The 137,087-nt window shown below is 38.4% G+C and overlaps 2 protein-coding genes across 2 annotated transcripts; both read left to right on the top strand.

Annotated features, from left to right (window-relative positions):
- The first annotated feature begins 27,129 nt into the window (after window positions 1-27,129).
- On the top strand, window positions 27,130-85,756 carry LOC108706867 (A disintegrin and metalloproteinase with thrombospondin motifs 10-like). The gene is made up of 25 exons (XM_041579920.1): window positions 27,130-27,541; window positions 40,762-41,088; window positions 56,071-56,426; window positions 56,702-56,855; window positions 57,193-57,410; window positions 57,548-57,631; window positions 58,109-58,248; window positions 58,950-58,993; window positions 59,299-59,404; window positions 60,157-60,303; window positions 61,018-61,159; window positions 63,924-64,031; window positions 64,277-64,422; window positions 64,858-64,921; window positions 65,776-65,878; window positions 69,724-69,857; window positions 71,751-71,874; window positions 74,435-74,515; window positions 76,524-76,690; window positions 77,600-77,729; window positions 77,917-78,046; window positions 79,781-79,985; window positions 81,251-81,427; window positions 81,498-81,654; window positions 81,942-85,756. The coding sequence occupies exons 2-25, from the start codon at window positions 40,998-41,000 to the stop codon at window positions 82,049-82,051; spliced, it is 3,318 nt and encodes a 1,105-aa protein (XP_041435854.1). The 5' UTR covers window positions 27,130-27,541; window positions 40,762-40,997; the 3' UTR covers window positions 82,052-85,756.
- Window positions 85,757-93,607: 7,851 nt separating this feature from the next.
- Window positions 93,608-135,074, top strand: myo1f.S (myosin IF S homeolog). Its single transcript, XM_018243633.2, has 28 exons — window positions 93,608-93,957; window positions 102,502-102,639; window positions 106,753-106,842; window positions 107,874-107,968; window positions 108,699-108,786; window positions 109,378-109,467; window positions 111,659-111,790; window positions 111,909-112,043; window positions 112,169-112,301; window positions 113,936-114,132; window positions 116,339-116,419; window positions 117,605-117,691; window positions 118,155-118,241; window positions 119,499-119,666; window positions 120,004-120,089; window positions 120,828-120,909; window positions 122,381-122,487; window positions 122,576-122,674; window positions 122,975-123,119; window positions 123,468-123,582; window positions 124,811-124,980; window positions 125,528-125,673; window positions 126,968-127,114; window positions 130,465-130,613; window positions 131,007-131,087; window positions 131,208-131,397; window positions 133,468-133,637; window positions 134,867-135,074. Exons 1-28 carry the CDS (start codon window positions 93,955-93,957, stop codon window positions 134,941-134,943), a joined length of 3,288 nt encoding a protein of 1,095 aa, XP_018099122.1. The 5' UTR covers window positions 93,608-93,954; the 3' UTR covers window positions 134,944-135,074.
- Window positions 135,075-137,087: the final 2,013 nt, after the last annotated feature.

Here is a 137,087-nt window from a genome sequence, read left to right as displayed (position 1 = left end):
CCTGTGCAAGCAAGCTCAGCAGCCATCCACAGGGGCGTAACTACAGAGGAAGCAGACCCTGCGGCTGCAGGGGGGCCCAGGATGTATAGGGGGCCTATGAGGCCCTAATTAATGAGAAATGTCAATAAATACTGGTAAAAACAGGACAACCTCTGGAAATGTTGGGGGCCCTAAAATTAATTTGCTGTGGGGCCCAGTAACATCTAGTTACTCCATTGGCCATCCATCATACAGCCCTCCTGCAGCCATCATATTGCCCCCAATCTTTACCTGTGTCAGCAGCAGACAAAAATAAATCTGATCACATCATATTGCCCCCAATCTTTACCTGTGTCAGCAGCAGCCAAAAATAAATCTGATCATATTGCCCCCAAGTATTTATGTACCTGTGCCAGTGCCCAGCCCAGCAGCAACAGCAAACATACGGGCCCCAAATCTGTGACTGGCTGTGCCAGCAGGAAGCTTCACACGTTACAGTAATAGAAAGAAAGTCTTCAGTTCAGTACAACTGTGCAAGGCTGAGAGCAGTAAGCCCGAGTCACACCAAGCAGCCCCCCAGCTCTCTGCCTCTCTCTGTCATCCAACCGCATCAGTGACGTCATTGACGGTATACGCACGTCACGCTGCACTGCCGCACCGCTCAGAAAGAGCAATTACTTGTTGGAAAGAGGGAGAAGGTGAAGGAGGGGGAAATCACCTGACTATGATTACTAAACAGATTATTAAATAAACACTTGAAAAAAATGAAAAAATGAAAGAAAAAAACCCCATTAAAAGCGCGCCCCTCAATGATGGCGTCCTAGACAGCCGCCTACTCTGCCTACCCCTTATTCTGGCCCTGATCCCTGCAGTGAGCACCAACCATCTGTTTTTATTGGTGTGCTATTAATGTGGACATGGTCTTGCGGTAACATGGGTGTGATTTAAAGTGGGTGTGGTCTAAAAACAGGGAGTGGCTAACACTGGCGTCAATTATCAGCCCTCCACCATGTAGGTTAGAAAAATTACGGCCCTCTGTACCATATAAATTGGACAGCACTGATCAAGATACAGACCAGGAGCACACAAGCAAAAGTAAGATATTGATCAGACTCTCTAGAGGGGTTGCAGAAGGCAGAGGGTGTCTCTCCCTTAACAGACCATGAGGCAAAGTGAACCTGATAATGCAATTTAGTGAAAAAAGTGGCAACATGCCATCCCATCGCACCCGCCCCAATTTCAGCATTGGCACTGAGACAGGTTTGTCTTGCCAATGAGCTGTAAATTCAGAGTACAGCCAGACCCTAGTAAAAACTGTTTTTTAAATGAGCACTAAAGGATGGAGTTTTGCACACGCTATACAGAAAAACAACCAATAACCAATACAAGACCTCACATTTTAGTATGCTGTAGCTAAAAGATGGTAATATTATTGTTTTAGAACCAAGAAAATTGTTGGAGCAAGACTTCTTTAGACAAAGAAGCACAGTGGTGTACATTTCTGAATGCTGGAAATAATAATAATAAGGGTTTCAATATTCCAATATTCCATTTATTTAGTGGAGTTGCAAGTAATAGTAAACTACTAAGTGCAGCAAGAAGATGTCGCCTGTGAACTCCCTGGACTGGACCTGCGCAGAAGGGTAAGTAACAAGTTAGGGGCATTTGCCCAGCGGGACGGGTAGGCCAGGGGGGAGGAGGGAGGGTGGGCAACAAACGGGTGGGGGGGTGGGGGGTTTGCGCCAGCTAGGTTTCCTTCCCCTTTAAGTCCCTCAAATCCATTGGGGAAATACATGCAACCTCAAAAACAGCATTTTTTAACACCTCATCCAGGGGTATACAGATATCCTGGCTGTGTAGTTTGCAACACATTAATATTGGCAACCGAATTCAGACACCCAAGGACGAGTAAAAGCTATAAAATAAAGCACAGAATGACATGAACAACGACAATGGTGGTGGATGTCATTAAATGCCATGTGGCAAAACTGTCAGCCAATTGAAGGCAAGAATAAGTATGCGGGACTTCCGGGGGGCGTGCCAAAGACAATGGCCGCATCTTAACAGAGCTCCGCTCCAACCTGCCTGCCTCTGCAGAAAACCCCACATAAACCCAAACAATACAAGGCAGTGAATACGGCGGAATACCTGGGGGCTAACTGGGACCTGCAAACTCCCCACTTCTTGTGACCCCGGAAGCCAGCGCACACAGTCTCTGAGCCGCGGACCCGACCTGCCTGATTCCACGCCACCAACGCATCAATACGAAACAGAAGGAGACTCGACCCTAAAGAGGCGCATAAGAAGGGAACACAGTACCCTGGTCACGGGAGGGTGGATGTGTCCACATAGCCGGGCTAATCAAATCTGCTTAAACCTGCGCATTTGCTGTGGAATGGCGTGGCAAAGCCAATAGGCCCAAACTATACATCAAGGCAAAGGCATTTCACATTTGGCCGCGGAAATACCGCCCAGCACACCACACAGACTACATGTCAGTGTGCTTGATTAAACGTTTTCTTGGATAACAGAATACAGTCCCTCTTACCCCACCTAAGCCTGGGAACATATATTAAAGAGAACAGCCTCTTAAGAGAGACGTATTTGCCTAAAACAGCAAAAGGCGTTGACAACTGATTTAAACACGGGACAGTGATCTGAAAACAGAGTTAAACACCATATGAGAACACGCACCCAAAAGACTCAATTCAGATTTTTACATAATATAAAAGACTCATTGACATTCAGCCAGTATCAGTGCAGTCATATAATTTAGCCCAGCATGCAAATGTGGTAACAGAAGTTCTTACAATAACCACAAGAGGGCACCAAAGGCTAGTCATTGACACACAGCCAATACTAGTGACGCAGACAAACATTTAACCCTGCATAAAAATGTGGTAACAAAAGTTCTTACAATAAACACAAGAGGGCATAAAAGGCTACAACATGAGTTTTATCACAGTAAATATCAAAGACATGCACAGTTTCTCGCTTAAAAACATTTATTGGTGCATATATACCACAAAAAATGACATATCAATGTTCAAATCACACACACCACAAAGCAGTGTCTCCCCCCCAGTCTGCCTACCTGTTGTTAGCCACACCCTCCTGACGCGTTTCGCGCTATTGGGCGCTTCATCAGAGGAGGTGTGGCTAATGCTGGTCATGTCCCTTAAGTACCTGCTGGATTACTTAATGCAGGTTCTAGGGTTGGATACGTGCACAATAGTTACCAGCAGAATTATTTTCTACAGGTTCAAGGGTGACATATGTGTTACATACCAATCCAAAAGTCTATTCAATTTGCCACTGTGTGCCCATTAGCCCCAGTTATTCTACTTATATTTCATTTCAATCCACATTGTAACAATATCTTTATACAAATCACTTAATAGTTCACTAATATCGGAGACATGACCATGTAATTGCAGTGACTAAGTGAATAAAGTGCAATTGTGCAAAAAATTAATTAATTAATAATAAATCACTAATCAAAATACAATAAAAACATTTTTTATATAAAAATTCATTCACTTTAATCCCATACTGATGTAAGAAACGGTTTTAGTTCAAAATGGCTATTCATTCCCTCAGGTATAATTGTCCCTAACTTAAAGATCCAGTTAGATTCTAATCTTAGTAATTTTGTAGTTAAATTGCCCCCACTATTTTCATGTATTTTATCTATACCAAACATCCTTATTTTCTGGGGTATGCCATCATGGGCCATTATAAAATGTTTCAGAATGGGATTGTCAACATCCTTATTGTCAATACCTCTTAGATGTTCTCCCAGTCTGACCCGTAGCTGTCTGATTGTACGACCAATGTATAAAGCACCACATTCACACTGCACTGCATATACTACATATCTAGTACCACAAGTGATCATTTTACCTATTTTTAACTCCTGGCTTTTATTTTTATCACTGAATTCTATAACTTTTTTACTTTTATTGTTTTTACAGACCACACATTTTTTACAAGGAAAAAAACCTTTCAAATCAAGCCACGTCTTTTTCTCTGCTTTTTTATTATTTAGTCGGTTAGGAGCTACTTGATTTGCTATGGACTTGGCTTTCCTACTAATTACCATTGGGGTTAAATTTAATGCTTTTATAGTAGGGTCAGTGTTTAAAATATTCCAATTTTTAACTATACTTTTTTTAACAGCTTTGTATTGTAGTCCGTACTCTAAAATGCATCTTACTCCTTTTTCTTGCTTATTCATTATTATCATACTGTCCTTAGTCTTTTTTGAAATTTTCGATTTCTCTAATTTTTCCATTGCTTCTGATATGTCTCTTTTACTATATCCCCTACTTTTTAACCTATTGCATTCTTCCTTAGCCTGTTGGGCAAAGATTTCCTTGTCTGTACAGTTCCGATAGATTCTCACCAATTGAGCATAAGGAATAGATTTAACTGTATGTAAAGGATGATAGGAATCTTTTCTCAAAATAGTGTTTCCTGCTATCTTTTTTCTATATAATTTAGACATTATTGTATTATTTTCTACATAGAAAGTCAGATCAAGGAAATCAATCTGATTGGCATGATATTGCATAGTAAATTTGATATCATATGGATTGTCGTTCACATAATTTAGGAAGCCCTTTAAGTCATCTTCCGGGCCACTCCATACCATGATGACATCGTCTATATAGCGATGCCACCCTATTATGTCATCATCGTATGGATTGTCAGCCCCAAAGATGTACTCATCCTCCCACATTGCCATAAACAGGCCGGCGTATGAGGGCGCAAATTTCGTTCCCATCGCCGTGCCTGTTATTTGGCGAAAAAGCTGACCATTAAAGGACATGGTGTTGTGAGACAGAATAAATTCAATGGCTTCCAGCAAGAAATTGATTTGGACATCTGATTGTAAATATTGTTTTAAAAATTTATTGATAGCTCTCAATCCATCTACATGGTGTATCCTGGAGTATAAAGATTGAACGTCAAGAGTTACCCAAACGTATTGTTTTCTCCATGCAATAGTATGAATTTTGTTCATGGCATCTTGGCTATCTCTTAAATATGCTGGCATTTTAACCACTATTTCCTTCAGGAAATAGTCAACATATTCACTCAGACATTCACTCAAACTTCCGATTCCGGAGACTATTGGTCTCCCGGGTGGTTTGAGTGCATCTTTGTGCACTTTTGGTAATGCGTATATATGTGCCATGACAGAATATTCACGCCATATAAAATTGTATTCTGTCTCATCGAGCACCTCGCAATCTTTAGCATACAATAACATTTCTTTCATTTCCTTTTTATGTTTCTCCAGGGGATTATTCTTTAAACATTCATAAGTACTACCATCTTTTAAAATCTCTTCAACCATGTTAATATAATAATTTTTATCCAAGATAACCACTTTGCCTCCCTTGTCAGCTTTTTTTATACATATTTGATCATTTTTTTGTAAATTCAATATTGCTCTTTTTTGTTTATAAGTCATGTTCCCTTTATACCTGTAATTTAATGAACTGTGAGAGAAAATCTTAGCTAGATCTTGTTCAACTGCTTTTCTATACATTAAGATACCACTTCCTGGGGGAACATTTGGTTGGAAGGTTGAATTTTGTTTTAAACCACTGTGCATAATGGAGTCTTGGAATTGTATATCCTCTCTATTCAGTTCATTACTTTCTCCTTCCCTCTGACATTGCTCCATAAATTCAATAATCTCCAATTCTTGTGCATTAAAATTCAGCCTTCCAACCTTCGCACAGGATGAGGTATCAGAGCTTAATCCCTCTTTTTTATCTGCAAAAAACTTTTTTAACGCTATTTTTCTAATAAATTTCTGTACATCCACATAAGCATTAAATTGATTCATTTGCGCAGTTGGACAAAAATTTAGTCCTTTTTTTAAAACTTCAATTTCATCTAGATGCAGCTTATACTTTGATAAATTCAGAATTTGTTCACTATACAAATCACCTTGATCCCCTTTGGAAAATTCATTTTTAAACAGGTCATCATCATTACATTTATCCCCCTCCAAATCACCCGTACCCAGTATTTGTTCAGGTTGCAACAGTTCATTATTTATCATTTCATTGTCGTCATCCATTAAGAATAAACTGATTTCATGTTGGGTTAAAATTGAATTATCGTCCCAATCTGTATCATTTGTCATTTCATTAGAGGCGAATTCAGCGGTAGCCAGTCCTGGTAATTTCAATGGTTTGTTCTCATACTCAACTAATTCAATATTATTAGTGGTTGTATCAGCAGGCATGTGTGTTTCATACTTGTGGTTTGACCAGTTGCCTTTAACTTCTTTGTGCATGGATGTGTCTCTGTGAAAGTCCACTCCATTATGGCCATTCGAAAATAAAGTGTCAGTATCTGCGGATAAACATTCATTAATGCCATTCACATAATTATGTCCGCACGTCAGCTCAGCGAGATCAACAAATTGAGAAGGTAAAATATTTCCTTTCTCATTACTCACCGTGTCGCATTCGGTTTGGGTTGCCGCATTGATCTTCGCGGTTCTCCATAGTTGTTTTCGCCACCTACTGGTCTGTCCCCTTTGTACCGCTGATTCCAGACTGTGCGCTTTTCCGGTTGCCGATATCCCCGATCCTCCGGGTAAGGCATCTCCGTTTGGCGGTATCTCCGGTCCTCCTGATACTGCGCATCCATATTGGCGCTGGTGGCTCCCGGTCCGCCTTGTATTCTGGGTATTGGTTTCCCGCTGGTGCTTGCGGGTCCCTGTTGCGTCACAGTCTCGCGGTCTTTCACTACTTCCACCATTTTTGTTTGTACAGGGGACGCCAGGCCCTCGTGGCTTTCTAAAAAACTCGCTGAGCTGGAAAAAGAAGAATCGCTTTGCACAGTAATCGTATCATCTCTGTAATTGTTATATTTAGCTTTTCCATAGTTGCGATTTTTCAAAATTGTTTTATTGTTAAAGTTACTTCGTTCAGTCCGTTCAATTCTCCACCAATAAATATGTCCTGTTTTATAATCCATTTGATCTCTTTCAAATTTATTTTGTCTTTGCACAATCTCTCTCCTTTCAAAGGTTTGTATATATTTCTGCAACTGGTCATTTAAACCATCAAAGAATTCACTGGTTTTAAAGTGGGACAAATCTTTCTGTATTTCATTTATTTCAGCATTGATATTACTCAATTCCTTTTCCTTTTGTTTTACTATCAACTCAATCAGGTTCATGGAGCAATCTTGTAAAATCTTTTTCCATTCTTGCATAAACTCTGCATCATCTCTACTGAAGGTGGGCCACTTTTTCGTAATTCTTAGGCCCCTTGGTACTATCCCTTCAGTTGAGTATTGCAAAAGAGTCTCTTTTTGCCACCATGCTTTAATTTCTTTTCTCTATAATTTTGCAGGTTTCGGAAATGGTTTTTAATATCTTCCTCATCTCCAAAATGAACCTTCCCTGGATGCTTGAATAAATTTGTAACTCGTTTTCTTACATCACTTGACATAGGGTCAGACAGACAGAAGGGTTGACTTTCTGCCATTGTGGTGGTGAGCAGGCTTAATTAAACCAGCTATTGTATAATTAAATGACAAATTTAGTTTATTTCTTAAACAATTTTGAGTCAAATTTAATATAATTTAAACCTTATATTTCAGTAATAGCACTCCAAATGTTCAGACAGCACAAACCCCTAGCTTGGACCACCAGCTATCACTTATAGTAAACAAAAATCAATTATGGGGTAGCTGCTGTCTATACAGCGAGTACTGTGCACAGGTCCAGTTAAACCACAGTAAATATCAAAGACATGCACAGTTTCTCGCTTAAAAACATTTATTGGTGCATATATACCACAAAAAATGACATATCAATGTTCAAATCACACACACCACAAAGCAGTGTCTCCCCCCCAGTCTGCCTACCTGTTGTTAGCCACACCCTCCTGACGCGTTTCGCGCTATTGGGCGCTTCATCAGAGGAGGTGTGGCTAATGCTGGTCATGTCCCTTAAGTACCTGCTGGATTACTTAATGCAGGTTCTAGGGTTGGATACGAACTGTGCATGTCTTTGATATTTACTGTGGTTTAACTGGACCTGTGCACAGTACTCGCTGTATAGACAGCAGCTACCCCATAATTGATTTTTGTTTACTATAAGTGATAGCTGGTGGTCCAAGCTAGGGGTTTGTGCTGTCTGAACATTTGGAGTGCTATTACTGAAATATAAGGTTTAAATTATATTAAATTTGACTCAAAATTGTTTAAAGAAATAAACTAAATTTGTCATTTAATTATACAATAGCTGGTTTAATTAAGCCTGCTCACCACCACAATGGCAGAAAGTCAACCCTTCTGTCTGTCTGACCCTATGTCAAGTGATGTAAGAAAACGAGTTACAAATTTATTCAAGCATCCAGGGAAGGTTCATTTTGGAGATGAGGAAGATATTAAAAACCATTTCCGAAACCTGCAAAATTATAGAGAAAAGAAATTAAAGCATGGTGGCAAAAAGAGACTCTTTTGCAATACTCAACTGAAGGGATAGTACCAAGGGGCCTAAGAATTACGAAAAAGTGGCCCACCTTCAGTAGAGATGATGCAGAGTTTATGCAAGAATGGAAAAAGATTTTACAAGATTGCTCCATGAACCTGATTGAGTTGATAGTAAAACAAAAGGAAAAGGAATTGAGTAATATCAATGCTGAAATAAATGAAATACAGAAAGATTTGTCCCACTTTAAAACCAGTGAATTCTTTGATGGTTTAAATGACCAGTTGCAGAAATATATACAAACCTTTGAAAGGAGAGAGATTGTGCAAAGACAAAATAAATTTGAAAGAGATCAAATGGATTATAAAACAGGACATATTTATTGGTGGAGAATTGAACGGACTGAACGAAGTAACTTTAACAATAAAACAATTTTGAAAAATCGCAACTATGGAAAAGCTAAATATAACAATTACAGAGATGATACGATTACTGTGCAAAGCGATTCTTCTTTTTCCAGCTCAGCGAGTTTTTTAGAAAGCCACGAGGGCCTGGCGTCCCCTGTACAAACAAAAATGGTGGAAGTAGTGAAAGACCGCGAGACTGTGACGCAACAGGGACCCGCAAGCACCAGCGGGAAACCAATACCCAGAATACAAGGCGGACCGGGAGCCACCAGCGCCAATATGGATGCGCAGTATCAGGAGGACCGGAGATACCGCCAAACGGAGATGCCTTACCCGGAGGATCGGGGATATCGGCAACCGGAAAAGCGCACAGTCTGGAATCAGCGGTACAAAGGGGACAGACCAGTAGGTGGCGAAAACAACTATGGAGAACCGCGAAGATCAATGCGGCAACCCAAACCGAATGCGACACGGTGAGTAATGAGAAAGGAAATATTTTACCTTCTCAATTTGTTGATCTCGCTGAGCTGACGTGCGGACATAATTATGTGAATGGCATTAATGAATGTTTATCCGCAGATACTGACACTTTATTTTCGAATGGCCATAATGGAGTGGACTTTCACAGAGACACATCCATGCACAAAGAAGTTAAAGGCAACTGGTCAAACCACAAGTATGAAACACACATGCCTGCTGATACAACCACTAATAATATTGAATTAGTTGAGTATGAGAACAAACCATTGAAATTACCAGGACTGGCTACCGCTGAATTCGCCTCTAATGAAATGACAAATGATACAGATTGGGACGATAATTCAATTTTAACCCAACATGAAATCAGTTTATTCTTAATGGATGACGACAATGAAATGATAAATAATGAACTGTTGCAACCTGAACAAATACTGGGTACGGGTGATTTGGAGGGGGATAAATGTAATGATGATGACCTGTTTAAAAATGAATTTTCCAAAGGGGATCAAGGTGATTTGTATAGTGAACAAATTCTGAATTTATCAAAGTATAAGCTGCATCTAGATGAAATTGAAGTTTTAAAAAAAGGACTAAATTTTTGTCCAACTGCGCAAATGAATCAATTTAATGCTTATGTGGATGTACAGAAATTTATTAGAAAAATAGCGTTAAAAAAGTTTTTTGCAGATAAAAAAGAGGGATTAAGCTCTGATACCTCATCCTGTGCGAAGGTTGGAAGGCTGAATTTTAATGCACAAGAATTGGAGATTATTGAATTTATGGAGCAATGTCAGAGGGAAGGAGAAAGTAATGAACTGAATAGAGAGGATATACAATTCCAAGACTCCATTATGCACAGTGGTTTAAAACAAAATTCAACCTTCCAACCAAATGTTCCCCCAGGAAGTGGTATCTTAATGTATAGAAAAGCAGTTGAACAAGATCTAGCTAAGATTTTCTCTCACAGTTCATTAAATTACAGGTATAAAGGGAACATGACTTATAAACAAAAAAGAGCAATATTGAATTTACAAAAAAATGATCAAATATGTATAAAAAAAGCTGACAAGGGAGGCAAAGTGGTTATCTTGGATAAAAATTATTATATTAACATGGTTGAAGAGATTTTAAAAGATGGTAGTACTTATGAATGTTTAAAGAATAATCCCCTGGAGAAACATAAAAAGGAAATGAAAGAAATGTTATTGTATGCTAAAGATTGCGAGGTGCTCGATGAGACAGAATACAATTTTATATGGCGTGAATATCCTGTCATGGCACATATATACGCATTACCAAAAGTGCACAAAGATGCACTCAAACCACCCGGGAGACCAATAGTCTCCGGAATCGGAAGTTTGAGTGAATGTCTGAGTGAATATGTTGACTATTTCCTGAAGGAAATAGTGGTTAAAATGCCAGCATATTTAAGAGATAGCCAAGATGCCATGAACAAAATTCATACTATTGCATGGAGAAAACAATACGTTTGGGTAACTCTTGACGTTCAATCTTTATACTCCAGGATACACCATGTAGATGGATTGAGAGCTATCAATAAATTTTTAAAACAATATTTACAATCAGATGTCCAAATCAATTTCTTGCTGGAAGCCATTGAATTTATTCTGTCTCACAACACCATGTCCTTTAATGGTCAGCTTTTTCGCCAAATAACAGGCACGGCGATGGGAACGAAATTTGCGCCCTCATACGCCGGCCTGTTTATGGCAATGTGGGAGGATGAGTACATCTTTGGGGCTGACAATCCATACGATGATGACATAATAGGGTGGCATCGCTATATAGACGATGTCATCATGGTATGGAGTGGCCCGGAAGATGACTTAAAGGGCTTCCTAAATTATGTGAACGACAATCCATATGATATCAAATTTACTATGCAATATCATGCCAATCAGATTGATTTCCTTGATCTGACTTTCTATGTAGAAAATAATACAATAATGTCTAAATTATATAGAAAAAAGATAGCAGGAAACACTATTTTGAGAAAAGATTCCTATCATCCTTTACATACAGTTAAATCTATTCCTTATGCTCAATTGGTGAGAATCTATCGGAACTGTACAGACAAGGAAATCTTTGCCCAACAGGCTAAGGAAGAATGCAATAGGTTAAAAAGTAGGGGATATAGTAAAAGAGACATATCAGAAGCAATGGAAAAATTAGAGAAATCGAAAATTTCAAAAAAGACTAAGGACAGTATGATAATAATGAATAAGCAAGAAAAAGGAGTAAGATGCATTTTAGAGTACGGACTACAATACAAAGCTGTTAAAAAAAGTATAGTTAAAAATTGGAATATTTTAAACACTGACCCTACTATAAAAGCATTAAATTTAACCCCAATGGTAATTAGTAGGAAAGCCAAGTCCATAGCAAATCAAGTAGCTCCTAACCGACTAAATAATAAAAAAGCAGAGAAAAAGACGTGGCTTGATTTGAAAGGTTTTTTTCCTTGTAAAAAATGTGTGGTCTGTAAAAACAATAAAAGTAAAAAAGTTATAGAATTCAGTGATAAAAATAAAAGCCAGGAGTTAAAAATAGGTAAAATGATCACTTGTGGTACTAGATATGTAGTATATGCAGTGCAGTGTGAATGTGGTGCTTTATACATTGGTCGTACAATCAGACAGCTACGGGTCAGACTGGGAGAACATCTAAGAGGTATTGACAATAAGGATGTTGACAATCCCATTCTGAAACATTTTATAATGGCCCATGATGGCATACCCCAGAAAATAAGGATGTTTGGTATAGATAAAATACATGAAAATAGTGGGGGCAATTTAACTACAAAATTACTAAGATTAGAATCTAACTGGATCTTTAAGTTAGGGACAATTATACCTGAGGGAATGAATAGCCATTTTGAACTAAAACCGTTTCTTACATCAGTATGGGATTAAAGTGAATGAATTTTTATATAAAAAATGTTTTTATTGTATTTTGATTAGTGATTTATTATTAATTAATTAATTTTTTGCACAATTGCACTTTATTCACTTAGTCACTGCAATTACATGGTCATGTCTCCGATATTAGTGAACTATTAAGTGATTTGTATAAAGATATTGTTACAATGTGGATTGAAATGAAATATAAGTAGAATAACTGGGGCTAATGGGCACACAGTGGCAAATTGAATAGACTTTTGGATTGGTATGTAACACATATGTCACCCTTGAACCTGTAGAAAATAATTCTGCTGGTAACTATTGTGCACGTATCCAACCCTAGAACCTGCATTAAGTAATCCAGCAGGTACTTAAGGGACATGACCAGCATTAGCCACACCTCCTCTGATGAAGCGCCCAATAGCGCGAACGCGTCAGGAGGGTGTGGCTAACAACAGGTAGGCAGACTGGGGGGGAGACACTGCTTTGTGGTGTGTGTGATTTGAACATTGATATGTCATTTTTTGTGGTATATATGCACCAATAAATGTTTTTAAGCGAGAAACTGTGCATGTCTTTGATATTTACTGTGGTTTAACTGGACCTGTGCACAGTACTCGCTGTATAGACAGCAGCTACCCCATAATTGATTTTTGTTTACTATAACATGAGTTTTATCTAACTTAGTATTACTTCTTAACTACAGACCTCTAATCTGCTACTTCATAACAACAAATACTCAACAAATCGAGTAAAGACAGCAACTATTGACTTTACACAGACATAGACTACAACTCTTTTTCAAAGACAATGTAAATAAAAAAGAAAGGGAAAACAAGGCACAACCCCACAATCTTTAAATGAGATAAAAGAATCTGTAAATGATACTCCTACTGGAAATTTGTTCAATTGAAAGAAACTTACCTCAAACAGGTTATACGCTTCAAATTTCTGGAATTCCCACTACGTTATGGAAAAATATTTGGGACAACCCACTACCATGACATCACGAAGAACACTAACCAAACTAAAAGACAAAAAACAAACACACAAAGTCGCTCAGACAGAAACAGGAACCCAAAATGACTCCGCCACTTCGCAAGTTGAAGACATGGTCCAAATTCTGGGCCCCTTGCTAGACCAAAAATTGGCCAGCATCAAGGAATCTGTCTCCGAAATCTTACAGCAGGTGACCAGTCAATCCTAAAGACTGACCCAAGCTGAAGACAGAATATCTACATTGGAGGATGATCTGACTACAGCACAATCTACCATTAACCTGCAGCAAAATTAAATCTCTATTCTATCAGACAAGGTAGAAAACCGTAGTAGGAGAAATAATTTGAGACTAGTGGGAATCCCAGAATCAGTCAAAACCAAAGACCTGGAAAAACTCATACATGATTGGCTACCTAAAGCCCTCAATATAGATGATCAATATCTTCCTTACCAAGTGGAAAGGTTTCACAGAATTGGACCACGCACAACGTCCAAGACAAGTCATATTCAAGCTCCTGAACTTTACTAATAAAAACAGACTACTAGAAGCCTATAGAATGAAAAGGAACCTCAATTATGACGGACACCCAATTTTACTTTTCCAAGATTACTCAGCATCAGTGACAGCAAAACGTAGAGAATTTGCACCTGTGTGCAAAATGCTCTATGACTCCGGATACAAATTCTCCTTACTGTTTCCAGCAAAATTGAAAACAATTGAAAAAGAAACCAACAAGATACATATCTTCGAGGACCACAAACAAGTGTCTAACTATATCGAATCCAGATCACAAACATGAGGAAGTTGACAAATCCCTTATAAATAAGTTAAGCATACTTTACTCCAAGAATATTGCCCTACTGAAGAAACTATTTTGGGAAACTAACACTTGGAAATCCCAAACAGACTTCAGTAAAACTAAGTTTTACAGAACTTGCTTCCACAAGAACTATAAAGTACGTCTACAACTACTTCTATAGCAAAAGTTGCCACGGGATGATATCTGCTTGCTGGGACAGAATGTTCATCCCAAAATTACAAAAGTTCAACCATGTAATCCCCAAAAAGGAAATAGGTTAATATTATCAAAATGGGTGAACCTATAATAAATTGAACTCAAAATAAACAACTTCAAAACTTCAAATTACTTTCATGGAATGTAGACGGTTTAAATACCCAGATAAAGAGATGAAAAGTTCTAGATTTTTTCAAAAAAAGAAAACGCCCATATTGTCCTCCTACAAGAGACGCATTGGCGAAACATTGATAAAACAATACTAAGAGATTCCTGGATACAGGAACAAATAGAAGCATCATACATTACTAAATCTAGAGGTGTGGCGATTTTATTGAGTAAATCGCTAAATGGTTCAGTAACCAAAACATATAAAGACAAAAATGGCCACTACTTGATTGTAGACATAGAGATACAAAATATATTATAGTGAATGTATATGCGCCAAATGATGACAACAATTTTTTCTTTACAGAATTAATGCAAATGATTGACTCCTGGGGGCCCATAAACCTAATAATGTGAGGAGATATGAACACAGTATGGGACTGCTTCATGGACTTCATCAACGTAACATCCAGATACGCGACTAGTAGGATCACACCACTCCATACGTGAGTTTTTACAATTGCAAGACACATACAGATTTACACATCTTGATACTAAAGACTATACCTTTTACTCTGGAGCACATAGAACACATTCAAGGCTATTTTTTCTTAGCTGAATTCCAATTATCTAACATAATGACATCTACAATAGACAATATACACATAACTGATCATGCACCAGTCACCTTAACTTTGAAACAAATTGTCTCTAGGGAAACATCATGTAACTGGCGATTTCCTTCGTACCTAAATACTAATATGGATTTTCAAACTTATCTTAAACAACAATGGACAAATTATCTAGATGATAATATGCAACATTGGGATGACCAAAATCTATTATGGGCAGCTTCCAAGCCTGTCTTGAGAGGGCATATCACAGCTTATCAAATGAAACAGAAAAAATGCTTTAAAGACAAATATACACTTCTACAAAAAGAACTCACAAAACATTATAAAGCTTTCAAACTCACAAACTCTGAAGACTGAATAAAATACACAGACACAAAAAATGTATTTAATACTTTATTACATAACAGTGCACAATACAAGATATCCCATATGAAAAACAAGTTTTACAGGTGGGGAAATAAATTAGGGAAATTATTAACCAAGTTAACCAAACTCAAAACAATGCAACATTTTATAAAAAAAAATTAAAAACAAAAAATGGACGGGCTCAGGATACAGAAACCATAGTAAAAGAACTTGAAACATACTTCGAACAATTCTATGAGGAGAACCAGGATCATCAAGAAGAGTGCCTCTCTTACGGGATGCTCAATTATCCAAACCTTCAGTGCAGGACAGGGAGATCCTAGATACACCTATAACAGAACAAGAAATAACATCAACAATAAAACACTTAAAAAATTTAAAATCCCCAGGTCCCGATGGCTTAAGCGCAGAATATTATAAAATTCTCCTACCAGAACTTACACCAATACTTATCGTACTTTTTAACAATGTCCAACAAGGCTCTCTCTTGTGGGGTGAAGCAAACGAGGCAAAGATCATATTAATCCCGAAAGAGGGAAAAGACCTTACCCTACCATCCTCAGACAGACCAATTTCTTTACTAAAGCAAGACCTAAAACTACTGTATTAACCAAAATTATGATGGATAGACTACAACTCATCCTCCCACACATACTTACCACTCACCAAGTAGGATTCCTCAAGGGACGATACCCAGTTCAGGCCCTTCGGACAGCAATTGCTACCATATACCAATGCAACCTAGAGAAAATAAATCACAGCATATTAGTTAACCTGGACGCTCACAAAGCTTTTGATAATATAACACATACACACATTAAAAGGCTACTCAAAGTTCAACATTTTGGTATACAAATGCTCAACCTATTTAGAACCTTATATTCACAATCCTACACCCATGTCATGGCAAACGGATTGAATTCTTCCAGATTTCCGATACAAAGAGGTACTAGACAGGGAAGCCCTCTCTCACCGCTACTTTTCAACATAGCTCTAGATCCTCTATTATGACACTTATTAAATGATAACACCTTCAAACAGAAACTAACCATCATCCTACAAAAATAGACACATTTGGCACCATAGCAGGATTTAAAATTAATCTAGGGAAATCCGAAGCTTGACGCTTGCAACACACTATCCCCTCAGAAAGGGCTAACCCATTCCCATTTAAAAAAGCCAAAACACATATTAAATTTCTTGGAATCCAGTTGCCGCAACATCATAAGGACAAATATAAATTAAATATCAGACACACTATAGACCAAATTGAACAAGAAATTTATAAATGGATAAATACAAACCTATTTTTTCAGGAAGAATCCAAGTAATAAAAATGATAATATTCCCCAATTTACTATATAAAATACAGATGTTACCATATCACATTTCATCAACAGATAATAAAAGACTACAACACATTCTGAGAACCTTTATATGGAATAAAAAATGCTCCAGGATAAAATTCTCTACACTCCAACGGCAAAAATATGAAGGTGGACTCAATCTCCCAAACATAATGGAATACAATGAAGCAGCTCTTCTTGGAGATTGGCTCCACCACAGGAACATATACACCATGATATCTGTAGATGAAACCCTGTCAGAGGGGATATCACTTAATTCATTATTACATACCATTCCAGACGGTCCCATAAAATATGCAAGAAAACCCATTATTCATCCATACATATAAAACTTGGCATTCTATTCAGAAAAAAGCAAATCTATCTCCTTTCAATTTGATACATCTAACTTGGCTCAATAACAAAACATTTCCTCCAGGCTTAAATAGTCTAATATTTAAAATATGGCAAACAAACGGTCTACAAAAAATCAAAGACATGATTACGACTACCAACACAATGCAACCCATTTCGGATCTGCTACAGAAATACCCGTTTTTACAGTCTCATCAATAGGGATGGGCGAAAATTTTTCGCCTCGTTTCGCCGAAAAATTGACGCCCATAGACTTGTATGGAGAAGTGCGTCCAAAAAAAAAAAGACGCGCGACAAAATCTTTTTGACGCCCATAGACTTTAATGGGCGTCTGCGACATTTCGCAGGTGGCGAATTTTTGGCGAAACGAAACGGGTCAAATTCGCCCATCCCTGCTCATCAATTCTCCCTAATACAATTTACACATTTCACCATACAACAATTGACTAAATTAAGGGAAAAAGATAAAAACAACTCTATAGACTCGCTATGGCTTAAACATGACGCAATCAAATCAACCGCACACATTTATAAACAGATTAGGGCAACCATTGATGTAGACAATACTACCACAAGTTTCACGAAATGAAAGTCAATAATCCCCCAATCAGAAAACATAGACATCCTTCTATACCATATATGAGCGATGAAAATCTTGCTGGCTAGTATGTATCAATAAATGTCCCTACAAATATTACATTACACTTATCTGACACCACTAAAGAGATTTCATATTTGAAGCAAGACATTGCCCAACAGCCAGTAGCAAAACACTGGCAGGAAACTAGACATGATCCATCAACGTTTAAATACCCATTGATCAAATACCCAAATCACCCAGGGGTGGTGATCTTGAGAAATTTTTGCTAAAACTTGAAGCTTTTTTGATCTACAAATTAGACTGTGTCACCCCAAAGGGTTAAAAGGACAGTTACAGCTGAATTGTTTCTTAAGTTTAGGTTCCTAAATCTTTGTAACATATAGGAAACAGTTTTCATGCTTTGTATCTTTTCACCTTACAGGAATATATACATAGAATCTATCTGAATGAGATGCGAATAACTCTCAACAATGTAAGTAACATTGTTTCTTTGTGAAAACAAAGTTTCTTTTTTAGAAGATGCCACATGTACACTGTCAAAGAACATAACACTGACAGCAAGTGTTGAGAATAAAAATGACATTTAAATTCACCTGTGAGGATGGGTATTAAAGTTGTATCACGGGAAATGCACAATATCTTTGAAAAAGGTGAAATAAAAGAACATTCATTCACAACTTACAGAGTGTGCTGATCCTTCATCTGTGTGTATATATATATATATATATACATACATATATATATGTGACCACAAACAAGGGAAAGTTGTGCTCACCACTATTTTTTAAAAACATTAGGCGGGGGTGCAATGAGGCTGTGACCACAAAATACATATAGACACATACAAGAGTCCTCTGCACTCAACCCATTATCAATATATTTAAGACAGCGACATTTTGTGCATACTGCTACTAAAAAATGCCTTACCCTTTAAACAAAACAGGGATTGTTTGTCCATATATTGCAATATATTTAAGCTGGCCAACTACGTCAAAGTCATCCCATATCTGGCCAGTCCTACGCTTAATTTTCATCTGATTCATTAAGAATTCTATTGCTTCATTATACATTTAACAAAGGGACTAGGTTTTACCTGCAACTTAACTTGCTGCTTTCAAAGTAAACCTCCATACTTGGCTGCCCTTTTATTAGACACCAGTGGGATCACCTGACTATAGCTGGGAAGGGTGGGAGCTACAACATAGAGCTGGTCACTGCTCTTGTATAACTATAACAAACAAGGGAAAGTTGTGCTCACCACTATTTTTTAAAAAACATTAGGCGGGGGTGCAATGAGGCTGTGACCACAAAATACATATAGACACATACAAGAGTCCTCTGCACTCAACCCATTATCAATATATTTAAGACAGCGACATTTTGTGCATACTGCTACTAAAAAATGCCTTACCCTTTAAACAAAACAGGGATTGTTTGTCCATATATTGCAATATATTTAAGCTGGCCAACTACGTCAAAGTCATCCCATATCTGGCCAGTCCTACGCTTAATTTTCATCTGATTCATTAAGAATTCTATTGCTTCATTATACATTTAACAAAGGGACTAGGTTTTACCTGCAACTTAACTTGCTGCTTTCAAAGTAAACCTCCATACTTGGCTGCCCTTTTATTAGACACCAGTGGGATCACCTGACTATAGCTGGGAAGGGTGGGAGCTACAACATAGAGCTGGTCACTGCTCTTGTATAACTATAACAAACAAGGGAAAGTTGTGCTCACCACTATTTTTTAAAAACATTAGGCGGGGGTGCAATGAGGCTGTGACCACAAAATACATATAGACACATACAAGAGTCCTCTGCACTCAACCCATTATCAATATATTTAAGACAGAGACATTTTGTGCATACTGCTACTAAAAAATGCCTTACCCTTTAAACAAAACAGGGATTGTTTGTCCATATATTGCAATATATTTAAGCTGGCCAACTACGTCAAAGTCATCCCATATCTGGCCAGTCCTACGCTTAATTTTCATCTGATTCATTAAGAATTCTATTGCTTCATTATACATTTAACAAAGGGACTAGGTTTTACCTGCAACTTAACTTGCTGCTTTCAAAGTAAACCTCCATACTTGGCTGCCCTTTTATTAGACACCAGTGGGATCACCTGACTATAGCTGGGAAGGGTGGGAGCTACAACATAGAGCTGGTCACTGCTCTTGTATAACTATAACAAACAAGGGAAAGTTGTGCTCACCACTATTTTTTAAAAACATTAGGCGGGGGTGCAATGAGGCTGTGACCACAAAATACATATAGACACATACAAGAGTCCTCTGCACTCAACCCATTATCAATATATTTAAGACAGCGACATTTTGTGCATACTGCTACTAAAAAATGCCTTACCCTTTAAACAAAACAGGGATTGTTTGTCCATATATTGCAATATATTTAAGCTGGCCAACTACGTCAAAGTCATCCCATATCTGGCCAGTCCTACGCTTAATTTTCATCTGATTCATTAAGAATTCTATTGCTTCATTATACATTTAACAAAGGGACTAGGTTTTACCTGCAACTTAACTTGCTGCTTTCAAAGTAAACCTCCATACTTGGCTGCCCTTTTATTAGACACCAGTGGGATCACCTGACTATAGCTGGGAAGGGTGGGAGCTACAACATAGAGCTGGTCACTGCTCTTGTATAACTATAACAAACAAGGGAAAGTTGTGCTCACCACTATTTTTTAAAAACATTAGGCGGGGGTGCAATGAGGCTGTGACCACAAAATACATATAGACACATACAAGAGTCCTCTGCACTCAACCCATTATCAATATATTTAAGACAGCGACATTTTGTGCATACTGCTACTAAAAAATGCCTTACCCTTTAAACAAAACAGGGATTGTTTGTCCATATATTGCAATATATTTAAGCTGGCCAACTACGTCAAAGTCATCCCATATCTGGCCAGTCCTACGCTTAATTTTCATCTGATTCATTAAGAATTCTATTGCTTCATTATACATTTAACAAAGGGACTAGGTTTTACCTGCAACTTAACTTGCTGCTTTCAAAGTAAACCTCCATACTTGGCTGCCCTTTTATTAGACACCAGTGGGATCACCTGACTATAGCTGGGAAGGGTGGGAGCTACAACATAGAGCTGGTCACTGCTCTTGTATAACTATAACAAACAAGGGAAAGTTGTGCTCACCACTATTTTTTAAAAACATTAGGCGGGGGTGCAATGAGGCTGTGACCACAAAATACATATAGACACATACAAGAGTCCTCTGCACTCAACCCATTATCAATATATTTAAGACAGCGACATTTTGTGCATACTGCTACTAAAAAATGCCTTACCCTTTAAACAAAACAGGGATTGTTTGTCCATATATTGCAATATATTTAAGCTGGCCAACTACGTCAAAGTCATCCCATATCTGGCCAGTCCTACGCTTAATTTTCATCTGATTCATTAAGAATTCTATTGCTTCATTATACATTTAACAAAGGGACTAGGTTTTACCTGCAACTTAACTTGCTGCTTTCAAAGTAAACCTCCATACTTGGCTGCCCTTTTATTAGACACCAGTGGGATCACCTGACTATAGCTGGGAAGGGTGGGAGCTACAACATAGAGCTGGTCACTGCTCTTGTATAACTATAACAAAACAATCCCTGTTTTGTTTAAAGGGTAAGGCATTTTTTAGTAGCAGTATGCACAAAATGTCGCTGTCTTAAATATATTGATAATGGGTTGAGTGCAGAGGACTCTTGTATGTGTCTATATGTATTTTGTGGTCACAGCCTCATTGCACCCCCGCCTAATGTTTTTAAAAAATAGTGGTGAGCACAACTTTCCCTTGTTTGTTATAGTTATACAAGAGCAGTGACCAGCTCTATGTTGTAGCTCCCACCCTTCCCAGCTATAGTCAGGTGATCCCACTGGTGTCTAATAAAAGGGCAGCCAAGTATGGAGGTTTACTTTGAAAGCAGCAAGTTAAGTTGCAGGTAAAACCTAGTCCCTTTGTTAAATGTATAATGAAGCAATAGAATTCTTAATGAATCAGATGAAAATTAAGCGTAGGACTGGCCAGATATGGGATGACTTTGACGTAGTTGGCCAGCTTAAATATATTGCAATATATGGACAAACAATCCCTGTTTTGTTTAAAGGGTAAGGCATTTTTTAGTAGCAGTATGCACAAAATGTCGCTGTCTTAAATATATTGATAATGGGTTGAGTGCAGAGGACTCTTGTATGTGTCTATATGTATTTTGTGGTCACAGCCTCATTGCACCCCCGCCTAATGTTTTTAAAAAATAGTGGTGAGCACAACTTTCCCTTGTTTGTTATAGTTATACAAGAGCAGTGACCAGCTCTATGTTGTAGCTCCCACCCTTCCCAGCTATAGTCAGGTGATCCCACTGGTGTCTAATAAAAGGGCAGCCAAGTATGGAGGTTTACTTTGAAAGCAGCAAGTTAAGTTGCAGGTAAAACCTAGTCCCTTTGTTAAATGTATAATGAAGCAATAGAATTCTTAATGAATCAGATGAAAATTAAGCGTAGGACTGGCCAGATATGGGATGACTTTGACGTAGTTGGCCAGCTTAAATATATTGCAATATATGGACAAACAATCCCTGTTTTGTTTAAAGGGTAAGGCATTTTTTAGTAGCAGTATGCACAAAATGTCGCTGTCTTAAATATATTGATAATGGGTTGAGTGCAGAGGACTCTTGTATGTGTCTATATATATATATATATATATATATATATTGAATAAAGTACCCCCTCTTGTAAAATATAAGGATATTATAAGTTATACTGTAAGTTACCGCGGAGTTTCATGACTCACCGTTTATAACTGATAACATCAGAACTCACCGTTTATAAGGATATAATTAACAAGATATTCATGACTTTTGTGTATTATATATATTATGTATATATATATATATAGAATATATTTTAATATATGTAATATTATGCTTTATTACTAGTGATGGGCGAATTTGCGCCGTTTCGCTTCGCCGAAAAATGCGCAAAATTCGCGAAACGGCGAAAAATTTGCAAAATCGCGCCGGCGTCTCGTTTTTGAAGCCGGCGCCCGTTTTTGACGCCGGCATCCGTTTTTTCGGAAAAAATTTTTTTGACGCCAGCAAATTTTTGACGCGCTTTCGCGAATTTATTCGCTGGCGGCAAATCGCGCAAATTCGCCGCGAATTCGCGCCTGGCGAATAAATTCGCCCATCACTATTTATTACATTATGTGGTGATAGTATGTGTCAACAACATATAAATTGAGATAAGTTGCAAGCACGAGATGGGCCCTATATGGTATGGGATAGTTTATTTTGCCTTTATCCTTTGTTTTCTTTTCTTATTAACCATTTGATAATGACCATTTGATAACATCGTGGGAAGTTCTGACCGTATAAAAAAATGGGGGTTACTGAGTATAAAGAAATAGCTAAGTATTTACATATATATGGGTAATTGTAATATTTAACCGGATTATACAGATTAGAGTTCCCACATACGAGAATGCAGGGATACACCATGAGCGCATGACTACCTAATTTGGGGGAAGTCCTAGTGTAGTGGGTAGAGTTGGAAAGACTGTAATTGATAGTAGCGAGGATAATGGAAGGGAGGCTTACATCTCTATACTCAAAGAACGATACATTAGTAACACTTGAAACAGAAAGTCTCTGTGAGTGATTAGATAAGAAGAAAACACAGGATGTTAAGTGACAACCTTGTGTTACATAATACTTTGTTTTTAACTTTTTGGTCGATAGTATGTGTAGAATTATGATGTATTGTTTAATGTGATATTTGTGTATACTAACTGAAGTTCACATTTTAATGACATAGAGGATATGATCTAAGTACTTAATGTGATTTATGTAAATGGTAGTCACTTAGTTTTGATGATGGATCTACGTTATTGTCACTGCTGCTGTTTTTTCCCGCCAGTTCATAGATTTAAGGCACATTTACAGCTATGTTGGTACTTTGAGAAAGGCCTTGGGGTGGGCCGAAACGTTAGTCTTTTAACCTTCATTAAACAATTTCTTATTCTAAGCCCCGTGAGTGCGGCTCGTTTTTGGATGATATGGATGAATTGTGGAATCTGCACCCAGGCAGATTAACTTTATTTTTCTAGAGTGCCGGTATCCTGCTAAACAATAATATTATATTATGATATAATATATTATATCATAAGATCTAAAGTACAGCAATGCCATTTCCTATTGGGTTCAATTTGAACAAGTACAACATGTTGTGTTGTGTTTTTCAGGGGGCCAGAAAAAAATGGTGTAAAATCTGGGAAATGCATTATATATTGGTGGGACCTTAAACGTGTAAAATGAGGGATTACTTACAATTAGGGTAAGTAAAACGGAGTTTTTACTGTAGTTATTTTTGACTGATGTGCTTTGCATGTAAGGAGGCAAAATATATTTTAATAGGCAACTTTGGGCGACTATTGAAAACGCATCACAGCGTGTGCATTAGCGCAGAAGATTTTGCGCTGTAGCCTATGGGGAAAAGACATTGAGGCAGTTCGGGAGATAGTCACACAAAAGACGTGGTGTTAAGTCACCAGGCGACAAAATCTCCCCGAATCTCCTCGTCTGGCCTTACCCTAAATAGATGGGTTCTCCAGAGTGAAATTTGTTATTGGCTCCAATGCAGTAGGGACCCTATGGCAATTCTGCACCAGTCAGGGATATCAGTAACTAGGGGTAGGTTAGTGGAAACCTAGAGGCCTGCCAGTGAGTATGGGTATTAATATACTGCATTGTACTGTACTAAAGGAGTAAGAAAAGGAATGATACTTATCATGTGGCCTTCTCAATAGCCCAGGCAACTGTGCCATATAGTATTCAGACCACAGCAGGGTACTGGGTGTATGATCTAAGTTTATGTGTGGATGTGTGCATCAAATAAGTAAAAGAGAGAGAGTTAATGGGATTGTTCATCTTTTAGGTAACTTTTAGTATGTTATAGACTGCCTTATTCCTAGCAACTTTGCAACTGATCTTCTCTATTTCTATATTTTAGTTATTTACCATGCTCTTTTGCCTCTTTGCAGCTTTCAAATGGGGGTCACTGTCCCCATCTAAAAAAACAAATGCTCTGTAAGGCTACAAATTTATTGTTATGGCTACTCTTATTTACTCACCTTTCTATTCATGATATCTTCTATTCATATTCCAGTCTTTCATTCAAACCAATGATCTAGCTCCCAGATTAATGAAACCACAAATAATAAAAAATAAAAAGCAACTGCATATTGTCTTCGAAATTACTTTTGACATTGTAGTAAAAGTTTATTTCAATGTGAACAATTCCTTTAAGGATTTTCACTAGCAAGGGTCATCTAATTATTTACACCTGTAAAGGACTTTGTCAATAAAGCTTCCATATTGGCAAATACCAGTGCTGTGTGTCATTTCCACAGTAACAACCTGTTGCAGCATCTTTCCTGTGAGCAAAGTTCACCAGCAACCTACTTACAAGTTAACATTAAGGCAGATGCCAAACGGGGGTGATTCTTAGTGTGCATTTATCCACATCAGTCCCTACAGTGACATCTGCCTTTCCCACGCCTACAGCTGAAGCCATTGCTTCGGCCTGGGTCCAGGCACACAGTACAGATTTCAGCTCTGAAATGATAGCTAACCATGGCCCCCAAGTATGTGAACCTCTTTGCTAAAAAATGCATCAGTCTGGGGTATAGACCTGCCAGACCCACACTGCTATCTTCTGTAGCTTACCAGTTCTTTTCTGATAGGCAGCAAAGGGGGATGTCCATAATGTCAGAAGGACTAGATGATGTGGAAAGTAGATGGGGTCATGACATTACAACCCCCTCCAGGAAGATCGGAGCAGAGCAATATGAAGAAAAATGGTAAGTTTAGAGAAGATCCTGGGCAGACTGAGGGTGGGCCAGGGGCTGAACTTATGTGTATTACACGTTTATCTGCTACTACATTGGCAGTAAATGTTTAATACCGGCTCCATTCCAGTTGCGAAGTCCTCCACACTTCAATTCTGCCAACCCCCCCCCCTCCCCCAACCATACCTTGTACTTTTCCCTTACAGGGGAAGGCGAGGATGGGGCACCTATAATGGCAGGTGGGGAGCAGATCTCGTTAGGTGGGGCCCACAGGGTATTTTCCCTGTAACTTGTCGGTCCAGTCCAACTCGGGTGATTTTAAAGTTGTGTACACACACACTTGGTTCTGACAGCCTCACGGGACCATCGTGAAGTGGGCAGCTGGCAATGTGATGCTAGTCAGTCTAAACCTAGGTTCAGTATATTTTTTAGTAAAGAGGAGCACCAGTCTGGGGTCCAAGATTAGCAATAATAATCATTGGGGGTGCCAAACAGAAAATAATAATGCTGCAATGATTTCGACCGGTTTTGGAGCTCAGCATCACTTCTTCGACCCCAGCTGCTTTGAACAGCTGCTTTAAAACACATTCTGAGAATTCACTTGTCAGCTTTGATAAATGGGTCGATTAATTAACAGAGCTGTCAACTTTTTGAAGGCTCGCCATTGGGAAGTGTAAAAGCACTAAAAATTTATAAATGTATATGGGAAAGTTGCTTAGAATTATGTTTTCTTTTATTAGACAAATTTTTATTTTGAGGTTGACTTGCCCTTTAATGTACTTTACAAATATGGCTGTATCCTTTGCTCAATAGTACAGCGCTGCGTTTGCTTGCAACAAATTGTAAATAAAGTTACACAAACAGTACATACTGGTTGGAATCTTAAAGTGAGATTAAAATTAGAATGTGGTTATTCACAGTTTCCACCACTTGAGGACAGTGGAGCTCTTACAAATGCACAAGTGTGCAACGTCACCTGGTAACCATATTGCAGCTTTAAAGCAAAAAGCAAAGTCAGCCATTAGAAAAGCCTTAGTGCTGGAGCACACGCGTTTGTCAGTGAAACTGTCACATGCATAATTTGGTGCTAAAAAAATGAGCCTAGGCAGTGACAGCACCTGCCTTTTTCACACGCAGTGCCTAAATTAAAAATGCACTCACTTTTTATCAAAAGAAATAGCATATGTATAAACCTGTGGCAAGTTCAGCAACAAAATGAATACTTTTACTGGCCTCATGTTAACCAAGTGTGCTTTGTCACTGTTTTTAAACATGCTTTTTCCACAACTCAGTAACGAGTTTTTAAATGTTGGCACAAATACAGTATGATTTCCAAATATTTGGCTCTTCCCGCTTAACTCTTTAATGGTAATGTTATATATTGCATTGCTCTATAGAAATGGTTAAACTGCATGCCAGGACAGCTGCTGCTTTAACAGAGGTACCACTGGGGGTGTAGCCACCTTAAACCACACCTACCTTGTTCGCATCAGGCATGCCCACTGCCCCTGTGGCAACTTAACCCCATTGCTGCCAGAAGCAAGATGTATGCAATGTAAAGCAATTTGTTGCAGGCCCATCTGGAAACATATAGGTTACTATCTCCCTCCTCCTCAGTTTCATTTTTTTAATGACACTAGTAGAAAAATAAATAAAACAAGAGCATACAGGCTACTGTAGGGGAGTGCCCCTTTACAAACAGCCCCCTTTAATTATGTGAAGTCAACGGGAGGTTTTTTTTTCTTTTACCAAGAAGCAGCCAAAAAAAGAATATGAACCAATACAGATTCCTTTTTCTAAATAATCCTTCCAGGGAACAGATCCTCTAAAACTTCAGAATCAGCAGGCTACCAACGGAAAGACATATTTTTAATTCATCCACAAAAACAACCTTCCCAGGTATCAGGTGCACTGACATGCCAGAGAACTAGCAAATCAGAAGGTACGTCGGCAGCCACATATTCACTATTTATTTTAAAGATGACTTACGAACATGTGAGAATTGTGCCCAGTTTTAAATGCTTTATATATAAAATGAATTCTGCTTTCTTGTTGCTCAGGAGTTCATCTTCCTTTGAACTCATACTAAATGTTCTTTTCCTATTTATTTATTTATTTATTTATTTATTTATGAGCAGCCTATATATGTTCTATATTTCCTTTTGCTATTCCTCACTCCCAGTCATTCCAAGTACTTTCTCTTTTTACACTTTATAATAATAATAATAATACATTCACATCAGTCCCTGTCCCTGTCCCAGTAAAGTTTATAATCACTTTTTTACATTATATTTACTTCATTAATGTATCATTCTCTAGTAATACCTATAATTATATAACATGCTATTAGAACATCTTTTGGCTCTTTTAATCTATGCATTTGGCTCAATGAACATAATCACAAAGATATCTGCTAACACTACATACTGTAGCTGTACCTCTTGCTGCAGAACATTTGTTAAATATAACACCTCCCATCCCCCAGCTTCCATCTCTTACTTCTCTAGTCTAATTTTACAGATCCTGCTCTTTCTTTGAAGCTTGACCTCTGTTCTTAATTAGATCTGAAAAAACCTTGCCGGATATAGACAAGGCGGTGGTAATTGAAGGGATGTGTGGCTCTGTGGGATAATAATTAGGCAGTGTAGCAGCAGACTATACAGTTCTATCTACTCCATGCAGAAGAGAGACCCAGCCAGGGTCCCACTAGGACTGATCAGCATGGACTAGGGATCTCAAGTTTTCAAGCATTTGCCAAGCATGTAATTAAGTATGAAGCCCCACATATAAGGTTATGCATTAGGTACAATTATAATACAGTAATGAGAAGAAATATATAGTTAAATGAGCTTTTACTGACACAGCTACAAATTTGTGCAGACTGATCTAGTACAAGTCAATAATAATATTTAGGACAATGGAGTCCAAAATAGAAGAGGAGAATGGCACTTGATAAAGGGTAATGAACCCGAAACATGTTGTGTTTACCACTGCCTGGAATAAAAAGTTGTTTGCAGTAATACTGCTGGAGTTCCTCTTCCTTCTCCTATACTTGGATATTTAGGACAATGGCACATGTTAAAAAAATGCTATTCCACTGCCAATAATGTAAAGCTACAGTGGCAAAACATACACCATGTTTTATTTTCTGTAGTCCCAAAACCCAAAGTTTCCTCAAAATGCAGCTTCGGTCGAATGTTTTTCCCGTGACGATTTACATCATTTCTGGTGGGAAAGCATTTTCTGGAGATTTGTCACTCGTGGTAGTATAGATTTAGCCTCAGGGACAAATATCCCTGCATTCCATTGCCCTAAATTTACTTTTGCCCCAATGATTTGCTATTGTTATAGCATCCTGTTAGTGATGTGTGCCACTGTAGAACCCACAGCAGACCCATATGACTCGCTTTGTACACTACTTCTGTGTACGCCTCTGTTTCTAAGACAAGGAATCTTCTGGAGCAGTGGAGGAGAGTATTTCTCCAGTCTGACCCACCCCCAACCTTAAACTACAATTAGTTGGCCAAATTCCAACCCAGACCTGCCCAACTGGTGCTCAACCTGGGGTCTTGGGTCAGCCTGCACATCACTAATAGGTAAAGGAAAATCATTAGTATGTATCCTAGGAAATATATGATATGTTATAATTCACTGTGAGACTGGTTACCCTAGGGCCTAGAATGTTGAATGGGGAGCCCAGCCTAAGGCTTCAGGACAAGATTTGGGGAAAGGCCACAACGGCCCGGGCCTAGGGCAGCAGTATTTTAGGGGGCAGCATGCCATCCAGCCATATTTGCATTGGTTTGAATTGGTATTTTACATTTCCAGTGCGTCAATACCCAGTGCTCTGATGATGAAAATCTGCACATGTGCAATAATAAGGTGAGGGGATGGGGGCGTTGAATGGCAGCGGGCCTGGGAGCATTCACTATAAATACAGCCCTGGCAGGCTCTGCTTTTCACTGCCTCCGTTTTTCCCTGGAGGATGAGAAAAGTTGCATTTCCATCCACTCAGCAGTTCCTCTGCACTGATAGCATCAGCCTGGTGCAAAAATGCATAGTTTCACATTTGCATGCCCATATCCACACAGCGTGTATGCACACAGGCTGATGCTGTGCCTGTCAGTGCAGAGAACCCCAAAATAGCATCTGATATATTATTACATTAAGCATAAAGTTCTAATTTTTTTACACAAATACAATGTATACCCCAATACACTGTTCCAATGCATAATCACTGCTTATATAACAGACATAATGCAGCTCCACAAATTAGGAGGAACGGGGTTACTGCAGAGTTTTACATAGTGTTGAACATCAGAAGGAAAACAGGAATTAGTTCTGCATGCCAACAGTTATACAACTCTCTAACTGAACTCCTCCTTTCATTACAAAACAAAATGCACTTGCACATTATAAAAGCAAAGGTTCCAAATCTGCGAGGGGTACCACAAGTGGGGGGGGGGCACAAATAAGTGGACTGGGGTCTCCTGAATTAGTGGATTGGGATCTAGGTCACATTTGGGATTAATGCTTTATTTTTGCCCCAGACAGAGCTTGGATTTTCTATGAATTTATAGGAAACTAAAGAAAGAGATGGCTATGACAATTATTAAGAGCGTGTCTCCCGGCTGTGTAAATGTACACAACCCTTCTGCTTCTGAAACTGAGTGAATCCTTGGAACACGTGTTATGGCAGCAGTACGTAGAGGGTACATGTTGGCTAAATATATTATCCCCAACCAAAGGTGCAGGCTAATAGAGCTATTAACTTAACAAGCCAAGTTATTCTGCGTAGGTCTGGATATATATATTATACTAGTTTGCCATTTTATTAACCATTAATAGATTTCTGCTTAACATATTGGGTAGTAGAAATGAGGATGTTTATGGTGTTACAAATTTAATTATCAAAACTTGTTGGGGTTAGTTCAATAGCAGTGAGAGTAAGTGACTGGGTGGAAATGCTAGGAGAAGGAGCAAGGGTGCAATAAGTTTCCTATTTATGCTTGAGCTAAAGGGATATTTTACCAGCAACTATTTTAGTAAATGCTGAGATGTACATTTCTCTCTGTCTCTATAGCTCAAGATTTATCACTTTGACTATATTAGAGGTGGACGTCTAGCCACACACATGTATTATTAGCAACATACTAATGCCAGTTTTATGACTTCTATCTTACTGAGCCTTCTGTTTGCCCTCTGAAGAGGAATGTTACTCTTTATTCAATTCTTAAGTTGAATAACTTGCAAGTGTGTACTGCTACATACTTATCAATACAATATGTGGAGTGAAGAAGGCACTTGAGTAAAGGTTTGTATAAAGGAGTATAAGCATTTGTTCTTTGAGTCAACAATTTACACCTTTAATCTTGATGGTTTTCGCTTCATTTGTGATACTGGCTTCATGTTTTATTGCATGTCATCAGGGTTGCCATTGCATGCGTTCATGGTGTTAGTTAATGTGAAATGGGAAATCTGGGATGTAACAATGTATTTGACATTACAATAACACTATCCCCCATATGTCATAAAAGGACAGATCATTCATCCTTGAAGTGGTACGAAGTTGAATTAAAGTGATATACTTTATTGGATAACTCAAATGTATTTTTCAGCAGTTATGATTTTCCATCTTTAGGCTGTAGAAATAAAAACAGATGGACAAAATACAGGTGATCACAAGAGGGTTAGATAGGGTGAGATTGTAGGGGGGGAAAGAAGGAAAGCAGGATATAGAGGGAAAATAAGAAGAATTCTGGTTTCTCAAGTTCTGAATTCTCATACTGGAAGAAAAGAAATGTAAGAGAAGAATAGGAAGGCAAGTACAAGAGAGAGACAGAGGCAAAGAAGGAGAGCAGGAAGATATAAGAGTATGGGGGACAGATAGTTTCTCGGGCAAGTTTTATTTATAAAGTCCAAACTACATAAACTGATCTAAGGTTTATTAAGGTATTTTTTTTTAAAGAATAGTGGTTATCAACAGTGATGAGCAAAACTGGTGCGTTTACCTTCACCAAAAAATTGGGAAACCATAAAAAAGTTCACAAAACGTTACCAGAATACAACGGTGTTAAAGGAGGCGTTGCTGTTATGTTTTGGGTAGCTTCATGTGTATATGGTCCTCGCTGGCGTCTCACTTCAAGTGGTGTAGTAAATTGTCCTTGTTTCAGTATTCCTGGTTTCTTAATTCTGACTAAAGATCCAGGCTGAAAGTGCACTTCTCTGGCACCACGTTTTCTGTCAGTATAAGCCTTGAATTTGGCTTGTTGACATTTCACAATGTCAGCGGTAGATGATTTTGTAGGCACAGTATTTTGTGGAAGTTTGATGTCTGCAACATGTAACTTAATTCGCATCTGTCTGCCATGTAATAATTCAGCAGGAGATGATTGGGTTGTTGCATGGCGCGTTGCTCTGTAGTTATGTAGGAACTCTGTTGTAAATACTTTCCAAGATTTCCCAGTTAGATTTGCTGTCCGTAGTGCTTCTTTCATACTTCTGTTGAATCGCTCGATTTCTCCATTTGCTTGTGGGTAATACACTGAAGATTTACTATGCACAATATTCCTCTCTCTCAGAAAGGATTCAAACTTATATGAGACAAACTGTGATCCGTAAACTGTGATAGTAACTGCTTTGGATTACCTTCTCTGCTGAAGACTATAGACAGGAATGTTATTACTGTAGCTGATGTTATATGAGAAACAAATGCAATTTCAGGCCATTTACTGTAATAGTCTACTAAGTTTATAGCAAATGTACAGTCTATAGGAGCATCTGTAAAAGGACAGACAAAACCAAGCTTTTCCCATGCCGAATCAGGAAATGGCACTGGTTTTACATCTGGTCTCAACTTAACTTCTTACCCTTGTTGTGAGGTGGCCGATTCCTCTATCACTGGGCACCAGGATAAGAACCTTTGGGATTTGGCTTCTCCAAAGTTTACTTGGACTCAACTTAACTTTGTATACAAAGTTCGTTGCACAACCCAGTGAAGTGTTGCTTTGTGGTGAAATTTTAGACACTGGCTGTGTGGGAGGCACTGGTGCTGTAGTAATGAGACCATCAACTAATTGTAGGTTTAATGCAGCAAAGAGATCCCTTCCAAGTATAGCAGTACCCTTATTCACAATGTAAAAGTCACAATTTGCAGTATTTGATGCAAATTGTACAGTCACTGGCAAGCAACCAAGCACAGGGATTGGATCCTTTAAGTAACTGACCAGTTTCAGGGCAGGTGCAACAAGTGGATCTTTTGCAAAGTATTTCAAGAAAATATCCTTTGGTAGTATAGAAACAGCTGAACCTGTATCAAGCATCAGGTTAATGGAGAGTCCCTTGTCAGCAGAAGCAGTATTGACATTGACAGTGCATATAAACTTGTCTGGAATAAATGTACCAGCTTTATCCACACTTAATACAGTGACATTTGTAGTAGTGACTTCATGAACATCTTTAGCAGAACTACAGCAGATCTTAGCAAAATGTCCTACTTTTGTGCATTTGCGGCACCGTTTAGCTTTTGCAGGACATGTAACATGCTTTGCAGTGTGTAGTGTTGAACCACAGCGAAAGCAGTATTTTCTATTTGTATTTGCTGCACATTTTTGTAGTGTAGGTGAATCCCTTTCCTTAGCACTGTATTTTGTCTGTGACTGTGCGTTGTTAGGCCACAGTGTTGAATTCACAATCTGTACATTCCCAGCAGTTCCCTGACTGAGAGTTTTAGCCTCTGCCACAGCTTTTTCAATTTGGCTAGAAACTGTAATATCCTTTGCAAGGGTTAAATCCTGCTCTAGGAGCAGTCTCTCTCTAATGCTAGGTGAGTTTGTTTTTTCCGCTATTTGGTCTCTTAGCATTTCATCTGTTAGAGTCCCAAACTCACAGGTAACAACCAGCTCTCTCAAAGCTGCTACAAATTATTCTGTGTATTCGCTATTACGTTGTCCACGTTGGCGGAATTTATTTCTTTCAGCAACCACATTAACTCTTGGCACAAAAAAAGTTCTTTATAGCAGTAAGAGCAGTTTCATAAGTATCATCAGGTAATGGTAATGTATAGAATATACGCTATCCCTCTGCTCTGTAGAAATCTCCCCGTGGTCAGCAGCAGTAATGTCATTTTCAAACATACTGATCCAAGCAGTAAATGGTATGGTAGGCTCACCAGGGTTTGGAAGAAAAGGTGCAGGCTGCTGCAGAGGTAGAAGAGCCATCCTGTAGTCAATCTGTTATGTTTTGGGTAGCCGAGGATGAGTAGAGTATAACAGTAACTTCCACTTTCACTTTTAAGCTGTCAGGAAGTATGCACAGTATAAGTCTGGGCACAGTGACATCACAGTTGCTCAGGCAGTTTTTAGATAGGCTTGTTGAGGGCTGGGGAGTGCTTCAATCCCACTAGATTGTTGAAGGCAAGGGACTGTTAATAATAATATCTGCATTTTTTTGGTGCAACAGACAATGTTTTCCTTCTAGTAAAACAGAAAGCATTACGAAATCCTAGACAGTATTTGCTGCTAGCAAAACCACAAAACGGTACCGGCTGCTTCTAACAGCTTCTGCAATATTTATGCAATATGCAATAGCAAAAAACACTGCCCTGCATTGTTGGAGAAGCTCCTTTTCCACTATTTTCTACAACTGTACATCATAGGAAAAAATTATTCTAAACACAGTGCTCAGGCAACTTCTTAGATAGACATGATTAGTACTGGGGATAGCTACAATCCCATTGGTTCTGAAAGGTAAGGGGCTGGTTATAATGATTTTTGGTGTAATTGGCCATGTTTTTCTTCTGTATTTTTTCTGCTAGTCAAACCACAACTTTTGCCACATAACGGTACTGGCCAAAAAATGTGCTTTTCATCCATCTCTTTATTGCTTCTGTCAATGTTTAACACAGTGTATACATTTTTTAACAGGATCCCTGACAAAAACCAACACTTTACAATCAGAGGTACAATACAGGGATACATTTTTTAATTGATATGCATATTAATGACTCATTCTAATATACACTGATAAACATAATGTACATTATTAAACTCAACGTTTCATATAGATACACAGGGAAACTTAAATATTTATATAGAGATTACAGCAACACAGTCATACTAATAACTGCAAAATAACCCCCAGGCATAGGCAATCATAAACACACTGATAGACAAACATACACACAGTGTCCAGCCAGGAACCCCTAATAAGACGATTTGGTGCCGTTTTCAGGAAGTCACTGCCCAATCAGTCAGAGCCTTTCAGAGGGAAATGTGGTAAGAGAACAGCAAGAGTTTTGTATTAAATTAACAGAACCTTCTATGTGCAGTCCCAAAAGAAATAACAGAGACACACCTTGTAACACAATGGCACATTCAGTGCTTATATACACACAACCACAGTCACTGTAGTAACTCTGTAAGGTCAGTGACAGTAATGAGACAAGACAGAACCATGAATTAGCAAAAAATAAAGTCTTAGTAAGTCATCTCATTTCCCGAGGTTAAAAATGTAGTAGCAGTAGCAGAAGGGAACAGTCCTCCAGGAAATGGACCATAGAGGAAATCACATACACAAACACATGAAAATCATTATTTTTGCAATATTCTGCTATTTTCCAAAGGCAGCATAGCTTTTGCTGTTATAATAAATGATTACTTTAGTTTCACTGCTTTCCTTAAAGGAACAGTAACATCAAAAAATTAAAGTGTTTTAAAGTAATACAAATATAATGCAGTATTGCGCTGCACTGGTTAAACTGCTGTGCTTGCTTTAGAAACACTAGTATAGTTTATATGAATACACTGCTGTATAGCAATGGGGGCAGCTATTCAAAGGAGAAAAGGCTCAAGTTATACAGCAAATAGCAGATAAGCTCTGCAGAACATAATGTTATCTGTTATCCACTATTTAACCTGTACCATATATCCCTTTTTCAATTTCCACCATTGCTACACAGTAGCTTGTTTATATGAACTATCGTAGTGTTTCTGAAGCAAACAGATCAGTTTTACCAGTGCAGGGCAACTGTACACGATGTTTTCATTACTTTAAAACACTTTCACTTTTTGGTGTTACTGTTCCTTTAATGTAAAAACTTTTATATACATTGTTAACTAGCCTATTAATAAAAAACAAACTGTCAGGATAAAATAATATATACAAAAAATAAAAACACTTGGTCAAAGCTCATATAATATATTTATTTAAAGTACTTTTTGCAGCTGAGATAGGCAACAGGTGTGTCCTTTCTGGGAGATGTTTCATTCTACTGAAATTCTGTTTTATCTGTATCACAAACGAGAACTGGTAGCATTCTTTTACCAAATAGGAAAATGTGACCAACCCAAATCAGGTGAGAAGTGGTGCTTGAAGGTGCCACTGCATGTCTCCTAGATATTTTAGAAGTCAGCCTCGGCTGTTAAAATAAGATGATCAGATAATGTATCTCTTAAGAGAAGAAAAAGTATATGTCTTCATAATGAGACCCCTTTAAATGTATGTAGGAAACAGAATTACAGCTTGTTGGCTTGGCTTATTGCACATTCAAGAATGTGGATTAAAGCTACTGTTACCTTTTAGTTGTCTTTTCAGTCAGGTAAGGTGCCTATTCAAAGGCAGCCACCATAGTCTTCCATGGGTCAAACATACAGATACTGTTTAAATGGCCCATTAAATGGATGACCACATTCTATTGTTCCATTTATTCAGTCCCTCATGGCTAATAATTGGAACTTCCAGAAAGGAAGAGGAGTAGCGCCCATGCCAAAATGGTGTATGAGAAGACACTATTTTTTTAGTGTGGACAGAGCTGTGATCCATCAGGATTGCAGGATAACTTTTCAAAAAAGAAAATTAGACATCCTTTATTAAAAGCTATGTTTAGGCACTGCGAACTACACCCCCATAAAAAAAAATTGAGTGCGTTGATAATTTTGTTCACATGCTTGGAAAGGTGGTAACTACAGTGTTCCAAGAGTTTCCTGTGGCAGATCCAAGTTGGCCATGTATACAAGGCATAAGGCCAGTAGATATGTTGTTCCTCCCATAAAAGGCCTGTGCTACACTGCCATTGCTTCCTTATACCTACAGCCCCATACACAGCAAAAACATGGGATAAATGTGGCACTGCAAGCTGAAACTGTCTCCACCTACATTAGAGCAAAGTGGTGACAGCAGTGTAATTTGTGGTCCTTCATCTGTGAATCTCCAAGCACCTAACAATGGTAAACGGTTATCAAGGGGTGTTGAAAGATATAGTTTAGCAACAGTGTAGCCATACTTTAGACAGTCCTACTTATATAATATAGAAATAATACAGCCTCAAAAAGTCTCTTTTACTCTGCCCCAAGGCAGCTTAGCAGTAGGGAGCAGAATTTAAACACAGGTAATTAAGACTAGAGAAAGACAGAAGAGCGGGTAGTCAGGGTGTTAGTAGAAGGGAGGAACCATGTAAGACTGAATCAAAAAACAAGAAAATATCTGGTGCTGGTGCCAACAAGAACTTCTTAAGGCCTGGCTGTACTGATGCCATTCCATTCCAATGGGATGTAGTTGCACAACTGCCCACTGCTAGATGTGGTGAGACGTATGCAGAGAAACTCTGCCCTGTGTTAAAATGTTTTTAAAAATGTTTTTAAACTCAGCACTTCGCTTTTGTTTGGAAATGTCTGTTCTGCTCCGGCTAACATGCAATTTGTATGTACAAATTGAATGATTGGGTTTGTAAATTGACATTAGGGAAGTGATTAAGAAAACTGCCAAACGTTTCTATGTGGGTTGCATTTGCAAACGTGTGATGTCCCCCAGACAGCTGCTATCTTTGCTGTTGTGGCAGCATGATTAAGCCACCTTTTTTCTGTCATCGGTCAGTTAAAGACCTTGTTTCTCCAACTGTTAATATATTCACTGTGGTCCTATGTGTTCCACAGTGCAGCAAAACATGTATTCATTTCACAGGTTTTAAGCAAAAACATGCAATGGCAGAGACCATTGCTAAACCAAAAAATAATTGTATCCCTTTTGTGCTACTGCAGGAAATTTAGAACAGATTTTCTTTTTTGGGGTGCCACAGGAGACCTGTGTCTCTGGTACAGGTTCGATATGACCTGACGTGCCTCCACCCAGGGTCAGGGCCAATTGGGCTGGGATACCTGTCCCTGAAACTTCTCTGACCCTCAATCACACACACAGAGAAACGTTTGATGGGTTTATTTTCAGTACCTTTAAATAACAGTGATACATACAGCCTGCCAGCCAGGAGCAACTTGACATAATATTTCAGATGGTTTTATCTCTGAGCTCATGGGAAGGGGGATATCCACTTTGGTTTTCCATGCAGTAAGAAGAATGTGATTTGCTCTTTATAGCCCTGACAAGGGCCCCGTTTCCTTCCGTACCCTAAATAGGGCGCACTTTTCTGTTCATGGGGTTCCCTACCATTTACATACCCAGTTCTTTCTGAGCTCTTCCTGTGCAGGCCTTCCTTCCTGTCAGCTCACAGGTGTGGGGACTCCTTTGCCTCCTTTCACAGAACAACACGAGTATAAGCTTCCCTGTGTAAAAAAAAAAAAAAAAAGATTTAGATCTATTTTCTCCGGCATACATTCTCCATACATACATGCAATAGTTGCACAGTTGACTGACACAGCTGCATGGGGCTGCACTGCTAAGAAATATCAAACGGCCCATTTGGGTCAGTGCATTTTTGGCCACAAAGAAGTGTTTCTGACGAAAAATACCATGCTGTAAGAGCAAGAGAAAGTAAGTTTTAGGGCAGAACAACACGGTTTTAAGTGCGATAGCTTCCGTTCCGACACGCTGAGATGAATCGTAGGCGTCATGTTAGATGCACAGAATCTAATGTAAGTAAGAGGAACGTCGGACGTTGTCGCTGACTGAATCATTCACAACTATCGGATGCAAACGCTGCATTTTACGTCTTCATTTGACAGTAGTGTCGGATACAAGCAGCAACAACGTCCGACATTCCTATTACCTTATTACTTAACTTAGATTTGGCGCATCCAATGTGACACCTGCGATTCATCTCAGCATTTTGGAACAGAAGCTATCACACTTAAAATCGCTTGTGGATTTCTACCCTAGGGTAACTTTAGCTCAACACACAGGGACTGACAGGTAACCAATATAAAGGTTTAACATGTGAAAAGTCATTTATTATGCTGTGTAAAAAGTGTAGTGAAACATTACCAGTGATGTTGCTCATAGCAACCAATCAGATTTTTGATTTTGTTTTCTAATCTAATTGCCTCTTTATAGTCTCTCATTCTCTGTTGTTTTTCTCTTTATCTCCAACTATTAGTTTGCCAAAATATGCAAATTTATCTTTAGTGCTTTCACAAGAAAATCAGACAGTTTGTCTCAACTTGGAAAACCAATCTTGTTTATTTAATGGAAGGCTCTCTCTGGACCTAATAAAAGCCCAAAACTCTGTGACATATGTCTGACCTCAACAACATTTAAAAGCAGTATCATCAAAAACATTCATATTTGTCATTGCAAAGAACATTTGATAATATTTAACCCTAAAAAAAACCTACCTCCCTACCCTATGTAGACCCCCCTCAATCCCTCCTCCTCCCCAGCCTAGCTGCCCTCCCGGGGAAATGCCCCTAACTTTTTACCCCTCGGTGCAGATTCGGGGATCACAGTTCACTGCAGCCATCTTCCAGGTCTTTGGTAATCTGAAACTGAGACCGGCGAAACGGCACATGCGCAGTTGGAGCAGTTTCCCGGTCTGCGACAACTGCGCATGTGCCTAAATGGAATCGCTGGAAGAAGACACGAACACCAGGAAGATAGCTGCCATGAACTGTGATCCCTGAATCTGCACCGAGGGGTACGTTAAAAGTTAGGGGCATTTCCCTCGGGATTGGCGCATAGGAAATTTAAAAAATGATTGTATCTCCAGCGCATTCCCGGTGTTTTTGAACCAATGTGGGTGTGGTTGGGCAGCATGCCGCCCCCTAAAATCCTGCCGCCCTAGGCCCGGGCCTAGATGGCATTTCCACAAATCCGGGCCTGATCTGTATAACTAGATGTCACTGGGCCTCACAGCAATTTAAATTGTGGGGCACAAAAACATTGGTAAGTTTACCTATTCTACCAATATATGTTACATAGTTACTTAGTTAAGTTGGGTTGAAACATTAAACCCCCGCAAGTGAAACCCATCCCACATACATATACACACTGACCCGTCCATACACTCACATAAACTATATATACCAATATCTATACTAACTGTATACTGTATTTTAGTGTATTTGATATATATTTATATAGTTTTATAATTGCTCATTAAGTAGGACCTTACTGGGCCCCTTTGAACTCACAGGGTCTGCTTCCTCTATATTTATGGACCTAATAATGGATAATTCAGAACATAATGGAGAGCTTATTGGCAACCCACTGTGTAAGTGACTGTACAATTGCTGACGGGATGGCAGTCAGAGCTCTTTGTTTTCCAAAGTTACCCTAGGTTGCCTCATGAGGAAACTTCAGGCGACTTCAGAAAACAAAGCGATCCGAGTGCCATCGCGCTGGCGATTTACATTCTAGTCGGCGGGAAAGCAGGGGAAGGCAATTTGGGGAGATTAGTCGACCTGAAGAAGAGATTTGTGGCCGGGCGACTAATCTCCCCGAATCTGATCGTGTGCCCCACTAAGGAGTGAGATATGAACACTTAGCAAGGCAAAGGAGACAACTCCATGATGTAACTCATGTGCACTGAAATGCACACAAAATAAAATAGAATTGTTTAAAAATGAAATTTGGAAATGCTAGTATCACTTTAACATGGTTTTGCTTTATTGTTTGTATACATATTCAGCCATGTCTGGCAAGGAAAGGATTAAAAGCAGAGCATTGGCAGGCTGGGCTGAGCTACCTCCGGCCAGATATAATGATCATTTAGACATCTGGAGAACAGACCTGCCAATTTTCTGAGAAGAGAGATAAGACTGTAACTGAGAAACATTCCTAGGGTGCACTGGAATATTGAATATAACAGGGAGCAATGTTTAGGAGGTAAAAGTAAATGGTGAAAATAGCACAGTGAACCATTTTATGGAAGATCAAGATGAATTTCTTGATCTAAGAGTCATTTTTGGAGAATAATACCTGTTTATTTTTTTGCAGGTATTTGATTTCTGTCCTGTTTATGACTATACAGATAATGGGTCATAAAGATTTCACTCATCATTGACTCCTACAATAGGAACTGAGCTGCTGAAAAAAAATTAAGGAATCAAAGAGAAGCTCACAAGAGTCAAGGACATGCCTTTAGAGGCTTTGGGTTAGGAATCCCACAAGAAAGGCAGCTGGGACAGCGACATGGTGACACCAGGAGCTGAGACTCAGAGGATGTGAAAACCATGGCAATAATATGGGGCCTTCTAGCTTGGGCCTTTATCCTTACTGCAGCCAGGACTGTGAAAGCCAGGGTTCCCAAGCACCCTTCCAAAGGTGAGTGCAATATTTTATGCTCTTAATTTACCGGGGCTTCAAGATCTTCAAGTGTTTCAAGTGGAAATACAATATATCCCTTCACTGACAATTTTACTAGGGTAAGGAAGAGAAAATATCAAAGTGTTATGAAACACACAAAGAACAGATTTTATTTTTTGGAGATATTTTCATTATCTACAATAGGGATGTTTAACCCATAGAGCTCCAAATCTTTCCAGGAAATCTGGGCAATGCACTTGGAAGGTATGGTTATTAAGCCTCCTGTTTCCTCGTGCAGAATGCTGTGTTTTTTGTGACTGAAATGCTAAACCAATGAGCTCTAAAAAGACAAACCTGGAAGCAGAAACATATTATCCAAAGGGAGTAATAGAACATCTAATGCTGTCCTTTACTTCACTGCTGGTGGAATATACAGGGACCTCCGCAGCACTACAAAGCCAAATTTGCCCTCAAACAAACCAAGAAACACATGCATGCAATGAGTTCTCACACTTCTGTCCCTCTCCCAGCCTCTCCTATCAACACACTACAACCAACTTTATCTTTCTCATTTAATGGTATGTGCGTATGTATATCTTTATTTATAAACAGACACTTGTATGGATTTTAACAATACATTAATAATACAGACAGGGTAGCAAACATTTTGATAAGTAAACATAAATGCACACAGTTACAAAAATTGGAAACCACTGGTTAAAAGCCACAGGAGGAAGGAGACCTCTTCACCTGTGGAGCAGAATAGTGTAAATTGAAATACCGCTCTATTAGCAAAGCAGTATTAACATTGGTCCCTTGTAAAACCGAAGAATGAAGTTGCTTTGCATGTGAACAAGTCTTTAGCATGACTAGGACATTATGTCTATTATGGCTATTAGCATATTCTACACTGGGCAATTACATTCTTTGTGCTGTGTTCTTTTGTGTCCATTCCCCTACCTTGCACAATTCTCACAACAGCCTTCACAACAGTTTACAATACCTTATTGGTGTTGCGTGGCAACTGTACAGACCAAAGTAGTGGTAAAATGAGGTAAAATAAAATACAAGGGGACCAAAGGTGAGATTTTATACAATGGAAAAGGTATCCAGTCATGAGTGTAATGGAGTCTGAGTCAGGATTCCAAAATGGCGTCCAAGATGGTGGCTCCCTGGTTCCTCATGGACGCAGCCGGATGACATCCACCTCTTCCCGCACTCAGACGGAATGGGCGTCGGCGTCAATAATCGGCGCCGGCGCCGGTCGCATACGTCAGCGCGTCGGTCGCTGACGTCAGCGCGTCCGCGCACAAGTTATGACGCCGATGCGTCCAAAATTGGCGCCAAACCTGGGCCTATAAGAAGGAACTCTGGGAAGTCATCAGTGCCCAATTATAGGTTTAGTTTACTACTCCTGGGTGTGATTCATTGCGAACTTCTTGATATTTGTGTACCGACCTTTGCCTGAAAACTTCGACCTTGAACCTCTTCTGCCTGGACTGATCTTGTTGCCTGTTTGACCATTCTTCTGTCTCATCCTCTTCTGTACTGCGAACTTGGACATTGTTATTTCCTCCCTTGGTCCTCACTACTCCTGAGGCCTTAGGCCTTACATTATAATTGGGCCATGGACCCTTCGGAGGAGAATCCAGCGCCGCCTGATGTCGGTGGAGCGCTTCGTGGTCTGGCTTCCCGGATGCAGTCCTATGAGGTACAGCAGTCTCACTTTGGTCAGGCCCTGGAAACCATTCTTGCAAAGCTGTCGGCTCTAACACCCGCTGATCCTATTCCTGCACCTGTACCTGTGGCTCCGCTTCACGTCTCCGAGCCTCGCATTCCGGCTCCCCCACTCTACAGTGGTGATCCTGCAGCCTGCCGTGGGTTTATCAACCAGTGCGAGGTCCACTTTGCACTCGCACCCAGCCAATTCATTTCTGAACGTGCCAAGGTGGGCTTCATATTCTCCCGTCTGCAAGGGAAGGCATTGGAGTGGGCTTCACCTCTATGGGAGAAGGAGGATCCCATTATCGATAATGCCAGAGCCTTCGTTCGTGAACTTCGAGTGGTCTTTGATGCTCCGGGTCGTGCCACTGCTTCCTCCGCACGCCTGTTCCATCTTCAACAGGGAACTCGCTCAGTCTCGGAGTACGCCATTGAATTCCGCACCCTGGTTGCAGAGACTTCGTGGAATAATGACGGGTATCACGCTGCCTTTTACAACGGCCTGGCGATACGTATAAAGACTGATCTGGTGTCCAGGGAAATTCCATCCCGTTGGGAAGATCTAGTCGCCCTGGCCATAAAGGTAGATACTCGGCAGAGGGAGTTTCAAGCTGAACTCGACAGAGAGCGCTCCCCAACCAAAAGATTCCACAGGTTCCAACCTACTCTGGCTCCTCGTTTTCAAAGACCCTTTCTTCCCAACCCGGCTTCCACCTTGTCTTCTCCAAATCCTGCGACTCCTGCCTCTTCTTCCCTGCCTTCGGAAGAACCAATGCAGATCGGACGGGCTTGTCTGACCGAACAGGAAAAGCTTCGGAGAAGGGCTGCTGGACTTTGCCTCTATTGTGGTGGAAAATCCCACTTCGCCTATGAGTGCCCAGTGAAGCCGGGAAACGCCAACACCTAGGTAAGACTGGGGAGACTTACCTGGGTGGAATTGGTCCCTCTCCCCATTCTTCTGCTCAACGCTTCCTCCTTCCTGTGCAGATTAGTTTTGGAACCCAGACGATTTCTTCTAAAGCTTTCCTTGACTCCGGCGCAGCTGGGAATTTCATGGACAAAATCTTTGCTGAAAGCTACTCCATTCCCCTGCGATCTCTGGCTGTTCCTCTTCGTGCATTGGCGATTGACGATCGTCCACTATCCTCTGCTACAATTTCCCACTCCACCGATGAACTTTCCGTTATTGTGGGATCCATGCACCTTGAAAGATTGTCCTTCCTTCTAATCGATTGTCCTTCTACCCCCATTGTACTTGGTTTGCCCTGGTTGAATATTCATAACCCAGTAATCGATTGGGCTTCGTCTCAGATCTCCCGATGGAGTTCCTTCTGCCAACAAAATTGTTTACCCACCAAATCCATCATTAAAGTTTCATCTGTGTCTTCCAATTCTTCTTTGCCCTTTGTTTTTCAAGCCTTCTCTGATGTCTTCAATAAAAAGTCTGCCGAAGTCCTGCCTCCCCATCGTCCCTATGACTGCCCCATCGAACTTCTTCCTGGAACCATGCCTCCCAGGGGTCGCACCTATCAGCTTTCTCCTTCTGAAACCTGTGCCATGAAGGAGTACATTCAAGAGAATCTGCAAAGAGGCTTTATTCGTCCTTCCTCTTCCCCGGCTGGAGCCGGCTTCTTCTTTGTAGAGAAAAAAGATGGAGGTTTGCGGCCCTGCATTGATTATAGAGGTTTGAATAAAATCACAATTAAAAACCGTTATCCCCTTCCTCTCATCTCCGAACTGTTCGACCAACTCAAAGGGGCTTGTCTTTTCACCAAGTTGGATCTTCGTGGGGCTTATAATTTAATCCGGGTCAGAGAGGGAGATGAATGGAAGACCGCATTCAACACCCGGGACGGGCATTATGAATATCTAGTAATGCCATTCGGTCTCTGTAACGCTCCCGCGGTCTTCCAAGAATTTGTAAATGACATTTTCAGGGATTTGCTGGGCCAGTATGTGGTGGTGTACTTGGACGATATCCTTATTTTTTCCAAGAACCTTGCTGAGCACCGTCTTCAAGTCCAAGAAGTCCTTTCCCGTCTGCGGAGAAATAACTTATTTGCCAAATTGGAGAAGTGTTCCTTTGAAGTATCGTCCATCTCTTTCCTTGGGTACATCATTTCTCAACAGGGTTTCAGAATGAATCCTGCCAAGGTCTCCGCTATCCAGGACTGGCCTCTCCCCACCAGTGTTAAAGCCATCCAAAGATTTATTGGCTTTGCTAACTATTATAGACAATTTATCAAGGGGTTTTCTTCCAAAATTGCCCCCATTCTTTCACTTATCAGAAAAGGGGGTAAGCCTCAGCATTGGCCACCTTCAGCTTTGGAAGCATTCAAGGATCTTAAAACTTCTTTTTCTTCTGCCCCCATTCTCAGACACCCTGAACCATTCCAGCCATTTTTTATTGAAGTCGATGCCTCAGATGTCGGTGCCGGAGCAATTTTGTCCCAAAGAGCGTCTACTGATGGGAAACTACACCCTTGTGCTTTCTTTTCTAAGAAATTCTCTTCTTCTGAACAAAATTATGAAGTTGGAAATCGTTTGTTACTGGCCGTAAAACTTGCCTTAGAAGAATGGAGACATTTGTTGGAAGGCTCTTCCGTCCCTGTGACCATCTATACAGACCATAAAAATCTTGAATATATCCAATCACTCAAACGCCTCAATCCTCGTCAGGCCAGGTGGGCACTATTCTTCTCTCGTTTTAATTTCATTCTAACTTTTCGGCCTGGTGCTAGAAACAGGAAGGCAGACGCTCTTTCCAGAAGTTTTCTTCTTGAAGATCTCGCTTCTCTCGAACCAGAGTCCATTGTACCTCCTACGAAGATCATCGCTGCTCTATTTCCATCCTTGGCCTCCCAGTTATTGTCAGTTCAACCTTCTGCTCCTGTAGGAACCCCTCCTGGTGTTGCCTTTGTCCCCCCTGAACTCCGTCATTCCATTTTGGTTCAGTCCCACAGCTCCAAGCAGGCCGGGCATCCTGGAATCAGAAAAACCACTGAACTTCTGTCTCGTCTTGTATGGTGGCCTTCCATAAGAAAGGATGTCAAAGACTTTGTTTCTTCTTGCTCTGTATGTGCCGTATCCAAGTCTGGACGTTCCCCTCCCAAGGGGTTACTCTTACCACTACCCATTCCTTCTCGCCCATGGACTCATTTATCTATGGACTTCATCGTGGACCTCCCTAACTCCTCTGGTTACACTGTTATTTGGGTGGTAATTGACAGATTCAGTAAAGTCACACATTTTACTCCCCTTCGAAAACTCCCCTCTGCTCCTGAACTTTCTTCATTATTCATTAAACACATTTTCCGCCTCCATGGTTTCCCTGCCGAAATTGTCTCTGACCGTGGTTCCCAATTTGTTTCCAAGTTTTGGAGATCCCTGTGTAAAGCCCTTGGTGTTTCTCTTCAATTTTCTTCTTCATACCATCCACAGTCTAATGGAGCAGCAGAGAGGGTTAACCAGGCCCTTGAACAGTTTCTTCGATGCCATGTATCTTTGTGCCAAGACGATTGGGCGGATCTGCTTCCATGGGCTGAATTCGCACATAACAATGCCTTACACGTTTCCTTTCTTCTGTATGTATGGTCTTAACCCTTTGGCTTTTCCTCAGGACTTATTACTCACCAATGTCCCTGCCGCCAATGACCAAGCTGCCCACATGTCGGCCATCTGGCACGCCACGGTTGTCAATCTGGAGAAAAGTTCCTTGGTCCAGAAAAGATTCGCGGATCAAAGAAGAATTCCTTCCCCTCTGTATGCACCTGGTGACAAGGTTTGGCTATCTACCCGGAACATTCGTCTTAAAGTCCCCTCTCCGAAACTTGGTCCCAAGTTTATTGGTCCCTTCTCCATCTCCGAGATCATCAATCCGGTGGCTGTCCGGTTACAACTCCCCTCGGAAATGCGGATTCCAAACGCCTTCCATGTCTCCTTGCTCAAACCTGCAGGTACTTCTTCTTCTTCTTCTTCCTCCTCAGCCCCTGTCTTGGTGGACGGTCATCAAGAATTCGAGGTAAAAAGAATCCTGGACTCCCGAATTTCGAGGGGCACCCTACAATACCTCATTGAATGGAAGGGGTTCGGCCCTGAGGAGTGCTCCTGGGTAAGAAGTGCAGATGTCCATGCTCCTCTCCTGGTCCAAAAATTTCATCGGCAGTTTCCTTCTAACCCAGGTGGTCCTGAGGCCCCCCCTAAGGAGGGTGGTACTGTAATGGAGTCTGAGTCAGGATTCCAAAATGGCGTCCAAGATGGTGGCTCCCTGGTTCCTCATGGACGCAGCTGGATGACATCCACCTCTTCCCGCACTCAGATTGGTCGACGGCGACGGAATGGGCGTCGGCGTCAATAATCGGCGCCGGCGTCGGTCGCATACGTCAGCGCGTCCGCGCACACGTTATGATGCCGATGCGTCCAAAATTGGCGCCAAACCTGGGCCTATAACAAGGAACTCTGGGAAGTCATCAGTGCCCAATTATAGGTTTAGTTTACTACTCCTGGGTGTGATTCATTGCGAACTTCTTGATATTTGTGTACCGACCTTTGCCTGAAAACTTCGACCTTGAACCTCTTCTGCCTGGACTGATCTTGTTGCCTGTTTGACCATTCTTCTGTCTCATCCTCTTCTGTACTGCGAACTTGGACATTGTTATTTCCTCCCTTGGTCCTCACTACTCCTGAGGCCTTAGGCCTTACAATGAGAAAGTAATCCCAAAAGTTTCTCTAGAGAACTCTCGTGCCCAGAAGCTTCAGAGCACAAGGAATGTAACTCTGTTTCTTAAAATCTAACTATAGCGGAAGCAGACCCCACAGTCCGGGCCCCCCTGGGACTGTGAGGTCTGCTTACTCTATAGTTATTTCTCCTTTAAGGCTTCTGGGGGAGGTCATCGACATGTTGCTCTTGAGCACCATGTCTCTGTGCTAGACTATTACAGCTATCAACTACAATGATTTTATTCAAGACCAATTTAATTTTGAAAGGCTTTAGAAGTTTCCTCATCACTAGTGATGGGCGAATTTGTTCCACTTCACCTTAAAAAATGCCCGAAACACATTGAAGTCAATGGGCATCAAAATAATTTTAATGTGCGTCAATTTTGACACCCACGACAATTTTTATACGTGTCACTATTTTGTCTAAATGCATTAAACTCAATGGGTGCGTGCGGCCAACTTTTTTTGACGCGCCAGATTTTTCGCAGACAAATTTTCACCACAGTTTCGCTAATTTATTTGCAAATTCACGCCTGGCAAATTTATTCACCCATCATTACTAAGCACTTGTTTGCATTTGGAACTAATTGCAAAAATATGGTTAACTCTGCAGACGTCAACCCAATCACATATAGTTTGTGTCTGTCATGTGCAAAGGACATCTCCATGATGGAAAGCACATGGGCAGATGAGCAACAAAGTTTCACTGCAGACATCATAATCTTATTTATTGCAATTGTGTCTTTATCCATTAGGCTAGTGCTGTCCAACTTCTGTGCTACAGAGGGCCGGAATTTTTCTGGTCTACATGGTGGAGGGCAGATAATGGAAGCCTGTGTTAGCCACTCCTTTTTTAGCTTACACCCACTTTAAACCACACCCATGTTACCACAAAACCAAATCCACATTAATAGCACACCAAAAAAACAAATGGTTGGTGCTCACTGCAGGGATATCACTCATATGTGAAAAAAGTTAAGTCATAGTAAGACATACCCTTAAATCCATACACCTCCTCCTCCCCTGTGGATAAAACAGTATCCCCAGGATATGATTAAACACCATAGGGACCCCTAACAATAATTTTCAAATGCTAACAAACCCCCAGAACAAATACCAGGCTTTTGTTTCACAAGCAGAGCAGGGCACACAGGAAGCATAAGTAAGGCAGAGTATGGCACACACTGGCAAAATATGGCACACCCAAGGAGAATAGGGCAGGCAGATTATGGCACACTCAGGGGGCATGGGACAGGCAGAGTATGGTAGAAAGAAAGAACTTACACTCGCACACCCTGGCCATCCAGAAAAACACGAATCCCAGGTGCTTGGCGATAGAGGAACTTGGCAACCTCAGAAGCAACGTAGAAACAGAACACACAAGCATGCTTGAGAAAGGGGTCACGCCCCGAAACGTTGCATCCGCAATAAACAAGCAAGGTTATACCTGCTAGCAGTACCCATGTTGTGCCGGTGTGTTCTGTTTCTGCAGGCAGAGTATGGCACACACAAGGAGCATGGGGAAGGCAGAACAGAGCAGGAGACAGGGAAACCCATCAGAACCAATCTAAGATGTACTACATACAGTGACACCGTGCTGGTGCCCCATTAGCATTTTGAATAAGGTGTGAACACTTAAAACAATGTTTCAGTCTGGGTCTCAGGTGTGAACAGTACAGGGATTTAGGATGTTACAAATGTGAACAATGCAGGGGGGATTACATGTGTGAACAATACAGGGGATTACAGTCTGAATTTGAGGTTTAAACAATGCAGGAGCCAGTTAATCCCTGTAGTGAAACCTATTAAATTTTACACATGGTAAGCAGACACAGCAGGCAGACTTTCGTGTGGAGAGCCACACAAGAGGGGCCATCATGTCTAATTAATGTAACATTACCTAGTAGCTACCTATGTACAATTCACAAGTTTTGTGTATGGCCACATAAAAAGTATTTCTGAGCCAAATTTGTAGCTTTTTGGCATAATTATAATGATACATTTTTGGTAGCTCAGTTACATTAATTTGGACCTCTAGTTCTTAAATGGATTCTGTCAATAATATAATGCGAAAAATGAAATAACCAATACCTTGTTCAGATGCGGGGTGATCCCAAATTTATTGTAGTGCTCTTGACATGTGAGTCATGTTCAAACGTTTCGGGACAAACAAATGCCCTTCCTCAAGTGACAACCCACCATAGATCCCGACCATGCTTATATAGCCATATAAATGGTGCCATCTAGTGTACAGCAACCATATAGCACGCAATGATACATTGTATATAATTAACAATCCAAAATTGTCTCAATAGTGAGATTTGAAATATACTGTGATACAAAGTCCATAATTTGTTGCTTGTGAATAAGTATCTCCAAAAAAAAAAAAAATCAAATTCAAAAGTGTGCAATAAAAAATTCAAAAAATTCAAAAATCAGAGTCCAGAACAAATCTGAAAATCGTATTCAGTCCTCCATATTAATTATAAATATAGGACAAAGAACTTCTATCACATAACATAAGTAGTTATTATCAATTAGTTAATACAAATACTGATTACCTGCGGAAAAGGAGACGATTCTATGTTATATTTTTCAATTTATGTTCACCTTCTCCATCACTGTAAGAAACGAAGGGCACATATTAAGCGACACAATTCATAAAAAACATGTATAATTCATTGCTTCATTAAGGCCCCTAGGCGCCAATGTATTTAACTTCCAGATCCAATACGTTTCCCTCTGAAGGAGTTTCTGGTCTGTGTCAGAATGCCATATTTTCAACCCATATTTTCTGGTACAGTCGATTTGTGGACGATATTTTTTTCGTATGGCGAGGCCCTGAGGGTAAACTTTCACAGTTTATTGAATACATCAATATGGTGCATCCTACTATTAAATTTGTATTGCATAAGGACACCACACGTATCGAATTTCTTGATGTATCAATATACCGTGAATCTAATGTATTATCCACCATGTTATATAGAAAACCAGTGGAGAAAAATAACATGTTGTTATATAACAGTTTTCACCCACCAGGAACAACAGAGGGTTTACCAAAGAGCCAAATAATGCGGTGTAAACGCATTACCTCTGATACATATATTTATGAACAAATGAGTGAAAATGTTATAGATACCTTTAGAGAACGTGGGTATCCTGAAAAACTGTTGAAAGAATCAAAGAGGCAAATTGATCGGATTTCACGAACTGATTTATTAAAATGTAACAAAAAGGAAAGTGCAACTAATAGAATCCCTTTTGTGACGACCTATGACTGCCATTCGAAGGAGGTACGTAAGGTCATTAGAAAATAAATGGTTGGTGCTCACTGCAGGGATATCACTCATATGTGAAAAAAGTTAAGTCATAGTAAGACATACCCTTAAATCCATACACCTCCTCCTCCCCTGTGGATAAAACAGTATCCCCAGGATATGATTAAACACCATAGGGACCCCTAACAATAATTTTCAAATGCTAACAAACCCCCAGAACAAATACCAGGCTTTTGTTTCACAAGCAGAGCAGGGCACACAGGAAGCATAAGTAAGGCAGAGTATGGCACACACTGGCAAAATATGGCACACCCAAGGAGAATAGGGCAGGCAGATTATGGCACACTCAGGGGGCATGGGACAGGCAGAGTATGGTAGAAAGAAAGAACTTACACTCGCACACCCTGGCCATCCAGAAAAACACGAATCCCAGGTGCTTGGCGATAGAGGAACTTGGCAACCTCAGAAGCAACGTAGAAACAGAACACACAAGCATGCTTGAGAAAGGGGTCACGCCCCGAAACGTTGCATCCGCAATAAACAAGCAAGGTTATACCTGCTAGCAGTACCCATGTTGTGCCGGTGTGTTCTGTTTCTGCAGGCAGAGTATGGCACACACAAGGAGCATGGGGAAGGCAGAACAGAGCAGGAGACAGGGAAACCCATCAGAACCAATCTAAGATGTACTACATACAGTGACACCGTGCTGGTGCCCCATTAGCATTTTGAATAAGGTGTGAACACTTAAAACAATGTTTCAGTCTGGGTCTCAGGTGTGAACAGTACAGGGATTTAGGATGTTACAAATGTGAACAATGCAGGGGGGATTACATGTGTGAACAATACAGGGGATTACAGTCTGAATTTGAGGTTTAAACAATGCAGGAGCCAGTTAATCCCTGTAGTGAAACCTATTAAATTTTACACATGGTAAGCAGACACAGCAGGCAGACTTTCGTGTGGAGAGCCACACAAGAGGGGCCATCATGTCTAATTAATGTAACATTACCTAGTAGCTACCTATGTACAATTCACAAGTTTTGTGTATGGCCACATAAAAAGTATTTCTGAGCCAAATTTGTAGCTTTTTGGCATAATTATAATGATACATTTTTGGTAGCTCAGTTACATTAATTTGGACCTCTAGTTCTTAAATGGATTCTGTCAATAATATAATGCGAAAAATGAAATAACCAATACCTTGTTCAGATGCGGGGTGATCCCAAATTTATTGTAGTGCTCTTGACATGTGAGTCATGTTCAAACGTTTCGGGACAAACAAATGCCCTTCCTCAAGTGACAACCCACCATAGATCCCGACCATGCTTATATAGCCATATAAATGGTGCCATCTAGTGTACAGCAACCATATAGCACGCAATGATACATTGTATATAATTAACAATCCAAAATTGTCTCAATAGTGAGATTTGAAATATACTGTGATACAAAGTCCATAATTTGTTGCTTGTGAATAAGTATCTCCAAAAAAAAAAAAAATCAAATTCAAAAGTGTGCAATAAAAAATTCAAAAAATTCAAAAATCAGAGTCCAGAACAAATCTGAAAATCGTATTCAGTCCTCCATATTAATTATAAATATAGGACAAAGAACTTCTATCACATAACATAAGTAGTTATTATCAATTAGTTAATACAAATACTGATTACCTGCGGAAAAGGAGACGATTCTATGTTATATTTTTCAATTTATGTTCACCTTCTCCATCACTGTAAGAAACGAAGGGCACATATTAAGCGACACAATTCATAAAAAACATGTATAATTCATTGCTTCATTAAGGCCCCTAGGCGCCAATGTATTTAACTTCCAGATCCAATACGTTTCCCTCTGAAGGAGTTTCTGGTCTGTGTCAGAATGCCATATTTTCAACCCATATTTTCTGGTACAGTCGATTTGTGGACGATATTTTTTTCGTATGGCGAGGCCCTGAGGGTAAACTTTCACAGTTTATTGAATACATCAATATGGTGCATCCTACTATTAAATTTGTATTGCATAAGGACACCACACGTATCGAATTTCTTGATGTATCAATATACCGTGAATCTAATGTATTATCCACCATGTTATATAGAAAACCAGTGGAGAAAAATAACATGTTGTTATATAACAGTTTTCACCCACCAGGAACAACAGAGGGTTTACCAAAGAGCCAAATAATGCGGTGTAAACGCATTACCTCTGATACATATATTTATGAACAAATGAGTGAAAATGTTATAGATACCTTTAGAGAACGTGGGTATCCTGAAAAACTGTTGAAAGAATCAAAGAGGCAAATTGATCGGATTTCACGAACTGATTTATTAAAATGTAACAAAAAGGAAAGTGCAACTAATAGAATCCCTTTTGTGACGACCTATGACTGCCATTCGAAGGAGGTACGTAAGGTCATTAGAAAATATTGGCCAATTGTAATGAATGACCCAGGCACCTCAAAGGTGTTCACTGATTATCCTCTATTTGCTTATAGACGGGGGAAAAATTTGGGTGACCAATTGGTACACAGTGATATGAACCCTAATCACTCAAAGACCACCCAAAGATTCTTGGGCAAACCACTAATGGGAACGTTTCCATGTCTCTCTTGGCAAAATTGCAATGCCATCATAAAAGGGGCTGTTGTTTCACATCCCACCTCAGGGATACAGATTAAAATCAAAGGATACCACACTTGTATGTCCACCAATGTCATTTACCTATTGAAGTGCCCGTGTGGGTTAGCCTACGTGGGCAAAACTAATAGGATGGTAAGAGTACGAATCAATGAACATAGGAGTGCTATACGGAATGTTAATGTCAAACCCACATCTGTTAGTCGACATTGGGCCGAATGTAACCACACCATCTCACAGTTGCGATGGATGGTGTTAGAAGAGATAGCAACTAAATCGGGTAACACAGACCAGAAACTCCTTCAGAGGGAAACGTATTGGATCTGGAAGTTAAATACATTGGCGCCTAGGGGCCTTAATGAAGCAATGAATTATACATGTTTTTTATGAATTGTGTCGCTTAATATGTGCCCTTCGTTTCTTACAGTGATGGAGAAGGTGAACATAAATTGAAAAATATAACATAGAATCGTCTCCTTTTCCGCAGGTAATCAGTATTTGTATTAACTAATTGATAATAACTACTTATGTTATGTGATAGAAGTTCTTTGTCCTATATTTATAATTAATATGGAGGACTGAATACGATTTTCAGATTTGTTCTGGACTCTGATTTTTGAATTTTTTGAATTTTTTATTGCACACTTTTGAATTTGATTTTTTTTTTTTTTTGGAGATACTTATTCACAAGCAACAAATTATGGACTTTGTATCACAGTATATTTCAAATCTCACTATTGAGACAATTTTGGATTGTTAATTATATACAATGTATCATTGCGTGCTATATGGTTGCTGTACACTAGATGGCACCATTTATATGGCTATATAAGCATGGTCGGGATCTATGGTGGGTTGTCACTTGAGGAAGGGCATTTGTTTGTCCCGAAACGTTTGAACATGACTCACATGTCAAGAGCACTACAATAAATTTGGGATCACCCCGCATCTGAACAAGGTATTGGTTATTTCATTTTTCGCATTATATTATTACTGGCGGTGGAAGAGGCCAGTACCAATACCTTCCCCAAGTTTTTCTATTGTTCTGTCAATAATAACCTTAGGGAAATATCAACAAATGTGCCTACTACTTTACTAAAAATGCAATTACATAACTGCAATGTTTGGAAGTGCACTGCTCCTGCGGTAAGTAAATGATCCATACTGTATATTATATCAAACATAATTAGAAAATGTATTTTTGACTTTACTTTCCCTATCTATAAACCCCACACATTCCTAAAAGCACTGTAATAAATGTTGATGCTCCTCTCTGATACAATGTATCCTACTTTGCTTAGTGGGATGCTGGCATTGATCTTGAGAATAATGGCAATGGCACATATTAACATTCACATTTCCAATGATTAAGCCCTGTCACAGAAAGTAATGTAATTTACTTTTGGAGATTCAAATGTTAGTGAATGAAGTGGCATTTTCGGGAGATCTGTCACCTTTTGTAGCCTAGATTTAAGCTATAAGATGAAATATGGTCCCCTAGCAACTGTGCTCCAAAGAATGCTGCTTTCTGTACATAGCACTGAATAAAGGGCCTGTGGTAAGGACAGGGAACCGATGCAGGCTGCGCCTTCTAACACTGCCAACTTGCACATTTGAATGACATGCAAGTTATGGGACAGCCAGTGGGCCATCCTCGTTGGATAGAGCAATGCCTAACATAGGTAGAGCTTTATTTAAGAGGCAAGCACAAGTCTTTGAATATTAAAATGTTGTTGAATGACCTGCAGAAATACAAGTGAGCAGAGTAGTGTGCAAAGTGCAAAAAAGACAGATTGCACCTTGCACTTTGCACACTGCATTGTTCATGGTAAATTAACTCTTATATCTGGAATCTGTACTACCAAAAACAACAATGGAGTAGGATGGCTTCCTAATCATCTATTGATGGATGTAGGTGATTATGACACAACCCTCATCCTTCAGCAATGTTTTTTTGGCACTGACGAAGATTTAAATTTATCTTGACAAAGTTCTGGCAATATGTGTGTCAATCTTGACACTGCTAGCTGCTGTATTTTAAATGTGAATAAGAATGACTGTACTCAGAAGTGTCATATTGAGATATATATATATATATATAAAGAGGACAGCACTCCATCTCCCATGTCAACCCAGGTGCAAAGTAAGGAAAAAATGCATATGTAAAAAAAGGCCAGCAACACTGGGAATTTCATGAACCAAAAGTGTTGTATAGTAAATACATACTGTACATACAATAACACTTTTGGTTCATGAAATTCCCAGTGAGTATGTATGATTTCATAATGAAATATGTGTGTTACTAAGCAACTCATGGACTGTTAAGCACCAGATGTCTATCAGGCTATGTCACCACTTTAAAATTTCCTTACCATTTAGTCTTGGGAGTGATTGCATAGAAATACATTACCGTGTTATATGCAATCAGTGGCTATATAAAAAGATACCACATAATACATTCTATCAGTACAGATTGGTTCCATTACAATTAGCCCATTACACATTTTACTACATTTTGGTCCTATATCTTCCAAGTTCAGTTTAACAGTGTGCTTGACATGGTGCCTTGTAATTCAGCCCAAGTCACTGCATCGTTGGGATGACAGCAGCCAGTGAAGTCCTCTCCTCTGACCCAGCAGATTTCCTCTCAAGTCTGGGCCATTATGAGATCGCATTCCCGGCACAGGTGGACCACAATGGGAACTTCCTGACCTACGACCTCCGTAAAGCCCCACCAAGTATTCGAAGGCCTAGGAGGAGTCTTTCTGAAGAGACAGAGCACCAACTCTTCTACAGGCTACAAGCACAGAGTTCTACATTTCTTCTTAATCTAAACTTGCAGACAGAACTTCTGGGCCAGCACTTTACTGTAGAGTACTGGAAGAGTGGAGGTCTGGACTGGAAGCATGAATTCTATGAGGATTGTCACTATGTGGGTCACATTCAAGACCAGCAGCTAAGCTCGAGGGTGGCCATCAGCAACTGCAATGGCCTGGTGAGGAAGGGGTTAAATGGAGGTTGGACAATAGTGACAGTGCATAGCTACAACCTTTTACTCTTTTTAAAGTGGTGGAGTTATGGATAGAAAATGTCACTTCAGTTTAAGACAACAGTTTTTTAGGTTAAAGTTTAGTCCATAATGGGTGCAAAGTAGAATAAAGACATATGAGTTTCTGAGTTGTTAAGGAAAGACAGCAACAAGTTTAAAGAGTTCTTTCAAGATCTGTATACAATATTAACTGGTACTTCTATACTTGTTTTCTACTTTAGCTTGGAGTTATAGTATCAGGGGATGAGGAGTATCTCATTGAACCACTACCCTTGGGGAGCAACTTCACCCACAATGGTGAGGGGACTCCACATGTGGTGTACAAACGGTCATCTTTGCAACGCCAACACTTGGAGGCTGCCTGTGGGGTAATAGGTAATGTAATTACTAAGAACATATTGCCAACCAATCAACCCTGTACTACAATGTTTTCTAGTTTATAATTAAATATTTGTAGGGTCGGCAGATGTACCTTTTTATATATTTGAGCAGTTCATAAGTCATGAACACTAAATGATACATTACAATTTATACCAGTATAATATTAACCTTAGCATCCATAAAACCACATAATATAAAACCATTATATTATAGTATGAAAACCATAATATTTTGAGGATTGTGGGGGACCTAATATAATTGCCAAGACTTGAAATTATGGTTTCACAGTTATTCATTTTGACTATGCCAAGAATTTTTGTGTCCTATCTAGATGACAAACCCTGGAAAGATAGCCATTGGTGGCTGCAAAACCCAAGGCCCCCACCTCTTCGGCCAGGAACCAACCATACACAGCAAGGACCATTTCCCCTTAAGCGGTCTGTTAGCACAGAAAGATATGTAGAAACCTTGGTTGTAGCAGATAAAATGATGATTGGCTACCATGGAAGGAGAGACATTGAACAGTATATTCTTGCTATTATGAACATTGTAAGTGTTTCAACTTACTCCATGCTTGTCTGTGGTTAAACTATACAGTTGTAAAAGTGGGCCTTTTTAGGTACAGAGTTTATTAAGACATTTTGCAGTGTTTTAAGACTGGTCTTTTCTTGTTTCCTGGAGGTCAGGTTGCCAAACTTTTTCAGGACTCCAGTCTGGGGAACATTGTAAACATCATGGTGACACGTTTAATTCTTTTGACAGAGGACCAGGTAAGACCTTCACTCACAGTAATTCTAGCCAGATTCAATACATTAAACATGTTAAAGCTACTAGTTTCAGAATACTTTAAATTGTATACCATAAACTGGTTCCAATCAGTCTAAGATTCACCACATTCATGTGCTAGATCATTTTCCATACAGTACATACTAAACATCATAAATAGTCATGGGCGAATCTGACCCGTTTTGCTTTGCCGAAAATCCAAGAAACAGCGAAAAATTTGCCAAATGCATTGAAGTCTATGGGCTACAACTTTTTTTGACACATAACAATTTTTTTTGACATGTGACTACTTTTTTTATCCATTGGAGTCTATGGGCATCTTTTTCGTGGCAAAACCTGGCAAAGAAATTTTGCTCATCACTAATCATAAACACTTATCAAAGACAATGTAATTATGCTGCTTCTACATGTTTACCAATATCAAAATTACATGATTTCTTACTAATATTGTGGTTTCACAGCCAACACTGGAGCTCAATCACCATGCAGGGAAGTCCCTTGACAGCTTTTGCCGGTGGCAGAAATCCATCGTAAGCCGTAATGGTAATGCAATTTCAGAAAGTGGTATTGCTGACCATGATACAGCGGTACTTATGACCAGGTATATTGTGACTTACACATAATAGAAAGACATCCAGATTTATTTTCTAGGGAAAATGAAGGGTTTTTCTAATGAATTCTATAGATCCCATGATTCAAAACACTAAAGGGGGAATGTAATTAAAATTGCTTTATTGCAAATGTAAAATTATTCGCTGGCGAATATTACATTGCTAAGCAAAGGTTAGCATTAACACTTGCTCTGGAGTTTAATCAAATATTTTGTCACTAAATACACTTTGCGATTACAAAATGTTATTCTATACATTTATTCACAAAAGCCATTTGGTTGCAAACTTTGAGGATATCGTTGAGGTCTGTAATCGGTCAAAAAAGGAGGAAACATGGCCGATAACATTCACAATGACCATTGCAAAAGTTTTTTTCATTAACGAAACATTTTACATTCCCCCATAAAAGTTTTCATGTGGGATATGTATAACCATTTTTTTGTTTGTCTGGTGTCTATCCGTACTTCATAAGTAATACAAAATGAACTCCATATCAATCAATTTTTTCTTGTATAATGTTCCTCATCTCTATTCTGACAGTTTGCCACTGGAATGGTTTAGTGTTCATGTAATCCCTGTTCTAGCTTTAAAGATACAATATCCAATAACTCTCCCATCAATCTAAAGACAGTAATATGCAGAGAATAGAAAATAATGGCTACATCTCACTGATAGTATCTATCTCTTTCAGATATGACATTTGCATTTACAAAAACAAGCCGTGTGGAACACTAGGTGAGAGGATGCAGTGTGTCTCCCTTTTCATAACAGTAATATGTATATAGGTTTTTTAGGCACAGGATGTTGACTGGTAATTAAACAATGTTAATTCAAGGTTTGGTTTTTAACCGTTTATTTTTATTATTAGGTATTATAAGTTATCCTTCATTTTATGTTAATATTTGTTATGTAAACATAACATAATCATTTTGGCTAAAAGCTATCCATTTCTGTCTCATTTGGCCATGAAGCACAACTGCTTTATTTTGCTGGTATGAATTTCCCCTAAACAGTTTTTAATTTTTTCCCTTACCATTTAGGTTTGGCACCTGTGGGTGGGATGTGTGAACGAGAAAGAAGCTGCAGTATAAATGAAGACATTGGCCTAGCTACCGCTTTCACTATTGCACACGAGGTGGGACACACGTGAGTGGGTTTTAGTTGTATGATCTAGCAGAAGAATCAGGGTGTCCTATCCCAGAATAAACCACTCACAACTTTAAAAGGCAAGTCAGCCCCAAAATAAAAATGTGCCTAATAAAAGAAAACATAATTCTAAGCAACTTTCCAATATACATTTATTAAAGATTTTCATTGCTTTTACAGTTATTTAAAAAAAAAAAATAGCTATTGAAAGCAGCATTTGTTTAACTCTAGCTTGTTACTTTTTAAACAAAGTTGTAAAAGACCATTGCTTTTGAGAACATTTGCAGTGTATGTAATAAAATTTCACAATCGCAAAGCGTATTTTGCGCCAAATATATAATGAAACTCCAGAGCAGTTGTTAACACTAACTTTTTCTTACCAATTCAATATTCGCGAGCAACACTAAACATTCGCAAAAGCACCATTTTAACACTTGCAATTTTTAATAAAATTCCCCCTTTAGTCTCCCAGCAAAGATAGGTCTGTTAATCAGCTGCTTGTCTTACATTGTTTTAACAGTCTGAGCCATCAGCTCTGCGAATAGAAAGGGACATAAACACTGCTTTCAATAGCAATACATATACAAATAACTTAAAAACTAAATTGTAATAAGTGTATATTGCAAACTTGCTTAGAATAATGTTTTCCTTTATTAGGCAAATTATTATTTTGGGGTTGACTGCCCTTTAACAAGTGAAATTCAGTGAGATAAACCTTTAAACTTTCTGGTGAAAATCTTTTCTTATCCTAGATTTGGTATGAATCATGATGGAATTGGTAATGGCTGTGGTTCCCGAGGCCAGGAGACAGCAAAGCTCATGGCATCGCATATTACTATGAAGACCAACCCATTTGTGTGGTCAGCTTGCAGCCGGGATTACATAACTAGCTTTCTTGAGTAAGACACAGACATTTATATTATTTGAATATTATTGTGAATGGTATTGGTGATTTTTTGCTGCAAGGATAGAATGATTTAAGGTTATAATTTCTAAACTCCTACCCAACAAACAGATTTCATAATAACCAGTGCTGGCTAGCTAAACATGCTATAAGTTTCTGGTTTCATTTGCTAACACTATGAAAATTTGCATCTAGGCTGTAAGCCATTCCCACCAATCAGTAATTAACATTATTACGACTATAAGACAGTCACAAAAGAACAATTAAAGCAAAAATGACTGGTTGATGTAGGTTCATTAGATCAAATCTGTCCAGTCTCTAGAATGGAATTGGAATTGTTGCAAAGAAGTCCACATTAGCAAGGGAGCCTTGTAATTAATGTCTAGTTTAGAAGCCCTACGAAACAAGAATGCATGAATTTTTGCGTCGACCTCCATTCTGTGTAGCTCCCCACTTGCCGAAGCCAGTACTGTCAATGGAGCAAGGGGAGGGGGTGCATTTAAGAGCAGATCCACTTTCCTCCTCCTCTAAAAAATACCGCGTGAGGAGGAAAACAGTTTAAAACAGGGCAATTTATTACATAGCACAACAACACAAACTAAATAACATACTGGAATACATGTAAATGTGTCCCTCTCATTTTAATTCTTCAAGTCTTTTATAAGATAAGCAGACAGACAAAATAATGCCTTTCTGCTTCTCTCCACAGTTCTGGCCTGGGTCTGTGTTTAAACAATGCTCCACTGCGTCAGGACTTTGTATATCCCACCCAAGCTCCCGGACAAGCGTATGATGCAGATGATCAATGCCGCTTCCAACATGGAGTTAAATCTCGCCAGTGTAAATATGGGGTAGAGTCCCTTCCTACTTTGTCTTGGTACAGTCTTTATTAAAAAGAGGGCATATTTTAAAATCAAGGTGACAGCAGATATAATGTTGCACTCCTGTAGATGTCTCGAGGCGACACAGTGACCCCCACTACCACCTTAGTATCAAATAGGCATTCAAGTGGAAACATAGCATATTAGATGTTGCATAGCACAGTCCTATAAAACTGAAGATGAAGCGAAACAGAAATCTAAAGATTCAGGAAATTAATTCTGAAATGGCAATTATAAAATGTCTACCCCAGTAGTTTTGCTTAAACCACCAGTTGGTCTTTAAGACATGCAGAGAAGAATAATCCTACATTAGGTCAAAGTTACTTTTCTGCAAGTGTTATATATGATATACTTTTTTACCCCACTGGCTATCCACTGTTAGCTGTTGAACCAAGATGGCCGCAACCCACTAGGAAAATTAGCAAAGAACACAGATTGGAACTCGTATATACACCAGTGCATTATGACTGCCTGAGGGAACATTCTGAGAACTTGAGCAATGTTATACAGAAGCTCTTCTGTCTTACTGCTTAGATAAACCAACCCACCACCCAAGTGCTATAGTTTGTGGGTGTTTCTAAAAAACTACATTTGTGTCACATTTATCTACCTACTTGCGAAATGGAGAAAAATTAGCAAAATGCATTATAAGTCAATGGGCGTCAAAATAATTTTTATGCACACAATTTTTACACACACAACTCTTGTGTTCAAATGCATTGAAGTCAATGGGCGTCAAAACAATTTTTACGCACGTAACTTTTTTTATTGCAGTCAATTTTTCAGTGGCAAATTTTTGCTGCAGTTTCACAGGTGATGAAGTGTAGAAATTCGGCATGAATCCATGCTGGGCGATAAATGGCCCTAGCCTCAGAAATGTTTTTCTTTAATTCAACGAAAAAGCTTTTTTTATGGCGATTTGTTTTGTCTGTGACATTTTGTTGCAGAGAATTTTGGCCGCAGTTTAAAAAAAATTTGCAGAAGGCGAAATGCAAAAAATGCAGAATGTGGAAAAAATTCCCTCATCACTATTGAAGAGCTCAAGCTCTATAGCATAAATTACTATTTAAGATGTCCATGTCTCTTTTGTTTGCAGATGTCCATGTCCCCTTTATGTTCCACTTTGTCTATGTTATTTTTTTCATATTTGCACTCACAACATGTGCTTTCACTGCAATCCATGTCGGCAGTTTATGGAAAGGCATAAATAGTTAGTATAAATCATGAAGCCAGAACATTTGCACAGATCTGTTTCCCATTTGGCAAAGGAAGTAGACATTTTCCTTTGCATAAGATGGTAAACTGCAGCATCCAGTCAGTGTATAAAAATCATAAAATACATTTTCCATTACAGCTTAGACTTTGTCTGTTTATGTGAACATGTTTGTCATGCCTTCATGTTGTTTTTTCAAGAATTTATATAATTCGTATGGAGTAAGAAATTTACTAATAGATGCTACATAGAGATATATTCTTTTTCAGTATTCATTAAATATTCACAATTTTTCAGACATGCACACATTTTATATTGAATATCCATAAACGTCAAAGGCATGATAATTTCTAGAGATGAATGCAATATCTTGGTAATGGTAATCACAACTTCAGCTCGATTTCAACTTAATTCGCAGACCACTTACTGTGAGTAGGGCCTTGTTGCGTACTATCTTTTGTCATCTGATACTTATATCATACTTAATACACTTGCCCTGTGATCTGATTTTCTGACCATACCCACCATACCTACGTCATTTTCATTTCTCTTGTGACCTGCTACACATGCAATGGCTATTCCTCATCTTTTGTTATCTGGTTCCGTCTGATAAATTATCTTGAATGGTACTGGAGTCCCATCTTTTGCACCAATATGGCATGTAATATTTAATAAGCAGTCTGTTCAAAAAGAACCTATGTTGGGCAAATGGTCAAGATAGGTTCTGCCTAGAAAGGTTTGGGGGGGGGTATGCAATTTCCACCACCAATACCAATTCACTATCCCAGTACAAGTAATTTCTGCGCTGGGTTTTGTACACAAATTTGAAAAATTTTTGGTTTTCGGGTGATCATCTGAAAAAGTCTGAGTTTTTGGGCATCAAATACAAAAAAAATGTACATTTTAGATTTTTTTCATAGTTTTATTGAGCCTTTTTCCACACCAGAATTTTTCGAGTGGATTTATTGATAAATGAGTTAAAAATGTGGATGGGGATTGTTCAAAGTGATTTTACCAATAAAATGAGAAATTTACGGATTTCATATAAGAACAGATTTACCTAATTGATGAAATACTTGATGTGTGTCTCATTCTAATTACATACACTAATGAAATTAATTGTTAATTGGGATTGGATACTCACTAGTGTGCAGATGGTGTAAATAGGGTTTCCACCTGCCCAGTTTTGACCTAGACAGCCTGGTTTTTGAAGGGCTGCCCAGGTCAAAACTGCCTGCCCAGTTTTCTATATTAGGAAAACTGGGCAGGATTCCCTATGATTGAGTTGGCAATTGGCCAATCGGCGGTATCCACATCTTAGCCATGCCCCTGATGTCGCAACTTCGCGGCCCCATCCCCTGGCTGTATTCAACCGGGCTAAAAGGTGGCAACCCTAGGTGTAAAGATAAATTTCAAAAAAGTTTTGACCATAAAATTATTACCTAATAAGGTGACTTTATAAAGATAAAATATGAGGACCATTTCTCCAGTACAAATTGATCTCTAACTTTTATTTTGTAGGAAGTGTGTAGTGAGTTGTGGTGTCTAAGCAAATCCGGCCGTTGCATCACTAACAGCATCCCTGCAGCTGAGGGGACCATTTGCCAGACAAACACTATTGAAAAGGGGGTAAGACAAAAATGCTCATACCTTTTTTCTTGCTCATCCAGTGACTAGACAATACTGGGCAATATACCCTACTGCATAGCAGAAGGATTAAACTGTTTTTGAATCTTTTATAGATGTTGCCATCTTGGATATGTAATAATCATTTTTCCAAATAGATTTTCACACATGGAAGGGTTTAGATTTAAACAGTAATATAAAGATAGTGTCATAGGAATATAAAGTTATTATATGTTGATTCATTTTAGTGGTGTTATAAGAGGAAATGTGTTCCCTTTGGTACACGTCCAGAGGGAGTGGATGGAGCATGGGGATCCTGGTCTTCATGGGGAGAGTGCAGCAGGACCTGTGGAGGAGGTGTTTCTTCATCTGTCCGTCACTGCGACAGCCCAAGGTTTGCTAGAGCTTCTTTATTGTTACAATGGATTTCTTGAAGTCAAATTATGAAGTCAAATCTTTAAGTCATCTATAAATTCTACTACATTTGTTTAGGCTTTACTTATAAAAATATTACCTAAATCATCCTATGTGATTAACATAAAATTTTGTGTCACCCCCCTTTTATGAATTCAGTTTACTGCTATTTTCCTCCCTCTTACATCTATTCATTAACTATACAGATAATTCAAACAACCTAGTTTCCAGACTTACTTTCCATCTCTGTCTTGTCACCAAATGTTCATTCCAGTACATGAGGTACAATGATTAGAACCCTTCTTGCCCCTTTACTATGTCACTGACTAATTTTCCTACCACTTCTATACATTGTCATGAGATTTGATTGCAGTAGAATAATGTGAAATAATGTATTTCTGTTTTTGGATATCAGGCCTACGATCGGAGGAAAGTATTGTCTGGGTGAGAGAAAGAGATATAGATCATGCAATATTGATGTGAGTAACAAATACTTTTAAAGTAGGATTTTCAAAAGATGACTGACCCTTAGATACATGACCCATTACGGTTATCTAACTCCCAAGATTTCTGACAATTTGTGCTATGTTGTAGTCCCATGATGCAGTTCTACTGGAAGACAGTGAATAATTTCTGGTATCCTTATTTTCAATAGGATCAATGAAACAGCTGTTACATTTACTATTTTATATTTACATCTCTGTTTAAATATTCATAAAATCATTGAAAAACTTCTTAAAGCACTACATTTAATTGTATAATCTCTTGCAAAACACATGCCATATCATAAAACTAAAAAAAATAAATAAAAGCTTTTAATCTCCCTTCAGGAATTATGTGCAGAGATATGTAAACACATTTTTCTGTGGCCATACTGCCATTTCATTTTTATGATTCCAGTGATTTAAATCTGTATTCTTTGCAGACATAGGGCAATGTTTACTTTTCATCCAGCCTAAGTACTGTTGAACATTTCACAGTAGATGGGCTGATGACATATTCCTAGACTTTGCAGGGTGTAATTTGCATTATTTTCTTAAAATTTGTCAGCAGAACCTAGCAAAGCAAGGAAAAATATCTGCCTATGACAAACACAGTTTGTGTCAAGCAAAAATAGCCTGCAATGCTGACAAGCTCCTCAGTTAAAGAATTTCCCGGTATTAATAGATGATACATGCAAATGAAACAGTGAGATACAGTATATATATAAAAAATAGAACATTTGAAATCATGGTATATTTTTAACATTTTGGGGCTGGAGTGGGTGGAAGTGGTTGAGGTTGAACCATCCAAAGGTGAACCATCCCTGTATAGAGATTTCTTAACTTTACAGGACTGCCCCGCTGGCTCGCAGGACTTCCGAGAGATGCAGTGTGCAGAGTTTGACAATGTGCCATTTCGGGGGAAATATTACTCTTGGAAAAGCTACAGAGGAGGTAAATATTCTGATCATTCACTCACTGGCACATTATGCATATGCAGTATATTTTACAGTTTCTAGGTACAGTCAGAAATCAATCATTAATAGTATTATACTTTTTAAAGGAGGGCTGGTAGTTGTGAAGTGGGTTTGTGGGAATGATTACACCAAACACAGCAAAATACAGACATATGGTTGACATGAACACTCCATGCTACTGCAGAGCATGTTATAGGTACAGGAATTACCAAACTAATGTACACTTATTCCCATATCTGTGGGAAGGCCACAAAGTCTTGGGAGTAAGGCAGCACTAAATTAGGGGGCGGCATGCTACCCAGCCTCTGGAGCACTGGAAACTGGACAAAGGAGATTTTGACAGCTCTTTTATTGACTGCAAATGCAGTCCCCAGTGGCAGATAGCATAAACCAACAGGTGTACTTTTGCACGTACACACTAGCAGGCAGGGAGCGTCATGGATGCAGCCCACTGTTGGAACTCACTGTGGAACCAGTGTTAGACTGGCCCATCAGGATACCAGGAAAACTCCTAATGGGCCCATCTGTTCCTAGGAAAAGAACACACCGGCACATCATGGGTAATGCTAGCAGGAAAAGCCTTGCTCGTTTATTGAGGATGCAACGTTTCGAGGCGTAAAGGTGGCCATAGACTCAAAGATCCGCTCGTTTGGCGACATCACCAAACGAGCGGATCTTTCCCCCAATATGCCACTAACGGCATGGCTATATCGGGGGTAATTCGAACGTTCGGCCGTATGGCCGAACAATCGAATTACGATGTGCCAAGGGGCTCCGACGGGTCGGTCGGTTAAAAATCAAACCTTCCCGATCGATATCGTGGCCAGATATCGATCAGAAAGACCCGTCGGAAGCCCCCATACACGGGCAGATAAGATGTCAAATCGGTCCAAACTACCAATATCGGCAGCTTTATCTGCCCGTGTATGGCCACCTTAACCCCTTTGTCAAGCGGATATTAGTGCACATAGTATTTAAAAGCATAGCAATTAAGCTTAATTAGTGAAAGTGGTATTACCATATCAAAAGGGAATATAAGAAAAATTCATAGTATAAATGCAAATGCAAAAATTTTAGCCAATAGAGAAAAAGAAAATAAAATAGGATATAAATAGTCCATAGCAAAACATAATCCATAGAAAAAAGTCCATAGAAAAAACGTCCAAAAATTGTAATTGTGGAGAACAATTCATAATGGGTTCAAGTGTCCGTTGTATAAAAACAAATAAAAACGAATAAAAATATTTTTTCTTTCTTTGCCACATGTGCTAGTATAGTGAAAATAAAAATACATTGTTTCAAACTGCTATATGCTAACAGACAAAATCTGTACAGTATTACACATTGGACTTTACATCTATATAAAGGTTCTATCTTACCCCTATTACTTTGAGGAAGAAAACAATGAGGAGACATCGATGGAATGATAGATTATACTAAGTAATATACAGTTTATAGTATGTAATATAGTAATATAGTAATATAGTAAAAGAGACAAGAAGAGTGTCAAAAGGAACAAAAATAGTCTGGTGAGGGAACCTATGGTGTGAGAGTTCTGGTGAGATCTTGGCATCCCAGTCCAACACAAACTCCAGGATTCCCCTGCGTCAATAGGTGCACTTTTATCAAAAGAGCCAGTACAGACATAATGGTTTTAAGTGCCCAGACAAAAGTAACTTTAATGGATGGCCCATTCCAGCCCAACTGTATTTGCAGTAATAAGTTACCTTTTCTAGTACTCCCTCCTATTATAGGTAAACTTTATGCCTCCATTGTTTTAATCAACACATATACTGTATATCATGCGTGCTGACTGAGTTGCATCCCACTGTCAGTTTTATCCTCTGGTTTTAACTAGTTTGGTGTACCTCTAACTGCTTGATTTCACCATACGTTATTTATAGCAACCTATTGTGGCTGTATAAATACAAAGCAATGGCAAAATATTTTTTTTAACCTGCAATTATCATAATCCCTTAACACTAACACTGCAGATGTAATGCCCTGTTTTCTAATTTACATATAATTAATTGTGTTTTCCAATTTACATCACCCATCCGGGGATCTGTCCAGTTCTGATTTGTTGATCCATAGCTTACATTCCCTTTATTTCTCCCTTTATCCTTTATCTTGCCTTGCTAGGCAATTTCTCTCATGGGAGATATTGCTCAGCAATCCTAAGTGGAAGATTTAAGTGTAGCGCTCAGCTCAGCACATTCCTGAAGGAAAAGGGCAGAGATGCAGAGGGGAAATGAGGCCAGGAACATGGCTTAATACATTCCAGATGCAATTGAATTCCTGAAATGATCATAGAAAAGGGTATGGGTAAAAAGGGTCAAGCAAAAGCACATAAAACTGCAAAGTCTTAGCTCTAACGGATGCTTGAATTTCTAAACATGCACTTAAAATGAGTAAAGCTACATCTTTACTGGCATCAAAACATCATCACATCAGTAAAAGAGAACATTTGTCAGACCTAAGTCTTATGAGATTTGCAGCACAAGGGCTTTAAGGGGGTTATCATGAAAACAAAAATTCTAGACCTTTTATGAAATGATCAAGTTACCCTTAACAATCCCACACATTTCTTTTTACATTGTTCTAAAATAGTAGAACCGTGTACATTTACCAAAAGTCAAGGGTATGGTTAGAAGTCATGGACCACGGTTGACTCTCTGGTCCCACTTAGATAGATCTTATACCACTAAATGCAAAAAAGCTGTAATATGTATGTAATACATGCATATAGGTATATGGGTGATATGAAGGGGTGAGATTATGAAGCCGGTGAAGACTGGAGACATATCCAAATGCAGTAAGGAGGGGGCCTAGTTATCCTCCTGCAAAACATTCTTCCATCTCAACTCATGGTTGTGTTTTGAACAACCCACTTCCTTTCGACATTATTCTTGTGTATATAAAAGAGCATTTAATCAGTTTTGCCCTCTAGCAGTCATTGAAGCTGCCACTTTTCAAAGTGATCTACCGAATTGTATAAGGAACATACACATAACAGCATTGTATAATAAAGATATTTATTGAGAGATCCCCATATATGTTTCAAGGGATTCCCCTTCCTCACCTACAAGGAGGCATCAGTCGAACACCTTATATTAATTCCCCAGTCAATGTGATGTCATGAGAATACTTAAGGTTGATTTGCACTGCAAACTGCAAATATTCATATTAGAAAAAAATTGAATGAATAAAGGCATATCACTGCTTTTCTATCATAAAATCCTTTGATTTTAATTCTGTTTTTTTTTTTTAAATATTAGAAGAAAATGCAAAGGTGCATTTTAGCATTTTCCTTTAGCTACTGTAGCATATACAATAACATGTATCATGTAATCCTATCCTAATAAAGTATGCTAAAGGTTATAAGTGCCTAGATCAGCGACTGAACTGGGGGTAGGCCGAATAGGCACCTGCCTTGGATGCAATGAAGGGGGGTGCTGAGCAGGTACCTGTTAAATGGTCTTCTGCCTACCCCTAGTCCATGTTTGCTCCCCTCTTCCACTTCCACCCTTCTCTGTCACTCTCTTCTCCCGCCCCTCTGTCGCTCTCCCCTTCCTACCCTGCCCTCCCCTCTTTACCTGGCCCAGATCCAGCAAGCAGATATTTGTGTGCTATGGGTTACCCGGCACAAATTTTTTTAAATTGTGTTAAATTAAAACAATGACAAAAACATGTAACCCAAAGATAGTATTTTTTTTCTAAGTCATTTATTTAATAAGTCCATTTTGTTTGCACTTTATTAGAAAGATGTTTTATAGTTTATCCCTCGCCCTGTACTCCATATTTACTGTAATTTCTCACCAGGTGGTGTTAAGTCTTGCTCACTTAACTGTCTAGCGGAAGGATTCAACTTCTATACCGAGCGGGCAGCTGCCGTAATTGATGGGACCCTCTGCAGACAGGACTCCTCTGATATCTGTGTCAATGGGGAGTGCAAGGTATAGAAAAAACTTTTTTTTTAAAATTCATTTAAATCCAAATATCTGCAAGAATATATCAATGAGGTATTAAGCTTTATTTAAATAGTACTAAAAACACAGAGGCAGATGGGACGAGCTCTCTTCCAGCGACGCTCGCACGCAACTACAGGATGTGTAAGGGGAGCAAAACAGTTTTATATTTGAAGATTCTGTATATCTATATGTATATAAGTATATGCACATAAAGAATATCCAACAGTTTATCTGTACCAGTGTCTAATCTTAGGAGGAGAGCAACATGTTTCAACTGTTCACATCTGTGGCTTACTGTATAAGGAAGAATACCATCACAACATTTCAACAAATGTATAGGTGGCCTTCTCATGTATTTTAGTGAACAGAAAGTGCCAACACTTGGAGGCACATTTATCAAGGCTAAAATTTCGAATTCATGTGTGGTTTTTTTTAACTGACATGAATTTGTTTTTACTCGAAATTTGAATATTCGATTATTTATTAATAAAATCGAATATGTAAAACTCTGATTTTACAGACTCGAAAACTTGAATCGAATTCAACCAAACTCCAAAAAAAAACTTGAATGTCAGGAAGGCTACAAACAACTCCAAATTGGTCACTGCACCTCTCCCATTGACTTATACATTAATTTTGCAGGTTTTAGGTGGCGAATAGTCAAGTTCGAATTCTTAAAGGGACAGAGTATGAAATCTTCAAAATCAAATTAGAAATTTAATTAAAACTCATTTATTTGCTTGGTTTAATTTTTGCTGCCTTTCCTCTAACAACTCACTATTCCTGTCAGACTTTCTCTGTTGGCTCTTCTGTTCGCTCCCTCTCTCAGCTTCCTTTCTTTCTTTATACATTTCTCTCCTCTTCCTCCTCATCACTAACCGTTTCTTTGCTCATTTTTATAGCCTTGCTCTGTTTACTTTTTTAACCTTCTTTATTTACTTTTACTCCTTTTTCCTTTACTCCTACTATTTTTCCTGGCCTCCTCGCCAGCTCATGTAAGCCCCTCTTTTCCCAGGAGCCCATGTGATGATCTCTCTTTAAGCTCCAACACATCACTAGAATGTTCAAGCCAATCTCTGCTCTGGGTACTGGTTTCCAATTTTGGCCAGAGCTATACCAAACAAATTCATTACTTTATAGTATTATGGTAGATAACCAATAGAAGAGCATTAGGCAGACAGATGTCTATTTCCAAGCAACTGCTTTATTACAGAAGTTCAAATGATTTAGAAAAAAACAGCTCAGTCCTAATGTTCAAAAAAAACAAATATGTGTTAAATTGTTAATGGATAGTAATATACAATAGTTTTGGAACACTAGCACGTGACTCTTTCTCAGGCATACAGTTTATTGCTATAGCAGACAACTGTATGTTGTAGGGACATAGTTATCAAAATGTGAAAAGATACCCATATATGTAATTAACTGCACTAAATTTGCCCAGGAGCAGTAACCCATAGCAACTAATAAACAAGTGACCAGTAAATTCTACCTGCTGATTGGTTGCTAGGGGCTACTGCTCCTAGGCAAACAGAGTTAGAGTTAACCATTTGATAAATACACTATTAAAAATCCCATGGGAATGAATAGAAAGTGAGTGAGTTTTTCTATGTTAAACTCTAATCTCGTATTTTGATATGTGTTATTTGAGCTAGTCATTGTGCAGTGCAGCTGTGAAAGCTCAAGTAACTTTGCTCCAGCCTACTAACCCATAACAATCAACCCTGCATTTTCTTTTATTAGTATGTCTACGAACAAACATAATCCTTGAGGAGCAGCAAGAAGTTACAGTATATGAATCAAAGTGTTCCTGTGAATAACATGTAGGCAATGCGATATGAAACATTATCATGTGTCCATTTTTTATCAAATTTTTAGCATGTAGGCTGTGATCGGATCTTGGGTTCAGATACCAAAGAAGACAAGTGTCGTGTGTGTGGAGGAGATGGCAGCACTTGTGAGACAGTTGAGGGTATCTTTAACCAGTCCCTGCCAGAGGGAGGTAAGGTAGAATTCTCACAAAATTGTTCAATGTTGATTGTTGTACTTTGTGTAACTGTCATTTACATGTGCCCCTGTGCAAGTCCAGTGCTAAGGGGTGAAAGAATGGCCTTAAGCTGCCATTTAGCTCATGTTGAACTAAACCTCAGTGATAATTGTAAGCTACTGTTAATTTACAGATATGAACCAGCAATATCAAGGGCTAGGCTTATATTTCTATGTATGCTTGAAGTAAATAGAGAGACCCAGTGGCAGGAATGTGTGCCAGGGTACAGAAGAAAAGGTGGCCTTCACAGGGCTCTGAAGATCAAAGTATGCTCTTTTCAGGGCAATGGAAGCCAAAGGCAGTTATTATTAGGGGTTCCTCCTTTTGGAGAAGGGAAGTCCAGGCTGGGGGCGGGGAGGGTGACATTGAAGGTGAGGTAGTGTGTTTAGTACAGGCATGTGGGCTTGTGATGTCAAGAAGTGTGGCTATCATACAACAATCAGTGTTTGGCTGATCACTAAATAATTCACTGTAGAGTCCATATGGACACGTAGTTTTAACCTGGATAACCTTTATGAAAACCAGGCTGTCCAGGTCAGAAGTGGGCAGGTAAATTAAGTAGCTCCTGCAGGGCAGACTGGTAAAAAAAAAGTTATTGCGAGGTTTACAGTTTACATAAACCTCTCCAACTATTCTCAGAATGCTGATTGTAGTTCAAAGTTCTCATGGAGGAGTTTTACATCATATTTGTCCTAACCCTGGGTGATGGCATGCCCATTTTTATACCTGCTATCTCATATAGTGGAGACACAGGATTCCTGTAGTGCCAAATGTTTATAGGGATAGGCTTACAAAGTAGCAAGAGATGAAGGGAGCAAAAGAAATGAATACTGTACAGGTGTCTGCTGCCACTGAAACAAATACCTTTTGAAAACTTAACATATTATATGTTATACAAATATCCAGTTATGAATCTGCAAAGCTACTGTTATCCACTAAAACAGTACTATTAGGTAAGCAAATGTTTTAACTACTACTGCTTTTCTCCAGCTGTGAGGCTCTGGACAACAACCAATTACAAGTGGATAATTCAGGATGTCAGCTTTATATATTCTTACCAATACTGCTAGTGAAGTTCCTAAGCAGAAATTTAATTCTAGGAACTTGGTCCACTAGCCATTAAAAGTTGCCCATTTGAGCCTTTATCTCTGAAGTACGTCAACGATATATATTTTCTATACCTAAATATTTCTAATATTTACTTTAAGGGAGTTATTTATCAAAGGTCGAATTTCGAAGTTATGAGAATTTTTAATTTAACTCTAATACATTTGAATGTACTCAACTCGAATGGGAGTTTATTTATAAAAAAAAACTCAAATGTCTAACTTTTGATTGAATAGGAACGACCCAAAAATTAAAATTGAAAAACCTAGAATGTCAGGAAGGCTATTAAAGGGGTTGTTCACCTTCCAAACACTTTTTTCAATTTAGTTGTTTTTAGATTGTTTCCTAGAAATAATGACTTTTTCCAATTACTTTCCATTATTTATTTTTTACGTTTTTTCCAAAATCTAAGTTTAAAGTTGAATGTTCCTGTCTCTGGTGTTTGAGTCTGACAGCTCAGTAATCCAGGTGCAGATTCTGAACTGTTACAATTTTGCAACATTTAGTTGATACATTTCTCAGCAGCATCTCTGGAGTATTAGCAACAATTGTATCAATTCTAACAGCTGCCTGTAATGAAACCCAGAGATTCTGCTCAGCAGGGACAAAGATAAGAAATGTATCAACTAAATGTATCAATTTAGAACAGTTTACAGGATCGGCGACCCCCCCTCCCAGAGCTGCTTCAGAAGGAGAGAAATGACACTTTATACTTCAATATTAGAAAAACCGTGACACATAGAAAATAGAAAGTCATTGGAAAAAGTCGTTATTTCTGGTGATCTATCTGATAACAACTAGTTGTTTGAAGGTGAACAACCCCTTTAACATCTTCCAATAGTTCAACGGATCTCTGCCATTAACTTCTACATGAACTCAGCAGGTTTTAGGTGGCAAAGTATCAAATTAGAGCTGTTCCCATGGTCAAGGTGTGATAAATCTCACATCCAAATTCGAATTGGTGGTTTTAAATTCGAAATTGTAAATTTTGACCACAAAAATTTCAGAAATTCAAATTTACCATTTGAACCTTAGTTAAAGTGTCCCTATATTTTGCTACAGCACCAGACAAGTCAGGCACTCCTTGGCTGCTAAAATATCACTTGGCTCGTAGTTTGTTCACATGTATTGTTATGATGTTTGACCTTCATTTAAAATAATTGATATGAGCAATAATACCCCGATTATTGTATGTTGTACAATAAAAAAATATTATATAATTCATAATTTAGGATACCCTATATGAAAATAAAATTTTAAGTTTATAATATTTTGCTAAGAGAATTTGTTGGAGAAAGTGTGGTTCAATCTCTTATGTTATTGAATATATGATCTTTGAATGTGGAGTTTCTATACGGAATTGTAGAAGTAAAATATTTAAACGTTATTCTCTTCTTAAATGCTAAAGGATATGAGGAAGTGATCTGGATCCCTAAAGGCTCAGTACATATTGATATCCGTCATCTTAACATATCACTCAATTACCTAGGTGAGTCATGATGCAAAAATGGAAAATGTCATTGAATTACAGATTAGCGACCATTTCTGAAACTGAGTCACTGAAGATATGCATACACACAGAAACACAATTGGATGTAGTAACTATATGTATATACAATATATCTGCAATCACTGTTTCAGAAATGGCAACATCATGCCTAATGATGAGATGTAATTTTCTTCTCAAAAGCTTTCATTCTTACATATATCAGTTATATCCTGTTACCACAAGAAGTACTTTTTTCTTTTATGAACTATGGTTAACATGGTACAACACTCTACTACCAGTACACAGTACTCACTGCGTGTGCAGCTTCTAATACAAATGCATACTACCAAAGTATAGGATATATAATCCAATCCAGAATGCTCGGGATAAGAGGTCTTTCCATAGTTTGGCTCTCCATACCATAAGTCTGCTAAAAATAATTTAAACATTAAATAAACCCAATAGGATTGTTTTGCCACTAATATGGATTCATGCAGCTAACCGTATATACTCGAGTATAAGCCGTCCCGAGTATAAGCCGAGGTACCTAATTTTACCTCCAAAAACTGGGAAAGCTTATTGACTCGACTATAAGCCTAGGGTGAGAAATGCAGCAGCTTCTGGTAAGTTTCAATCAAAAAATTGAGGTTTTCTGCTCCCATTGGAGATGCCGGTGACCATTCTTGGACGCCGGCGACTATTCTTGGAGACTATTCTTAGGCACTGGCGACTATTCTTAGGCGCCGACTACTATTCTTAGGCGCGGGCGACTATTCTTAGATGCGGCGACTATTCTTAGATGTGGGCGACTATTCTTAGACGCCGGCGACCGTTTTTGCGCTTGACCCGAATAAGGTAGAGTTTTTCAGCATATTTTGGGGGCTGAACAACTCGGCTTATACTCGAGTATATACGGTAGTTACCATCAAGTTCAAGCTACCATTTTAATATTATAGTAAAAAAGGTTATCATTTTTTAAAATTAAAATTATTTACTTTAAGGGGCAGATTTATCAAGGGTCGAAGTGAATTTGAGGGAGTTTTCGAAGTAAAAAAATTAGAAATTTGAAGTAATTTTTTGGATACTTCGACCATCGAATAGGATACTACGACTAAAAATCGTTCGAATATTCGACCATTCGATAATCAAAGTACTGTCTCTTTAAAAAAAACTTCGACTTCAATACTTCGCCAAATTAAACCTGCCGAAGTACTATGTTAGCCTATGGGGACCTTCTATCTTCACACATCGAATAAGAATCCTTCGATCGTACGCTAAAATTGTTAGAACGATTTTTATTAGATCGTACGATTGCCAAATTCAGTGAAAAAACTTTGAATTCGATATTCGAATTTGACGTTTTTCAATTGGATGGTTGGATTTCGAAGTTTTTTGTACTTCGAAATTCGACCCTTGATATATCTGCCCCTTAAAGTAGGTTTGGTTTTGGACTGGGCACTATGTGTTAGGAGAAAACATATAGTCAGGTTAATTTAGATGATAATGAAATTGACCTTAGAGTATTGAGTGACTGTGATGGACTTTAGATTGAAAGCTCCTCTGGGGCAAAGGATTAATCTGAATGATGAACGAACTCTGTCAAGCACTTCATAAATGTATGGTCAATATATAAAAGAACCATAATAATGAACATTATCCACAGACACCCATACCTAAAGTGCTACATTTTCACAAGGACCAGTGTAAGTTGGTGTATTCTGTCTTATATTCATAGTGAGGAAATTCTGTGAAATGAATGAAAATGAAATGTATGTATACAACTCTTAAAACTATATTATGCTGTTATTATTATTATTATGCTGTATTATTCTTTTCATTTGTGATAACACAAATTGCTGATTCTGCTGGCAACTGTTTAGCACCTACGGTACATTTTTAAATCAGCCTATGGCCTTTGGTAGTTTGTATGTTAATATTCAGTCTTCATTCTATTCTGTGAATAATGTAATCCTGTGGTAGTTTGGTTAAAATCTATTTCCTCCAACAGCCTTGAAAGCGAAGGAAGGCAGTGAATATTATATCAATGGAAGGTTCCCTCCAGATACCCCACAAAGATTTAATGTAGCTGGCACAATCTTTCATTATAGAAGGCCTAAGGAAGAGCCAGAATCACTGGAGGCTTTAGGGCCTACTAATAGCACATTGATTGTTATGGTAATATGAATTATGTTTTACTTAATAATTTTAAGAAAATCATTATTCCTTATCTTTACACACCCACCCCACAGGTCCACCCCCCCGCCACACACTAAAAAAAAAACATTCGTGGCTATGGTTCCCACATGTTAATAAAAAAATATTGGTGGTCAGGGCCCCCCCATTAAAAAAACATTTGTGGTCAGGGCCCCCCATTAAAAAAATATTTGTGGTCAAGGCCCCCCATTAAAAAATATTGGTGGCTAGGACCCCACATGGGGAAAAAAATTGGTGGCCAGGGCCCCCCCCCCACGTTATAAGAAAATTGGTGGCCAGGGCCCCCCTTAAACGTTCATGTAAAAAAAACTTGCCCCCCCAGAAGTTTAAAAAAAATTTGGTGCCCAGGGCCCCACCACACAACAGGGACCACAAAGGGTTACCTTTAGGGGGGCCCTGCCATGTTACACTTCATTAGTATGACCCACCTGCTGTCAGTGAGCTGCCAACTACAGAAGGGAGGAGGGGAGCACAGGTGGCTGCATCTTCTTCCAGTGACAGCATTGTCTTCCCTTATTGGTCACAGAATTTTAAGTCCTGGTAAAGCTGAATGGTGATTGGATGAGTTGGAGGAGAAGTTCAAACCTCAGATATCCAATCCCTGAGCAGCTCAACCAGGACAACTCAGTGACCAATAAGGGGAAGTAATGGACAGAAGATACCTCCCCTTGTGCCCCCGCCCTGCCTTCCCGAAGTCAGCAGCTCTCAGAAAGCAGGGGGGCCCGACTAATTAAGAAAGTGCGGCGTGGCCGGGCCCCCCTTACCCTCGGGCCCCCTACAACTCTCCCCCTGCCCCCCCCCGATGGCTGCCCTGTCTTTAGGTCCCTTTTGTATATGTGGTAGCTAATATACCATCTCTTTCCAACATAGGTGGCAGTAAGAGAGGAAATGCTGCCTGGAATCCGATACAAGTTTAATGCCCCAATCAATCGAGTAACACAGAACAGTTACACATGGTATCTCAGCTCATGGACCAAGTGCTCAGCCATTTGTGCTGGAGGTGACAATATAAGCATCTTTATCTGCCTTTTAGATCTAACTGTCATATGTAATGTAAAGTAGTTAGGCCAAGTGCAATAGCCTATATCAACTAATAATAAGAGTTTTAATTTTAAAAATCACATTTTGATTAGTTACATAACCCAATAAGAATGTTATGATTGACTCGTCTTTATTCCTTTTTTCAGGTGTGCAACTTCAGCAGGTGCTCTGTAAAAAGGTTTCAGATGGATCCACTGTCTCTGATAACTTGTGTGATCCAAGTAACAGGATTCAGGAAAAGCAGCGCCCATGCAACACTGAACCCTGTCCCCCTGAGTGAGTGTAACTGCTCTCTCCCTATTTGATAGTAATAATTATTGTATAAAAATTCCCATCCCATGGTGTGAAATGTAATAAGGATATATCGTATGTATAATGAATGGATCATTTTTAGTTATCTAATAAAAACAATTGCATGGTAAAGCACAAATAAAAATAATTGGCTGAAAAATAAGTGAATTGTATAAGCTTAAAGGAGAAGGGAAGGCTATATTTACTTGAGGTGACAAAAGTTAGGCACCCCCAAGTGATTGTATATACTTACCTGAAACCCCAGGGTGGTGATCCTATCAGCAGAAAACTGCACCGGTCCGGGGGTTCTTCCAGTGAGCACCACGGATCGATCTGTTTTTTCTTTCTTCTCACAGTCACGCATGCGCAGTAGCGCGAAAAGCCGAACTTCAACAAAGAAGTCGGCTATTTCGTTCTACTGCACATATGTCTGCCCCAGGAAATTTTAAGAATGAAGCTAATCACTCTGTGGTGCTCGCTGGAAGAGCCCCTGAAGCGATGCAGTTTTCTTCTGATAGGAGCACTGGCCCGGGGTTTCAGGTAAGTTTATACAATCACTTGGGGGGTACCTAACTTTTGTCACCCCCAAGTAAAGCCTTTCCTTTTCCTTTAATTAACACTATTTTACCTTCCACTTTAAATATGATAGATAAAATCACAGGCAGAATGAGATGAATAATAGCGTACCTTCACTTAAATTTAAAACAATATAGTTTGAGAATGAAAAATCTAGCAAAACATGCCACGATTTGCATTCCTCTTTTTCCATTTCAATTTTTCTTTCTGTATGTGTATAAATTTGTGCAGAGAAATATACATAAAAACACAAATGAGAGGTTCCTTCTGTCTGAGTAGGTTGAATGAAGAGGAAAACCTCCTGGACACTAGTTTTAGCTACTATAATGGCTGTGTGATTTGGTTCACTCTTTGGGGGTTTATATATGGTTAAAATATGTTAAGAGCACCTTAAACTCCCATACCTGTCAAAAAAAATAACAAATAAAGAATTACAGCTGAACCCTATAAGGGGTATAATAAAATCGTCTTTTTTGCTGTTTGATTGATTAGTCATGTCCAGAACCGTTAAAGAGCTGTTGCCTTGGACTGCACCTTGCTTGTGAGTGTCTGGATGCCAGTCCATGTAGAGAGGTTGCAGATCAGTCAGGGTCTTCTCTTCGGTGCACGTGGCATCACTAGGGCAAAAGATGGTTTTGCCCTAGCAACAAAGGGTCAAATTCTGAAGAGAAAAGAAAAGTTATTGTGACACTAGTATTATTAAAGTTTTGTCAGTGTGCTGAACTTTAAGAGCTTGCTCAAAGTCACAACTTCTCAGAAATGGTTTTATGTTGAATGCTATATTTTACACTATTGTTTCTGACTTTAAAAAATGGTGGAGAATTGAAACCAACAGCACTTGCTCTACAATCGATTGCAATGGCTGGATGTGCGTGGATTTAGGTTTGCAGAATTATAATTAGAATATTAATCAATACTGTATGTCCATGTAGCTTTTTTTCTAATGACCGTCCATGAAGACCCTGCAACATTTTAGTAAGTAGATCAATACCCATCTGCCACCTGTTACATTGTTTTTCATTCCAACACTGATATTCTCTATCTGTGTGCCCTTGGTTTTTTTGTGTGTGTTACCTACAGATAACACAACTATATATTGTGTATAGCAACTATGCACAAAATGTTCACCTTGTTGTTTTTCAGGTGGGCATTAGGTTCTTGGTCTGAGTGCAGTCGAAGCTGTAATTCCGGAGTACGTACTCGCAGTGTTATATGTCAGCGTCGGGTTTCAGAAAGTGACAAGAAGTCTTTGGATGATGCCTCCTGCCCCCAGCCTCGCCCATCCATGCTTGAACCCTGCAACACAGACAAATGTCCACCTGAATGGGTGGCTTTGGATTGGTCTGAGGTCAATAGGATTTGATTAGTTTTGATTTTAAAATATATGGAAAATTATATAAATAAAAACCAGTTTCTTTAAATCAGTATTTTATCCAGGCATAAATTCCTAACACAGTCAGCATACTGGCCTCTTCTATTAAATAGATCATCTAAGCTATTACTCTAATGTCTACATTTTTGCAAAAAAGTAGTAACGCAGTAGCACACAATAACAAATTTGAGACTTAAAACAGGAGAGTGGTGAGGAAGCAGAAGCTACAGTAATAGTTAAGGTGTAACAAACAAGGAAAAGTTTTGCTCACCACTAATTTAAACGTCAAAGTCATCCCATATCTGGCCAGTCCTATGCTCAACTTTCATCTGATTCATTAAGAATTATATTGCTTCATTATACATTTACAAAGGGACTAAGTTTTACCTGCAACTTACTTGCTGCTTTCAAAGTAAAACTCCCAAACTTGGCTGCCCTTTTATTAGACACCAGTGGGATCAACTGACTATAGCTGGGAAGGGGCTCTGTCTTAGATATATTCAGCGCCGGATTTATTTGTGGGCCGCCCCTAGGCCGTGCGGTCCAACCAGGCGGCCGCGCGGTCCTAGCGCCCACCTACACATCCCCTTCCCAGCGTGCCGGCGAAAAGACGCCGGCGCAGCTGGTGTAATTGAATGGGGACGCACACGTCCCCATAATGCGGCTGGGTGGCATGGGCCTATGTGGCCTTGCCGCAAATCCGGGCCTAGATATATTGATATTGGATTGAGTGCAGAGGACCTCTTGTATTTGTCTAATATTTAAGGTGCAGAGTGTTCATTAAAGCCTGATTTTTCTTAATGTAACAAGGCATAACATTATTAACATCTTTATTGCGTATACAGATATTTTTTTTACAATGTTATATACAAACATTTCCAGTAGGATATAATGTGTTCCAGACCAGAACAGACTAAGCTGTGATCTGGCGAAAAGCCATAACTTTATAATAAGATGCCTTTGTGGCCCCAGCTAAAGCTAAAATACTTTAATGAGCTATATCTGAATATGCAAATAATAATACTAGTTTGTAGGCTGATCTTTGACTGCATTCTGTAAGAAGGTGATGTGGCACTGAAGTGGCAGATGCACAATGGAAAGTCTTTAGTAGCAGACTAAAATAGTGTCCTTGTATGAGTTGCACTTGAAACCTGTACTCATTATATCAGAACTGACTGTGATGCCATCTGATTAATCATTGCTGTCTTTGACATAACCTGTTTCCCTAACTCTTCCTGAAGTGCACCCCAAGCTGTGGGCCAGGGTACAGACACCGAGTTGTTCTGTGTAGGATTGGTGACCAAGATACTACCATACCTCATTCCCACTGTCAAGCTAAGGATAAACCTGCAACGAATATGCGCTGCACCGTACAGAGATGCCCACCATCACGCTGGATCACAGGTGGATGGGGAGAGGTAAGTATCCTAATGTATGCAGTTAATTAATTTAATTTAAGATGGTTTTTATAACATGACTTCATTTCAGTGTTCGGCTAATTGTGGCCTTGGGCAACAGAGACGATCTGTGCAATGCCTGAGTCACATAGGGCAGCCATCGACAGTATGCACAGAATCTCTTCGTCCATCTGCAATGCAGCAGTGTGAAAACAAATGCCTGGCTGACCCTTCTGACAGTCCCGATGGTGAGATTTTTATCATTTACTCAAAGCAGGAGTCACATAGCAAATGTTCTGTCTGTCCTTCATATCTTTATTTTACACAGTCCTGTTCACATCTGCTGCATATTTCCACATCTCCTTTTTACATCTTTCCCTTTTTGTGCCTCTGTTATTTCTCCCTCCCCTAGAGAGCACAAAACTTTTCTCCCCAGCTTGCAACACAGACTTTTGGAACCTCCTTTCTCTTCCAGACTCAGACAGGACCCTTTTTTTTCTAAATTCCACCTACTTTTATCTCACTCTCTCTGCAGAATGTAAGGATGTGAACAAGGTGGCGTACTGCCCTCTGGTGCTAAAGTTTAAATTCTGCAGCCGACCTTACTTCAGACAGATGTGTTGCAGAACCTGCCAAGGCCATTGATGTTCTCTAACAACAGTGTCCTTTCTGGATATAGTTTCTCTATCTTGCAGTTGTCAAATAATGTCAGCTCTCTGTTTCATTCCTTGTCTTTCTTGCCTTTTTTCACATCTACAGTGTCTAGTCTTCTTCTTTTCACATTTGCCAGGGCAGTGGATCTATAAAAAAGGGAGGCTAAAATGCAGCTTTTCATACCTACATAAAAATCTGGCAAAAGATTGTAGTATCTTCTATTCCAACCTTTTTTTTACCGGCTGCACATTTATTTACTAAGTTTCACTTTTTCAGTTTGTAAATCCCTCCTAATTTAGTATGGCCATATGTAACCAAGAAGCAGTGAATCAGCATGGGATGTGAAACCAGTGTAGTTAAGAGGATGCAAGTGTGGAGTGCTTTCAGGGAAACATTATAAACACTTCTCAGTATGAAGCACATTTCATACATTGAATTTCTGCTTTTTGCTCACTCTTTATTCTCCTTCACTACAGTTATCCCAGAGCCTTTCAATGCCTAAATCCTCAACCATACAATCCTTAAGAGACGTTCTAAATTCTAATGAATCTCTAAGCGTTTTTTTATTTGTATTGCTTAGGTTCTATTTAAGCCATATACAGATGCATTGGGGGTTCTTTTAAGCCATTTTACCTTGTGTCCTGTGGATATTCACTGCTGGAAGACAAGGGGGAACTCCCCTAGTTACTAATATCTTTATTAAAAATTAAATATATTTTATAATCTGTATAAATAAATTGCCCTTCCAACACTTTACATTATTACAAATAGAGTGGGTATCAGTTGATAAAAATATATGTGTGGGGTCTGTAATTTGGAGAAAACTTTTAACTAAAATGTTCTGAAAACTGGCAACATCTTTAGATTACTTGAATAATCAGTTCTTGATTTTGCCCATTTTACTGCAATTACTGTAAAAACCATTGTCTTCCAGATAGCAGGCCCCATACCCATAAGGCTTTGAGCAATGTATAGGTAAAGTGTAATCCTATTTCTACTGCCTATAATAGCCCATCAACTGAAATAATTTCATCAAATCTCAAATGTAATGCATGTCCATGTGGCAATTCTTTGTCTGTACATCATTTAAGTGTAGGTATAAGCAACCTTCCACATTCCATTTGCTGCTGATATAAGTTGAGCAGTTAAATAAATATGGGTGGTAACTGTCCCCAAATTGTTCTGCTCACTGAATAGCAAGATAAACATCCAGATGAACAGCACACAGTACAGAAACACACAAGTACCAATCAGTATCTGATACCCTGATGTGAACATGCAGTACAGCACATTGTATACAGTAACCTATAGTACACACAGCATTTCCAGCAAGTTTACATTGCCATTGAGAGCAGACCCTGATAACTGATCACTGAAATACATTTAGTTTCAAGAGCCAAAAACCATGAACATTTCCAGGGACAGCCTGTGAAGCCTTGGGACCGAATGTAACTTTAAATTAAGGACTCTTATGTGCACAGGTTAATGCTATGACATGGATAAATGTAACTTAAATTGCATGGATTGTGTGTCTGCAACTGGAGGCTTCTGTTATAATTTTCTTAGGGCGAGAATAATGTGTGTGTGTGTGTGTGTGTGAGCAAAGGAGCATAGTGGGGAACATTCTGCTATAAAAATATAGCATGTACAGTCCCTAGTAGATTGATGTACTATGGCACTGAAAGATTTGCATGTATTTGGAATAGGGTAAAAAAGAACTTTAACTTTCATGTAGGCATAAATTGTGTTTTATGTGTACTTTATGCAAATGTGTACAGTATTTAAGTGTTCTACTTAAATAAAATAGAGACGTGTCTGGCTTAAAGTAGCCATAAAGGAGCTGGAAAAATAACACAAAATGCTAGAATAGTGCTCTCCAACTTATTCCGTGATATGCACATATTTGAGGGAGAAATCAGGTTAAAACAGTGATTCATAAAAAAAAAGTTAATGGAGCCCATGGCCAGACTGAGGATGTTGGAGGGCCTGCAATATTTCATTAAAACAGCCCTCCTCAAGAAGGATTAAATTATAATCTTACTTTTTACTGAAAATGTTTATGATAATGGTGCTATCATTTTTATGTAATCATTTTATGACCTGGAGCTAGTGGAGCAAAGGTGTTCAGTTTATCAAAAGTCAGCAGTAGAACCCAACAGATCTCATGGAGACTATGGGATTCTGCAAGTATTTCAGGGCAGTGCAATGGCCTCAGCAAAAAACCTACCACTGCAGTAAATTATAAAGACATTAGAACAATATTTGAATAGCGTTCCATGAAAAGGTCATAAATGATGGACAGTACAGATGTAACATGACTCCTAATAAGCTTATTGGAGGGTACATAATCATTTTAATACTTGACACTGTACAAAAGTTAGTTGCCAAACTTGTGGATCAGTCATCCCTGGGGAGTGTCTGGAGGTCATATTTGGGTAGATTTCCTATATGCTCTCTGAGACACTTCTTTACTCCCCAAGTAAAAAGTGATTTAGAGTGAAATTTCTGGTTATTTGCTGCCCTAGATATTTGAAGAATACAATTGCCTATACAGCAATGTTTTCATACATTTTGAATCTTGTTTTGATCTAAAGATGGCCATTAATCAAAAGGTGAACCTCAGATGGAGCCATGAACCAAAAAGTCTGAAAGCTGCTACTGATGTACAGTTATGTCAGTAATAATAGCTAAATGTTTACAATAAATATTTACAATACTGAGTAACAAACATAACAGGAATAGACAGAAATTCAATTTGAGCTAAATGTACTTGAGCTCTACATTTTACAATAAGGTGTTTGCTAAAAAAAATGATTTTAATAAAATTAGAAACGTTTCTCCAGACCTCAGTAATTGCACCTACTCCCTAAACTCACTGCCAGCGTTCAGCTCACTACAATACCCTACATTTACTATAAGAACAGCAGGATTTTTCTAGTTTCCCTATTGCATGGAGAGATAACCTGACAATTATTATACTCAGAGACAATCAAACACAGAGCTAGCCCTTACAATTTCAGACTGTGAATTCATCTACTTCTAAGTGCTGAGTTCAAGAGACCAACCTCTTGTTAAGATGGCCATACATGTTACAATTATGAAGGTTATTTTTCACTACAAACGTTAACAGCTGAATTATCAGATATGAAGGAAGAAGCAATAGAATTCTACCAGGGCCCAGCCAAGGGGTAGGCAGAGGAGGCACGTGCCTATGGCGCAAAGCTGGGGGGGCAGGCACGTACCTGCTCTGTCGCCTTCCCCATGTGCGGTTGCATCTCTCCCCTTGTATTTGGGATTGTGCACATGCACGCACGTCAATTCGCGCATGCGTGCACAGTGATGCACGCGAGCGTCAACTCGCACATGCACGCAAAAGTACTGGTTCACACATGCGCGCACTCAGCCAGCGCCAGCCAGGCAAAGTTGCCTAGGGCGCCTGTCCGGGCTGGCCTGGCCCTGAATTCTACCTCTACCGGACGATTTCACATTAAACCTTATTTGAAGTTTGCAAATATTTTCTGTCTTGACCTAATGACGAAACAACGAATATCCAAGGCTTTTGCTGATATTGGTTGCCTGGTCTCCCACCATATGCTCACCAAATATCATGTAGGATAATATCTGAGTGTGTGTGGCCACTTTAACTCTTATATAGCACATGACAGTGTCCAATACAGTGGGACTAACTGAAACTGTTTTTACAGTCTAGCTAAATCACTATGTTCCACCTATAACAGGGAAGGACATTAGAGGGACTACTGAGAATAAATCATAGGGACGGTCTGCAAAGGCATTCTTTGCTTTGACCACATCCTTACATCCTCTCTGTGTCCTCCTCACATATAGATATAATTAAATGTTTACTTGTAAATCAGAATCTTACTACACAGTCCAAACACGCTTCAAGACCAGCTAAAAAAAAGTCACAGCCTATATGTTTCACAGCAGCAGATGAAATAAAAATTGATATAAACCTTTACCAGTGGCACTGGGCATCTCCTACAAGACCTCTTCTCATCTTCTGGAAATATCTGTGTTCTAAGGAAATGGGATATGAGTAAAATCATTAAGGCTTTACTTTAAGCCAGGCCAACCCACTTGGGAACTCATAGTACTCAGTGGAGCTTCTACATCTCAATAGTATAGCTAGATGACTCACTAGTCACAAGCTTCTTTTATAGAGGATGTACAAAAGCTTAGAATCAAATATTATAAGAGATTGTGTTCCCTTTAGTGAGTTTATTGCAACTCACTGCAACTCACATGTCTTTGGTATGATCATGGAAAACCTTGATAACTTAAAATATGCTTATAATTTACATTAGAGTGATACCATATCTTATATTAAATATATTAAAATTTCCCATGTTCGTTTTAATGGTGCAGGGGAGATATTATAGCACTGTCATTTATAGAAAATTATTATTACAGCCTTTTTTGTGAAAACATGTTTCCAACTTTTTTTCTTGAAATGTAAATTTTAAGACTTTACATGCCACGAATCGTCTAATCTATGTTGCTGACACAAAATGCTAGCGTACCAGCATTGTAAATTCATCATTTTGGGGTTTCACCTGCTTCACAGCATATCATCTGGTAACCCATAGATCAAAGACACCCTTCACGGAACGGGTTAAAGTCAGAAGATTTGAAATAGAAATTTCATGTAAGATCTGAAACCTGGGGTTCTCCTGCTGCTCTATCAAAAGCCATCAATAAGAGAAACATTTTTATTTTATTCTATCTTTATGTTTAAACTGTATTTGTTTGCTGTCTTTTCCACCAAGCCCGGACTGGCAATCTGTGGGTTCTGGCAAATGCCAGAGGGGCTGCTATAAGGTGCCATAGAAAGTCAGTATTTAGTGGGCTGGTGGGGGTTGTTTGGGCCTATGTGTACCTGAAATGCCAGGGCCTATTTTAATTCTCAGTCCGGACCTGTGTTCCACCCTAGATTTGGTTAAAAACATTTCTTATACAAGAATAAGACTCATCAAACTACATTTTTTTTTTAAAAAAAATATGGAATTTTGTTCATTATTTGTGTACATTAAAGAAACCTTTTAAAGGTTTGTCAGCATGTTTGTATTTTCACATAAATATATATATATTTACATTTATTTAAAATTTTACTTGCCTCCTTGATGACTGATTCCCTTTGGGGGCACACAAATTGGGTTGCCACCTTTCCCCATGGGCAGGGGTAGCCACAATGTAATGGGGACGGGCCAAAGGTGGGTAGGGTCAATGATGTGTTGGGCGGGTGATGACATCAGGGTCAGGGTGTCAGCTAGTCAATCCTAAGGGAATCCTTCCCGGTTTTCATCATCTGGAAAATTGGACAGGCAATTTTGACCTGGACAGCCTTTCAAAATACTGGGCTGTGGCAACCGTACACACAAAAAGAGAGGCTGTGGGAGCAAGTAAAATATACAAGTACAATGGAAGTGATACTGATCTGACCAAATTAGCTAGAAAAGAGAGATGATTGATCAATTTACATTCCCGGGTCCCCAGTTTCACTAATTACTTAGTATCTATTTAAGTGCATTTTTTTTCAAAAACATGAGATTCTAGTTATAAAGATCAGAAAATTGGCCCGGAGTCTTGGTCCGGAGACACTTATTCCAAGAAATGCTACTGTGCAGGGAGGTGTCAGCCTATGAAACATTTAACCAGAGGTAAATAGTTAAAACCCCGATATGGTGTGGTGGCTTGCCAATTATATAGTGAATAAAGTACCCCCTCTTGTAAAATATAAGGATATTATTAGTTACCGAGGAGTTTCATGACCATATAAAAACACGAGGCCGAAGGCCGAGTGTTTTTATACAGGTCATGGAACTCCGAGGTAACTTCTAATATCCTCATATTTTACAACTGGGGGTACTTTATTTATTATAATACACAAATTTTAGTGAGTCATGTGACAGAAATGACATCACTACTCACCGTTTATAACTGATGACATCACTACTCACCGTTTATAAGGATATAATATACAGGATATTCATGGCTTTTGTGTATTATATGATGATAACTTTGTTTTTGAAAATATATGCACTCGCATAGATACTAAATTACTAGTGGAACAGAACCAGGGATGTGCATTCATCAATTTTCTTTCCAACACTTGTGCCCATGCTTAAATAAGCATGTTAATCCTCTTGCTGTCCTGCACTGAAACTATTACTCAGCATTCCAAAGCTGGAATGGTGCATGTTCCTAAAAAGACTCTAATGTAACATACTAGAATTATTCTAGAATCATCTTGGTGTGCCTAATATACTGAGGATTGATAACATCTTTCTGTTCCAAATGCACCAAAAGGACTGATGTGGTTAAAATAAAAATACAGGGGCGTAATGATAAAGCTTGTATTTCCTTTTAGGCAACATTTTGTGTAAAATTAAATACAAATTTTTGAAGCTGTTTCCATAAATTTCATACACTATGTAAAACATTGTTGGCATACTATTCGTAAAAATAATACATTTAAGTGGACTTGGCAAAGATATGTAAGCCTAGTAAACTTGTATAGAATCTGCTATAGTAAGTATAAGTCCAGAAGCACTTGTTAATGTTAATAAGGTAAGTTCATGTTAAGTAACTATGCAGGTTACTACATCCGTTTATTAGACTCCTGTTGCTTTTTATGTAATTTAAAACTCCCAGCTTTGAAGCCATTTCAATTTTTATAGAGTACACCTTGTTTTACATGTAGTGGGGCTGTGTAAAGCGCAGCACAGAAAACTGTATTTCTTCCCCACAATTTTTATATGACCCATAGAGATATATCTAGGTACACTAGCCCACTGCTGTAAATTGTGAACACTTTAAGATTGCTCGGTCAGTCTTGGGTATCCGGGAACTAATAAATAGCCAGTCATGTATAGGCACCTGTATCTGAGCAGTGAGGTTTCTTGGTGGGTGTTCAATCAGTTGGACCATATGGATCTAGCATACTATAAGAAACCCACCACAGGGCTCATTTATTTATTTATCACTGAATGCAATGCCCATTTGTGACTTACCAGTCAATTCCAAGCTGAGCCCAGGTTACACAGAGGTCCACGGGGAGCCCTAGTCTGCAGGTAGGATATTATTCATGAAATCTATAGGGGAAAAGTTGCATTACTGGAAAAAATCACTATACATATATGCATATCATTATATGATATTTCTATAAGAAAGTATAATGGGGGCTGGGCCAGCGTGTGACAGACATGGCCAAGATGATTCTGGATCACTTTGGCTCTCCATTGGTATCTCTTACCTAATATATATATATATGTACAGTATATGTTAAATAAGTTACAACCCACACAGTCTTTGTGACCTTAAAGTTCCTCCTTTCACTATTAAAGATCTCAGTAAGAGGGGGATATCATAATTTCTTTAATATCAGGGGACTATATACATGCAAGTCATCTTCTAATAACAATAACAGTGTTTCTAAATATAATTATAAGAGAGCAGGTACAACTTTAAATAGGTGTTCCTTTACCCAGGGTTAGTAAAAAGTATGCTGTAACACCGCTCCCAGGAGCATCTGTGATCCGTAATCACAATTCTGAGGGAAGGTTCATAGATCTAAGCTAAGCGAAGGTTCTCCCTGAACTGTTACAATTTGTTATATTAGTTGTTACATTTCTCAGCATCAGAAACCAACTGAACTGAAGTGTTTGTGTGAACAACAACTTTAATCTTCTCCCAGCAGGTACTGTGCACCTGTTCCAACCAGACTTTAAATAAAATAAAATCATAATTGAAAAAGCTAGATCACTCTGGCCCTCTAAGCTATAGAGTAGCCACCTTCCTGTCTGCTTCTACTTCAGAGCAACAAGTGGAACCAGGATAATGTGCACAGCCAGGGCTGTATTAAGGGAACTCAACCTCTAAACAATATTGTATAAAAAATATATTGCATAAAACAGCTCATATATAAAACCTGCTTTACATAAATTTACCATTTTCATAATAATATGTTTTTTTTTAGTAGTAATGGTATTGAGTTATCCTAAATAGAAAATTACTGTTTTAAAAAAACTAAGGCCGATACGGCCATATAATTCATGGTGCCAATTATAATAATAATGTCTTTTACTCCCACATTTCTTACTATTACAGTCAGAGCTGCATTATTTCTGGTCAGTTATATTGCACAGTAGCCAGCAGTACCTCTCAGGGCTAAAACAGAAGGAAAGAATAGTTGCTGTTTGACTGAATGTCATATCTTAGCTAATGAGGTTTCAGACTAGTGGTGAAAAAGTTGACCCGAAACCCACAGCAACCAGCAGTTTTAGTTTGAAATTTGACCAACTGCTGCCAGTTAGTGTTGGGTGCAGGTCAGACTAGGGTAATACACTGCTCCCAAAGATTCTGTGTCTTGGAACCAGAGGCACACACAGAAATAATGTACAGAAAAAGATGTTGCAGGTACAGGTCAGTTGTAGCCCTACAATGGCAACATTTTTAAAGTTAGGGCTGGGTGCAGGCTAAGGTTTTGCAGGTTAGGGTTGGGTGCAGGTTGAGTATTTCCTAACCCACACATTACTATTTTAGCCCTGCTTCTGGCTATTAGATTTTTGTTCAAATATAACAACAATACTAGGTGGGTTTCAAGATATGTAGTGGAATGTCTCTGGCATTAACTTGTGGGTACCTAATAACACCCCAGTTGGTGTCTTATTCAAAAAGGCTAAATGTATGTGTGCAGATCTTAAAACTGTGCCATATTCCAGTAGACTTACCAGTGAATTACTTTACTACGGATATGTATTATTAGATCTCGAGAAGATGATAGATTTTTTGTATTGAAATCTAAAAAGGCAATTGTTAGCTTGTTTTATATTAAACTTTGTAATGTAAATGGTGCCCCTAGGGAGGGTGGCCTTTTGTCAACTGAACCACAAAGCTAGGTGGCATTTTTGGTATTCCAAAACCCACAAGAGACGCCAAGGTTTCCGAGCACGGCTCACGTTTCGGTAAACTGACTTTCGATTTGGGAGGAGCCGTCTCCTAGTGATGTGCAGGCCGACCCGATTGAGTTCGGACCGGCCTTGGCACACCTCTTGCAGGTCACAGGACCTTACACTGCTGGCTCTGACTGTATTATAGATGTGCGTCTGCCCTGCCTCTTTTGTGACATCATCGTCAGGGCGGGTTGGCGCAGGTCTATAAATGGAGATGTGAACCTGGATGTGGAAGGGCACGGTTGGATGCGGGTCAAGTTTTTATCGACCCGCACATCACTATCGTCCGCTACTCGATTGATGCCAGATCTTAAAGGAACAGTTCAGTGTAAAAATAAAAACTGGCTAAAATATATTGGCTGTGTAAAATAAAACATTTTTCTAATATAGTTAGTTAGCTAAAAATTTAATCTAAAAAGGCTGGAGTATCTGGATGTCTAACACAACAGAACAGATCTTCCTGCTTTTCAGCTCTCTAACTTTAGGGGGGGCTCAGGTGGTTAATCAGCACTCCTCAAAACCCAGGCTGGTCAGTCTCTCAAGAGAACTAGGCCTATTGGACCAATTGGGCCCAATAGGGCCCCACAGCTCTGGGGGCCCGCACCACAGGGCAGCACAGATAATATTTCCCTCAGCACATGATGCTGCCTGGCCTGCCCCCAACTTTGAGAGTCCAGCCCACCCCCAACTCTGATAAGCCAGCCTATCCCCCAACTCCATAGGTCTAGCCTGCCCCCAACTCTCATAGGCCCAGCTTTCCTCCAACCTTGATAGGCCCTGTCTGCCCCCAATCCAACCAAGCCTGCTCCCAAGCTGAATCGGCCCAGCCTGCCCCAAACTAATTGGCCGAGTCCACTCTCCTATTTCCTCCCTCTCTCTCGCTCTCTCTCTCTCTCTCTCTCTCTTACCCTGGGTGCCCCTATTTCATCCCTCTCACTCTCTTACCTTGTCTGCCCCTTTCCTTTCTATTTTGTGCCTGTATGCCCTTATTTTCCTAAATACTTGGTGTGTCAGTAGCCAGCAACACTTTGTCTAGGGGCCTTGCCAACATGGTCCCAATTGGGCACCACATTTGATAGGATCAGCCCTGTCTAGGATCCTGACACTAAAGATCCTATTTTTACACTGAACAATTCCTTAAAAGTGTAGGAAACAAGGTGAGAGTACTGGCCAGACAACCGTAATGTGTGACAGGAGGAATAGGGTTGGATCAAAGTATAGTAGAAGAAAAAGGCCAGGGTCAGTTAGAGCAGTACAGAATCAGGATCCAGAAGAATAGTCAGAAAACAGGCAATGGCCGGATCAGGCAGAGAATCAGCAGAGGTCAGGGACAGGTAAAACCAGACAATAAGCACACCCAGTAACTATCTGACAATAGATCTACATAGGGCACAGAAAAATGAACGAGGCATCTGTAAATATTCAAATTTCTCGCAAAGCAAAATGACGCCTGATGTAAGACTCCAAGTGTAAACTAAGAACTAAGAACCGGCATGTAGAAGAGGAGTCGACCGGCATTCCCCCAAGGTGTCCACTGCCTCTATATATTATTGAACTAGGAAGTGACAAGGAATTCTTTTTACATGTTGCCCCATGGATGCACCTGGTTTAGAACTGTCAGATTCACCAAGAAAATCGATTAAATCCCTGTTATTCTATTTTCTGCATCTGTGCAGTCATTTCTTACCTTGGGGATGTATTTCCACAGTGGTGGACATTTTGAGATTTGAATCTTTCATGCTTGAAATAGGAAGCAGCTGTTAAACACCATTTGTGTCTAATTGGACTTGTTATTAATTATTTCTTATAGTGAGAATGGTTAAGCCGTATATTGAGCCGTTTTACCCTATATGTATATCATACAGTATATCAGATTGCCAATGCCTGCAGGGGCTCTGCAATAAAATGTTCTGATTCTACTGTGAGATAGACCGCACCCTCTGCCTTCTGAGAAATATTGAAGCCTACTTATCAGTATATCTATATGTTGTTTCAATAAAAACTCCAGCCTCTGATTCACAATTTAACTATTTATTGTTCAAGAAAGCAACACACTGTTTCGCTAGCAGTTCACTGCTCAAGGGTTCCCACAGTTCATGTGTTCCAAAATGTCCAATCAAAAACAGACATTATTTTAACAATACATGCAATTACACCAGAAGTTGGTGATACGCTTGATGCAGTTGTAGCCAATTTAACCAATACCTTTGAGAATGGCAGTAGCTCTAGGGTTCCCACGCACTGTGTGTTATTCACAAGAGGTGGTGGTGCGGAAGTAGTAGTGTTGCTAAGTTCATCTATGGGCAATGAGCAATGAACACATTTCGACACAACTACCTTTAAGGTGCCCTCTATTTGCAAATGCACTACTCCAACCACGCTCTCTGGTAGTAAAAAAAGCCTCAATATAACACTCTCATCTTAAAGGAAAACGATACTACCAGAATGAATATTTAACCAACGGATAGTTTATATCATATTAAATGGTCTATTAAAGGATTTTACCAAACTGAAATATAGATATCAGTAAATATTGTCTTTTACATACATGCGACTCTAACTGTATTTTGAGTAATTCATATGTGACTGTTTATAACAAATACTGAGCAAATGTTTAAGAAACCAAACCTTCAAGCAAGATGAAAAGAATAAAAGCATAACTTGGCTATGCCCCCTCAACAACTTTCATCTTTACTATCCATCCTTCACAAACACACCCAACCCCAAGCAGAGAAACTTAGAAAGAAGGAAGTAAGCAGCTTTAACAGAGAGGAACTGCTGCAATAACCAACTTCTCACTACTGAGGACTGGAGAGAAGAAAAATGACCCCACATCAAACACTCTCTGGATTATGATGGATTATTGAAGAGGGTCCAGATTTTGGAAGCTACAGCATAAGGAGGGACTGAATTTTAGTGAAAATGGTAAGATGCTAGAAGGGTGACACCCTTTCATCCCACATCACTTACAGATAAAGGGAGGGTTACTGTTTGCAGAGGCTGTGCAATATACAGTACAGGATTGACACTCTTTGTCTTTGTAAGGAGAACTGCATTATCTGTCGCTGAATTTCCCTTTGAAAGTGGCAGACTTTCTGACAAATCTGTGTTAAACCTTTGCTGTATGTGTCATATGTGATAAATACAACCACTGTGCATCACTGTGAAATTGATGTGCTTCCCTTCATCATTAATGCAGTACAAAACTGATGTACCCCCCTTTAGACATAGATGATAGATAGATAGATAGATAGATAGATAGATAGATAGATGATAGATAGATAGATAGAAAGAAAGATAGATAGATAGATAGATAGATAGATAGATAGATAGATAGATAGATAGATAGATAGACTTATTGATAATAAATAAATAGACAGACAAGAAGTGACAGATATAGAATGTTTTATATGAATAATACAGTATATATAGAATTATCCCATGTCTTCAGATGGTATTTATATTATAGCAAGGTTTTATTGAATGGCATGAATTTGCCACACATCTTACAGTCCTTCAGACACCAAATGAATTAATATATCCTACCATAGAAGTCAAAGAAAGCTTTTATAACCTCACTGCTTAGTTTTTCTATACTAACAAGAACAAATCTATGACCATTTTGACATTAACATTTTTACTTTAGCGGATTTAATCTGTGACTCAATTCATAACAGGAAACAGTTCATCTCTGCCTTAAATGCAAAGTCTCAGTGTTGGCTGTCAGGTCATATATCACCACCCTTTTGAGGAAGAGCATATTTTGCAATAAATCCGTTACATTATCACTATGCACTGCATATGTCACACCCACAGAGATAGGCCATTCATTATTAATGGTTGCTTTTCATACACTGCCTCTTAATACAATTTCAGGTTATAGTGGTTATAGGATGTCAGGGTGCTGATGATTCACTCACTGTAAAGCTCATTTATTTAAGGACAAGGAATTTTAAAATAAAGAAGTAGGGTAGAAATGTTGTACATTATGTTTGGGCTTCTGTACCAGCCCCAGGCAACAAAATCCCTTTAGCAGGGAAGATCTGTGTCTCCAAAGATGCCCCAGTAGCTCCCCATAGCATACTGGCCCCTCTGCCATGTAGAGAACTCACTCTCTGACAGCTCCTAATGGGTAATGCACCACAATTAATTTGTGTGTGTTTTGGATTAACTTTTTTCAACAGCTATTCATTTTGAAATTTCATCTTTTGTCTGGTTGCTAGGGTCTCATTTCACCCAGCAAAATGGCAGTAGTTTAAATGACAGACTGAAAAATTAGTAGAAGATGGCTAAATCGAAAAATAAGTCATACATAGTACTGCCTAATGTAACAGCACTCTATTTAAAGGAGTTGTACACCTTTGAATTACATTTTGATATGATGTAGATTTGTAGAGCGTGACAGATTGCAATTAGTTTAAATTTTGTATTTGTTTGTGTTTTTTCAGTTATTTAGTTTTATATTCAGCAGCTCTCCAGCAATCTGGATGCTAGAGTCCCCCATTTGAAAGCTGTACACCCATTTGAAATCTGGAAAGAAGGCAAATACTGCATATGCAAAACAAATTATGCCAACTGGGTGGTGCCCAACTTATGGTATATATATATATATATAAAATGTAGGCTGTAAGGGCTTGTAGACCTTTGAGTTAACTTTTAGTAAGATGTAGAGAGTGGTATTCAGAGACAATTTGCCATTGGTTTTCATTTTTTAGTATTTGCATTAGATCTCCAGTTATTTTGCTATTTCATTAATCTGGTTGCTGGGGGTCTAAATGACCCTAGCAACCATAAATTGATTTGAATAAGAGACTGGGATAAGAGTAAAAGAGGGCCTATATAGTAAGATTAGTAATAAAAACTAGCAATAGCAATAAACGTGTATGCTTCCAGAGCATTTTTAAATAGGGTCAGTGACCCCAATTTGAAAGCTGGAAAGAGCCAGAAGTAAAGGGCAAATAATTCAAAAACAATAACAAATAAATAATGAAGATCAATTGATAAGTTGCTTAGAATTGGCCATTCTATAACATACTAAAAGCTAACGTAAAGGTAAACCATGCATTCTGCATTGGAGACCCAGATGTTTCCTAGCAAGTTTGGGTGCATTGCAAGGGACCATGTGCCACTCACCAAATCTGAATGAAACACTGCCAAATGCAAGCAAAGCTGCTTTCAGATTGAGTCACAGCTTGTGACTCAGGGCCCAACGATCGGATCATGATGCATCTGATACGGGCAGTTGGATCGTGGGAATGGGATTTTTTAACCTGCCCAATCGAGATCTGGCGGACTTTTGGCCAGATATTGATCGGGGTAGCCTGTCAGATGGCCCAACACACGGGCCAATAAGCTGCCGACTATGTCTGTCGCCTTCTTTTATCGGCCCATGTATGGGGACCTTAAGTTTCCAACAACACATGTAATTTTTACAGCTACTTAATGTCTGTGGACTGTTCAACACTGTGAGGCTGACACAATGGAACAGCTGAAGACTCTTCACCATGTGTCACCTGATGCGGCCTTTCTGATGCCATCCCCCCCTCATTCCCACAGCCATGCTTGAATTTTTAGCAAGGAGAATGCAATTGTGTCATCTGTGCTAGAATGTAAAAATTGGAATTTTGCTCTTCTAAGCACACATATGGCATGCTCTGAATACATAAAGCAGTAAGGGACCCTACTCCTGCATAGCATCCTGACCACTCACCATGCCAGCAGATCAGCTAGTTCAGTACCAGTCATTATTCATCTGTGTAAAAGCTGTGAAAAAACAGAGCAGCATTACAACTGGCATTAGTGAATTTTAAATGGCTTGCAAAAAGATAATAACACTTTTTATTGGTGAAGACACAAGAGAAAAACGTAAAAACTTACAGTAATTACTTTAAAACAAATAATTATTATAATACAAAATGTAGATCACCAGCTAGGGCATTTAAAAAGCATCCCACAGTCCAGGAAATAACACAAATACTACGCCTAATGACAGAACATATATTATGCCAATACAAAGAACTAGACCATTTATGTCCATCATTTTAAACTCTTCAAAACGGTAGTGAAATATTTGTACCTTTTGTACTCATATGTAGCGGATGACTAAAGTTATATGACCAAAAATATGGTGAAAAATAATTAGTACAATAATTAGTACATTTAGTTTTAGAGCAGGAATATACTTTATACAATCTCCCTGTCGTCTGCATCAGAAAATGCAGTGGTCAATGGAGGCATGGAAGAAGCACGGACAGCCCATAATTGGTGATGGATTAAACTACACCAGTTTTAAGTACTGGATTTCTATCAAGTGTTATAGTGGTGAAGTGGCTTAACCCCTGTGTCCATTTAATGAGGGGTAGTGATGGGCGAATTGGCGCCGTTTCGAGCGAAATTCGTGAAACAGCAAAAAATTCACAAAATGGCGCAGTCCGTTTTTTATCGAAAATGCACCAGCATCCAAAATACGGACACCAGCGTCCATTTTTTTTTGACGCCAGCGAATTTTCATTGCCGTTTCGCAAATTTATATGCCGGCGTCGAATCGCACAAATTCGCAGTGAATTAGTGCAAATTTGCAGCGAATTCGCCCATCACTAATGAGGGGTTTTAGTTTTGCAATAGCATATACATTGCCCTACTTTGTTAGAGAAGCTACTCTCCACTAGGCTAGAACTTTTCTTCATAGAAAAAATGTTGCCAACTTTTTCCAAACCCATACCCAGCTCCTTATAGATAGTGGGATGCTTTTATCTCAGTGTATGATGTGAATCTGAAAAGCAAAGGGCAGATAATAAGATTTTTTTTTACAGCAAAGCATGCATGGCAAAATTCTAGCAAAAAAATGTTGCTGCTGGTAAGTCCATGCTGCAAATTCACTAAAGAGCAAATTTTCGCCAGCGATCTCTTCGCCACACTCAGTGCTATTTTGCCATGAGCAAATTCGAAACCACTACACTAATTCACTAAAATGTGAAGTTGCGTCTCAGCAGCCGAACGCTGGAGAATTTTCGCTAGCGTTAATTTCTGCCTAGTAAAACTTAACTAGCACTCTTGTGCTTAGGTTTATTTGAATAGGACGGGTACCTAAAAGTCGTATGGGTGTCTTTAATAGTAATGTTGGTGAAAATGTTTTAAGTGCCCAATTTTTATTTCAAATGTCCAATGAGCCATAATAAAGACAGAAGAGATCCTCTAATGCTCTAGACATGAGACTACCCAATATAAATGTGGCATGTCCCTCAAATTAGTTACAAAATTTGTTCACACATAAGTCTTTAATAATTTGGACTTTTGAAGGCAATCCCGCTTTAAAAAAGAAAAATCGCCAGTGTTTTCTACAACTTTCTGGCATACAGGATATGATGTCACTGACATAAGATTGAGGAAGTTGTAGCTTCGTTTTATCAGTTCACCTGAGGTGGTGAAGTAAACTCAGGTGAAAGAGATAACGTTCAGTAAAATTCGTGAAGTAATAACCGTTCGCCTGAGCGAAAAGTCGCCTCACGTTGTGAGGGTGTGAACGAACAATAGCTACGGTCTCGTTCACTAGTGCATTCTCCTATACACCTATTAGTGAATTGGCAATGTCCCTGCGGATGAGATTTCTGGCGAATTTTTGCTAGCGACGGCCACGTCGCCCTTTGGTGAATCTGCTCCCATGAATTTCACAGTAAAAAAGTTTGTTCATGGCTGCTAAGGTGTTAAATAGCCATGCCAATGGATGGTGGTAGTGAGGTGTAGCCGTCAACCCATCCCTGTAGCTTGCTATATGTGAAGTACAATGCTTAAGTGCACAGTCTGCAGAATGTTAAGGAACCCTCATAGTTACCATTTGGGTGTGTGAAGGCCATGATTACAGTGCTCCTAAGACAAGGTATTCATTTTCCATTCATGCACACAGTTGTGAATTGTGCATTGTTCATTAAACATTAAGGGCATTAAACTTTAAAGGAACAACAAACATTGAAAGTATTTTAATTAAAATATAATGTACTGTGGCACTGCACTGGTAAAATGTATGTGTTTGCTTTAGAAAGACTACTATAGTTTATAAATAATCTGCTGTGTAGCCATTCAAGCTGGAAAAGGAGAAAAGCTACAGGTTACTTAACAGATAACAGATAAGCTGTGTAATGGAATACAATGGGATACTATAGAACTCATCTGTTATCTGCTATGTAACCTATAGCTTGAATGGCTGCCTCCATGGCTACACAGCACCAGGAGCATGTTTAGTCGTAACCATGCCCCTGTGGTTATCTGCAGAGACGGAAGTTATGGGTCGGTGGGGAGAACTTATTTTTTCATTTGCAAGAATAAGCGTGATTTAGAAAGGAACAATGACTCTTTCCCAGACTTCCACAATTAGTTCTATGACAAATGTTATGTTACACAATAACAGGAAGCCCAGAAACAATCTTTACATATGCTGATGGTAATATGTCATGACAGTTCTTTTTTACATAGCCAGAGTTACGTTGATTGATTTCAGGGAAGGCCCAGCATTATAAAAGAGTACCCAGTTTCACTTTTGTTTGTCACATTCCCTTTTATTTTCTCTTTCCTGTTTGTTTGTTTTGTTACTAAATTTGGTACATTAGAATGATATATTCAGATGTATAAGCACACGTATGGAGACATAACAACTGTTTAGGTCAACAAGAGAAAGGAGGGACCTTGATATTGATGGTCTTTAAGAGATTACAGAATAAGAAAGCTGGGCATTATCTGTAAAGGTGGCCATAGATGCAAAGATCCGCTCGTTTGGCCACATCGCCAAACGAGCGGATCTTTCCCCAATATGCCATTAACAAACATGGCTATATCGGGGGTAATCTGATTGTTCGGCCATATGGCCGAACGATCCGATTACGATGTGCCGTGGGCTCCGGCGGGATCGGTCGGGTCAAAATCAAACCTGACCGATCGACCAAACGACCGATCTCCTCCAGACGAAAGATGTCGGCACACGCCACACACGATCCGAAAATCGTATGAATCCTCAATTCGTACGATAGGATAAGAATAAGAAAGCCCTCAAAAAAAAGAAAAAAGGAAAAAATTTGACTTTCAAATAGACGTTCAGAGGATGGTGCGATGGCTTAGCTGGAGGCTGCAGAGGTCATTATGAAGTCTTAATTCATATTGTATATTTGTAAGATTATTTTCTTAAATAAAGCATTGTATCGTTGTCGTCCTTGGAATATTTATCATCAACATATTCCATTATTCATATCAATCTGTTCTCCCTTATGCACTGCCCCACTGAAATTCTCTTGGTCTGATAACATCTTTCTTTCCACTTGAAGCTAGCAGCAGTGACAGTCAATAAGTTATATCTTATAAGGCACTGCTAATTGTCTTGTCTAGATGAGATTATTGATTGATCCCGATGCCAGTTTTTAGCTCAGCTACAGTTAGGTCCATAAATATTTGGACAGACAACATTTTTTTCTAATTTTGGTTCTGTACATTACCACAATGAATTTTAAATGAAACAACTCAGTAGAGTTGAACTGCAGACTTTCAGCTTTAATTCAGTGGGTTGAACAAAAAGATTGCATAAAAATGCGAGGAACTAAAGCCTTTTTTTTAACACAATCACTTCATTTCAGGGGCTCAAAAGTAATTGGACAAATTAAAAAACTGAAAATAAAATGTTCATTTCTAATACTTGGTTGAAAATCATTTTGCTGGCAATGACAGCCTAAAGTCTTGAAATCATGGACATCACCAGATTCTGGGTTTCCTCCTTTTTAATGCTCTGCCAGGCCTTTACTGTAGCAGATTTCAGTTGCTGTTTGTTTGTGGGTCTTTCTGTCTGAAGTTTAGTCTTCAACAAGTGAAATGCATGCTCAATTGGGTTCAGATCAGATGACTTGGCCATTCAAGAATATTCCACTTCTTTGTTTTAATAAACTCCTGGGTTGCTTTGGCTGCATGTTTTGGGTCATTATGAAACGCCACCCAATCAATTTGACTGCATTAAGCTGGATTTGAGCAGACAGTATGTCTCTGAACACCTCAGAATTCATTCGGCTGCTTCTGTCCTGTGTCACATGAAGGATAAACACTAGTGTCCCAGTGCTACTGACAGCCATGCACACCCAAGCCATCACACTGGCTCTGCCATGTTTTATAGATGATGTGGTATGCTTTGGATCATGAGCTGTTCCACGCCTTCTCCATACTTTTTTCTTGCCATCATTCTGGTAGAGGTTGATCTTAATTTCACCTGTCCAAAGAATGTTTTTCCAGAACTGTGCTGGCTTTTTAAGATATTTTTTTTTAGCAAAGTCCAAACTAGCCTTTTTATTCTTGATGCGTGGCTTGTACCTTGCAGTGAACCCTCTGTATTTACTTTCATGCAGTCTTCTCTTTATGGTAGACCTGAATATCGATACCCCTACCTCCTGGAGAGTGTTGTTCACTTGTTTGCCTCTTGTGAAGGGGTTTCTCTTCACCATGGAAATGATTCTGCGACCATCCACCAATGTTATCCCCATCATGTCATGAGATGTGACATTGATCTTGCTTGGTGGGTAAATACATAGATCAGTGATCACCAACCATTGTTCATGATCATCATGTTGCTGACCAACCCCTTGAATGTTGCTTCCAGTGGCCTCAAACCAGATGTTTATTTTTTAATTCCTGGTTTTAAGGCACATTTTGGTTACATAAAAAACAGTTGTACTGCCAAATAAAGTCTCCTGTAGGCTGTCAAAGCACAAAGAGGCCATGAATAACCAATTACGGCATTTATATTTTGCCACCCAAGAACATTTTTTATGCTTGTGTTGCTCCCCAACTCTTTTTAAATCTGAACATTGCTCAAGGTTAAAAAAAGGATGGGGACCCCCGACCTAGACATAGGATTTTGCAATGTACATGAATGGATAGATTTCATTATTATGGTGAATTGGTTTACTGGCTTATCAATTAGGAAAAGTGCAGGTACATGCAGTGCAGAAGACACATACAACTCAGTCAGTGAGTTATCCTGGTGTAGTGTTCCCTTTTTGATGGCTAGCTGTCATGTAATTGAACAAGATGCATGTAAAAGAACAAGTTCATGTAGTTCAGTTAGAAGTTCATATATGTGAAGTATTGTTAAGCCTTTTAAGTGGAATGTGACAAGGTCTAAAAAGCACTGTAGTTATACACAGTAAGGTTTATTTACTAGCACTGGATAAATATGCCCTATGCTTTAACCTATAGCAACCAAAGATTTATTTACATTATTTGACCAGCAGTAGAATGTTCTTTATAGGGATGCACCGGATTCAGGTCAGGGTTTGGCCAAATCCAAATTATATTGTATACATATACTGCACATGAAAAGAATGTTATACCAATGTACTTGAATATATTGTTGTAAACCAATAAAAAAGTTTTGAAAAGAATGTTATACCAAATTATCCATTATCCCTTACACAAATTCTATATTTATTTTTCTTTTTATAGGGTAGCAAGGAAAGGTACCACTGGCAAAGCCAGAATGTCAAACAAAGTGGAGTAGATGATATGGTCCTGTTATCCAAAATCACAGAGGATGCCATAGTGGAGAACCTCAAGAAGAGGTATTTGGATGACTATATATTTGTATCCTTTCCTAATGTTATTGGGCATCATCACAGTAGCACTGAACCTGAGCACTTTTTTGGCAACTGTATATTATTCTTTATGTTTATCAAAGACCAAGGCAAAGACCAAGGCATATTTAATATACTGTGAAACACTAAGGGTTGGGGGGGGTATTTATTATGCTGTGTAAAAAACATCAGCAAAACTGAAACCTTGAATGCACCATGTTGTAGTTCAATTAAAGGAGCTCAATGGATTGAAAACCTGTTGTTTGGCTGGTGCATACACCAGTGCATACATGTTTTGAACCTTTCAAGACGTGTTGGAATTTATGTTAGATAATTAAATAAAATAATAATGTAAAGCATTTAAAGGACTAAAAGAATATCCCAGTGTAGTTTTACAGGCATCTTATAAAGGGAAAATGTGCTAGCTTTTTTCTTAGGTAGAAAATGTAGTTTAGCAGGGGAATCTTTAAATAGAGGTTTGAAGATATTTGGCATTACTGTTAGATGAAGTATACCAGGATTGAGTCATGAATGAGTTTTCTTTATTACATGACCATATAAGAGAATACAATATTTCCTTTGACTGTGAGATGAAGTTTGTCTTGATATAGTATCAAGAGAATTTTAATACTTGAGGGGTTCATATAAATATAACTAAAAGCATATAGGCAAGCCAACATAATTATCAATTAACTTTTAATCACTCAAAATCATGTCAGTTCATCAACACACAATTGTATTTCTAATGAATTTGAGTGATTAAATAATAAATGAAATAATAATAAATTATACATTTAATAAACCCAATAGGATTGTTTTTCCTCCAATATGGATTCATGCAGTTTAGATCAAACACAAGGTACTGTTTTATTACAGAGAAAAAGGAAATCATTTTTAAAAATTAAAATTATTTGTTTAAAATTGAGTCTATGGGAGATGGCCTTCCCTTAATTCAGAGCTTTCTGTATAATGGGGTTTCCAGATAATGAATCCCATAACTTGTACTTTAAAAACTGTTTGTTAGGGTCAATTCTCGGCTAGTTTGGACACTGAAATGATGCTTCAAGAATGAAGCAAACATTCAGAATGTGATTATACCACCCGTGCTGTCTATGTCAAAGAGACTTGTGAGGAAAGTCACTATGAAGTCAACACTTAAAATTAAAAGAGAAGTGAAGGATTAAGCAAATTTTCAGTATGTTGTGTAAACTCTAACACAGAATGCAGTTTGCATTTTATTCAGCTATGAAAAGAATTCTGTTGGAGGAGTTGGCCTTCAGTTTGTTTATCGCCTTTGAAACTTGGTGCTATATTGCATCAAAAATTAGCACTAGGTTGTTACATACAATCTCTTTAAGTAAATTTAATTGCTTATTGTTGGATCTGCTCTATTTTGGGGTGCCAGGCTAATGTCAGATCTTTAAATAAGTGGTATTTGTTTACAAAGGAACTAAAAGGTATAGAATAGACAGTCCCAGCCAATCAGGTCGATGTTAGCTGTTCTTGAAGATGGTTCATCTCTTCTTAGATAGACAAGGGAGAATGTTAGGAATGGATGCACTGTGAAAGAAATCCCATAATCCGGTTATTTGCATCTCTTTTATAAGGACATTACTGTAGCTGCAACGATTGTTTTATGGCAGGATGGCTGTTGTCCAGGCTTGCACCTTCACAGTTGCAATTGATGGAAAGGCAGATATCTGTCAACCCATTGTGTGTATGGGCTTACTGTTGAATATCCAAAATTCAGTACTACACTTATAGGTTGCTATGGGTAATTGAAGATTTTAGTGCTAAATTAGCCCTAGGATCTCAAGGTAGAGATCCTGGTATGAATTTTCAGAGAAGCACACATGGTCCAGTATTGAGGTTGGCAAAACAGTCAGGTATCAGTGAAAAATGATCAACATGACTTATAGGTAACTTTTAATGTACATTAATATGTAGGGGTAAAGATGGATTGGCTACTGTGTTTGTCTGCCTTGTAGCCTAGCATGGTCACCAACTAAACATTAAACTGGAACTTTGGCAATAGTAGTCATTATTTACTGCTCGTGTTAGTGATTAGCTCTGCTTATTTAGTGAGCAACAGGGTCTGCTTTAAAAAAAACTGCTAGACCATCATTAAACATTTACTTGTATTGCTATGACTGGGAATGTATCAGTGTAAGAGGTGCACATGCTGTCAAGTACTCTGACTTGTTATTGTGGGCGTGTAAGTGAAAGAGAAGCTGTGGTTTGTGTCTCTCTTAAAGACTGCCCTTAAATGGACAAAAAAGAAGAGAGGAAGGAAGATGTGGCCTGCTTAGGGACTATTACTTTTATAAAAAAATATATAAAAAATTACATATGTACATATAGCACATTTAGAGATATAATCTATAGATTCAGATATTTAGAAATGCCAAGAAATTCTCATTCATGAATACTACAGTGGCGCAAGGAGCAGAGCACAATGGTTCAGGTGCAAGGGAGCCCTGTACTTAACACCTGCCATAAGAAGGAATTAAGTACACAGCTCTTTAGTGCAATTCTACCAAGATATATTACAATTGCTCATTAATAAGTGCCTCACTGGACCCTCTACACTCTTAGCCCCTCTGTAACTGCAGGATCTGCTTTCTCTATAGTTAGTCTCTATAGTAACACCCCTGCACACAAGCTGGGGCGTTCTAAGTGCTGTCCTCTTCTCTCCCCTTGTGTATGCAGCCTATATGTACAGTATGTATCGATCACTTTGCATGTAAAATGTAATGTCATTTGTTCAGGCCTGGAATTAGGGGTATGCTGAAAAGATACATTTGGTTCAAGGTTCAAGGTGTCCCCTAATAGGCACAAGCGAAAAGCAAATTATTGTACTAAAATTTATAAATCCTGCCAATAAGTGATTTTGTATATTTCACCCTGCATGTTATTGCAGCGCTCCCTTTGTTTTTAGTGTACTACTGAGCCTATACTATTTTTGCAGCAATTACTTTATGGTACATCTGTAGGTTATTTTCCTATTGTATCAATGAGCTAAGCATTTCTGCTCAGCTGTAATTCCCTACTTTGTGAATTTTTACTGCTATGCAACCATTTCGCTAGTGATTTAAAAATTAGTCCACAATTTCCTTCCTCTAAGATGCAGGATGTGTGAGTGATGATACTTTGCACTGAGTGCTAAGTCACATACACAAACACAAGCATTCTTTTGACAGTTTCCAATTTGGAAGGCTTAACCACCTTGATTCACATAGCTGGCATTCCCCATGTCTGGTGTCTGATATCACCCAGCAGTTAGGCAAGATCTCTGCTTATGAGAGCCAATATCAGCTGCATCTTATAAACACAATTCATCAAATGTATATTATTTGCAGTTCGTAATGCAGACATTTTTAATCAGTCAGTGTTCAATATGAAAGATCAAATTTTTCCTAAATATTTCCAAAAAGGCAGCCAAGCCAAATCCTAGAGTCACAGTGTAACCTTGAATATTTTATTTGCTAATTATGCATAAAATCTTTTTTATAAATGGATCGACCTGCCATGACAAACTCCCACTGTTCTTACCAAAAAATATCTCCTTCTCCAGAATATGATGCCATCAGATTTCTGTTTCTCTACATAGCTGTGTATCATTGAATCAAATGTAACCCCAGTACAGAAGCCTGTGGAACACCATTCGTCTAATGAAATAATCAATCACTGAAAAATTATTTGGACTGACATTTAACTTTAATTATTTGGATTGACATATAATAAGAGTTATATGAATTTCAAGAAAAACACAGCAAGTCGAGTTGATTTGACTTATTTCTACAGATATACCATGACCTGGGTGAATGAGAATCTTCATAAACAGATCTTTCCGTAATCTTGGATCTCCATACCATAAGTCTACTAATAATCAAAAAAATGTCTGGTTTTGCCTCCAATACGGATTGATCATATCTTAGTTAGGATTAAGCACAAGTCACTGTTTTATTATTACAGAGAAAAAGAAATTGGTAACCGATTTGCCCTAGACCAACAAGAGAGAATTCACCATTTCTAAATAAAGGTGGCAATACACAGAAGAATATATATTCTATATTATTTGTTATACTTTTTATTTTGATATTTTCCTTTATTAAACTATCAGACATATATAGGTTCTGTCTTAATCTCAGTCAATCCATTCAAGCAGATGCCCTACTTTACTGAACGGGAAATTGAACTATATCAAGGAGCAGTAAGTATTTCTCTACCTTTTCTGCATTTTATTAATAAATAACATCTTTACTAACTCTAGTGATTTTTGAGAAGGGGTATAACATAAGGATTCTGTTTGGCTGAACAAATGAGTCTCAAAATCCCTAATAGCACTCGTTTATGTCCACAAGTGCAGGCAGCAAAGTGCACTACTACCTGCAGTTGCTTCCTGAGTGCATACAATTATTTTCATGAATAGTACTTGTTTCAAAAAATAGTTTTGTTCTGCACTGCTCTGCAGCCCTTTCGGCTTTTCACACAAACAAACCCTGGAGCTACTACCACCCAGGCTCGGATTTGTGAAATGCCACCAAGGCCCGGGCCTAGGGTGGCAAAATTTTAGGTGGTGGCATGATCCCCAACCACACCCACGCCGGTTCAAAAACACTGGGTGTGAATATATGATGATTGATGTGCAGGATAATTTTTAAAATTTCCTGTGCACCAATCCCAGTTGCTCCGGTCCCGATGATGAAAATTTGCACAAATAAAGGGGAGGGGACAGGGGTGACGAATGGCAGTGGGCCTAGGGGTGCCGCTGTGTAAATCTGGCCATGCCACCACCTCCAGACCAGGTGGTAGCTTCAGACTTCCCTTAACGTCCTGCATCAATTTCCATAGTTGAATTGCACTCAAAGAATAGTGCCATATCTCACTCACACAGCAAATACTGGAAATACACCAGACACATTTTAAAAACATTAAATTTGCAACAAAGTGCACATGCAATTGTGCTAATTTTAAGACATTCCCGCAACTGTGCTAGGCAAAGTTGCGCTAAGCCAATCACCCACTTGCACCCGCAATGACACTGGTGTTCTTGGAAAAATACTGCATTCTGGGAAAAAATATGGAGAATACACTCAAAATTGCAGTTTTCTTACTACTCTTCAGTAAGGGATTGTGCCCTAATATCATCATATATTCATACCTTTTTTATTGTACTTGATAATACATGATACATTTTTATTGTACTTCATGAGACTGAAACAGTTTTTGTGTGTTTCATAGGCTCAGTATGAGAATCCTCCACATATCTATGCTCTGACAGATAACATGTATAGGAACATGTTGATAGACGGTGAGAATCAGTGTGTCATTATCAGGTGGGTCATTTTTCTAGAAATACTGTTGTTAGGGTATATTCAATCATGCAATCATGGAAATTAGGAACTGGAGATCAGTTGAGGTAAAAGAGAACGTTTATTTGACACAAACTTTGTGGATTCTGAATTCCAAATAGTCAGAATCCTGAACAAAGGTGTAACAAAGTTTTTATAGACTTGGAAACATATGACATGAGAATGTATGCATATGGGAATGAAAGGGAGTTATCTGTAAGAAAGCACAGAGATATCTCTTCACAGCACAGAAAAACAAAGAACTCACAAAGAAATCTTCTTCTAAACAAAATTGTATCTTTTCACAACAATGAAGAAGGTTACTTGTGTTATTTTATGGAAGCTACTCAACTGGAAAAACCCTAAACCATTCATATTTTCTTTAGAAGAGTTAGGTTTGAGGTTGAAGAAGTAAAATAAAACATTTTGGACATTTGGCATCTCTTACCTAATATCTATGGTTCCCATTTAGACTAAGATGACCATTTCTATAGTAAATGTCATAATACAGGTATGTGCATGCAGCCGGGAACAAGCTGCCTCCAACATTCACATCTGGCATTACCTGTGTCATATATCATTTTTATCTACAATTGCATTCCATGTGTCTGTTAGCTTCTTAATATTGCCTCATACATGTACCAGAATCAGTTCACATACTTTAATCAAAACTACATAAGAAGATAAAACTGTTTTCATTTTCTTGTCATTTCAGTGGAGAAAGTGGAGCAGGGAAGACTGTAGCAGCAAAGTATATAATGGGATATATATCCAAAGTGTCTGGGGGAGGAAGCAAAGTGCAGGTATGCAGTTTATAATACAACTCCACTGACAAGTCACTTAGGGAGATAACACTCATAGGATTTGCAAAAGCCTGTCGATATATGACCTATATAACTTGTACATATGACTGCAGCTGTGTTGTTTCTGCTGAGTAATGGGCAACCACATAATGACATAATAACAAAGAAACTCCAATTACAAGTTAAAACAATTCACTTAACTGATACACAGGATGTGCAACAATTTACACTGAGTTAAAAGAAAAATATTATTTCATATTCTCTGTTTGTAGTTGCAGTCTAAAGGTGTATTCTCTCATTCTCACACTGCTTCTACCAAAATTGAAACAAACAAGGGTAAAATGTATAATAGACACACTTCCTCCTGTTGTTATAAAGCAAACCAGTTCAGATAGTGGCTGTAACAATGTTACTAAAACTCAACCTTTAATAAATGTTACATTAATACATGCTCTCTCTAGTATAGTAATGAAGAACACAAAGAGATGAAAGAGATATTCTATACCGTAGGACATACTAGCCAGGAAGCTAAGCAGTTCTCAAGAATGAGGCCTCTCCTTGTGTCATTGACTATATTCCTATGTATTTCAGCATGTTAAAGACATAATTCTCCAGTCCAACCCTCTACTTGAAGCATTTGGTAATGCCAAGACTGTCAGAAACAACAATTCCAGCCGATTTGTAAGTCTATTAATAATATGGGGTTGAGATAGAGTCACTATGAAATATCCTACAAATATTTCCCATTTTAACAGTTTGTAAATGTACTATGTGGGACATTCACTAAGATTCGTAGTCCGCTTCCGCTTCGCCGCACTTCGCCGCACTTCGCCAGGCGTATTTTCGCCAGTGCTCCACAAATTCACTAAAATCCGAAGTTACTCAGGGGTAGCGTAAGGTTGGGAAGTTGCGCTAGCGTTAATTCGCCTACTACGCTAGCGATGCTTAATTTGCATACGGCGCCAAATTCAATTTTCAATGGAAGTATTCGTAGCAGCACTACAAAAGCCTGGGAAACCTTCAAAACATCAAATAAAATTTTTATTTTGCCCTACACATGTGCTCACTGTATAGTTAAGTTTCCATGAGTTAGGAAATGTAGGGGGGAAGGAGGGTAGCCCCAAAAAATATTTCGATCTTTTTCAGCCCATCACCGATAAAAAATGAAAAAATGCCAGCATTTTTTGGGACTTAGAAAAATGTGTAACTTTTTTTGAAGCAATCCCTATCTACTCTATTGCACTTCACCTGGTCTGAGGTGGTGAAGGAAGTCTGGCGTAAAAGGTAGCGTTCAGAATCATTCGCGCGTTAGTGAATTTGCGTAGTTACGTCCGTTGCGCAAATTCGCCAGGCGTAAGGGTGCGAAGTAACACTAGCGAATTTACGCCAGCGTTCATTAGTGAATCGGTGAATTAACGCAAATGCCCAATGCTGGCGTATTCACGCTAGCGTTAGGCGCTTTGGCGTGTAGTGAATTTGCCCCTATATGTCTATCTTTTAATTAACGGGCTAGGTAGGAAAGATATTAGTTAGGAAATTGTAGAACAATTCCCAGCAGTACAAGTTGTAATACACCACAAAAGCAAAATGTATAACTTCACGTCAAATGGCACATCCCAAGCCACATGTCATGCAGGGTCTCTACAAAACATGGCATACTGTAAACAAAAAGATAAGATTAAGTAAACTGCAAAAAACACAGCATATATCTCACAATAGTGTCGGTAAATAAAAATGTTGTGTAACATAGTTGTTTTTGCCCTACAAACTTACTTTACTGTTACTTTTTTCACCTTTTCTGATATTTTTGCAAAACATGTTGTTAAAATTTCCCCAATATTGCCTCTCATTCTGGAAAGTAGAAATGCAGATGTACATTTACGTATAGTTAATTGCAAATACAGGCCTAGGACCCATTGTCCAGAAACCCATTATCCAGAAAGCTCTGAATTATGGGAAGGTCATCTCCCATAGACTCCATTTTGAACAAAAAGTTAAATTTTTTAGGAATTTTTTTTCCCCCCCGTAGTAATAAAACAGTACCTTGTACTTGATTCTAACTAAGATATAATCAATCGTTATTGGAGGCATAACAATGTTATTGGGTTTATCTAATTTTTAAATTATATTTTAGTAGACCTACAATATGGAGGAAATTGCAGAAATATCCCTTATCTGGAAGACCCCAGGTCCTGAGCATTCTGGACAACAGGTCCCTTACCTGCATACAGGGGCGTAACTACCGGGGGAGCAGGGGGTGCAATTGGGCCAGGGCCCGCACCCCCGCAGGGTTCCCCCAGCAGATTGCACGCGCTGCAGCCGGCTGGATTTGGCTGCAGCCGCAGAGAAATCACACGGTCAAGGGTGGGGGCGGGCCCGGCGGAACGGCCCGCACCAGGGCCTACCCCCACCTAGTTCCGTTACTGCCTGCATACGTGTTCTATGAAGTTATTGCATTATTAGTGACATGTTAACTGTAGTGAAACATATAAAGATACAAAGATGCATTGACATGTTAATATTGTGTACTTCACAAGTGCAATTACTTGTTGTGCCCCACAAGCGAAAGAATTAATTCAGCATATACTAAAAGAAAACTACAACTATATTAAAGCTAAAATATACAGGAGTAAAGGGACCTTCATAACCAGGCCTGGACTGGCAATCTGTGGGTTCTGGCAAATGCCAGAGGGGCTGCTGTAAGGTCCCACAGACTGCTTGTGAAGGACTATTTGGGCCTCTCTGTATTTGGAATGCCAGGGCCTATTCTGACTCCCAGTCCGAGACCTGTTCAAGGGAAACAATATATATTAGTGGTAATCACTGAACAAATTGAAGGCTAGTCTCATAATGCTTTGTTATTTTATCTCAGGGTAAATATTTTGAGATCCAGTTCAGTCGTGGCGGAGAACCAGATGGAGGCAAAATCTCCAACTTCCTCCTGGAAAAGTCCAGAGTGGTCAGCCAGAATGAGAATGAGCGCAGCTTTCATGTCTTCTACCAGGTGAGGGGCTGGTAGTGTAAAAACTAGGCAGCCTAATGGAAGGTAGTTATTATGTGTTGAGGTCTATTTTTTTAAAATAACACCAGCCCTATGCCAAAAATTCTACTTGCCTTTCTAGTTGATTGAAGGGGCATCTAATGAGCAACGACAAAACCTGGGAATCATGGCGGCAGACTACTTTTTCTACCTCAACCAATCAGAAACATATAAAGTTGATGGAACGGATGATAAGAAAGATTTCTATGAAATGTCGGTGCGTAGTCTATAAACATTCTTTCACTACACAATCACAATGCACTTATATGTACACTTTCTACATCAGTCTGTAACATATTTTCTTTTAACTCTATGGGACCTTCCTGCCTCTTCTGGACCCAGGAAGCCATGGTAGTTATTGGTGTTTCTGCAGAAGAGCAGCAAATGGTACTCCAGATAACAGCTGGTATATTGCATTTGGGCAACATCAACTTCCAAGAACAGGGAAACTATGCAAAAGTGGAATGTCACGACTGTGAGTATGACTTACCAAAGGACAAGTTTTCCACCTAATGAGAAATATAGGTCAATAAAGCTTTCCATACTTATGGAGTCATATATTTATTTTTCAGTAGCTCTATTATATGTACAGAGAAGCCACTTGCAAATAAAGTTGTCTGCCAGTGTGAGAGAAAGCTTTTAAATACTGATGTTGCTTTTTAGAATGCAAGATTGTTTTCAAAGTGAAATTTAGGCCCTGTTTAAAAATGCATGTAAGTAGGAAAAGTGTTGGAAGTTGCATAGTTCTCCTGTTTCACATTTGTGTACATCTAAGAGCTTTGATAGAAATATTTAATTTAATATAATATTTACAACTTATTTTCAACTTCAGTGTTTTTTCCATGTACCTTATGAAAATGGGATTTCACCAGTTTTTAGTTAGAAAAACATTTCATTATGATAATTATTACTAAAACAGATAAAATGCCAACATATTTAGCACTGTTGTACAATAGATTAATGTGTACATCAAACATAGAGATTAGCGTCACCTTCTCTAAAGAAATGTTTTTTAAAGGGTTTGTTCACCTTCCAAACAGTTCAGTTCAGTTGTTCCCCAGAAATAAAGACTTTTTCAATTACCTTCCATTATTTATTTTTTTACTGTTTTTCAAAAATCTAAGTTTAAAGTAGGGATCCACACTTTTTTGGATTCGGCCGAACCCCCGAATCCTTCGTGGAAAGATTCGGCCGAATACCGAACCGAAGGGGAAAACATTTTTTACTTCCTTGTTTTCTGACAAAAAGTCATGCAATTTCCCTCCCGCCCCTAATTTGCATATGCAAATTAGGATTCAGATTCGGTTCGGAGGGGCAGAAGGATTCGGCCGAATCCGAATCCTGCTGAAAAAGGCCGAATCCTGGCCGAATCCCGAACCGAATCCTGGATTCGGTGCATCCCTAGTTTAAAGTTGAATGTTCCTGTCTCTGGTTTGTCTGTCAGCTCAGTAATTCAGGCGCAGACTCTAAAGTGTTACAATTTACAATCAACATTTAGTTGATACATTTCTCAGTAGCATCTCTGCAATATTAGCAACTATTGTATCAATTCTAACAGCTGTCTGTAATGAAACCCAGAGATTCTACTCAGCAGGGACAAAGATAAAAAATGCATCAACTTAATGTATCAATTTAGAACAGTTTAGAGGGTTGGCGACACCCCCCCCCCCTCCCAGAGCTGCTTTAAAAGGTGAAAAATGACACTTTACACTTCAATGTTTAAAAAACGGTGATGCATAGAAAATAGAAAGTAATTGGAAAAAGTCATTGTTTCGGGTGATCTGTCTGAAAACTATTAGTTGTTTGAAGGTGAACTACCCCTTTAAGAGACCATTTAAAGGCAGAAAGATCATATAGGGAAAATCTATTAAGCCAATGAAGTAATACAACCGTGCAGGAAAGAAAATAAATACGTAGTGTTCCTAGAGAAAAAATTCATGAAATGCCGACCAAGAAGCAGCATTATATCTCAAAGTAAGTTTACAGAGCCAATTCAGGTATCACATAACTATGTTGTCCATTAATAGGATGCACTTGTAACTTGTCTTGTCTGTGTGTGGTTATTTGTTAAATAGTGTGACACCGGGTTCCTTTGTCACTGTATTTCAGTACTGGATTTTCCAGCCTACTTGCTGGGCATACAAAAGGAACGTCTTAATAACAAGCTCACCAGTCGCAAAATGGACAGTAAATGGGGTGGACGTTCTGAATCAATCAACGTCACCCTGAATGTGGAGCAGGCATCCTACACTCGGGATGCTCTGTCCAAAGCTCTTTACTCAAGGGTCTTTGACTTTCTTGTAGAGGTGAGACAAAAGCAATTTTGAATGTCCACTAAGAAGGATAAAAAGTGTTTGAAGTAACTGAAGTAATAAGAAGAAAGCAAAACTAATACAGTATGGGACTGTTATCCAGAATGCTTGGGACCTAAGTCTTTCTGGATAAGGGGACTTTCAGTGATATCAATCTCTATATTTTAAGTCTACTAAAAAAATCATTAAATTAATTAAATTAATTAGAATAAACAGGATTGTTTTTTCTTCAAGAAGGAGTAATGATATATTAGCTTGAATCACAAAGACGTACTGTTTTATTATTACAAAATAAAAGCAAATCATTTCTAAAAATTTGAATGATTTGATAAAAATTGAGTCTTTGGGAGCTGGTCTTCCAGTAAGTCAGAGCTTTCTGGATTACAGGTTTATGGATAACAGATCCCATACTTATATATTAATAACCTTTAGAGATCTATTGTAGCACCTTAAATTAAAAGGGGCAGTTCACCTATTATTTCCATTATGCTATGCTTAAAGGGATTGTTCATTATAAAAATAAAAACTGGTTAAATAGATAGACTGTGCAAAATAAAAAATGTTTTCAATATAGTTAATTAGCCAAAAATGTAATGTATAAAGGTTGGAGTGACTTGATGTCTAACATAAAAGCCAGAAATCTACTTCCTGCTTTGCATCTCTCTTGGTTTCCGCTGATTGGTTACCAGGCAATAACTAATCAGTGACTTGAGTGGGGGGGGGGCACATGGGTCATAACTGTTGCTTTTGAATCTGAACTGCATGCTAAGGATCAATTGCAAACTCACTAAACAGTTATGTCCCATGCGGCCCCCCTTATAGTTGCTGACTAACTCAGAGTTAGAGAGCTGAAAAGCAGAAAGTTGTGTTCTGGCTATTATGTTGCTTTTGAATCTGAACTGCATGCTAAGGGTCAATTGCAAACTCACTAAACAGTTATGTCCCATGCAGCCCCCCTTATAGTTGCTGACTAAAGGTGGCCATACATGGAGAGATCCGCTCGTTTGGCGATGTTATCAAATAAGCGGATCTCCCTCCGATATGCCCACCTTGAGGTGGGCAATATCCGGCTGATCTGATCGTGGGCCCTAGGGCGGCCTAGGGCAGACGGGCTGTCGGATCGCGGGACCGCATCAACGGACAGATGCGGCCGCGATTCGATCCGACGGGATTTTTAGTCCCATCCGATCGAGATCTGGCCGACTTTCGGCCAGATCTCGATCGGGGAAGCCCGTCGGGGGCCCCCATACACGGGCCAATAAGCTGCCGACTCGGTCTGTCGGTAGCTTTTATCGGCCCGTGTATGGCCACCTTAACTCAGAGCTGAAAAGCAGGAAGTTGTGTTCTGGCTATTATGTTAGACCAGGGGTGCCCAAAAGGTAGATCGGGATCAACCAGTAGACCTTTAGCAGGGGATCAGTAGATCTCAAGACACTGTCAACAAACAGCTTGTCTATATCACCCTCCTGTTTCATGCTTTTCATTCAGATATTTATTAAGGTTAAATAAGAAATAGTTGTTTGTTAAATATTTTTTTCATACATCAGTATTTAAGTAATATTTTCCATGGAACAGAATGCTAACAATTCTTTCATGTGTGTAGCTCATAATGGGACAACATCACTAAAAGTAGACCCCGCATTAGTAAAGTATGGGCGCTTCTGTGTTAGACATCCAGTCACTCCAGCCTTTATCCATCACATTTTTGGCTAACTAACTATATTAGGAAAAAAAATTATTTTGCATAGTGTATCTGTTTACCCAGTTGTTATTTTTACAGTGAACTGTTCCTTTAATAAGTTTGCAAAATATCTATATTTTTGGTTTTTTATTATTTAGCTTTTTGCTCAGCAGCTCTGCATTTTGGAATTTCAGCAAAGAAATGGGTGCTATGGTTCAATTTACCCAACCAACCAAGCAGTGGTTTTATTAAGCAATACATATTCTATATTCAATATGTAAAAATGACAGCACGGGACAGGCCACAGCACGGGAACATATTATTAAAATGGCCATGTGTAAGATCCTCTAGAAAATTTCAGTAGTGATACATATATGTGACACTAGGTTAAATGTAAAGTGTAAAATGATTATATCTTGTAAATAAGTGAAGGAGGTAGATAGAAAGCAACTGTTTTTTTTAATTTGTCATTATGCATTATTTGTTTGTTTTTTTTAATTTGTGTTTTCATTTGCATAGTCCATTAATAAGGCCATGCAAAAACCCTATGAGGAGTACAGCATTGGGGTCCTGGACATTTATGGATTTGAAATATTCCAGGTATATGTCTCTGTTCCCATATTTCAAAGAGTTAACAACACTTTAGGAGTTTAGACATAATACACAGTGCTGGTTGGGCAAGTGGCAAAAGTATCACAGACACATAGAGCCGTGTGTGTTTTTGCCAAAATGCAACTGGCTACTTCTAATACTTTGTGCTCCCTGAAAAGAATATGTCATAACCTGCCATCACAGTTTACTAGAGAGGCAACACATTAACAGAGTGGACCTTCCTTTAAACTCTCATTCCTTGCATGTCTTGAATGAACATTAGGGGAGCTAGGGCACTTGGAGCCCTGAACAGCAGTTCAGATAATTCAGATAATTGAAGTGATATGGAAACTAAAAGATTACTTTCTAAAGTATGCACATTAAGCGGCATATTTATCAAGAATCGAATTTGTGAGTTCTGTGAAGGGTTTTATACCTGAATAAACTCAAATTTCAAATGTTTGGGTATTTATTAAAAAATTAGGATGTCAAATGTCTCGAATCGATTGAATTTATGTCCTGAAAACTTGAATTTCAGATAAAAACCCTCAAATCAACTAAAAAGTTCAGCTTTGCCTAGGACAACTCCCATTGACTTCTACATGACCTCGACGGCTTTTAGATGGCAGATTTTCATTGTTTTTTTCTTTGCTTAATAAATACCAGACATTCAAGTTTTTGAAAATATAAGTCGAATGTGAATTTGAGAGCAAAAATATTTTAAATCGTTTAAAAAATCGAATTCAATTTTTGATAAATCTAGCCCTAAAAGTTATCTTTAGGTCATGCTGATCGTTTTTGCTGAGTGGTTTGCTTTTGTAATTAACTTAGTTGTTGCTAAACCTGGCTGTTTTGCAATCCTGACTGTCCCACTCATCTCTTATGGGGAAATTATAAGTAGCATGCAAAGCCAATATTATGATAGATGTAAAAAAGGTTTAATTTCTGGTGTCAGTAATCTCTTCAAGTACTTTTACGTTGCTTAGGACAAGAAAAGCAGTAGGAATCAATGGAGGGCAACCAAAAGAAGTAGTTATCTGGTCAATACACTGCATAATAAACCATTCTTTAAAAAGATAATGCAGTCTACATGCACAAATCAGTATTTAGCTGAGCATTCTAAAAAAAATGTTTCTTACAGTATGTTTTAAAATACATGGTTTGATATTTTGATATACTCTCTTCTTAATCTAGAAAAATGGCTTTGAGCAGTTCTGTATCAACTTTGTGAATGAAAAGCTGCAGCAGATCTTTATTGAATTGACTTTAAAGGCTGAGCAGGTATGTAAAACATTCTGTGCAAATTCAAGTTATTTATTTAATTTAATATTTATTTCAGAAGGCAAAACTTTGGCTCCAGGGAGTCACACACATAATTTCTGCCATGTGTGCTATAAGTGACAATGTGCTTGCAATTTACCAAAGTGGTCACTAATTTGCACCTACATTTCCACAATAATGGGTTAAAATGCAGCATTTTGGTTAAAAGGTGCAATATTACAAAAAGGCATACACAACCTAAATTTAAAAAAAAAAAAATGACACTATAAAAAAAGTAATGTTGCAAAAAGGTGATTTGAGTGATGATAATACTTTTGGGAGAATAAGTTGCTTGATATTTATATTATGATAGTTTTGTAGCAGCATAAGCATTTTTCCTGATGCAGTATACAGTATATATAGTATATATATAGTATAAAGCATTTGTTGGCTATCCTAATCTGACCATGTTATTTGTCACTAGGAAGAATATGTGGCTGAAGGTATAAGGTGGACACCCATTGAGTATTTTAACAACAAAATAGTGTGTGACCTTATCGAGAACAAGCTGGTAAGAAGTAATGCTACTCTATAAAGAATTATGGAAAGGTTTATCTGTCATTCAGTCTTTCTGATACTCTAATGCTCACTACCATATATATACGTATTACCATACAAACCTTTTTTGAGAATGTGATATAGGTGCTGCTTAATATCTTGTCCAGATTTGCATTCCAGAAAATAAAGTTTATCACTGCCTGCACTTCTTCCCAGTCTATTTGCAGAGAGTTGTAAAGTCTAGATCAATGTTGGGGAATAAGCCAATTTTTGCACATTCTTCTCTTGAATTCAGCAACGCGCCCCTAAAAATATTTCATTATCAGCCATCAGAGTAGCTTTACCCTCCACCAGCTTTAATTCTTGTATCTGTTTCTTCTAGCCCAACATTTCACATTTGTTTTGCACTTATAGTAAGTTGAATGGATATGGAGAAAATATGAAATCTGTTCTTCTGTGTACCGGCCTTTCTTGGTGTGAATGTAGATTCTTTGGGAGGCAGTAGGAATTCAATCAACTCCTATAGCCTGGTTATTAGCAATGACTTCCAATACTCATTTAGCTTCATTTTTTACGATGTCTGGTTCAGAAACCATACCATCATATGTGGCAATGATTTTGGGGGTTTCTCATACATAATTCTTCCATGTACTCCTGTCATCTTCTTTTAATCTCTTCTGTTTCTGTTATGTCCCTATTCAAACAAACTGTAGCAGACAGCACCATCAAGGATTTCTGTTAAAAAGCCTTTATTTTGCTATTTTTTGGCTTTATGATCTGGACAGTTACCATGTTTCAAGCCAAACAATGTCCCTATTGTCCTTATTTTTGGTAAAAATCCTGGAGTGTGATATACTTTCCATATCTAGTGGGACATGTTTGTTCTGAAACGGCAATGAGATACGCAAAGCCCCTTCACCATGTCAAGGTTACTACCGAGAAGAAGATAAAATGGAGTTGATTTATCAAAGAGTGAAGTTAGAGATCTCCAGAGTCCACAGAGTGAAATACCGCCTCTCTCCATTCATTTCTATGGGATTTTTAAAGGTGTATTTATCAAATGGTGAACTTTCACTTTCACCTTTTGATAAATACGCCTTTAAAAATCCCATAGAAATTAATGGAGAGAGGCGGTATTTCACTCTGCGGACTGTGGAGATCTCTAACTTCACCCCATAGAACTATAGTAACTCTTAGCAGTTTAGAGTGCACAAAATGATGGTGTTTGTGGATAATGATACAAGCCATCAATGTCAATCTTTTTCCTCAGAACCCACCTGGAATCATGAGTGTTCTTGATGATGTGTGTGCCACTATGCATGCCACAAGTGGTGGGGCAGACCAAACACTCTTACAGAAGCTCCAAGCAGCTGTAGGAACCCATGAACACTTCAGCAACTGGAATTTGGGTTTTGTCATTCACCACTATGCAGGGAAAGTATGCATCTATGTTATCTATATTATAAAATATCAGCACAGGAATATGTCATAATGTACAAATCGTTTGACACAAACATGGCACATTGACCATTTTCTATGTCAATTTTGCACTATATATTTCTATAATAATGATAATAATGTTATATTGTGCTAAATAGACATGCAGTGCTTTTCTTCAACATTTCTTCAACTGTTTTAGGGAGTAAATTTAAAGTCAAATCTCCCTGTTAAATACTTAAAAGATACCTAAAGATGAAAACTCCTTTCTACTTGAAGGATTCCTTTAGTTCTAGTTATGAATTAGTATAAAAATGTATGACTTGCTGTTTTCTCAGGTATCTTATTATGTAGAAGGATTCTGTGAACGTAATCGAGATGTTCTGTTCATTGACCTTATTGAGCTAATGCAAAGCAGTGAATAGTAAGATATGCCCAAACCTGTCTATTTTCTAGTTTTTCCATGACCTTATTGTCTTTCTTTTTCTTTGTACTTTAATACTTCTTTACTACCTCTATTATTTTGTGGATCATAATTTGTGATAAATTTGATAAATATTGAGGTGTTTTAATTCATAACTGTTTTTTTAACTAATAATAGCTCTAGTATTTTTTAACTAATAATAGCTCTAGTATCACACTATATATATATATATATATATAGCAGTGTAGGTAAATTTCAACATTTTCATATGGGGAAAAAATTCACCAAAATGCATCTGAAGTTTGTACTGGTATTTTCATTTTTCGTGATTGCACTCATGGCATGGACAGAGATGGTGTATTATATTGTTATATTGTGGTACCCTACAATATTACATTGGCATTTCATTGGCATATGGGAGCAATTGGTTGATCCTGGAGCAGGAGCATATTCAGATTGGGATAGATTTTGGTAAACAGCTAGAAGAGAATGTCTGTGAGTCTAGCAAGAGTATGTTCTCTCAATCTGCAAAATATTTTTTTCTGTATGATTATATTCTTTGTATTTCCTCCTTCTTTCTTGTACATATGGTCTTTATTGTACTTAGATTCTTTTTGTACTCTCCTCTTTACTTGCTTCCTCTCTAACACTAAAGTGTATCACGTTGCTCACTCAATCTTACCCCCACTTTTTAAAGTTTTTCTTCTAAACAAAATTACCTGTTTCATTCTTGCTCAGCCAATTTATACAGAATCTATTCCCAGAAAGATTGGATTCTGACAAGAAAAGTCGGCCAACCACAGCAGTATCAAAAATCAAGGTATTCCCCTCTACTTTGTTGTTGTATAAAATGTAAAAATATAATTCAAAGCAAATATAGATGAAATCTATTCATGTTTTGTAAAACAAGGTTATTCTCATGTCTTTGAAAGATATTGCTTGGTATTGAAACCTATTTGATTTGTTGATCTGTTTAATATGATAATATAAAAGGAAATTAGGTTATTCCTTTTATTCCTTGTTATATTATATGGCAATATACAATTATATCATTATGTACGCAAGTTGCACATTAAGGGGCAGATGTATCAAGGGTCGAATTTCGAGGGGTTAAATCCCTCGAAATTCGACTGGGGAATAGAATCGAATAGGGAATTCGGGCAAATAGACGAATGGGCGAATATTCGCCTGGTGAATATTCGATCAAAGGATTTTCATTCGATCGAATGCCTTTTTATACGATCAAAAACTTTGAAAAAAAGCCTATGGGACTTTCCCATAGGCTTTTAAAGCAATTCGGTAGGTTTAATCTGGCGAAGTAGGCAGTCGAATGATTTTTAAAAGAGACAGTACTTCGACTATCGAATGGGCGAATAGTCGCAGCGTTTTTTCGCTCGATCTATTCGAATCATTCTACTCAGGTGAATTTACGCCAATTCGATAGTCGAGGAGCACAAAAAAACTACTCGAAATTTGTTTTTTTCCCTCTATTCATTCACCCGAGCTTGGTGAATGTGCCCCTAAATCTTTTGATAGGCAAAAACCAAATCCATCATTTTTGGATTCAGGTGAATACCAAATTATCACATAAAATACTTTGGCCACAAAACAAGTGGTCTCCTTGAGTTGCCCAGTACATTAATGTTGGGTTCATTTTAGGATTTGAATTTCATTTGGCTAGCCATTAAAGGCTATGGTACACAGGCAGTATTTTCCATTGGCAGAGAAGGTCCTTGTTGCCTTAAATTGCTTTCAATGGAACCACTTGACACAAACTGAGAACACTTTATTATGCATTTACTTTCCATTCTAGATTAATGTTTTCATTTATTTTAAACTTTTAATCGATCACATAAAGATGACACAGATCATTGTGGGTACTGTGGGAAATTGTGCCTAGAGGTCTACATTGTTTTCAGGGGTACATTTAGTCAGCATAGCAGTAGTAGTAGTTCCCATGGGGGAGTAGGCAAGTAGCTGTAAGACTTGTTCATCAATCTAAGGGTTAGCAAAAGGGTAGAAAGGGATGATTATAAGGGATAAGAAGCAACTTTTAAACTTGAGATTTAATTTGAAATAAACAGGGGGGTAAGGTGAGCACTAAAATGAAAGGGAAAAGACAACTGAGAAGAGCAAGGCAAAAGAGAAAATAGAAAGAAAAAGGAAAATAGGGGATCTCAGATTGAGCATGGAAAAGGAAGAGGAAATGAAAAGAGGTTACAACACCATCACCAATCGGTGGAAGACCAGCAGACCAATATCTGACATTCTGTATCTAATCCCTACTGCAGAAACAAGCAAATGACCTAGTAAATACACTGATGAAGTGCACACCTCATTACATTCGATGTATCAAGCCCAATGAAACCAAAAGACCTAAAGACTGGGAAGAGAGCAGGTAAGGAGTGAAAAGAACTGCTTGTAAGTTGCTGTATCATATTATCATAATTTCTAATATAATTTGTATTTATTTATGCCCATTGTAGAGTCAAACATCAAGTGGAGTATCTAGGCCTGAAGGAGAACATCAGAGTGCGTAGAGCTGGTTTTGCTTATCGCAGGGTCTTTAATAAGTTTTTACAGAGGTAAGAAATCCATTATGGTTGTCCTAGGGCATTATAAGGACACTACAGGGCTAATCTAACTGATGTCAAAGAAATTACACTTTATTTTTTGCTGTTTTTGATACCTTTCACCAGTTTTACCCACCATCCATGTATGTACAAGGGAGAAGGCCACGAGACAAAAGTAAACCTTGATCTGCATCCCTCCCTTGTTCAACATGAGTTGAACGAATAGGACTTATGTGGATCATACATTATCACTATTGACTGTTATTTTTCTGCTGGTAAAAAAACATACACTTTATTTGATATCTTTCCTAGATATGCTATCCTCACACAGGAAACATGGCCTAGGTGGAGAGGGGATGAACGTCAGGGAGTACAACATCTTCTAAAATCTGTGAACATGGATTCAGATCAGTACCAGATGGGCAAATCCAAAGTGTTTGTAAAGAATCCAGAATCTGTAAGTTGTTATATAGTGTATGAATGCATTTGTGCAAATATAAGTGTCTAATGGTTTTGTTTTAATGTATTAAGCAGTAAGAAACTCCATAGCTAAGATGTTTTATCAGTTTGTTTTAGATATTATAAGTCTGTTATCTTATCATATTACATATTACTTGCAATACTTGAGACCAGAAGTTTCCTAGATGGTGCTATATTTCTATTATTTGGAGTATAGCGAATAAACATTAATAAACTAACAATTTAATATAATTGTTGCCATTAACACAGAGTTTTACCAATATTTGATTCCTCTACATTACGTTGGGGTTAACAATAACAACAAATCCACCCCTCTTCTTGACAGCTTTTCTTATTAGAGGAAATGAGGGAGAGAAAATTTGACACATTTGCCAGAACTATACAGAAAGCCTGGAGAAGATACATTGCTCGGAGAAAGTATGAGCAGATGAGAGAAGAAGGTAGTGTGTAAACTCTTGGTTCCTTGTCTACTAATCCCAAATTGATTTATGCTATACAGGAAAATTACAAAAAAAGAGCATTAGAATTTATAATGGGTCATATATAATTGCAAATTGCAAATTGCAATTTTAAGCACAACTCGCCCAATTGTGCTGATGTTATTGCACTGACATAGCCAGGATTGTGTTATTTCTGGTGCTAATCATCAATGAGGTTATCTGCTATGCCTATTGATGCAGCCCCAGAGTGAACCCTGGAATTACCAGCCTGAAGGTGGCAGTAACCCAAGGTTTGTGTCACCAAAGGACTGTCTTTGGATGGAAGTACCTGCAAGGGATGATGATGCTTCCTTTTTTGCGTATCTGCAACTTGTCATTAATGAGTCCTTAGGTTTCCAAAATGGTTGGTAAGATAGAACTTAGAAAACTGGTTGCTAATTTCTAATTAAACTGCAGCTATTGTAATAGTCTAACTCGAAACAAATGGATTAAGTTAATGCAGCATACTTTCCTGTTTTGGTAAGCTTAATACTCTATGGTAACTGCTGTTTGTTTTTTTGTTTGTTTTTTTACACTCGTTTTTAGAATCCAAGTGCCAGTTGCATTTTTGGTTTCACTAAGGGGTACAAAGCCTGCCCCTCATGAATACAGTGTGCTGAATGCAAGTAGTACTGTATTAATAGGGTGAACCACAGGTTTCTGTGCAGAGACCTATGGCAGTTCTTATAATGTGTATTTATTTTACGGATGTTTAGGGATCCAATATGTTGTTTATTGGATAAGCTGATTGCTAGGTAATGTAGATGCATACATAAATGTCTATGTATGTACTAGTGTAAAGCACTAGTAAAAAATAGGGTTACAGAGCTGGAAAACTGAAAGACATATTTTGTTTAGTAAACTGTGCTAAAATATGAGAATGGAAATATTGGATTGGACAATTTACTGGAAGGTTGTTTTCAGCCTTGTCTACACATTGGACAATTTATTGGAAGGTTGTATTCAGCCTTGTCTACACATTATGCATTTTGTTCATCCCTAAATAAAAAGGAGAGAGCTTACTAAAAAATATTTGTGTATACCAAATAATTTTGCAATAAAAAGTAGATCAATTCTAAGCCAAATATGTTGTACCCATTTTCCCATTTTAATGCAAATGGAAGGCCACTTAGTCAAGGTTTTTGAAGTATGTCTTTGCATCCCTAATAAACTCATCATTTGGTTACAGCCTCCAACATTTTATACGGGCTCAAGGAACGCAGGAGAAATAGCATTAATCGTAATTTTGTGGGAGATTACCTAGGTATGGAGGACAGACCTGAACTGCGTCAGTTTATGACTAAAAGGGAAAGAATAGACTTCGCTGATTCTGTGACCAAATATGACAGGAGATTTAAGGTAAGTAGTTATATAATGTACATTGGCAAAAATAGCAGTAGAGGTTTCAATATAGGCCAACTAATGATGCCCAAGTTTTAAGACCTTCCCCAATCTCTCCTCTTCCTTATGTCTGTTCACTAGCTGTCTTTTAGTGATGTCCTAGCTTATTTCTACATGCTTCCTTCATAAAAGAGGCATTAGATTATTACAGGTGTCTGGTGTTCTGTTTTCCTATTTGTTATTACTATTGTTCCTCAAATATATTTAGAGTATAACAGTGTTAACAATAAACAAAAAACAATAGTAATGGTCATGCTGCATGAGTACAAGGATATTAGTTTTAAGAAATGATATAGAGGAGCATAATGAACATTTACATATGTGGGTAGTTGAGGATTAAACAAAATTCTCTAACACTCAGTCTTGCCATGTCCCAACCCTGGACTTCCCAGGTAGATGCTCCTATAAGGACAAATAAGACAATTGATTGCACTTGTAAAAATGTTCTGTTTGCAGAGCTGCCTCAAAGGATTTTTTTACTCAAAAAAAATCTGTTTTCCCTTAGTCTATAAAGAGGGACCTCATCCTTAGTCCGAAATACCTATATTTGATTGGGCGTGAAAAAGTGAAGAAGGGACCGGAGAAGGGGCAAATCAAAGAAGTACTGAAGAAGAAAGTGGAGATAATGAATATTCAAAGTATTTCTCTCAGGTAAGCCAGGATGCAGCATGAGCTTTTGCCTCACAAAGCTGAACAATATTAGATATAAAAAAAGTAATTATGGTGATCAGATACATTTTCTAAATCAACCATGCATCCTCCTACAATTAAAGATAATGGGAAAAGCATGAGCAAGTAAGACTTGGACACATTTCTGTATTTGAGAGTGAATATTGCTGTTGTGTACTATTAGGGCCATAATTACTTTGAACTATAATAACATGAATGTAAATAAAAACAGTACATAAAACTCCAAAAAAAGTGCATTTGTAATTAATAATATTTTCATTCTTTCCTTCCTTGGGCCTAAAATCTCTCTTTTTCCACTGCCTTTCCATTATTTTACTGAATAGTAAAGTAATTTTCCTACTAAACTGAGTCTCCTACAATAAAGCAAAGCTTTATATATTGTTATACAAGAGTTGTATACAAGACTGGATTTGTGGAAAGGTCATAAGGGCACGGCCCTAGGGCAGCTGGGTTTTAGGGGGTGGCATGCTCTCCAACCTTATCCACATTGATTCATAAGCACTAGGGGTGTGCAGGAGATACAATGTTTTTTTAATTTCCTTTGTGCCAATCCCCCAGTGCTCAGGATCCAATAATGAAAAATTGTGCATGTGGACGAATGAAGAGAAGGGGACGGGGGCAATTAAAGGAAAACTATACCCCCAAAATGAACACTTAAGCAACAGATAGTTCATATCATATTAAGTGGCATATTAAAGAATCTTACCAAACTGGAATATATATTTAAGTAAATATTGCCCTTTTACATCTCTTGCCTTGAGCCACCATTTTGTGATGGTCTGTGTGCTGCCTCAGAGATCACCTGACCAGAAATACTACAACTCTAACTGTAACAGGAAGAAGTGTGGAAGCAAAAGACACAACTCTGTCTGTTAATTGGCTCATGTGACCTAACATGTATGGTTTGTTGGTATGTTTGAGAGTACAGTGAATCCTACGATCCCAGGGGGCGGCCCTTATTTTTTAAAATGGCAATTTTCTATTTATGATTACCCAATGGCACATACTACTAGAAAAGTATATTATTATGAAAATGGTTTATTTACATGAAGCTGGGTTATACATATGAGCTGTTTTATGCAATATCTTTTTAGACCTACATTGTTTGGGGGGTATAGTTTTCCTTTAAGGGCAGCAGTCCTAGGAGTGTCCAATATGTTAATCCAGCCCTGGGTGTATAAGTCTTATAAAGTCTTATAAAGTCTTATAAGGCTTATTAAGCCAGTGCTTTCTCAACCACATTTTTTGTCCCCAGTACCCGACAAGATGACTTCTTTATCATGCATGAAGTGGATCATGACACCCTCATGGAGTCAGTGTTCAAAACAGAGCTTATTAGTCTGATGTGCAAGAGATATGAAGAGATCACCAGCGGAAAACTGAAACTTAACTTCGCTGACACGTAAGAGGAAAAAGGAATGGTGTGTCAATGCTGAGGTGGTGGTGATATAGCTATGTGTTTGTAGATTATGTAGAGCAAGAAAATGGAAGCATCTCAAACTCTGAGCAGTACAAATGGGAAGAATGATGCTGGACAAGTGTATGTTACTGTAGGATAGTATATAAAATAGTTAATGTGACTGTAAGGCTTATCGCTTATGGTGCTTTTTTTTTTTTACTTGGTCAAAATCACTAAATTGCTGTGATTTGCCATTGAGCACCTCCCACTAAAATCATTTGGAAATGTATAAAAAGTGATGCTTGTAAGTTCCTGGCTGTTGTTGCCTGAAAAAAAAAAGTGTCCAAAATAAATGCTTGGAAAATGCACTTTTTAACCAAGATTGCAATGGGGTGGTCTCTACATGTGCCATAAGCTTAATACTTCCTTTTCATCTCTATCATATGTAGCAATTTTAGAGCTACGTATATTGCAGAAAGGTCAAATACATAGTTATGTGCATGGAAGCGTTCAATATCACTTCAACAGAAACCACAATATCAGTCATACCATACTTTATAAGGGTAGTTCTAAACTCTGAACTGCAGCTTATGCAGAATGCCCTAGGCTCTCTATAGTGAAAAACAACAACCATCCTTTCTTTGTACTGCCACATACAATTACTCCAATGAACAGTACAGTATTCATAAGAGCCAACAGTAACTGAAATTTAATCTTCGTTATCTTTGAAATAAATACAAATAAAACAATTTCCTAGGACCCTGTGTACTAATACATATAAAATAGACTCTACATAAATGAAAAATTTGCCGTCTGCACCTTGAAACATAAACAACATCTCAAAGTTACAGTATTTCCCAATAAGCTGAAATTGTTTTATATTATCTATATTCAGAAGAAGAAAACATTCAGGGTCAATATAGTTGTTCTCTATTATAAGGGCAATATCGTTCACAGTGTTTTACTAAGATTACTATAACACAATAGGGCTCATTTACATGCGTAGACACATTGGGCAAATTGTACTCTTCCCAGTGGTGTAACTACTGTTCAGCGGGGGTACACCACCCCTCCAGAAATGTGCCAAATGTTTTCTTGACATGTAGGTAAGCAAAATTCTCTACACATGGCATTGCATCTCATGTGAGCCTCAATCGCACCCTCCACACCCCAGATACTTATGCCACTTGCTCTTACCCACAGTGAGTTGCATCTAAAATCACTTGCATTACTTGGTACTTGCATCCAGGATCCATACAGTTGCACTCAGGGCATGATCACCCTTCCTGCCTTTTGTTCTGTATGGAGATGAAAGTAGCTCCAGGGTTCCCTCAGTGCCCTGCACCAATCACTGTCATTAACATACCGAACACAGGAACTGACATGAGCAAACATTGGAACCGATGATGGGCAAATTTGGTGCAGTTGTACCCACATTGTGCGCACAATGACGCATGAATTCTGTGGAAAACCGTGGATTGTGGGGGGAAAACATGGCAACTGCATCCCAAACTGCACTTTCCTTACTGCATCAGTTTTAGGAGGTTATTTATTAAAATTCTATTTTTTCTCTCTAAAAATTCAAAAGTTTTTTAGAGAGAAAAAACAATGCCCCGAAGCTGCTAAAATTCTGAATACGAAAATAGTCCATCTAAAACCCGTCAAATTAATGTAAAAGTCAATTGCAGCTGTCCCTTTAACCATTTGAAGATGTTTTTAACCTTCACAAATTTATGGTAGTTTTCGGGTATTTGACGCTGGTTTTCACTCGAAAACAAGATTAATTCAATATATTTGAGGTATATAAACTTTGAAATATTCATTGAATATTTTTTATTATTTATATGTTTTTTTTTCGATCTGATTTTTCCGAGTTTAATTATTAGTAAATTTGTGGGTGGGAGTAAGGTTAAGTTTGTTTCTGGTGAATTATGGAAAAAAATGAGTTTTGTATTGGGGTATTGGGACATACATAACAGAACAATGTCATACAAACAGGTTTCCTGTTGGAGCTCCACATTTTGCCCTTAGGTCTCCAAATGGACAGCCCTTACCCAGAGGAATACATAAATAATGTATGTATATAGACTTCTGATGAAGTGACAATGAGTCACGAAATGCGTTAAGCCTGTTCCCCTGCCCACTTCAATTGTTTTTTAAATGGATTTTACCCAAGTTCGATTTCATTGTGAATCGTGACCCGGTAAAGTGATCCTCATTGCAAAGTTTTGAAGTCCAATGTCATACAAACAGGTTTGTGGAGAGCTTGGACATGCTTAGGATAATAAAATTCCTTAGGACCGCCACATTTTGCCCTTAGGTCTCCAAAGTGACAGCCATTAAAAAAATGATACATTCCATATAGATAACAACCTGGTTACAATCATTTTATGTAAAGCCTTTACCTAAAGTAAGGATGTCCAGTCTCCAAATTAGCTTTGCAAGTCCCAGCATGCAATCACATTAATTATATATAATAAATGTATAAATATTAATATATAGTATATTTTCCTCAAACATCTTTGGGGGCCCATTGTTTAATAATAATTTACCAATGCATTTAAATAACTAAAAAGTATATTACAGGACAGGTATGGTATCCATTATCTGGAAACCTGTTATCCAGAAAGCTCCAAATTACAGAAAGGCTGTATCGATTTTATCCAAATACTCCAAATTTTTTAAAATGATTTAATTTTTCCCTGTAATAATAAAACAGTAACTTGTACTTGATCCAAACTAATATATAATTCATGTTTATTGGAAGCAAAACCAGCCTATTGAGTTTATTTTGTGTTTCATGATTTTCTAATAGATTTAAGGTATGGAGATCCAAATTACTGAAAGATCCATTATCTTGAAAACCCCAGGTTCCGAGCATTCTGGATAATGGGTCCCATACCTGTACTAAAATAGCACTGTATGCAGTAAATGTAGAATTTGTGTTAAAGGCATTTCAATGTCATACATAATGTGCCAAATAGGTAACATGGCACTTCATCCACCATATAAAGCTCCTAGTCACATACATCAATAAGGCAAAGTTCTCTTTGTAACCAGAGGAATCAGCAATGGGCAGAGTGTTTTGGTCTAAGGCTTGTCCAAAAGCAGGCACAGGCAAATGATGAGGCAGATTAAATCCTTGCTGCCCTGTGCATTGTGAATTCAAGAAAATAAATATTGGTACTAAATGGCAAAAAGACAATTCTAGGCAATTATTGTGAAATGTATATTACTTGAATATGATGAGAAGTTATACATTAAGCAAGGGAAGGGACAGATCACTCTGTATGCAAGAAGATGAGCAGAAATAAAATATTTATACCTTAACTCCTGACAATGTCCATTCCCAGACTACAGCTGCGGGTCAAGAAAGAAGGTTGGGGAGGTGGTGGAACAAGAAACCTTCAATTTATTAGGGGGCAAGGAGAAATTGCTGTGCAAAAAGCAGGAGGCAAGATACTGGTCATCAGCGTTGGGGATGGTCTGCCAAAAAATTCTAGTAAGTATTAAACAGTATATGTGAGCGACAACTATACAAAAGAAGGTTTACGAAGTGCAAAGCCATATTTCAATGTGCTTACAGCATAAATGATTGCTTCTTTCCATATCCACGCTATGTAAGCGGCAAGAAACGTTTTCTAAAGACTAGCACCAGAATGGTCATCAAATAAAGACAATTTTGTCACCAATTTCTGTCAGTCATGCCGTAATGTGAAAAAATTCCAGAAATTGTATTGTGAGAGATGTGATGATTTTTTTAGTGAATTAATAATTAGTATAATGTGAAAGTACTTGATTACTAATATTATTTAATTGGCCATAATTACATTTAATGTTAATACTTACTATGGAGTTACCTTACTCATAGGTCAACATTTCTCTTTTTTATCAGAACCTACCAGAAAAGGTGCCCCACAATCTCGAGGACACAAAGCCCCTCCAAGTCGCTCTGCTCCTCCACCTCCTTCTTCAGGTAAGTCCTTGATTTCTAATTGACACCTTGGCCATTTTTTTATTTCATTTTCATTTCATCATTGGCCATTTCTACCTGTATTCATGCCCTTTACTCTCTTAATGCTGTCTTTAATTTTAGGTTCATTCAGAAATGGGGCTCCTCAATTCCCCAAGGGAACATCAAGGAACCCTTCTTCTGTTCAGGCCCCTAGGCAGCCCAGAGCACCACCATATGCTGCTATCCCAAAACAAACTGGTCCCCGGAGAAGCCACATCCCTTCAGACCAAAATATGGATTTCCTAAATGTGCCAGATCAGGGTGTAGCTGGGTAAGAGGAACAAACAGTGTTTAATTATATACTTACATGTGTGATATTGGTTATACTAGTTTTCCAACAAAGCAACAATCTATATAAAATATCATATCATAAAAAAAGTGCATCCATGCAATGCAATCATATCACATGACTAAGATATCAGATAGCAAGAATAGTATGCTTATGGTTAGGAAGCTGAAATATAATAGGGATACAGTGCAAGTGCTGGATCTCTAAGAAATTTAATATTGTGCTCCTTAAAAAGTCATACATAAAAACTTGCGCTGTGCCCATATAGCATTGTAAGCTGAACTGTATATGGATTAATCTTACTTAAGAGAGTCCTGGACTTGACACTTCACATAAGAAAGCATTAAAGGAACAGTAACACCAAAAACTGAAAATGTTTTACAATAATGACAATATAATGTACAGTTGCCCTGCATTGTTAAAACTGGTGTATTTACTTCAGAAACTCTACAATAGTTAATATAAACAAGCTGCTGTGTAGCCATGGGGGCAGCCATTCAAGTTGGATAGAAGAAGAAAAGGCGCAGGATACACAGCAATATATAAGCTCTGTAATATACAATGGGATTCTTAAGAACATATCTGTTACCAACTGTGTATCCTGTGCTTGAATGGCTACCCCATGGCTATACAAAAGCTTAATTATATAAACTCCAGTTGCTTTTCTGAAGCAAATACGCCAGTTTTACCAGTGCAGAGCAACAGTACATTGTATTCTCATTCCTTTTAAACACTTTAATTTTTTGGTGTTACTGTTCCTTTAACTACAGGTCTCAGAATGCCTCCTTTCATCTGAATGCTCTTCTACTTGAACGTCATGAAGGGTGCAAAAGTAGGGAGTTTAAATGTGCATGACCGTTGCCCACTCACATTCATCCCTATTACATGTCAGAAACAACCTGTGCTTTTAGTGCAATTCAAGTGGAACACTTCGTCATCCAACAGGATCAAAAGTTTGCACCTTTTGCCGGTTATTTAATTTAAAGTCAAACAAATGATTAAGAAGATCTACCAGGGTGTGGAGTATGTTACCCTACTAGCAGAGTAGATTTCAGAAGGCTTACAACTTTCATCCTGGCTAGAACAATACTGTTTGAGCTATTTTTTCCCTGTGCAATTTTATTATTATCCTTTATTCCTAGGCACCTATAGAGATTATACATTATTCACATGAGTGCCTCCCCAGCGGAGCTTACAATCTATGGTCCTTTTCACATTCACAAACGCTATGGTATATTTTAGCCAATTAACATTCCTGTACGTTATAGAAATCCAAACTACCCAGAGAACATACAAACTCCTTGTAGCTAGTACCCAAGGTGGAACCAAATCTAAGACCATTGAGCTTCAGGGCAGAAATACTACCGCTACACCCCCATGCTGCCCATACAAGTTGGAGTATTTTGTTGTCCTGGCATTTTGTAGCTGTTTTGGGGGGTCAGATCACCCCTCCATTAACTATGAAATGAAATAGCCTAGAAGAGGAGTGGTCACCACAAAAAAATTAGAGGAGGGATGTGCAATTGTTAAATGCAGCTGTCGTGCTCAGCTGCATTTAACAATTTGACATCTGGAGACAACACCATTATACCCCTGAGTGTGTCAACTGAGTGGTCAGGACACATGTTGAACATTTTCTGGCAGATAAACAACAGAATGTGTTGAGTTATAAAGGTAATATAGTCTTCCCAGTTCTTTGAGTTTTTATTATACTATACATTATCATATATTCTGTGTAACTAAATATCTTGCTCATTACAGTTCTATCTTGTGTTTATTTGAGGACATGCAACAGGGAGAAAATTCATTCTAATGCTAGATTTGTATCGTTATTGTTAATTTTGTTTTTTTAGATAATCTATATAGCTTTCACTGAATTCATGAGACTACCAACTGGTTGATAGGGTAAGGGGGTCTCTAGCAGGTAGAAAAATATGAACTGCAAAACTTAAACAATTTTAACATAGCTACAGTATGTGGAAAATAGAGTCTCTGGGTCTAATTTTATTATTTGACACAATATTCTAACAAATATAAAATGTTGTTTTCCAGGGCACAGAGAAGAAAGAGTGTTGGTCATCGACCCCCACCAGCAGTTGGACGCCCCAAACCTCAATCCAAGCCAGCAGGGCCTCGCTGCAAAGCTATCTACCAGTACTTGGGCCAGGATGTGGATGAGCTCAGCTTTAATGTTAATGATGTCATTGATATAATACTAGAAGGTACAGTAACATTTCTGTAATAAAAAGAACAGAGAGCTCCAACCACTGAATGCACCTTTTGTGGTATCGGGTGCTATACTTGGACACCAACGCTTGCCTTAAGGGTGAACACTCATATAAAGGAAGTACCAGCAACACATTGAAAAATGTTATTAGTTCAAGGTTTATTTAACCCCAAAACACAAAGAAATAGGCATGTTTGTATGTTAAATAAATCTTGCACAACAACTTGCACAACATACATGTTTCAGTGTGCTGCTGGTACAGTCTGTGTGATATGACACTAATATTTTGTTATAGAAATATATGTTTTTCAGGGGACCTGAAAAAATCTGGAAACATGTAACATTAGGGAAATGCATTATGTTTAATATATTGGTAGGATGGAAAAAAAAAAGCAGCCTGAGAATCAGCCCCTACCCTGGCATCAGCCTTCTACCTTGCCTGTACTCAGAACCATTGCCGAGGAGCTGGCATAAACAGAGGATTTCAGCGCTGAAATGCAAAGTCTCACATTTCTGCTCACAAATTCTGCCTTGTGTGCCTGCACATGGGCTGACACAATGGTGCAGGTGTAGGTGCAGGCAAGGAAGAAGGCTGATGCCAGCGTAGGGGCTTATTGTCTGCTTACATTTTTCCACAAGATCAGATACATGCTTACAGCCTTAGGCTTGGATGCAGTAGAGTACATATTTGAAGACTAGCAGTGATGCCACATTATTTGTGGTATGTTTTCATCAATAAATGTATCTCTACAGTTGGAGGTTGAATTTGAATGTTTACCAGTTCTCCTTTTACTGCGTATACTGCAGCTCATCTGTTTGAGATCATACGCTATACTTACTATTATTCCATAAGTGTTGTTTATGGAGACGCAGAACAGTGATGTACTCTTATTGCTATATGTACCCTGTGAGTGGTCCACAAATAGAAAACCTTTTTGGTGAGTCTTTAAGCCACTCTGTTTACCAATGAACAGCATAAGGCACTTTACAATGCTGTATATACAGGAATGTACAGTTTAGTAAATGAAATTAAACTCTATCCACCATGTTGATTAACACACTCAGTCAGGGCAGTTAAATTGCTTTGTTGTGCCCTAATTCAATAACTGATGCCCAGATTGGCAAAGTGTCACTGTTATACTGCAGCACTATATGCAGATTTGTTTTAGACTTATTCTTCTTTGATCTTTATAAATTGTATATAATTTTTCTCCCATATTTCAGATCCTTCAGGGTGGTGGAAAGGAAGACTGCATGGAAAGGAAGGATTATTTCCAGGAAATTACGTACAGAAGATATGATTCTATATGGCAATATTAAAATATGTCTTAGGAACATGTAATCACATGTATAAAACCGATTATTTTTTTCCTCAAAATTGCTTTCGGTACTTGAACAGATTAAAGGTATGTTAACCTCTGTAAAACAAAAATCTCTGCTAATTTGTGTTTTATCTGTTTATTCTTTTGTCACTAATAGGCATGGTAAATAATATAATGTTCTAAACATCTTACCTGTATAATACATCTACAGCACATACTCTACAGTGGTGTGTGTGAGAAGGGGAAGTTTCCGGAGCTCAATTGCCATGGGATCAGCCCCTTAAAGGAAAACTATACCCCCCAAACAATGTATGTCTCTATAAAAATATATTGCATAAAACAGCTCCTATGTAAAACCCTGCTTCATGTAAATAAACCATTTTCATAATAATATACTTTTCTTGTAGTATGTGCCATTGGGTAATCATAAATAGAAAATTGCCATTTTAAAAAATAAGGGCCGCCCCCTGGGATCATATAATTCACTGTGCACACAAACATACCAAACAAACCCTACAAGTTAGGTCAATTAACAGATAGAGTTCTGTCTTTTGCATCAACACTTCTTCCTGTTACAGTATTGAGCTGCAGTATTTCTGGTCGGGTAATCTCTGAGGCAGCACACAGACCATCACAAAATGGTGATTCAAGGCAAGAGATGTAAAAGGGCAATATTTACTTAAATATATATACCAGTTTAGCAAGATTCTTTAATATGTCACTTAATATGATATAAACTATCTGTTGCTTAAGTATTCATTTTGGGGTATAGTTTTCCTTTAAAATAATAGAAAGGTACATAAAATACATACACATAAAAATAAACTACACCAGCCCGGGTACTTTTCTTCTCAGAGCCATGCCACCATCATCTTCTGTTGATCTGGCATCCTCTACACTGCTCTAGGCAAGTTCATGCATAGGGATGTTGGTGCACTACAAGAGTATGGTGGCATGGCCCAGGCCAGTGGATTTTTGGAAGAAGAGGAACACCAGCCTAAAGTAATTAACTAGAACCACCAGGGTTGCTTAACAACTTGGCAAGCCCTCTACCAGTGATTTTACATTTCCTCGACTCTGAAGGTATAACTTGCCAGTCTTGTTTTATTAAATATACTTACTAGTATAATAATATTTTACCTTTGTTATCTGCAAATCTGCACTTTTCCCTAAGCAAAACCATTTCCTTTCCTCCAATTATACAGTACATGAAACATTACACTATAATTATACAGGTATAGGATCTGTTATCTGGAATGCTCAGTACGTGAGGTTTTCCAGGTAATGGATCTATCTGCTTAAAACATTTAAAAATTAAACCCAGTAGAAATCAGTATGGATTAATAAAATCTTAGTTGGGACCAAGTACAAGTACTGAGAAAAATTATTACAGAGAAAAAGTACTTTTAAAATTAAGTCTATAGGAGATGTCCTTGTTGTAATGAAACTTTCTGAATATCGGATTATTAGATAAGAGTTCCCATACTTGCAAATTATAGCTGCAAGTTACCTAACTACTACAGGTATGGGACCTGTTATCCAGAACGCTCTGCAGTTTTCAGGATAAAAAATCATTCCGTAATTTGGATTGTCACACCTTAAGCCTACTAGAAAATCATGTAAAAATTAAATAAACACAATAGGCTGGTTTTGCTTCCAATAGAGATTCATTATATCTTAGTTTGGATCAAACAAAAGGCACTGTTTTATTAATACAGGTACGGAACCTGTTATCCAGAATGCTCGGGACCTGAGGCTTTCCAGATAACGGATCATTCTGTAATTTGGATCTTTATACCTTAAGTCTACTAGAAAACAATTTAAACATTAAATAACCCCATTTGTATGGTTCTGCTTCCAATAAAGGTTCATTATATCTTCGTTTGGATCAAGTACAAGATACGGTTTTATTATTATAGAGAAAAAGGAAATAATTTTTAAAAATCGTGATTATTTGGATAAAATGGTGTCTATGGGAGATGGCCATTCCGTAATTTAGAGTTTTCTGGATAATGGGTTTCCGGATAACGGATCCCATACCTGTGAATAGGGAAATCATTTTTAAAATTCTGTAATATTTGGATAAAATGGAGTCTATGGGAGATGGCCTTTCTGTATTTCTG

Source organism: Xenopus laevis, chromosome 1S (assembly GCF_017654675.1).
Source record: "Xenopus laevis strain J_2021 chromosome 1S, Xenopus_laevis_v10.1, whole genome shotgun sequence".
NCBI classification, from domain to species: domain Eukaryota; kingdom Metazoa; phylum Chordata; class Amphibia; order Anura; family Pipidae; genus Xenopus; species Xenopus laevis.
Note: the sequence above shows the minus strand (reverse complement) of the source record. Positions and strands in the feature narration are given on the sequence as shown.

Coding starts and splice junctions, on each gene's coding strand:
- LOC108706867 (XM_041579920.1), top strand. CDS start 40,998: ATGGCAATAATATGGGGCCTTCTAGCTTGGGCCTTTATCCTTACTGCA. Junction 59,405..60,156: donor GCACACGAGGTGGGACACAC/GTGAGTGGGTTT, acceptor TTCTTATCCTAG/ATTTGGTATGAATCATGATG. Junction 74,516..76,523: donor CATATCACTCAATTACCTAG/GTGAGTCATGAT, acceptor TTCCTCCAACAG/CCTTGAAAGCGAAGGAAGGC.
- myo1f.S (XM_018243633.2), top strand. Junction 118,242..119,498: donor ACCTTATCGAGAACAAGCTG/GTAAGAAGTAAT, acceptor CTTTTTCCTCAG/AACCCACCTGGAATCATGAG. Junction 119,667..120,003: donor TTCACCACTATGCAGGGAAA/GTATGCATCTAT, acceptor CTGTTTTCTCAG/GTATCTTATTATGTAGAAGG.